The sequence below is a fragment of the Cricetulus griseus genome, chromosome 2, assembly GCF_003668045.3.
Source record: "Cricetulus griseus strain 17A/GY chromosome 2, alternate assembly CriGri-PICRH-1.0, whole genome shotgun sequence".
In the NCBI taxonomy this organism is placed as follows: Eukaryota; Metazoa; Chordata; class Mammalia; order Rodentia; family Cricetidae; genus Cricetulus; species Cricetulus griseus.
In genome coordinates, this window is record NC_048595.1 from 264,507,956 (window position 1) to 264,652,134 (window position 144,179).

Sequence of the window (144,179 nt, forward strand, 5' to 3'; positions counted from 1 at the left end):
CATGCTATACACTACAAGCAAAACAACTTAGAAGCAAAGGGTTTATTTGAGTTACACTTCCACATCATTGTTCATCATGAAGGAAGTCAGGGCAGGAACTCAAACAGGGCAGAACCTAGAGGGAGGAGCACCATGGAGGGGAGCTGCTTACCAGCTTGCTCCTCATGGCTTGCTCAGCCTGCCTTCTTATAAGACCCAGGCCCACCTGCTCAGGAGTGGCCCATCCACAATGGGCTGGGCCCTTCCCCATTGATCACTAATTAACAAAGCTTTCTACAGGCTTGCCTACAGCCTGGTCTTATGGAGGCTTTTCTCAACTGAGGCTTCTCCCGGGACTCTAACTAGTGTCAAGTTGACGTAAAACTAGTCCACACACTCAGGGTTGCACACAACATGGTTGTTGTGGCAGAACCAGGTTCAGAAATACATCATTTGATGTTCTTTTCCAGGACATTTCAGTCTCTTAGATCTTGACTGTGATTCGATGGTACACAACATGGAGGAAGCAGACTGTGAATATGCCTGTCACCAACACCCTGGAGCACATCAAAGAAAAGGAGAACGGAGAGATCTTAAATCTGGCCACCTCTCATTTTTCATTAGTATGTAATCAAATTATTCTAATGGGTGCATTAATGTTTGATTCATCTTGCTGTATGGTTTTGTTTATTTGGTTTTGGCTGGGTTTTTTGTTTTGTTTTGTTTTTGTTTTTGTTTTTGAGACAGGGTTTTTAATGTGTAGCCTTGGCTGATCTGGAACTCACTCTTTAGACCAGGCTGGCCTCGAACTCATAGAGATCTACCTCTCTCTGCCTTGTATGTTTTTTATATATATAGTAAAAATGATCAATCTTTCATGGAGGGTGGGTCTGCAGAAATGAGACCTGGACTAAGTGTTGACTCAGAACTTGCTTGGACACATCTGGGCACACTCATGCCATCTGCATGGCCCTGCAACCTTGCTTCTGTTTCACTAAGGACATTAGTCATCATTCTGCTAGAGTTTGGCTGGGCAAGGCGCAATTGGATAGGGTCCTATTTCAAGGCAAGTCTCTCTGCTTACCCTGGCTTTGCAGTCTACAGAGGTATATGTGGCTTATTCCTACCCCAGCTTCTTGTGGGGGTGTGTGAGAATTTCTCCTTTGGCTAGCAATGCCCTCCTCCTATAGGGAAGAGCAACCAGTGAGTGGCCGAGGGCTTCCAACCTTGGGAGTGCCTTGCAGAACCTGTGGAAATAGGGTTGCTCAGAGGCTGGCAGGCAGGGCCCCAGCAGCAGCAGCTCTCATGCACAGCAGAGAAATCTTCCCTCTGCTTGTGCAACCTCACTGTGGATAGGTCTGTGTGTGCGGTTTGGAGCCAAAGAGACCAGACTTGTTTCTTTTGGGGTGATAGCGTCCCTCTGGAATTCTGGGAGATGACTGAGCCCAGCTGGGAGGTTAGTCTACTGACCCTGAGACAATGCAGTCTAAGCTGTTGGCATGAGGGGAGGAGACTGTGGTCAGACTGGATGGACAGGTTGGCAGCTAGACTTCCTGGTGTGGCATGGAAATCCTCCGAGTGCTGGAGACAGCTTTCTTTCCCCTTCCTAGCAGTGTCAGGTGGCTCTGGAGCAGCCTGTGAGACCTCCACCCTTATCCTCACTTGTCCCTTGAGACTCATTTGACCCTTGCCTTGCCTTGCCTTAGGTATGGACTTAAAGAAGTTTCCAGTGGGGAGGGAAACACAATTTGCAACTGTATTTTTAAAATATTAAAATTATGAGTTGGTGAGAAAACAGATTCTCATTGTGTTGTGAACTGGTTGGTCCATTAGGGGATAATTAGGCAAACTTCTGTCAAAATTACTTATGCATATATCTATTGGCTCAGCAATTCCACATTTGGGCATTAGTCCTCCAAAATTTCTGGACATAACATATGTATACAAGTATTTGTTGCAATGTTGTGGAGAACAACAAATGGCTGGAGGCAATCCAGTGTCATGTCTATCAACAAGGGAGTCTGGGTTAAGTCACTTATGGTGCGTTTAGAAAGTGGAATTCTGGTCTACAAGAGATAGTTCCAGGAAAGCCTCCAAAGCCACAGAGAAACCCTGTCTCAAAAAAACAAAAGCTAAAAAAATAAAAGGGAATGGAATTCTGCCAGAGTAGCCAGGACATGAATTATTTCTATTTTTATATTTTACTTTGCATTATTTTTCCCCAGCCAGTTTTATATTAGTATAAACTACTTGAATTCTGCATTTTATTTTTCTTATATTAATATGTAAGGTTATAAAGATACATTTGTAAGCATATTTGATATGAACATTTTCTCTGTAGATGGATAGTTTTCATGATCATTGTTTTAATGGCTGTATAATATTCCTTTCTTCTGATCAGGCACTTCCTTATTGTAGTATCTAAGATGTAGGTAGGAAGAAGTTAAGGAAACCGGAGGCTGTGAGGACACAGAGTTCCAAGCGCACCAGTCATTTGGAAGTCACACAGCACTTAAACAGAGTAGTCATCAAGTCACCACCACTCTAGTTCCCATTACCCTGCTCGCATTGTAGTGTCTGCTCCAAGCTTAGGAGTCAAAGCCAGTCCACGTCCATGTTTTTGAAGTATCTTTATACAAGCTATCTTTTATGTTTTCTTTTTGTGTTTTTGAGACAGGGTTTCTCTATGTAACAGCTCTAGCTGTCCTGAAACTCGCTCTGTAGATCAGGGTGGCCTCAAACTCACAGAGATTTGCCTGCCTCTGCCTCCTGAATGCTGGAATTAAAGACGTGTGCCAACACCTGGTTTATACAGCTATCTTAATACACTCCTTATACTATACAATAGTATACCACATGCTACTGAAGACAAAACCCTCTTGCCCCCCTCCCCCAGCCTCAGCAGTTGCAATATGTCTACTAATTTCTCCATCACGGCTATTCAACTTGGCTAGAGACAGGGATGTGAGAGATGGATGGTGCAGCCATTTGAGCCCTGAGGCCACAGAAATAGGAGTCCTGTGGGTGCCATGTTGGAACAGTTCACTACTTACCATGGATTCTCTTTTCATCAATACCACCCACCCCCACCCCCACTCCCCGATTCTGCCAAAGCACACCCTGACCCTGCTTTTCTAAAGGCCACCTTTTTTCAGGTCACTGCCCTGCTGGTTCCTACTCTACTGAAGAGGCAGAGTTCCTCGGTCTGGAATTTCTGACAGCTTACTTTTCTTGCTGGAGTTCATGTTTCTTTGAGTACACAAAGTCCCAGGTATGCCCACTAGTCACTCTTTCCTGAGACAATCTTAACTTTTACGTGTCTCCTGAGTTCTGATGTCCTCTGCTGGTCCAGCTCTCAGTCCATTGTGTTCCACTCTTGTGTGTGTCGCTTGTGGAACTTATTCACTCAGGGAATGAGCCAGGGCTGGGCCTGAGCATCTATCTCAGTTTGGTCCTTTTAGCCTATCTTACTATGGAAAGCAGGACGCCTGCAGAATGAGCAACCACAGCACCTGTGCTAACCCAAGAAAGGCACTGAGATCTCTTCAGAAGCATGGAGGCACACTTGCTGCACAAAATCTTCAGAGAACCAGGTAAAAACAGCTGAGCCATTGTGCGCCAGACCCTAGGCAGAACCTCACATTCACACAACTGGTTCTCTAGGTTTTCGTGCTGATATCACTAAACTACATTCTTTTTAAAAACTGTTACTTTGTATATGGTACTTCCCCTGTATGCCCTTCAGGATGCTCTGACCATAGCCCAAGAGAGGGAATGACATCCAAACACCTGAAGCCCTAAGATACTGCCACCACCCCAAGTCCACTGGTGGAACAAGATGCCACTACAGAAGAGTAGCCATCTCTTCAGGCCTCAACTTCTATATTCTTGATTAGGAAAATGTAGAAATTGTTCCTCCAGCCCTGCAAGGGCACAGGCTTCCGGGCCAGGACCACTGCTCTCTTCAATGGAGCAGGTCCCCTGAGTGTTCCTCTTTACCCCATGCCTGCTCATTCCCACCACCCAGCTGACTTAACAGACACCCAGAGCACCATGGGCCGCTCCCCACCAGACAAGCTGCCTCCCTCCTTCCTACTTCCCCAAGCTTCCTAGGCGTGGCTGTGTGCTCTAGAGTTTGGTTAATGGCTAGGAATTCCACTTTGCTCTGCTATTGGCCGCTGAACTGCAGCTGTGGACTATGATCTGGATGGTATGTGTCCATAGAACCTTTGATGGCTTGAAAGCCTTGCCCAGACTACCTGAGTATGAATTAAAGATTCATACACTTTCCTTTTAAATCAGATGTGGAAGCAGGGCCAGTCACCCAGCCTGGGCTCTGATTTGGGGCATAGCAGGGACACATTACATCTAGTAGTGCATAGCACAGTCAAGACTGGGGCCAGGTGGTAGCTCACAAGATTTGGCTACTGCCATACAGACTTAGCGATCACCACAGGGATTCTAACTTACTGTTGGTGGTATTTTCACCTGGCTTTCAGAACTCAAGCAAATGGCATCAGAGGCCTCTTTCATCTTTTGGGAACATAATCCGGGTACAATGTCAGGTGAAAAAGATACCTCTCCCAGTTGGATGCCAGAAGAAGCTAAGGGCTTTCGCTTTATAATAGTTCACTAATGGGAGAGCAGACTGAAGGCAGGGCTTATCCTGCTTATAAGTCACAACTTACCCCAAGAGCCTGACTTGCAAATCTTCCACCTCCTTAAAATGAAATATGAACCAGCCTATGTCTTAGGGTCTTTACATAGACCTTGGGAGGTTTCTCTAAGTATAGTAATTTTTATAAAGTCTATTGAAGAAAGAAATGATTAAGACAACTTAGGATAGTTTTGCAATGTTCTGTTCCTCCCAATAACACTGACAAGGTCAGGAGTGAGCGTAGACACAGTTGGTGTTGGTTCTGTTGCCTCCACCAGTCTGGAGATTGTCTGGCTTTCAGTATACCAGGAGGGCCCTGATGATGGCCAGTGGTTACTCACTGGACTCATGGAAGGAGGACTTCTTTAGGACTGGTCAGTCCGTTAAGGCAGTCTGACTCCCGCCTTCACATTTAGGCGCTCCCCAGGGGCTCTATGAACCAGTGCACACCAAGCCCACCATCGGCCAGCATGAACAACTCCGAGAATGTGTTTTATTAAACTGCTTGTCTACGGAGGGCAAACGTGGGGTGGAGCAAGAGTTTACTGGGCTCATTTCATTTAGATGTAATAGCTTGGCAGGTCTCTGCCTCTCCCAGCTTGGGAAGTGATCCATCCCACAAGAAGACTATCACACAAACCCAAACATTTCACTTGTGGGGGAGCACAGGGCAGTGGTGATGACAGAGACTTCTGGGCATGGGGCAGAGTGTCATCAATGCTTTATTTACATGCGTCACCATCTCTTTTACAAACTAGATTATGGTTTTAAATGGAATACACAGGCATATCTACAGACACCCAGGGAAGTAAGCATCTCCATTTCACTGGAAAGGGGCAGATTCCCAAATCAAACTGGTTTTGATCCTTGAGAAGAAGGCGGTCAGGCTAATTCATGGCAATGTGTGGTTAGACGAGGTCCTCAGGACTAGAATGCAGCACAGTAGTGTTTGCTTCACACCGCACAACAGACTGCTTCTTACGTGTCTGAATATGGCCACGCACCATACTAAATTCTAGTTTGTGTGGGGCAGAAGCAAGAAATCAAAACAGATAAGCCATTTTTACAGAAACTGTATACAGAATTGGTTTTTCATTCATGCAACTTTTTTTTTTTCCCCTTAAAAAAAGTTAAACATGTGAAGCCCAAATGCACAAGACATTTTTCAATATTCACGAATTCTTCTGGTCTCTCTCACATCTGTTTACATTTCCCACGTACATAATGTGCTCGAACAAGGACATAAGACAAGGCTGATTGCCAGGCAATGAGATAATTCTAGAGAAATAAGTGACCAGACACACACACCTTTTTTTTTTTTTTTAAACCAGCTGCACTAGTATTTCTGGAGTGTGGCAGAGGCCTTGTAATTATTAACTCATGAAAGAAAAATACAAAACACATAAAACTCAACAAGTGAAAATGCTGCACTCATCTAATCTGTGTGTTTTACACTGAAGATTTAGTGCAAATACCGCACACTTCTGTCAGTGACCTGGGCAGCTGCTCTAAGGTCTTGTTTGACCTTAGTTCCCACAAGACATCTCTCCTACCTCATCCCCTGGTTCCCTGCTGTTCCAATCCCACAAATGGCTTCTTTGTACCTCAGTACCAGTGATTGCTTTTCTACATAAGGTCTGCTGTTAATTTTAAAAAGAACATTATTGTGCCTAATCATACGTTCCCCAGATCCACCGAGGAGGAGGATTCAAGTCTATACCGCCTTTCCTTTGTTTCTACAGAGAAAAGGAGTTGTTTGTGCCCCCTCAGGCCCAGGGACAGACTTGCTTTCTCTCTGCTTTACTCCTGAAGGTCTTTTCTGGAAGATTCCAACGCTGCCTGTTCGTTCAGGGGATGGCAAAGTTGTCTGTCCCTGTGACCTTGGACCTGTATATGGGTTTGGATGTTGGCTGAAGTCACACCTGAGACGGGGCCTCTCCTGGGGAGTGAGGCAAGATGTCCTCTCCTCTGGCTGGGAAAGCAACACACATGATGCTATTCATCACGCAGCGCCTGTGTGCATGTCCTCCGTCAGCAGGAGAGTCCTATGTGCTTCAGCAGTCATCACGTCCCCGAGGACAGACACCACCTCAGACGCAGTCACAGTTAACAAGTCCAGGGTGGGCAGGCTCGCCACGTGCTCTTCTCTAGCTTTGGTACAAGATGTCAGGCTCTGGAGCCTGAAGAGACCGCAGAGCCCAAGAGAGCTTCAGTCTTGAACAGTAGGCACTCTGTTTCCTGTATTGTCACAAGTGTGCTGGGCTCCCTAGGAAGGTTCACACAGGCGTTAGCAGGTTGTGAGGTCATCTGCTCCTTGGAGCATTTCACTGTTAGGGACTTAAGACATTGAGAATGCTACTGGGTGGACAATGATGAGCCTACCCTGAAAGCAGGGTTCCAACAGAAGGTACAGAGGGCCCAGGCGTCACCTCTGCCGAGTCTGACTGCCATAGACCTGGGCTTCTTAAGCCTGTCTGTGTAGGGACCCTGGAGTTGGGTGTGCATGGGTCCTGGGCCTGGCGGGCCTTAGCTCTCCACACATCCTATGTGTGGACGTTGTATTATTTTAAAAAGTAAAGTGTATCAAAGCATTCTGCCTCTGCTTTTCTGATCTACTGAGGCCACCCTGGCCTCACATGGTCCTTGCTTCAGCTTATAATCTGTTTCTAGGACATTCTGTGAAACTTGGTGCCTGAAATCCAACAAACTCTGGGCAAGAAAATAAATGAGAAGTTACGTGTCTAAAAGGAATTCAACGTTTTAAAACTAGGGGAATACACTGGAGGGTTGCCTTCCCACTCCCAGCGCCTGTAAACTGCACAGCCAAGTGGCTGTCTTGTGAATTAGTCTGCTCGTTTCTTTAAACTCAGGAGAGAATTCTCAGGGCCCTCCTGTTGGAAGCACTTGGGGTTCTCCCTTGTACCTGAGCTCTTTCCACTCCCTCAGCTGCCACCCCCATGCAGCCCACCAAGGAAGCAGCACTCTGGGAAGCCAGCCTACCAGCCCTCTGCCTGAAATGACCCAGTTTGTGTGGACAGCTGACTACTGAAGAATCAGGGAGTGGCTAGCATCACCACAAAAGAGTGAAGTAAGCAGGTATGGCTCACTGACAAGCAGACCACAGGAATACTATACATATTTTCAAAATTAGACTTTACAAATGGAGACTATAAACATGTAGCAGTTTGGAAAAGGCAATGTGCTATAGGCCTACTACAGCCACAACTGAGTGACAATGTACAGGTTCTGGAAAAGGCAGAGTGAAACTGACAGGGCCATTGCTCAGATACAGTAATCTAAGTGAGGCAAGAAAGAAGTGTGACAATACCAAATGGAACTCTCATTATGCTAGGAGTTGTGATTGCCACCAATATCATTCCTAGAGGAATCATAAAGCAAAGGTGCACAAGGGGGCCGGTGGTGGGTGCAGGGGACTGGGTGGCACGCCTGTGTTGGTGTCCACTGCCACAGTGCAAGCAAGAGCGAGAACTCAAGCAGGGAGACCGTGCTGGAATATCAGCCCACATTCCTAACGCCATGCATAAAGTTCCATTTTTGTACTGTACATGGTAAAATACATTTATACACTTATATGCCTAATGCTTTTTATGCAAAGAAGAGTCTTCGTATATCACCTTGGAGAAGTATGTATATGCTGTGCTAACCAGGGCATCATCACACCAGTTTCGTATGTACCAAAGGTGTTCCCAACTATGCTGCCTGTCAAAGGGCAATGAATACACTCACACTTTGCAGGTTAAACAGAAAGCACCTATACAGCACCATAACTTTTTGAAAACAAACAAACAAACAAAAAATGAGATTCATAGAAGCAGAGAAAGTTAAAAAAAAAAGTTTAGACTGCCTTATCTTGTATTTCCAAGTGTCACTTGTACAATTACACCTTAAGCTTATTTACATCACCTTGTATGCTATCGCCTGTCACTCATACACTTCTAGAAAGATCAGAGTATACACAGCAAGGCTGAAAATAATCAAAAGATGTGTATGTTTCAAAAACAGTGAAGTTGGACCTGCCTTAGTGCAGACTTGGTTTGCCCATTTCACACATTCCCCACTGCACTCTTTCTTAATGGCCCACCAGCAATCCCCTATCTTCTATGAAGCAAAACACCACATTTTTTTTTTTCTTCTTTTTTTTTTCTCCTTAAAACTAAACCCATTCATGGCATTTGGCAATGAGCAGTAGCTGTGCTTTCCTGAAGAGGTCCTAGTTCTAAGAGCAGACACTGTCTACTGCACTGGCTGAGGAGAATGGCGGGACCATAAGCCCTACTGACCAGGCAGCTGTAGGGTGGGCACTGGGTCCCCATCCACAGACCACCCCCAACTCAGAACTGGAAACTGCTGAGTCAGATGCCTGCCTCCATTTGCTTCGCCTACACGTAGTTTAGTCCTGGACGGGTATACAGGGCAAACAATTGTGCCATTGTTCAGTTTTTAGAAAAGAATACTTTTCTACCAAACAAAAGAAGAAAGAAAATCCCCCTTTAGTTTATGTAATGTGTTAAGTTTGTGGAGTTCCATGGGCTCCGAAGCTTGGGATGCTCAAAGCCAGACTGGGAACTGGTACAGCACTTTTCCTTCCGCTTATAAGTGTGCTAGGGGAAGGGCAGTTAACATTTTAACAGAAAAATACTGCAAGTTACTGTGTGAAAAAAAAAAAAAAAAACCCAGAGGGTCAAAGGGGAAACAAACACAAAACAACGCTTAACATATCCCATAAACCATGATAGTAAAGCACTACAGAATCGCTGATGGGGCTCCCGGTGTGCTCTGAAGGAGAGTGGTGGTGCTGAAGGGTGCTGTCCTTGCTGGCAGGTCACTCAGAGAGTTTGCATACATTACAGAGTTCTGTTCCACGGGTATGGGCTTCACCCAGGGCCAGGGCTGCTAACAGTCTCTGCTGGGTTAGGAAAATGGCGTGGGATTCACAAAGGTGTCAAGCTGTAAACGGTGTCACTGTCCACTTGCTAGGAGCAGATTTGGCAAAGGGTTTTCTGTGTAGGTCTTCTGTCAGTGTGAGGGTCTAAAAAAAGAAAAGAAACCCAGTTATTACGGGCATTCTTAAAGCCACAGGAATCAAGCTGGCTGCTCCATCAGCTCCCACCTGCTTGTCTGACCACAGAGCCCAGGATTTGTGCAGTGAAGCTAAACACCTCAAGTCTGAAACCGAAGGACAATGCAGACAAGTACTTATCGTAGTTCTTATTTGTTCCTATTGTAGCATCCTAAGGTTAAACAGCCCGAAGGGAATGGGATCGTGCTCCCTGGGATGATAGCGAACAAAGCACATGGGTGCTTTTGGTGGGCCATGTTAAGTTAGGGGTAACCGAGGTATGGCTCAGGGTCTGGTCTAGGTTTGGGAAAGTGGTACTTTCAAGGTTCTCTCCATCAGCCCAGGGACAAACTGATCTTACTTGGCAGCCAAGACTTAGTGAGATTCCATGGGAAATCTTGGCTTCTTTGCTGGTAGGAGGAGCAAGTCATCTCAAGTGAGCTATCTTAGGAATTAAGATACATTACATTTTTTTGAGAAACAACAGTAACAACATGTATAAAACCAGACAAGTTCCCAAGGAATATCATTTGTTCCCCTTGAGACAGGGTTTCTCTGTGTAGCCCTGGCTGTTCTATAACTTGCTTTTGTAAACCAGACTGGCCTCAAACACACAGAGATCCGCCTGCCTCTGCCTCCCGAGTGCCAGGATTTAAGGTTTGTGAGACACCATTGTCCGGCCTCCCACGGAACATCTTGCTAACTTATTATTATTATTATTATCATTATTCTGTGTTCACAGCCATAGTGAGGTCTTTCCAGAGCACCGGAGTCCAGGGAGCCCAATTAAGGGCACCGGGTGCTCTTCAGGAGGACTTGGGCTCATTTCTCAGTACCCCACATGGCAGCTGACAACTTGTCTGTAACTCATTTCAGGGGATCTGAGACCCTCTTCTAACCCCCACAGGTACCACACATTTGATGCACTTATATACATGTATGCCAACACTGCTAATGCAAAAAAAAAAAAAAAAAAAAACAATCTTTAAAAAAAGTATACTCAGAGCTGGGTGGTGGCACACGCCTTTAATCCCAGCACTTGGGAGGCAGAGGCAGGTGGGTCTCTGTGAGTTTGAGACCAGCCTGGTCTACAAGAGCTAGTTCCAGGACAACCTCCAAAGCCACAGAGAAACCCTGTCTTGAAAAGTCAAAAAAAAAAAAAAAAAAGTATACACAGAGATGAAGCTAAAGGAATCAACATGACAGACATAAGATCTGTCTGTGGAGACACTGCTGGATGTCCTGGTAAGTAGAGCAGGGCAAGGCACTAGAAGCTTGACACCACAGCTCCGTACCTCCATCTTCCCACCAGGCACATGGCTACCAGAATACAGTAAACTCCCACACAGTGCAGTACATCCACCCTTGTGAGACTACTCTAAGACTTCTCTAGCTTCAGACCATCAGTAGGGCAACCTTACTCTGTGGTACTCAGTACCCTGGCCACATTCTCCTTGGTGGCCACTCTAAAGAGCAGAAGGAAGCTTGTCTTTTTATTAGAGGCAAAGACAGTAAACTAGGAAAAGAAGGCCCCCTCTCTCTGTGCACCCCTGGTCTGGCTGAGGACTTTTCCTGGGAGATATTCTGTTTTGTAAAGCCACTAGACCATTTTATTTTGGCCTATGAAATAATGGCCTGTTAGTTCCAGAGGAAGAAAAGGCTAAAATAACCCCCAGACCCATTTATCTTCAAGGAACCTGGCCTGTAGACACTTTTCTGAGTCTTCTGCTTTGGTCCTGAAAGTGTGGTCTAACAGGAGCTCACAGACCAAGTCCTTTCAAAGGCCTAGGCGTTTCCCTTCACAGTGAGAGCTAAGAATCACAGCCTAACATCACTATGACACTAATCATCAGGAGACTAGGTTCCCCAAGTCCCAATTCTGACTTTCTGCAACTGCCTAGGGAGAAGTGGCAAGGTATTACCTAATTCAGACCCCTCCCTGGTCCCCTTTGGTGTTAATTATTCTGCCGTGAAATCTAGTGCATGATGGGAAGACGACACACTTCATCCCCCAAGAATAGAGGCTGAGTATGTGGCCTGCTTTGATGCTGGCTGGGGCTGGAACAACTTGGGAGAGATGCATCCAGAGTGCTCCTCGGCACCCAACATGTCATCATCTAGGTCAAGACTGGCCATGGGCCCTGAAACTAGGACACAAGCCTCACCATACTAGTCCAAAGCCACACCAGCAACAATGCACAGGCTGCCATGTCCCCAGTCACTCAGCAAAGGCCCAGCATCTTCTGGGAATGTCATCATTAAAAAGAAGCAGCAGCACTAATCACCTCTCCCCTTTCTGTAGAATGGCACGGGGCCTCTGTGACACTATGCACCAGAGTTCCCTCCAGGGTCTCAAGCAATGCCTCCAGGGGAGGCCTGTGCAGGAAGCTGCCTTGGTGTCTGTGGGCTTAGTCAACAGGGCCAGGGCCAGGGCCAGCACCGACACAGGGCACATTTCACAAAAACAAACAAACAAATAAATAAATTAAAAAAAACTCTCACTTCACTCCTCCTCTGGGAAGTCACCTCTTGCTTAGTTTTTTTTTTTTTTTTTTTTCTTTTCTGTGGTAGAAGGAACAGTGTAAAGGAACCAGACAAATACTGACGAGAAACACACTCATCCTAAAACGGAAGGCATTGAGGACTCAGGTGAACAAAGGCATCCTAAGGAGAACGGCCCTTTCACGCCGTAACAGCTTCTGCAGCTCACTGCTGGTACCTGTCCATCAAACAAGAACTGAAAAGGAAGGGGGCAAAGCAATAGGAGCAGCCACTAACTGGGGGTTCAATGATGCTTGCATTGGATTGGTGGGAGTTGGGTGGGTTTTACAGGAGCTCATGTTGATTTAGCTAGTTCTGAGGCTTGTGTATGTGTTGACGCCCCTGTAGCTTAAAAAAAGCCAGTCTTACTGGAAGCAGACAGCTGACAAACTTTACAGCCTTTACTCTGCAGTTACTAAGCAATATACCAATCAACAATATAAAAATGCTGCCCTGGTTTACCAGTAACTTGTATGGGGAGGAAGAAGAGGCCTCCTTTCTCCTCCCTAAGTTTGAAATCAGGCTGCTGAATCAAGGAAAATAAAGTGGTACATTCCAAAAATATCAGCTGAGAGGTAGTCCTTCTGTAATCCTGGCATCTATGGAGAAGACAGGGTTCTGCCTAATTATCGCCACCAAGCCACACCATGTTCTAAGAAAGGGAGATGCCTCCAAAATGACACCAACAGAACCACCCAATCAACTGGAATTTGTCATGGAGCATAAAGGTTCTGCTGCTGTCCTCCCACAGCTGACTCCACTGTGGAAAGCCTGCACCTGCCAGCAGTGTTTTTATCTTCTTGGCAGAGGAAAAAGGAGACCCCAGTAACTAAATACGATGTGGGATGAGGAGGAGAGTTGGATGAAACTCTCATGTCCACAAGTCCACGAAGGTTAGTTAGCGACTACTTCCTGGCTAGAAGTTTAACTGTCTGGAAGAAGTCTGCCAGGAAAGCAAAGTTAAAGTTTAGCACTACGACCTTCGTGCTTTGAAATACAGGAAACCTGCAACTCCAAGGTCAAGCTGGGGACCAAGTATGGAACACTCAGGACTAAGGAAGGGAACCTTTGGTTGACAGGCCTCTCATGGAGTTCAGAGAACAGCTGTGGGTTTCAGAGTTTCAATATGTTTGCTGGAGCACAAAGAAATGCCTGCCTGCACTACTCACCAGTGACCTGTCGCTCAACAAAGCCACCCTAGGCAAAACATTCTTGTGACTTTTAAAAAATGACTTGTTTTTATTTTATGTGCACTGGTGCTTTGCCTGCATGTGTGTCTGTTTGAGGGCACTGGAACTGGAGTTGTGGACAGTTTTGAGCTACTATGTGGGTACTGAGAATTGAACCTGGCTCTTAACCACTGAGGCATTTCTCCAGCCCATTTTTGTGAGTCTTAAGTGAGGCAGCCACATCTGATTTTTTTTTTTTTTTTGAGACAGGTTCTCATGTAGCCCAGGCTGGCCTTGGCCAGTCCAAATGCTACACCTTACTTTGAAACACCCCTGTGGAGTTCATCTCCAAAGGTAAACATTATTCTTCTTGCCCTCTAGGTTGGAAAAGGTGAGTGAGTCTAAAATTAGGTGGTGGTGTCAGTGTGCCTGTGCACACCCACAGCTGGGCCTATGGCTGGCTACAGTGGGACTGGGGAGGAGCCATCTGTATAAAAACCCATCTAGGCAAGTGCTGTCTAGGAGCCATGTTAGGCACGGGAGACTTCATGAGGAATAGGCAGGTAAGGAACTTCTAATCGTACTGGAAGGCAAGTTTCTATTTGGTGGCAAAGCCTCCCAGAAGGAAGCCTGGACCTTGTGTAACCAACCTGTCTGGAGGAATGAGATGTTCTAAAGAGAGGTTTGTGCTCTATGGAAAGAATGGACCCCAAGAAATTATGATCTCCCTGGAATCTCCGTAGAAGAGGAAATGGCTGAAGCCCTTGAGGTCCATCAAGAGAGGAGAAAATTTTACAACTAGCCAGACCTGGCAGGGGACACTTGGCAGTGGGCAGGAACCAGCAGAGCACCTCCAACTGTCTATTTGAACCCTACCACCACCGTCAGGATCCCTGAGGGCAACCCTGGGGAGTCTCCGGATCCTCTGTGCCTCTGCCCAATATGGCCACAGTGAATAAATCATCCCTTTCTGCCTTTTACTGCTGTCTCCTTTAGTTGGTTGTTGAGGTTGTGGCCCCTCCAGTCTGGTACCAAGAGCTCTTCCTACCAGGTGAGTAAACATGGAAGAGACAACACTGGGGGTAATGTGGAAAGGCACCAACCTACACACATTACTTAAAAACAAAAAGCTCAGCTTACAGAAAAACAGGTGAGACCTGTGCCATGCTGGGCTGGGCTGTGGTGTGCTCTGTCTCAGGAGCATGCTGTGGCTTTTCAGGTGTCAGGGAAAGCCTCCAAGGCCTGGCTGAGAAGGCTAGAGACAGCACCCTCAAGAGCCTGTTGCTTCCAGGACGAATTGTCGCCTAGATTTGTCTGTCTGCCCTCTCAGTCAGCCTTTGTGCTGTGCTGACAAAATGCAGGGAAACCAAGGGAAGGAACAATCTTCAACCTTCACAGCCGAGGACAAGAGTGGTGGCTGGATACAATCTGTCTCTGCCTTGAAGGCAGGGGACAAACCCCATGCAGCTTGCTCTCCTGTATATGCTCTTCAGTCTTAGATGCTTCTGACTCATAGAATATGCAAAGTTTGGGATTCTATTCTTTCAAAAAAGCCACCTTTGCCAAGTGTGGTGACCCATGCCTTTAACCCCAGTACTGGGGAGGCAGTGAAATGCATATCACGGTCAGTTCAAAGCCAGCCTGGTCTACATAGCAAGTTATAGGCCAGCCAGGGCTACATAGTGAGATACGGTCTCAAAAAACAAAACAAACAAACAAAACATATCAACCAACCAAAACCCCAAACCAAACCAACCAACCAAAAACGAACCACTTTTGTGGGGTGGGCGTGTGGGGTTTAAGATCCTCTTCTGATTGTGGTTAATTGTCCTCAACTATAACACCCAAAAGTTGAACTGGCAACGACCTGTGGGATAAAGTGCCACCATCTTCCACATACTGCACTAAAGTGTGCTGAGCATAAACCACACACTCACCTGCGAGTCACCTCAGGGACACTTTGCCCAGTCTGCTCTCCTCCTGCGCAGGTGAATCACCAGGCAGCCCTTCACTCCACCTTCCCCAGATGCTCCCTGTTTCACTGACGCACCTTGCATCTGGCACTCAAGCACTTAGTGTCCACACTCTGAGCTCCTGATACACTGAATTCCTTGAAAGCAGGACAGAGTCCTGATGATGATTCAAGCACCATGGATGGCCTGCTATTTTAAGAACAGCATCGTAAACACAGTATTTTGCCCTCAAGCAGCATAAACTCCTGTGAGTGAAATAAATTGTCCCGATGTCCCAAGTAGCTTGGAAAGCTTACAGGGAAAAAAAAAAAGTTCACAATAGACCTTAGCTGAGTATGTTGGAGTGGCCCTTACTTCCTGCCTATCCCAGCACCCAGTGTCCTGTGACTGCTGTTGCTTCGGGGACCTCTTCACATGCGCTAAGAGTGAAGCTCACTGGCATGCAGGCAGAACCTCCTGCTTGTGGAACAGAACCTAAGAACTGTAATGCTTCCTGGAGAGGAGGCTTTTCAAATAAGTTTCTAAAATTTCTGTTTCTTGTGAGATGAAATTGAATACAAGGCACATTTTAACATTCAATGGATTCACAAACTATGTAATAATTAGCCTTCCTTTGTGTCTGTACACCCCACCATATAAAGCCCTCAAATTCCAGTTCCAGGACTTCTGACAGGCTCACAGAGACATACATGCAGGCAAATACCAATGTACATAAAATAAAAATAATTACAAAAAGAGTCTTGCTATCCTGTCTCAAGCTGGTATCACAATGAAGTGATCCACCAGTTACAGAAGGGAACAGGAGCCTTGGAGAAATGCTTACAGACATAAGCCATGACCAAGTCCTGTTTACCTTCCCCAGGTGTGAGCCTGGGTGAGGAATTATGGCAGTATGCAGGCTGGGGATGTTTTAGATCTCCTGTGGGTGGGTAGAGTATAGACACCACCCACCTGAGGGTCCAGTCGCCAGGCATAGAAGACAGCATTCACCAAAGAACTTGAATTTTCCTATTTCAGACATAGGCAACAACACTAGCAACAACAACTAATCAGTTCTTCAGAATCCACAAAGAGTTCAAACTATACATCCACCTGTAAGGTCCAACCAGGATTTGCAGGAGACACAGATGGTAGCCAAGAACCAACAGAGGAAAAGAACCAAGAGGGAGCAAAAAGGAGGGAGGTGATGTCAAGTCTGAAGGAGATAAAGGGTCTCCTTACAGGTTGGTAGCCTTGTCAGATGTGCTGATTCCAGTAGAGACAAGTCTTGTGCTCATATGGGCCTCCTATCTCAGTGCAGCCATTGTCCACCTGCACCACACAGGGCAGCCTGAAGGGGACTCAGCTGCCTCTGGCAAGGTGTGTTTTGGCTGAGGCATTCAGTGGCAGCCAGCATTTTAGCTCCACCTTCTAATATTTTTTGGTTATTTATAACTTCGTCTGTATGGCTTTCTGATCATTTTCTGAATATACAAATGACCAACAGATGTTCCAGTGAGCCATTGGGCCATGTTTACAATTGGAGGACCAAGAGCAAGAGTTAAGATTTTGACTTTGAACCTGAGTCTAAGAATGCCTCTGGCCAGAGTCTCCGTGGCTATTAAGGATGCAATTCAGCCATTTCACAGGGATATAAATATTTAGGTGAAAAAAGAAAGAAAATGATGTATGGCCTGGACTGCTTTCATCAGAGAGGAAGAGGGTGAAAAACTAGCACAGAAGAAAAAGGGAGGAGAGAAAGAGAGGACACAGTGGCACACAAACCTTCAATTAAATCAAGACTGACAATTAGAGCCTGTCCTCTAGAAACACTAGAATTACCCTGAGACTTCTCATCTTTCAACAAATGAACATCATGGGCTTAAAGGTCACTAAACAAATAGAAAATCTAGCATTACAGACTAAGGTCCACATCTCTTGCTGGGGGAGAAGGAAACAAAAGCAGACCAGACAGATCCTTGCAGCCCAGATCCCTGAGTCCTGGAGCAGTGCTTCCAGTCTGGCCTGCTGTTCAGCACTAGGGCAGCCTAGGAGACAACCTTGCCTCTCAGATGGTCACCCAGCAAGACTTGCAGCTTACAGTCCAGGGATTGATTTTCTGACCTCCAAACTGTGCTGGGCCTAACTGGTAACCTCCAGCTTTTAGAAGCCAGACCACTGTGAGCCATCTGCCCATCTTCATTATTTCTTCATTTCCATTAAAGCAGCTGGAGGTACCTCTACATCTTTAAGTGGTCTGAGATGCCGGGCATCTCAGGGATGGTGAACATGGGAGATCCAGGTTCCTTACAAGCAATGGAATAGCTCAGATGGAGGCTCTGGCTTCTCAACAAAGGCAGGCAAGGCAGTAGCCTGGTTCTTGCTCCACTGCAGAGCAACAGAGGCCTCAGGAAAGGCAGGCCCCTTGGGTCCTCCTTTGGAGATGCTAATGGAACACTTTGGTAAGGCCTGGAACCTCTCCAGTCCATCTGTGGCACAAGTTCCCTTTGAAAGTGGAAAAATGGCAGCCTCTCTAATGCGTGTCACCAAAGTGACAAGCAGGCTTTGAAGGCATAGCTCCAGAAAGCAAAGGTTTTCAACAAACGGGCACAAAGAGAAACCTAAACTAGCATTAGTTGTCAAGGAAAGCAGCTGCGTTTGCCAACAGTGTAAGACTGACTCGGTTGCTTCCTATAGTCTATGTGAGAAATTACAGGATCATTTAAAATCACAATAAGCATCAAATAACTTCTTTAAAAAGTGACAAAACACTCACAGTATCCCACGTAATAGTTCTTATCAAAGCTAGCCCTGTACAGGAAGCATAAAAGTTTGCCCCACTGTCTAAGTAAGCCTGGCGAGACTGGGTGCCACATAGCCATGAAAACTTCAGGCCACCTGAGAGAGCTGCAGAGAGGTGTTTTAATTCACAGGTCCCCCTCAGAGCAGAGCCCAGGGGCAATGCGCTGAAGTAGGTGTTCATGTCCAAGCCGAGCAACTGGCCTGAGAAATCAAGTATGAAAAGAACAGTCCTGCGGGATTTCTAACAGAAGCCAGCACCTGGGCTTGGCCTGAACTTTGACCTATCAGCATGGAGCTGCTAGGGTAGTAGAGCCTTTATTTTTATGCCCACAGGAAGACTATGTGGAAAATATGTAACAATGGAATTGTCTGCAGGGTTGACCAAGAAATTCCAGCATGCTAAGGTAGTTATACCTCCTGGGTCTGTGGCTCAAATTCCCATGGAAGGCACTCTTACAACAGGATAAACGGTGGATACCACTGCAGTTAGGCTATGCACCCCTCCAGGAACAGACAGTTTGATTCACTTCTCTCTCCCAGGCCAGTAGGTACTCAGACAACTCCATTCAGTGAACTCTGGCTGTTCCTGAGCATTTCCTCCCACGGTATCAGCCACACTGCAGGGCTGGGATGCACTTGCTATGGGCCAAGGTATATGAAACACCCAGTAAGCCAGAGAGACCACAGGCCTCCAAGACGCTGCACAAAGACCCAGGCAGAACAGTTCTGGTGCTGTGGTTTCCTCAAGAAAAAAAGATTTGATTCAAGACATTGAAGAAACTTTGGAAACACTGAATAGTTACTAATTTTCTTTTACTGCCTGCCATCAACACTAAAAAAATCCAATCAGAGCTGGGTGGTGGTGGCGCTCACCTTTAATCCCAGCACTCTGAAGATAGGTGGTTCCTGAGTTCAAGGCCAGCCTGGTCTACAGAGAGAATTCCAGGACAGCAGGGCTACACAGAGAAACTCTGTCTCAAAAAACAAACAAAATAGAACTTGCCACTTCCAAAGATTCAGCAGTCTCACCATGGATGGCAGGCCAGCCTTTCAGAAGAGCAAGGGGCAGAACTCTTTGGGTAGGTGTACTGTAACCTGAGACAACAGGGTCAGTCTCTACACAGAACACTACAATCTATGTTTACTTTAACTTCCCTAAAATGAAGTGATTGTATCAAGAAAATGTAACATAGATAGCCAATATTACCTGCATTTTGTTAGAATTATCTCCTAATATAAAATTTAAAGACATGACAGAATCAGAATAATCAAACATAAGTCAAACTGGCATCATAGATTTGCCTCTTTGTGCAAGTAGGCTATGCATCAATCCTAAATTCCAACTCTACACATGTATACTGCCAATTCTTTCTAGTTCTACTCTCACTGTTCATCCCAGTAAGACCATTTACAGATTGGGTAGGGGTAGATTTTCAAGTTTAAATGGTGCATATTACACACACTGAAAAGGCTACAATTCTGCTTTCTGTTGACAGAAGCCCAATATTCTTAGAGATTTATCACTCACATAGCTAATGGCCAGAAAAGTGGGGAGAGCAATCCCTCCCATCTCCATCTAACTTCCCCTAGTGATTTTTTTCCAGTTTTTATCATAAAGTCGTTTAAATATAAAACTACATTTTTGAATTCTCCCCCGAAGGGTTTCCAAATACTAAAAGAGGGAGAACAGAGAAAGATCTTGTGAGTTTAGGAGTCAATATTAAAACAATGGTGAGAGTTAAATAGCTTTCCAGTGTGAGAGGATGCTTATCAAACTCGAGAGGGTTCACTGGACACTCAGATGACAGCCATCACACCGCCACCTCCACTCGTGTGCAGATGCCAAATCCACAAGCACCTTGGAAGACGGTGCCCTACCCACCCAGAGCTGGCACCCACAGAACATGCAGCTGCAGAAGGCTTTTCTCCAGGCCCTAAAATGAATGCTGCATGCATGCAGGACTCCCAGCTCTTCAGAGATGCCTCTGCCACAGAGGTCTCCAGTAAAATGTCACCTGGCCGGAGCTGCTCCATTAGCCACAGTGGGGTCATGTGACCTTGTGTTGGCACACTGCACACCAGTCTGGAGAAATAACCAAAGAGAGGCAAGCCAGGAAGAAGGGGCTCGGGGAGCTGGGTGACTAATCAGGGGGCATGAAGCTGAGAGCCTGCCTTTAGGCCTCTTTCCCAATTTTAAGAGAAACCTTTAATGAAGTGGAAACAAGTTAAGCTTAAAAGTTAAAACAAAGCAAAAACAACCCCAGGTACTTTCTGGGTCACACTGTGCTCCTGATGGTTGACATAGTTCTCTTAAAACAGGGTGGAAATTTCCCACCAGGAAAACAGACCTGCCTGTCACCCTCTCAGGGCTGTTTTCAGGAAAACTGAGTACATTTTTCTAAGGTCTGTTTTGTTCTGTTTTAGAAAGGGTCTCACTATGTATATCCCATGCTGACTTTAAACTCCCGATCTTCCTGCTTTAGCCTCTCAAAGAGTGCTGGGACTGCCAGTGTGCTGTGCCCCAATGTAACATGTCGTTTATTTTGTTACTGAGTGTATACTGTGTGCCGGTGTGGGCATGCACTCTAAGTGTGGATGTCAGAGGACAGCTTTCAGGGGTTGGTTCTTTCCCTTCTGTAGATACTGGGGCTCAGCTCCTGCCTTGTTGGGCAGACCCTTCTACCTGCTAAGCCATCTTGCCAGCCCTCACTTTATTTTAAACAGAAAAAAAAAAAAAAAAAAGACAAAAACAACATCAAATCCACCTCCCTTAAAATGTTCTAAAAAGCTACATAACAACCTGAAGTTTCATTGGTGTATAACAATGAAATGTACGGTCTCCCAAATAGAAATTTATCACTAATAAACTTAAAGTCCATCATATATTTAAATCTCCCTCAACAGATTTTTATACTTTTTTTTCTTTATAAACACACATGACATGCTATTCAACTAGAAGGGAAATCCACACTGGAAACAGACAAAAATTGACAGCACATTTTCTTATAATTCTTTCTAGTAAACTAGGAAGTAACTTCTAATGATGAGGAACAAATTAAACTTTCTTGTGTCTTCAGAAATCACATTCTTCTTCAAGGAAGACAAACCATTTATTCTTCCAAAACCTAAATATCTACATATCTAAAGTCATCGAGTCTCTGGCCCACGTTCAGGTCTGGTAGTAACTGGCTTGCAATGTCACTCCCTTAGCCTCTGTTACAGTCTCTTTACCAGCTCGAGGCTATTAAATGATGATAGCAGGCAGATGTCTGGGTTTCCATCAGGAGTCTGCTTTTGCCTAGGAAAACTGAGATGCTTTAGACTCAGAATGCTCTGACATTCCCCTTGACAGCTACCCAGAGAGGGCTTCAGTGAGCTCACCACAGGAGACCCTTGTAATTCCAACCCCAGGGAGGAGGGCTAACAAGACTGGGGTTAGGGCTTTGAGTTCCCGGTTTCTTTTGTAGCATTTGAAGGTCGTGATAAGTAGCTTACTGAGACTGAAATTAGAAAAAAGAAGAAACAGGGAGTTGAGGGTACAGAGCCCTTAACATTGGGTGTCTGGGGCCCACTCTGAAACAACAAACCAGTCAGGAGAAATAGCCAGATGCCCCTCTCTAATACAGAAAAAGAGTCCCAGGGAGTTTTTTTTTTTTTTTTTTTTAAACCATTTACAACAACAAAAGAACTGTCATGGATCTACTGACTATGGACTAACTATATGACCTGGGCAAAGTAATTAACCCCTGTGGTGCCCTGCTTGTTCATTTGTCAGTCAGTATGCTCACCAACTGCACTTAGTACATTCCAACCTGATGTAGTTTTACAAAACCCTTCACACTCTTTTGTGCTTTCGATTCTGGCAGTAGCCCTATGGAATAGCAGGACCATATCTTCCTTATATGAACTTGGAGAGAGAGTGACACTCAGGAGCTAAGTGACAAGCCCATCACTGCAGCTGACATGGCAAAGGTGGGACTGGACCCTTGGTGCCTCATTGAGCAGTCTAGGCTAGCTTCAAATGCATGTCTATCTTCTCCACCTCCCAAGTGCTGGGATTACAGGTGTGTCCAGCCTGTCCTAGCCCATTGCTTTTCTCACAATGTCACAGCACCTGCTGGTTCTATTACAACAGCATTAAACCACTGCAATTTAAGAAAAGCTGACATGATCCTCCCACTGTTTTTCTTCCCAACCTGGGCCTAGCAGAATGGCTCCCCCAAAGAGTGGCAAGAAGGACCTCTGATGTCAGTGACGTGGTGACCTGAGAACATGCCATTAACACTCCTGGGCACATCCATGCCAGAGTGGGCTGTGTGAAGAATGACCCTTGGGCAGTAAAAGACAGACAGAAATGTGCCATGAAGGAGACGGGACTCCAGATGTGAGCACTGACACCAGCTCAACAAAGCCGTTTGGGCCACAGGAATGGAGAATGCGCCATATCTTATCTGTGTACGCTGTGGCACCTACTTTGTGGTAACCTATATCTCTGATAACAACCTTAAAAATGTTTAGACAGTCAATGCTGATGAGAACTAACTGCTGAGTGTCAAATACAGTTAAAAAATGAAATAAAATTTTAAAAAGCTGTCACCATCCATAACTATGTCACCCTGTACCTGATATCATTTATAGGTTGAGAAACAGATGCACAAAAAAAAAAACACTCCTAAAAATAAAAACAAAACCATGTATTTTTTCAACCTAATTTGTTTTTTTAAATGATTTAACTCTGGCGCCAACCATGTTGTCTTACACTGTGAAGAATAATCTAACAGATCCGGCATCACACATTGCCGGGTCCACAAATACACCTACAGTTAATCAGAAGTCATGTAAAATATTACTTTTCTAGGGGGTAAAGAGCCATCACACAGAAGGCAAAGCCAGAGCAGGACGTGAGTTCTTCTCCTTGACCTGTGACCTTAGCACCTCCCTTCCACACCTTTGATCCATCCACCCACAGAGAAAGAGAACCTGGGTCTTAGCTCTGTGAGGACAGAGGGTATAAAGATATACACACACGTGTTCTTTTTACTACTGACAACAGTTTTCAGTTAAAACTGGTGAACCCTCTGAGAGTCACACCTGCCTCACGGTGACAGTCATCCTTACCACCCCCACCTGTTTGATGTTCTTATGTACGGTTACTGACCTGCTTTGTCCCCTTCCCCTTTCCTCAGTGGTCCTTCAGCCTGGCACCCAGCTCTGAGATGAGGCCTGCTTAGCACCAGTGAAGTTCCCCACGTTCAAACCAACCACGTTCTGTGTGGAGATGAGGGAATCAAAGTTAAAATCCAACCCATCGGCATCCATGAGTTCACTACGGATAATGGACTCCATGTCACATTCCAAGCTCCCATTGAACATGTCCAGGTCCAAGTCACTGGGGAACTTATCATGGCCCATGACGGGAAGGTTTGCATTAGCTGAGTACAGTGAGGAGCCTGAGAGAGAGTCCGAGAGGGTTTGCATAGACTGGCTGACATGAGACGGCTGCTGGTGTTTGGCTGACCCAAGGCTGCTGGAGTCACTCAAGCCCATGTTGCTGACAGAATTTGACAAGGCACGACTGCCACCAAGAGCGCCCTGGGTTTGGTGCTGGTGGTGGAGCAAGTTCTGATTGACCAACCCCCCCTGGGTAGGCTGGGCAGCAAAGGACATCATCGGGTCATTTCGAAGCATCACATTTCGGCGGGCATTCTGGGCAGACACAGCAGTGCTAGCCTGAGACATCAAAGGGTCTGACTGGGTCATCATGACATCGCTGTGGCTGAGAGAGTCCGAAGTGAGCAAGTCTTGGAGTGTCTGGTTACCATAGTGTGACATGGAAGAAAAGGTGGCTGGCTTGTTCTCTTGGATGGTCTGCATGGGTGACTGGCGCAAGGAGTTCAGAGACGAGGGTCCAAACACGGTACTGTTGAAGGAGCTGGTTGGGGAGCCCAGGCCAGAGCTCTTGGAGGTGTATGGGAAGCTGGAGCTCCGCTGCATAAGGCCCCCAGGAGGCGACGGCTGGGAGGGGGGGAGCGTGATGTTATCTAGCAGGTCATCCATGAGGTTGTCAGTCAACCCATCATTCAGATTCATGGTACCTGCCATGTCAGTCAGCCGTGGGAGCTCCACAGTACACGGCTTGCTTACAGAGGGCGACAGGCTGGTAGAGCTGCTATACAGCATGGGGGAGAGTGGCGCATCGTCGTCCTGGACGTCATCCAACTCTGTGCTTGCCAGGATGGGTGACAGGCGGCCACTAACTGTGCTGGCGTTGGAATTGGTGCGTGAGCGGAAGTCTGTCCATGCGTCCAGCTCATCACTGCTGCGGGATGTGGGGCTGCCAGGCCACTTGGAGAGCTGGGAAGGACTGTCGTCTGCCGACTCTGGGGCAGCCTGCAGGGCTGCCTTCTTCTTGGCAGCTCGGCCCCTGCTCTTGGTGTACTTGTTGCTGTTGTCCATTGAGACAGCCCGTCGCCGGGGGGCCTTCCCACTCTTTCCCCCATCAGGGTTGATGATCCACCAGGAGCTCTTGCCAGTCCCTTCATTCTGAACCCGCATGAATCGGCTGTGCAGTGACAGGTTGTGCCGGATAGAGTTCTGTAGAGAAAGAAGGGAAAATGGACAATGTGAGCCAGCACGGTCCAGTCCCAAACAGACAGTCATAAAGACCTCTCAATTTGTTTCAAAAAAAACAAGAATCATTTTTTGAGGAAATGGGAAGGTACCATATATGCACATAGACATCAGAGGGCAATTTGTAGGACAGGTTCTTTCCTTCCACCATGTGGGTACCGGGAACTGAGCTCAGGTCATCAGGTTTAGCAGCAAAGGCTTTACCCACTGAGCCACCTTGCCAGGTTAGCTTCAATTTTATAGGCTAGCATTTTTATTTTCTTTTTAAATAATAAGCATCTCTGTGATTTGGAACAAAGCCGGAGTTCAATGGGAAGCTTTGTGTGTGTGTGTGTGTGTGTGTGTGTGTGTGTGTGTGTGTGTGTGTGTGTGTGTGGTGGGGGAGAAACACTGCAAACAGGAGCTCACTGACACTGCTTTTCCAAAGTCCCAAGTTTTGTTGCACTTTCTGTGATTACATTTTTTTTTTCTTTAGTTTCTTGAGACAGGCTATTTCTCTGTGTAGTCCTGACTGTCCTAGAAATAGCTCTGTAGACCAGGCTAGCCTCAAACTCAGAGGTCCACCTGCCTCTGCCTCTGCTAGGATTAAAGGTGTGAGCCAACACACTCAGTCTGTAATTATATTTACTATATACTACAGTTCACACTGATAAATTAATTTCTATACCACTCCCTCTCCATACTTTGCAATAAACCTCTAGGCTCTCTGAGAAACTAGTCACCTGATGGCTATTTTGTTCTCTTATAGTCCTTGACTCCACATGTACAAGGCCAGCAGTTACTTTTTAAACACTTCTATCAGAGGGTGTGAAATTTTACTTGTCCCCTCTAGGGTCCATACCGCTACAGTTTCACAACTCACCTGCAGCTATGGGAAGGGCAGGGCAGGGTTTCAGGGACAGTGAGGGAGTAAGTCTCACTTAGAAGAACCTGCATCATTTATACATTCCGCACCCAGGACGTGTGGCTGAGTAACTTCCTTCCCAAGAACACAGTATGAAAGGGGTACAAGAGTAATCTGTAGTGGAGAAATCTGACAGACCCTGTATCAGCTGGGTGGCCAAGGCCTATATTAACAGGGACCAGCACACTCCTACTGTGCATCCCAGATGAAACTCGACGAAAATGGCAGATTTTCCAAAACCTAAACCTAAAACCAATCATAAGAAAAACATGAATCCCACTTAAAGGACAGGTACAAAGCCTGTTTAGTACTCCCAGAATCATCACAGTCAAGGGAGATGAAGGGAACACAGCAAGCAGAGCTAACACACCCTGCATGGGATCCCATTGCAAAAAAAAAAAAAAGGGGGGGGGGACTGATTAGCATGTACAAACTTCAGTTTATAATATGATAAATATTGGCTTATGCACTGTGACACTTGTACCAGGATTGTAGAGTGTTAAGAAGGGACACTTGATGGTGGATACATGTGGATTCTGCCACTTTCACAAGTTTCCTATGTATCTAAAACAAAATACCTCCCCCCCCCCCACTTAAAGTAGGGAGAACCCCCTGAAAGTCTTAATGAACTCCCGGCTTAGTGGATACAGCCAGTTGTCAAGGATAACCAGGCCCGGCCCTATCTCTGCCACTGGCCAACCACGTGACCCCAAACAAATCATTTCATCTGTCTGCAGTAACAGCAGGTTCCCATCTTCATCATGGCCATGATAACATCCAACCGCCCCTCCCTGTCAGGGATGACATAACAATGATAGATGATAATGCACTTCAGACGCCAGCCTCACTATGCATTCAGGTTTTGTTCTCCTCTTAGGAAGGACAGGTCCATAGTGAAGAGAGCACAGAGCTTGGGGAAAGCTCATCCTAACCTGTAAAACGCCTATGTGGTGCATCAGGAAAAGGACTGATGGTGTTCCCCACATCTGGAATAGCACCTGCAGGCCAGATGAGTTTTTATTGGCCAATTAAAGACAAAAGACGTTGCCTAATACTGCATATTAAACACGAACAATTCTGAAAGTCACATTTTAAAAGAATTGGCAACCATCAACTGTATTTATGTAGAAGATACAAATACATGTGTTCTACCAGATTGTTTTTAAAACACAGAAAGTAAACAGGATTTTGTTATAAGTAAATAACTCAAAATACACAGTATTTCTAATGTACATTCCTATCCAAGAAGGGACTGCAGTTCAGGCTGGGCAAACAGCACCAGCAATTATGGTCATGGCTGCCATTTCCACTGCTGCCATTAAGATGGGTAAGATATAAGCAGCACCCTGAGGACCCAATGAGGCACTGCCCTGCTCTCTTTTCACATTTTTTAAAAATAACAATAATGGCAAGTGTACTAACGGTTCAGAAGTTTTATTTCTTTGAAACAGGAAACATTTTCTATGAAGTGGCTAACATTCCTGAGATGCACTTGCAGAGAAGAGCATGCCAGGTCCTCTTTGAGTGCATGGGTAATTCAACACATCCAGTAAAAAAGTAAACACAAACTTCAGGTGCAAAGTAAGCTGGTCCTGAAACTTAGGGGTGCAATGCAGACATCTCCCTCATTATTCCTACCTATCAGTCTCTTTTGCTGTAAATTCTGAGAATACCAAACATTTATGAAAATGAGCAATCTTATTCAGAATAATAGGGAATAGAGGACAGCACTTCTTAAATCTATCTTACTGTTACCAATTCCAAAACCTACCCAAAGACCAAAAGAACATTATATGGATTTTTCTGATAGCCATCTATGACTCTAATCCCCAATGATGTATATGTATAATTTTCTGCAATTACAAGTGGCTAAAATTAGAGATGTCAAGCTTCTGTAAGGGCCTGGACGCCTGGCACGGAAGGCCAGCAGCACATGAAGCAGTGCAGGGACAGGTCATGAAGACTGGCCTCCTGCCCTGGTCCCCAATTACAAAGTGAGGATCTGAAGGCCTGCCAGCTCACAGCACCGCTTGAGGTCTTACAGTCGCTGCCTCCATCCTCACCATATGGCTGAGGCAGTATGTCAGTGCCCCGATTTTGCACTTGAAGGCTCAGGCTCAGAGGTATGAAATGATACAGCCCAGCAGCCAATGCATAGAAACCAAACAAAACTGGGAGCAGGCTTGCCAACTCCCGTGCAATTCTTCTTCTGTGGCCCTTCACGGGCCTACCAGCAGGTTAACAAGAAGTCATCATTTAATGTGCTTGTGCCAACAATTCAAGAAAAGCACCCAAACAACTCTGCTTCAAGAAAAGAGAAACACACAAAAAAATAAAATCCTATTGTGATTTTATTTATGATATACTTTGAAATTTAGAGGCCTTTCCCTAATCTTTGTAAAAAGGCATTTTGTTCTTGTGGCGTTCCCTTTCTGAGGAGAGGCAGTATGACCACACTAACAAATGGGATCACCCGGGGTTCCAACACAAAGCCCACCTATAGAAAAGAGAGAATGGCTTTAGTGGCCAGTCTTTGCTGAACTCTCATTTTAGAGGTTCACTAATGGCAGAATACATTCCCTGAGGCTCATTATCTACAGTGCTCAGACAGGTTTTTCCAGTTACTTTATTACTAAAACAACACAAACAAAAACTGGGCCACACCGCCCTGACAGACCAATCCCAGCAGCCTCTCTCCATGCTGTCTGGCCACCTTCCATTTGTAAAGTCCATCATCTGAAGGAGGGACACTGACAAAAGCCAACAAACACAGCTCACCTGTCCATTACTGCTCAAATGCCTTTGCCCTGCCAAGGCTGGATGCCACAAATGTATTTATCTCAGAGTTCACAAGTGTAATAGCTTCCTACCTAGCTTTATCAAAACAAGAGAGATGAAGAGAAGTAAGGCTGTGCAAAGCATCAGTACTGACATAGTCTGCTGTACACCTTTCCTGGTAACAAAGATGAAAAATGAGGTTCTGTAAGATTCCCCTTCTCACTTTAACCTCAAGAAAACTACCATTAAAAATGTCCCATTGTGCTGGGTGGTAGTGACGACACGCCTTTAATCCCAGTACTCAGGAGGCAGAGGCAGGCAAATCTCAAAAATTCAAAGCCAGCCTGGTCTAAGGAGCCTTACAGGATAGCCAGGGCTACACAGAAAAACCCTGTCTTGAAAAAAAACAAAACAAATAAACCCCCAAACATCCCAAACCAAAAATACACCACCATCAAACTATGGGTTTCCATTAATTTATATGTCATCATAAGAAATAATATAAATTTCTAAGGTTTTACTTTAGTGTGGAGAATGGTAACAGAAGGTAACAAAGAAAAAAACCTCTAGTTCTATCAAGTATGATTTCTCTAATCCTACTTACATATACAATTTGAAGTACACTCTGAAGTACACTTACTTGGCTAGAAAACTAGGGATATGTTTTCTTGGCCATTTTATCACATTTACTAAAGTTGCCCAGAAACCATCCCACATAAGACCTTGTGAGCAGCTCCAAGGCTCTGATGAGTTAGAAGAGAGAGTATCTCTAGGAAGAACGGCTGTTTCATGGGCAAACCTGCTAGCTTCCCCTCAGTTTGAACACCAAGATTCATAAAAAAACAAAACAAAACAAAACAAAAAAACCGTAAGAGATGTCTACAGTTTGGGAGCAAAGCTAAGAATAATGCACATCTCATTTTGTGTCAACCTTCACTTCTATGAAATACGCCAAGCCCCCTCTAGATGTGGTTAACTAGTCATCGAGCTGGCAAACCTGGTCCCTTGATTGTAGCTGCAACCAGTGGCATACTGTTTCAATAGACATGTGCAATAGGTGTGTGGAGGAGGCAACCTGTTGGGATTGGCATTTCACAGTCATGCTGACTGTACTATGTGGGCCACTGCCTAAAGATCCCTTTGTCCCTCCCACCTAAAAGACATTAGCTCAAAGATGACTGCACAGATTAGAATCTGATCATTATTCTCTTGATGTAATGAACAGTTTTCTGTTGCAAAATACGTTCCTTGCTGATGTTAAGGTGCCCATGAGCGGGTGTGGGTGTGTGTGATACATATATATATCACATATATAATCTTTGTGAAGACAGGTGGACTCAAAACAGAATGGGAGTAGGAAAGGAGCTGCCTAGAGTTGCAGAGAATCTACCACTCACAGCATGGGTGGGTAATACAGCAAGCAAGGGAAGGCAGTCACAGAGGAAGACAGCGCTGCTGAGACAGACCCAGAGCTCTGAGCTCAGCCTGTCTTATGAGGTAATGACACTTGCTTGTGATCTGAACTTCAGTTGTCCCAGTGAGAAAAGCCAGCATCAGATGCCCTCTTTCTACCTCTGGGATCCTTGTGAGGATTATGTGAAGGTCGGCATGTACCACTACTCAGCTGAGTGACAAGCACAGCTCTCAACAGCTGTCAGACACCCACCCCCCCCAACACACACACATAGAAGCAGTGACATAACAAACCTTAGTTCACTGTTTACATGTGCCCTAAGTCAAAAGGTGAGAGGATGGTGCCCTCCAAGAAAGGGTTACAAACTTTTAAGTTTTTAAGGTACTGTGCCAGTGACTGGACATTTCTTAAGTGCTGCTACCCTGCATCTGCTTCAGCTCCTCCCACACTGTGTTTACCTTGTGGAGACTACTAACCCAGACACCAGCTGCATGTGCTTTCCCTGGAACATAGAGAAGGCTTGTCTGGAAGCAACATGTGGTATCAATTTATCTTTCTCAGCAACAGCAAAGGGAAATCTACTCGCTTTAAAAATAAAAACGTTGTGCAATTTAACTCTTAAAAGCCCCACTTTTTTGCAAAGAAGACAGTCCTTCCTCCTCCCTCTCTCCTTTTTCTAGGCTGCCTACAGAGAAACAGAATGTGTTACAGTGGGTTATCAACTTAGAAGCCCACCAGTCTTTCGAAGGGACTCCGGAGACACCACAAATGGCTGATTTCCAAAACTGCTCATCTGCCTCTTTGCAGAACCTGTGTTTTAAGTTTGTCTCAGCCAGGGCTTGTCTTTTGGGCACTGATGATTTAGAACAAAGTTGTTCAATGCCTGGATTCCACAGGCGAACCAAAGGTGGCTAAGGTTGCAAAGGCAGTTCAATGTATACAGTGACTCACGGAGACCCACAGAGGTTGGTGAGCCACAGCAGAGCACGCAGAGCTCTGACAGCCTCTCAAAGGCAGTTTCAGATAAGACTCTTGGTTTCACCCAGTAGAAATTCTCCATTTTGGCTACCTATTTGAATCTCCTAGGGAAACTTTCCTAACCCATGTCCCATCCTCAGAGCTCTGATTCAGTAACCTGTAGTGAGGCCTGGCAATTTTAACCCCCAGGTATCCTAAATTTTAATCAGGAACAAGAATCACCAAAAGTCCTCTTTCTATCACGTCGCTGACTGCCTTAGTGATTTGGCTTACTGACTCCCAGTGCCCCAGATTTGGTAACAGTGCAGCGATAGAAGTTACAGGCAAGAACTGGGGTCAAAGAACCCCCTCCCCCCCGCAGGAGGGGTCTTCAGAGAGTAAAGCAGGCAGGGGGTTAAAGTAATTATTTGAAACCAAGACCGGATCAGCTCTTTGTTAAAAAAGGCATGGTATGGGGAAGGATCCTTGACCTCATTCTGTGTGGACAGCTTCCCTTCTGCCCGATACCTGCCAGGAAGGAACCCACCCCTCACTGTTGCAGGCACTGCTGGGGACCAGTCATCAGCTGTCTGCTCTCCAGAGTCTATCTCCTAGGGACTAACTAACAAAGCCAAGTATCAGGGCATAAACCTCTAGTGTGGGAACAGAAAAAAGAAAAACATTATTTCATACATAGTATCTATAGTGGCCAAAAATGAAAATAAATAAAAAATAAAAAGCCTTTCAGCTTGATAAAAATGTAACAAACCTTCATTAAGAGGGCTGCACAATCAACTCTGGTGTGTAAGACAAATTCGTCTGTTTCTACCCCTGCTCTTGCCTAAAGTCTTAAAAGTTTAAACCATTAAAGGACCTTAAAAAACAACGATGTTCTAAAATAAATACTGTTGGGAACTTGGCCGAAGGATTGTATTTCCAGCTAGAAATAAGATTTCCCGTTAAATTTGCTGACAGTAATTCTCTGCCCACAGATGGCCTCTGGAAACATTTTTTAAAGTTTTCATGCAGACAGCCATCCAATGAGCAGAGCAACAGTCCATTTTCACTCTAGACACCCCTCTGCTTCCTTAGGCGAAGGGCTGGAGAAGAGACTGGAGAGAAAATCCTAGCTGGGAAGTGAGCTCTCCTTAACCTTGTAGAGAGCCAATACACTACCACACAGTGTTGGTGGGTTTTTGAGTGTGAACTTTATTCTAATATCATAATAATATATATTAGTTTTTCAGTGAGCAATTGTCTTTTCAAGCTATTCCACAGCTGTTTCTGCTCTTGGAGGGCAAGAGGGAACATTCCATTCCTCCCAGCCAATCTTGCACTTCCGGCACACACAGAACCCTGGCAGCCTTGCAACCGCTGCCCACACCCACTCCTTGCAGTACCCTCCCTCCCCCCAAAGCCTCCTGCTTCCCACTCCACAGTCCAGGTCCCAGACATAGGAGCAGTCTCGGGTACACCGTCCACATCTCCACAGAAGCAAATTCAGATCTCCTGGCCTTGAAGCATAAAAGTAATGTCACCCAGAAACACAATATCAAGTCTGTGGTGTAGGTATCCACACCAGCTGAAGGAATAAAGCATAGGGTGCAGGAAACAGATAAAGCCACACACACACACACACACACACACACACACACACACACACACACACACGGTACGGGCCCCCGGTTTATAGTGAGTACCCAAAACACTCTGGTTTAATTCTGAATTAGCGGGGAAGGGCTGGAGCCACAAAACAGATCTGAATTGCATTTTTAGATGAGATGTGACGATGTGACAAGGTCAGAGCCTCCAGGTGCTGTAAGCTCCCAGTAAAGTCTGAAGCAGCAGTTTTCTATCTGGGATAACACCTGTCTCTTAGTCCATCTTGGGAGGTTATGGGGCCTTCATTACTCAGAGGCACTCACTCAAAATCACAAATAACAAGCCATGGCTCCAAGACTACTCCAAGTGCCAGGTGGTAGTGGCTCATGCCTTAATCCCAGCACTCGGGAGGCAGAGGCAGAGGCAGAGGCAGGCAAATTTCTGTGAGCTCAAGAGACCAGCTTGGTCTATAGAGCTAGTTCCAAGACAACCTCCAAAGCCACAGAGAAACCCTGTCTTGAAACACTCCCCCTCCCCCCGCCGACGGGGGGGGGCGGGGGGGGGACTACTCCAAGCAAGCACACAGAAGGGAACAGATATATATATATATATATATATATATATATATATATATATATATATATATAATTTCACTGCAATCTGAAGGAAATGAAGGTGTTTGCTGACTACCAGGGCTGCTGCACTGTGCCTAGCCAGTCTCATCTCATTTTCTCTTCCCCACACACAGAAAGCTGAGCGGCAGAGAAGTTAGGAACCTGTCCAGTAAGGTTGGGGCTGCAAATTCAACCTGTTGGCTAACTCCAAAGCTCTTCTACCATGGGTTTTCTCAATGAAGTCCCTGAATGGCTAAGGAGCAAGGCTGCATTAGCACAGACCAAGGAACTTGAAGTACAAACACATCTCTGGTTTGGTGGCTTCCATGCTGAGGGAAAACTAGCCCCCAACTGAGTCAAGGCAGTATTACCTGGCTGTCCTTGAGAGGCCTTAAGTCAAGTCCTCAAAGAGCTGGCACTGTGCCACAGATCCTCAAGCCAGACACATCAGGCAAATGTGTGCTAGTACCCTGGACTGCTAGGATGAGGCTTAATCTGAAACAGGGACTCACTTTATACTATTTAAAACATGCAATTAGCCTATTATTAAGCCAGAAAAAGATTAGCCTGCTTTAAAATTACGTGAATCTTAAAATATGATGTCCTTTGCCTGCCAAGTGACAACAGTCAGGATGCTTCTGCTTAACCTCAATCAAAAACTCTGCAGAAGACTACATTAGTGTTGCAAATGTAACTACTCCTCTTTTGGCATCAAAACTGGCAGCAACAGAAAGCACTGATAGGGCAAGCACAGCAAAAGGATGGCTGTGGAGGTGTTAGGGGGTGGGTCCAACCTGACAGACAGGTAGCTGAAATCCAAGTTCACAATCACTCCCTTCCCATAAAATGTACTGGTTTTAGCACCACACAAATACAACTATTTCCAGCTCTTTGGATGTTACAACTCAGAAAACCTGTTCTGTTGTCTTGTTTCTTCAGAAGTAACATATGCTTTTTTTGTAGCTCTGAAATATATGCCAGTTTGCAGGTACCATCAAGTGGTGACACACACTGGAAGACTGGGAAGGGAGAAGACTTTTCTGAACTAGAGGAAAAAGTTTGGGCAGGTACTCGCACATCAGACAAATGTGTACATCTGGAAATGGACAATCCTTCAAGGGTCTGTGTCAGTTATTCTAACACCATGAGTCAAGCTGAAAGAAGCCATGAAAGGAAACCAACACCACATACCAAAACATCTAATGTTGGAACTACAAACAAAATAACTGCTGAATTTTTCTTCGTAGGAATGAGAGTGCAGCAATGCCAGTTCTGCGGAGATTCAGTCCAACAGTAGCCCAGTTCCTCTCCATACCCCACTGAAGTCCAGGGCATATGAGACCTCTGGGAAGCTGCCTCCAGTACTGTGTCTCTCAAAAACGCCTTCCACACAATAACCTTACCTGTGTGTGCAGCCACCCTCCACACTGTAGGTGCAATGAATGCTTCACTATACTGGTTTTACAGAATCTTTCTTGTTCAAAACCACAGGATGCAAGAGCGGCTGATGACCAACATAACAACATCGCTAAACATTGAAATGAAGCAACCAATGATTCCAGGACACTGGCTGGGTACCAATTACCCTACCAGATGAGCACCAGACAGAGCCAAAATCCACAAAAATGATCCAATGAGAAAAGGGTACTTCCACAGACTAAACAACTGCACAGCAACACTTCATTTTCTGGAAAAGCTTCTACTAGGCTGCTCATTTCACCTTAAAATCTAGAATGTATACTATCAGACTGCTCCCTGAACTATGATGAGTTAAGGAGGTGAATATACATGGGATAAATCAGCTTTTCTGAAGACTACATACAACAGGAGTGTGTTGTTTTAGTAGTAATATATAATAGGTTCCAATCCACTTCACATACTGCATGGAAAACTTGAAGCTCCTAAAACAAGAGCATCAGTAGTAGTGCAATACCTACTGCCCAAAGGGAGCCCAAAGGGAACCCAGGACAGTCATAATCGAATCTAGAAGAGCTAAACATGATCCTGTATACCCTTCTCTAGGATCTACCTGGACAAGTCTAGTTCTCACCACTCACCAAGGAAATGTCTCTTTGGGACAAATGAAGTCCTTTACAGAAAATCACAACCAATCAAAATGCAGAGTTGTAAAGCCCAGGCCCAGATGAAACATCTACAACACAACTCCTGCACTCAGGGCTCAGGGATCACTACAGAAGAGGGGGCAGAGAAAGTATAAGAGCCAGAAGAACTGGGAGTTTGCTGGGATAGTGTCTATACCCATTTAGTCTCACCAAGACAGCTGCCTAGACACTAGTCAGACACGCTAATGAGGAAGGGGGAAAACCTCCACCAGAGACAAAGAGCTACAGGCAGCTAAGGAATACTGAGAGCAGAAATAGTCTTCACCAGGGAAGGGCAGACCAATTGGTTATCTAGTATCAAATGGTCAGCCCTGAAAACATATATAAAGTAACATTATACAGACTGACTAGGTTGTATTTATGTATTTAGGAATTTAGTACTCCTCCACATGCACGAGCATGCACACATGTAATAACAATGAAAGAAAAAGACATTATGAATGGGGGGCATGGGAGGGTATGGAGGGAGGAGGAATGATGCGATTATAATCTCAAAAAATTTCTAAAAAGAAAGATAAACACATAGTGGGAAAATTCCTGTAACTGGGTACTTGACAGAGTAAAGGGATTTAAGAAACTTTTCTGGACCCTGCTTGTCACTGCAGGTGACGGCTCAGTGAGCAGGCCTTACTCACTGGTCCCACACATGGGCTGACACAGGAGACCCTTCTCTTCCCCTGCCATACAACAACTGTTGTGGTAGAATCTGACTTGGCAGAGTTAGTGGGAAGAGTCTTTTCTTCAGCTTCCTTAAAGTCAGTCCATCATGTGGGTCACCTGATGCTCCAGATCCTTCTGATTAGGTTGTTCACTGGCTAGTGGGAACTCAGAACAACCAATACTGGGTCTTTAACTAAGATTTAACAAATTACTCCATGTATGGAAAGGTAAGGTTAATCCCTTTACATCAAAACACAGGAAGAAAAATATACAGGAATAGATACTGCCAAGGCATTTTTCAGGTTCAATGGTATCTTCTATAAGCAATGCACTTTCAAATCTCCGAGGCATAATGTGAAACAGCATTACCCCATATTATTAGCTATTCCTGCAGAAACAAGTCCATGGGGTTCTCTGTAGCAGCCGTGACCTCGGACTACACATACATCTTCTCAAGTAAGAAAGATGGCCAAGGTGCAAGGGTAACAGCTTCTTAAAAATGTAAAAATTTAGTATAGAAGATCCCGTCCCCCACCCTCCACCCCCAGCTGTCTTATCTCTAGTGACTCTGTTCCAGACCTTCATTCAAGAAAAAATGTATCTATCTGTGTGGTAAACAGCTTGAAAGGTGACTGCCCGTGCCTCCTTCAATATTAGGGAGATGTGCTTGTTACCTATTACAAAAGCCTTAGGAGCCCTAACTCAAGGGTTTTGGACAGCCTACCAAATGTGTGGTCATTAACTTGAGCCTATTGGTTTTAGCAGCACCCTCTACTCCTCCCTGCAGCACTAGAGGAACAAGGGACAAAGAGGGAACTCATGCAAAATACACTGTTGCCAGGCTGTAATCACAGCACTTGGGGAGCTGAGGCAGAAGAACCAGGAGTTCATGGCCAGGCTGGGTTGTGTAATGAATTTCAGAGCAGCCACAGCTATAAGCAACATCCCATCTGGGAGGGCAGGCAAAGAGGGAGCTGCTGCTGCTGCTGCTGCTGCGGGAATAGCAAGTTCCTACGCTTCTGACCCCAGAGCCTATGGACAAGAAAGCCCCATGTGAGGTCCCTGCAGTTCTCAACAGCCCACTGTTTCAACTAATAGACCATTCACAAGTCCTTAACTGAAAGAGATGGCACTGGACAGAACTTTTCCAGCCAGCTTTCTTCTCCATCTTTTCACAAGACAAAAATCCCAATAATCAGATGCAGAAGGATATAAACACGGCTCGAGCACTTTGTGCTGCTCTAGCCTGGCTCTCCTGAGGATACTTCAGGCTCTGTGACAATAAACTATGGATAAGGGCAGGAGAAAGAGAAGGATCCTCACATACCACCCCGTTGCTGCAGTTAATCCACTCACCATCTCAGTCAGCTGCTGCTCAATGTTTTAATCCTCTTGTACAGACACATCAGCAGAGTTCATTGCTCACCTACAGGATATGAGAGCAGTCCCCAACACTCATGTCCTGACCACTGCACACTCCATCTCAGGGCAAATCTCACTTGCCTTAGTCACTGTTTTATTGCTGTGAAGAGACACCATGACCAAGGCAACTCTTATAAAGGAAAGAATTTAGCCACCGGAACACATCACATTTCTATAGGGTCCAGATGTTCATCCTGGGGTACTGGGCCATCTGAAGGGAATCTCTTTTGCTCTTGATTTATCCATGGGCTGCTCTCTACTTAACATCCATCTTTCCCCCAGGCTCAGTGACTATGTCCCTAAGACATGTCATGAATGTGGAAAAGTAGGATCCCCCCCCCCTTTTCCACATAATTAGGCTTCCCATAGATTCCATTCTTCTGATAGAATTTAGCAGTTTGGGATCTAAAGAAAAATGCAGGAGGAAGTTTCTACGAACCAATAACAAATACATGTAATATACATTATATACTCACTGTAAGTTTCTAAAAGATTAATTTTTTAGCACAGTAACTATAAACCAGGAACCTTTGTTACAAAAGAGAAAAACCTCATGATTTTATGCACCACAGTTTTAAACTACTGACGAGCCAGACGTGTTCTGGTTCAGAAAAAAAAAAAAAATAGTATTTTTCTATTCCCTTCCCTTTCCTCTTGAATAGCCTACTTCCACTTGGCAAAAGGAAGAGTACATTTACTATAGTGATTGTTTGCATCTGCTTGTCCAATGCCTCTGGAATGACACTGGACTGCTGCCATATAGTCAAATAATGTGTTCTTGGAGAAATAATTATCAACTAAAATGCCATAAAATGGGCCAGTACTTGCACTCTGCTTGTACTGTGAGATATTTTGGCACCAAATACAAGCTTTCTTTGGTTACTTCTTACATCAATCAGAAAATTACTTTAATTTGCTGTGATGCTATTTGTGGACATGCATGGAAAGGAAAGCAGGCATCTAGGAGAAACCAGGGTTGGCCCACTGGACTTCAGCAGCAGGTCAGAGCAAAGCATTCCAGACACAACAGCATCCAGAGTGCCAGCCTATGCTGCAGAGAGAAAAGAACCAGCAACCATGTGTAAGTTGTCAATCTTTAGTGTTTCCAGCCTAGGTTAACTGCCAAAAGAATTTGACAACGGCATGGACTTAAAACCACAGTGGGGTAAAGAGCTTTTGGGTTATTACTAGGTATATATGAGGTCTAAAAAATGGGAGGGTGGTGGGGGTGGGGTGGGGTGGGTGTTGTTAAGATTTAGATATCATTTGGACTTTACAGAATCCTGTGGCTTTTCTATATCTCACTTGCCACCTCTATTTCTTTTACATGGTACTATGATGGTTATTAAAATGTTTCTGGAAGTGCCCATTGCCCAACCAAGAATGAAGACCTCAGTTTGATCCCCAGAACCCATGTGAAGACTGGGTACTACAGTGCAAGGAGAGATGGAGACAGAAATCCCTGGAGCTCACTGGCAAGCTCCACGTCCAATGAGAGACCCTATCTCAAAAATTAGGTAGAGAACAAAGAAAGAAAACACCTGATATAGACCTTTGGCCTCCAAACCCTTGCATGCGTGCACAGCCCTATGCCCTTCCATTTGTGAGGAATGAATGAAATATGGATAAGCCACATGAGAACGTATAACAAGGGAAGAACTGAATAAGAACAACCATAACTACCTTCTTTCAGCATCAATGAACTCCTCCTTCCCCTCTGGACTCAAATGTGCCAGTGAATGACACACAGAAAAGCTGTCATCTGTCAAGAGAGCACCTGTCCCGGATGCTCCACTGTCAATGAAACCTACTGTTTGCAATGGAGTCAGTAAGAAACAGTCAGATAGTTTATCTTACACTTCAGAAGCACTTACACATTCAAGTCAGACAGAGTTCTCTTACAAGTCATTTTCAAGCTTCAAGTCAACCACACAATCTAAATACAGTAGAAAAAAAGTGTTTTAAATTAAGATTGGGAATTTTCCCATAGCTAATAAAGAGAGCACTGGATTTGATGATGAGAGAGTTAAGTGGATGCAAATCCTTGGGGGACCATTCTATCACTAATATTGAAAAAAATAATCACTTGTGGTAGAACAGACCACTCCGCTCTCCTTTTCTAGCACAATCGGATCATAAGCTGGGCCCAGAAGGCTGTCCCCCTTTCCTTGAGTGAGATGCAACCATCTCCTTGAGTTCCAGATATAGAAGAGTTTGTGGAACTTGTCCAGAAGAGAGTGTAAGGGAGCCAAACTGTTCAAGAGCAGTGTCCCTTTTGACCTGCCTTTCTTCCTCTGTTTGACCTGTGTCTGGATGGCCATAAGGAGGAAGCCACTCGCTGAGACGGAAGGATGCTACATAAAGAGTTACCATCACTTCCTACTTTTTCAGATGGATTTGTTGTGTTGCCCAGGCAGGGTTTGAACTCAAGTGAGCCTCTCTCTGCCTTAGCCTCCTGAGTACCTGGGACTTAAGCTATGTTTTACCACACCCAATCTATGCCAACTCTTTATATGAAAGGAATTTACTACTCATGGGGTAGCCTGAGGCAGAGGAAAGCTCAGTGATGCATGCTTATTGTGTTAGCATCGGGTCTTGAATTTGATCCCCAGCACTATGTAAGAAGACAGGTTTTGGCAACACTCACCTATAATCCCAGTGCTGGGACTGCTAAGGCTCATTGGCCAACCTGTCTAACCTAATTGGTGAACCCCAGCTCTCAGATAAGACTGTGTCTCAAAAACAAAATGGACAATTCCTCAAGAATGACATCTAAGGTTGACCTCTGGACTCCACAAGCACTAACATATATAAAATAAAATGAAAAAAACAAAGGTGCATGCCCAAACCTAATCCTGACTGACAGGTCTAGCAACTACACTCTTAGGAGTTAACTATTCTACTGACACACTTCTGCATGTAACATGCATGCATATAATTCCTCTGTGCATATTCTCTTGCAAATACATTTATAACAAGACAGCAAATTAGAAAAGTCTAAGTGTTTAACAGTGATTGGAGGTTAGTGTTCACATTAAAATAACACAATAGAAACACCAAGCAAAAAAAGCCTTTCGGCGCCAAACTCTCTCCCACCTACATATCAGGCACATTCACGACTCGTGTGATGGCTCAGTGGTGAAGAGCACTTGCCACTCTTGCAGAAGGCCCAGGTTTGTTTCCTAGCCACCCCCCCCTCCCCTGTAAACTGCAGTTCCAGGAGATGCAGTGCCCTCCAAAGCTGTACATATACATGCACAGGCAAAACACACACATAAAATTTAAAAACTTTTACATTTTAAAAACAAATTTCTTTTTCCTTTCTTTCTTTCAAGACAGGGTTTTTCTGTGGCTTTGGAGGCTGTCCTGAACTAGCTCTTGTAGCCCAGGCTGGTCTCGAATTCACAGAGATCCACCTGCCTCTGTCTTCCAAGTGCTGGGATTAAAGGCATGCGCCACCACCGTCTGGCTTGAACAAATTTTAAACTAAACAAAAAGTGGCCTTTAGGGAATAATTATGTAAGTGCTGAGCACTGTCGTCTTCTAATGGCACCAGAAGCAGGATATGCTGTAATCCTAGAGTTGGCCCAAAAGCTTCACAAGTTCTGATGGGGAAGTCACTAAAGACAGACTCAGCATATTTGGAAGTCACAGGCAGGGATACAAACGAAAGGCAATCAGGAACAAAACAACGGCAACTAGTTTCTTATGTGTTCTGCTAATCCGGCAATCTCTCTGGCTTCATGCCAACCTTACAACAGTAGTTAGGCATGCTGAAGAGTGGGCACTGGTTCTGAAGGCCTCTCAAAACTCCCAAACAAGTGACATCAGTAAACTACGAGTCTGATCCAGTGCACTCTGCCTCTGGCCAGCTGGATTTACATTAAATCTGTAAAGGCCAACATGGCCATGGATGAAGAACTTATTGTTTATGCAATAACACGGCAAGAATGAGCTCAAACTGAAGTCATGCTCTATGGAATAACACTATAAAAACCTGGGGTGTAGCAGAATTCCTAGGGTAAGGTTTCCATTAACAGACTCAGACTGAAAAATTTGGGGGGAAATATGAATCTGTTATGTTTTAAGACTGGGTCTCACTGTGTAGCCTTGGAAACCAATATGTTTGACCAGGCTGGTCTTGAACTCCTACAGATTAAAGGCATACACCACCATGCTGAGGATGGAAAGAGAATCTTTAAAAATCTGTTGACATCATCATGACTTGGATCCAGAAGGAAAAGGACACACAGTTCTTTTTAAAAGATTTTCATTATTAATGTATTTATTTTCTCTGTGTGGGTGTTTTTCTCACATTACATCTGTGCACTGCTTGCACACGCCTGATGCCTGTAGAGGCCAGAAGAGGCTGTCAGAACTGGAGTTGCAGACAGTTGTGAGCCAGCATGTAAGAGCTAGGAATTGAACCCAGGTCCCCTTAACAACTGACCTATCTCTTCAGTCCTCACAAAGCTAGAAAACAGGTGTACTTGTTAGACACTGTAAAACTCACATTCTGTTGTGTGAATTCACATTCACACTGTGTGCAGACACCAAAACCAACAAGCTGAGCCATTAACGGTGACTGATGCATCAATGCACTTCACAGGATCACAACCGGACTCAGCTGGACAGGGTTGGAGACACTCCCACCCACGGCTTGTCCCATCACCATCCAAAGTTAGATTTATTGTTTTATCTATTGCCACGCACAAACATTTCTCAGTTTTCAAGACTGTCATTTGTAAGCTTTGCCCTGAGGAGAGAAGCTGAAGGTCTGTCTTCATCATAAGAAACAGAACAAATACTGTATCATTCACCCTCTGGGTACACTGGGTTTTGCTACTGATTTTCTGTAATTCTCATTTATTGAATCAACTAGTGCTGACCTGAACCACTGCCCCTCAAATTAATGTGATATTATAAGCAGTTCTACCATCTTATTTCTAAAAAGCCAAGAACTGTGTTACTGTTTGACTGGACAACACTCCTAAGCCCTAAGACTCCAAGTGCCACGTGTTCTTGCATCCGTTTTCCTGTGCTCTTTTCAGAATGGTCTCCCTCTCAGCCCACCTGTCTGCATCTTGGGTCCTTCTTTTGTTTTGATTGGTACAGAGGACTGAACCTAGGGCTAAATGAGCATCTGTCCTCTGTTAACTTTTTAGACAAGATCTCATTAAGTTGTCCAGGCTGCCCTTGAACTTGTGATGTTTCTGCTTCTGCCTCTGGAGTGGCCGAAGATTACATACAGGCTTGTGACATGATGCCTGGCTTGGCAGGTCTTAACATGATGAATAACATATGATTCTGTGGTACAAATACTTTTTTCTTAAAGCACAAAAGCACACCTTTTTTTTTTTTAACAAGAAACGTAAGAGATTTTGATTGCTGAATGTTCCTTATTCTGTTTGTTGTTGTGTGATGCCAAATACAGCCCTAGTACATACATCATATATACCCCATGTTATATTTATCAGTCAAATTTCATATATACCAATGTATATGAAATTGTAAATGCCCTACATATGCTCCCTAATGGATAATGAAAAAGGCTTATATAACTGAAAATGATACATATTTTTCTACTAGCTGAATAAATGGAAAATACATTTATATGAAAAGCTGCTATTTGTTACTAGTGAAGTATTTATTTTGTATGTACTTAGTCATCATAGAAACATATGGCTCAGCATGTGTGACCCAAATTGAACATTGCTGCTACAGCACTCCACACCCTAACACAGGTGCCTACATGAGGAAGCACATGGCTAACCAGGGTAGGGACTCTTTTTTTTTTTTTTTTTTTTTTGGTTTTTTGAGACAGGGTTTCTCTGTCTAGCTTTGGAGCCTATCCTGGCACTCGCTCTGGAGACCAGGCTGGCCTTGAACTCACAGAGATCCGCCTGTCTCTGCCTCTGGGATTAAAGGCGTGTGCCACCAACGCCCGTCCAGGGTAGGGACTCTTATTTCAATTCAGTCCTAATATGCTTCCATACTAAATATGAACCTGAAAACTTCTCTGCTTGCCTGTCTGTCTCAAGGCTGGCGGTGCTGCAGTCCTCTTGTTCCCTCACAGTTTAATCACCACCTTTCTTCTCCAGTGAGTGGTTCCTCTGAGCAGAGCCTACACTAACACCTATCCAGTCATTCTAATCCCCCCTGGAAGCCCACCCTACAGCAAGGCTGGCTCTATGCTGTTCAGATCCCTGCTGTGCCATAGCCTGGAAGCAGTGGCCATGCTAGAGACTTCTGAAACAGTCCCTAGGTCACAGGTGCACATGGGCTTCCTTTTGATGCAGCTCTCCAGGTAACCTGTACACTCCGATACATTCTGAGACCATGGAGTAAGTTTCTACTCTCTCTCTACTTCAGAATGACTGACAGAGTTTGATGTCTACATCCTAACATAAAATTTAGAGAAAGTAAAATACATGGCTTTATGCTATAGAAGAAGCTAAGACCACAATGGATTAATCATTCAAAATCTGTCCCCTTAAAACCAATACATTTCTGAGAGAGTTATTGCACTTCAGCATTCAAATAATTATAGAAGGGAAGTATCTGAACCACTGTGGTAGCTGGATGGGTTTAGGGAATAGAGTGGACAGTGGAAGGGGCTGTTCAGATTAACCAGGGAATAAATCCACATAGGTCCAAAGCAGAGTCCAGCTGCACTGCTCCTTTCAGCTGGTCTCCCAGCGCACCCACCCTAGGCTAAGTAACTCACTGAGAGGAGTGCTTTGGGATTAGAGTACAATAAGAAAGCATCTCGGCTTCCCTTATATTACCATGGAGGTATTTATACATCTAGAGCTAATGCCACATGGCAGCCAACGGGTGCTCTTAGATGATCCTTCCACAGAGTGGGTTTGAGGAAAGAATGCTTTGTGTGTGAAAGGAACAGAATTTGGACTTCACCTACCCACAGAAGCTTTGGGGAGCAGTATGATCCCCAGCCATCCTGTGTAGATTACATTCCAATGTAAGCTTAACCTTCAGCTGAGGCCACCAGACAGCACTGGCTCCAGACGGCCTATGGATGTGAACACACCAATGCCACTGACCCAAGCTATGATGCATTCTCTGCTGTCTTCCCTGTGTTGGTTTGATTAGCAGAAATTCAAGTTAACTATAGGACGAGTGGCTTGCATCTATTCCCTAACCTAAAAACAATAAATCATTCTTTAAAAAGTCAAAAACTCTGTGTTGGATCCTCTTGTTTCTTGTCTGGACAACATGCAATTAATAGAAAACAAGCTGCAAGTTAAAGAGACAACCACTCCAGCCTGATGCTTACTTAGGCCTCTGTTATCCTCCAGAGGAGTGCTGGAGCAGAGGGGAGACTGGGGGCCACAGCTCTCTTTTTATGTAGTTGCTTATTTCTGACACAACCAGAAATAGGATTTTATTCTGAATAAAATCCTAAGACAAAAGAGCCTTAAGAATCTTCTGTCTCCTAGCTCAAACCTGTCATTTCAGATGGAGACACTAGGTATTCTGAACACCAAAGTGACTTCAAAAGCCAGCTACACACTGGATCCATGGTTCCTACCTGTGCTCAAGGCATATTATTTTCTCTATACCACTAATTTTCTAACTTTATATTCAGCACCAAAATCTTTTTCTCAATCTTTTTTTCCAGACAGGGTTTCTCTGTAGCTTTGGAGCCTATCCTGGAACTCACTCTGTAGACCAGGCTGGCCTCGAACTACAGAGATCCGTCCCTGCCTTCCAAGTGCTACAATTAAAAAGGCTTGCATCACCACTGCCCGGCCCTTTTCTCAATCTTGCATAAGTCTTAAGACACCCAGCAAAAGCAAGTGGAAATGCTGTGGCTCAATCAAGTAGGGACAGAAGGTCCAGGGTGCCTTAAATCCCATTCTTCTTCATGAGGGCCTGAGTGGTTTCTCAGCAGGACTGCACGGGGATTTCCAGTCCATCCCCCCACTCCTCTATACTGCCTTCCTACACATCTACGGATGCTGCGTGGTTGTGTGCAGAGCATGTGTAGAATGACATTACTCAATTCCATTTTTATGACATTTGTACATGTGGATGGTATGTGCATGTATGTGTGCTGTGCACATGGAGGCCAGAGGATATCACCTGCAGGTATGCATTCTATTTCTTTTTGAGACAGTTTATTGTTGGCCTCAAGTGCACCGATCAGGCTAGACTGGCTGGCCAGAGAGCCCCAGGGATCTGCCTGTGTCCCCTCCCCAACATTGGGATTACAACTGTACATCATCACACCCGGCCGGCGTTTATGGGCACTGAAGACTAGACTCAGGTCATCATACTTGGAAGAGCTACCTCCCCAGCTCCCTAATTTAATCATTTTGCCACTTCTGTCTCTTCAGTATATTAACTTCATATGCTTAAAACATAATATCCTGTTTCACTGATTTTACATTAGACATGTATTTACTTAGCAAATAACATCTTATACTCATGAAGACGTCAGAATAGTCTTTTGATAACTTCTGAAATACACAACAAAATTTTATCAATCATTCAACTGAATCAAGAAAAAATTAATGAAGACAACATTAAGTCTAGGAAAAGATGAAAGAGTTGGTGGCGGAGATGGGGGAAGCAGCAAGACAACAGGAACATGCTGTCAGGCAGGAGGCAAAAGCCTCACCTCTATACATTACACCAGGAGTGTTGATAGGTATAATAACCTATACAGGCTTTCCTTTGAGCATTGCTTATGTGTACATGCATGTAATGTTCAGAGGCCAGCACAACTGTCTGGTTATTAGCCAGCTTTGCTCACCTCCTATTCCGAGGAAGAGAATCAGAACTAGGTTTAATTTGTTTGCTTTTTGTGGGTTTTTTGTTTGTTTGTTTTGTTTGAATCTCATGATATAGTTCTAGGCAGGCCTAGAACTCATTATTTTGCTACCCAGGTTGGCCTTGGATTCATTTGTAGGCTCAAGCCTCTGCCTCCTCAATGCTGAAATCACAGGCACACACCATCAGCCAACCCTGACTCTAGATTTAGAGATTTTAAGTCCACAATGAGGTATCAGGGATTAGGGATTCAGGACCAGCCCTGTGCTCATCCTAGACTTGTGGTTCTCTTACTTGTGCCCTACACCATTTGCCTTGTGGAACCTCAAGGAACTATGCTGCATATGGTCCAGGGACTACATCAAACTTAAATGTAAAATTCAACAATAAACAGCCATAAAAATGGGTAACAGAGGGGCTGGAGAGATGGCTCAGTGGTTAAAAGCACTGGCTTCTCTAACAGAGGACCTAGCTTTGGTTCCCAGCACCCACAAGGTGGTTCACAACTATCTGTAATTCCAGTTCCTGGGGGATCGAATGCTACTTTTGACCTCTGGTGGATGGGCACATGTGTGGAATACAGACATACCACGTAGACCAACACCTATACACATTAAGTAAATTAAAAATCAGGTTAACAGAACCGTAAGCTCAGTGATGTGGATGATATGGTCCTATACTCCTGCATACCACCTTATTAAGGGAAGGCATAAAACTATAAACTAAAACACAGAACAAAAGCATGCTGCAGAGCCCTACTCAACACCCAGACTCCACCCTTCTATGGTCATTCTGAACATGGGATCCATACCCAGGTGGTTCACCCACCAGGACACTGCAGAGCTAATTGTCAGGCTGAGGCTGCCTAGGCCCAGTACATTCTCAAATTCTTCTAGGACATACAAGGCTGGGAGAATACAGTCTGAAGTGTGGGGAAGGGAGAGGGAGGACACAGCTGCTGGTCTGAACAGATTCTGCTTTCTGGGGTTTCATCAGTGGGGGGTATCATTGTGCCTCCCTCTAATCTTCATACTCATACACTCCAGAGTTGTTCATACATACTTAACCAAGATCAGTGAATCCAAGGTATCAAAAACACAAGGCTGGATTGGAGAGCTGGTTAACCTTGAAGCACCGATGCTGAGCAGCTCGCAATTGCCTGTAACTCTAGCTCCAAGAGGATGAGTGGCCTCTGGCTCCCACAGGCACCTGCATTCATGTGCACATACCCACATGTAGATACACACACACACACAAAAGTTGAATGAACTCTTTCTAACAAGGTAAAATAAAGGCACAGGGTCTTAGGCGGTTTAGTGTACGCTCCATTCCCTGGCCCTAGACAGGCTTAACATGGGGAGGGGCTCTGACCAGAGCAAAGTAATGTTGAGACTATGGGGCAAGCATGCTGTTTCCCCCAACTCCTCCTCTGTAAAGCTTCTTCAGACACTGAGCCTGACTTTTGGTCTGTACTCCCCATGTGACAGGATGACAATTTAGATGTGTGCTGGTACTTGCACCCCTAAGTGCATTAAGTCACACACAGAATGGGGCCTGGGCAGAAGGGACACTTTAATCTCTGGGTATTCCTCCTCAGAAACAGGGAGAGGAAACTAAGTGCCAGTCACATTTTAGAGGCAACCCATGAACCCAGGATCAGATCAATCTCTTTGAGTGCTGAGCTGAGGGGCTGCCCCTGTTGAATAAACTTAGGGCCCTGCAGGAAAGGTAACACAGTTAGCACACAACACAGACAGCCACGCAAGAGTGGAGAAATAGCTTTCTTCTTCTGGGGAGGTCTCATCATGGAATACACAGAAGCTCTGCTTAAAAAAAAATAATCTCCTCTTTCCTTGTCTGGAAGGACTGAGTTATTATAACTAACTCACCCCATGAGCTTCTAGAAAAAAAAAAATTCTGCTGTACCTAATCTTTAATTCTGCCTGCTTTCCTCTCCTGACCCACAAGGCCTGCATGAGTGGCTGGGCATTTCTATGCCCAGTTGCAGGGCAAAGAGAGAAAGGAAAACCACCCTCAGTACCTCCCACAGTTCAGCTCCTGACCTGCCTAAAAACACTTCTTAAAGGGCCACAGCAGTCTATGACTTCTTGTGATACATTTTAAACAGACAAAATAATTACATGGAATACATATCCAAGTACCCACTCCTCAACTTTAGCAAGTCACAATAATTCCACACATTTGCTTCAAATATTTGAAGAAACAAAATAGTAGATTCAGGTGAAAACACATAATTTAGTCTCTGTTCACTGAACCTTTAACTGCCTTACAGTTGGTTACCACACTCAAGTGTTAAATGTCTACTGAGTATATACTTGTGTATTTTAACCCTTTGTAGAAACATACCATACTGTCTGTATTCTTTCAATTTACACATTTATTCAATCAAAAAAATTATGGAAAGCTGCCAACAATGGCAAAATACAAAGAACAGCAGAATAAACTCACATGCTTATCACCTAGACTCCCATCCAGTTGTGTAACTTACACTCAGATTCCTATTCCATTCCAGACCCCCTCACCAGCTTCCCCAGACAGAGAACTTTCAAAGTCTACTGGAGCTGGCTGCTTCCCTAAAGCCAAAGCAGAAAGGGGGAAAAGCCTGTGCATAACCACAACCATCCTGAGACAGCTCAGGAAATTAGCACGTAGATGCAGCAAGACAAAAGGGAATGTGGCATGGTCAGGTCTGTGGTCCCAGGCACAGCTCTTCCCTTCTGGCGGGGGGTGGCTGCTATGAGGTTACCACTTCCTTTACCTTCTGCTCAGTAGATCAGTAGAATCTCTAGAATCTTGAGTCCTGGGGGCAACATCTTGTTACCAAGAAAGAACTGTCTTCCCCTCTCCCATCCTCAATACCCAAACTGTGTTTCTAAATGAACTTACATTAAAAGTTGCTAGTATTTAGTTTTCATCCATGTCTTATTACTGCACTATTAACTAATTTTATTGAGGAAGAAACTGTGCCACACAGGAGTTAACATTATTCTCCAAGGTCAAATGGCTAATGTATAGAGCAATATATTGAGCCTGGGTGAATCTGCTCCAGGGCCCACACAGCAACTTAGCAGCAGGACCCACTCCAGTGCTATATAAAAAAAGTCACAGGCTTCCTGGTAGTTAAATTCCCTTATGTGATAAGAATCCTAGTGACCTACTCAGATGGAGGGCTGTCTGCAGTCTGCTCTGGCAGCTGCTTCTCAGATCTATGACATTCAGTTTTTCCTCTTAAGAGGCTGGGACCAAATTGACTCCCTGTAAGAAAAGCAAAAAACAACACAAAGGTATAGACAAAAGCCATTCATTAGCCTAATCTCTCTCCTCAACAGCCATTTAAAACTGGAAACAGAGAAAGGATCATGTTCTTAATGTCTGAAAAAGAGAAAGCAGCACGTGACTGTCCTCTACATGAGTGTGGTGCCCTGTATCAAAGAGTGCATTGTACTGAATGCACAAAAGGGGCAGGGCTATAATGATGGACGACTGTGACCTGCAGGCAGCAAATACATTATTTGTTGCCCTAGTAATTTTTATTACTTATAGTAGAAATGTTTTTTATAGAAAAATGGAATGCTTTTCCTTTTAAACAAAATCTAGTTTGCTCAGCATCTCCTAGGCGCTACATATCTTAAGTACTATCTCTTTTACAGTAAACATACAATCTCTTTAAGAAATCAGCTAATAAGACAAATTCCTCTCCTCTCTCCCCATCTCTTGTACTTGAGTCAGTTTCTTGCAAAGTCGGGCTCAGGATTATTCACTGTGATTATTTTGCTTTACTTCTATCTTCTCAACAATAATAAACAGCATTGCAACTACTCACTCTGTTCCTTCAGTCAGTGTCTGTGCGCACAAAGCCCACAGTAAATACCATGGTAACCCTGAACTGTAGCAGTGAACACCGTGCTCAGTGGATACTGTACCCACCACACACTGAAGAAATTCCCCATGTTTAAATTCTCAGCTTGTTACTCTGAGAGACATTCTCCAGCTGAGATTTTACCTTCTTATGGGAAAAGTCGATTCCCAGGAGATGCTAACTGGGTGAGGAAGAGACACAAGGAAAAAGTTCTAACAATCCTTTCCAAAGGTGTTTCAAGCTACTTTAATAAAGCACCCACAGCCATTTTAAAGTCCCAGCTTCATTCCTGGTAAGATGTGGGATCCTTCTCCAGATCATCACTTCAAATGAAAAACCATGAGGTGTCCTGTCCCTCAGGAAGCTCAAGTTCCCTGTCTGCCTACAGCTATCAGGAAGTCAGGGCTGGTGGGCCTGAATGGGTCACTAGTCCAGGAGGGTTCGAGATGCCTCTTCTGCCACCAGCCTCCCTCAGGAGATGTGGAAGGCCACAGAGCTCTTTGCAGGCCCATCCTGATCTAAGAGCCCACACAGGCACCAAGTTAGAAGACACCAGTGGGTAAAGAGAGAAGGATGCATGTGATGAAACCTGATGCAGAAAAGCAGCAGCATGCACACTTCTACATCAACTGTTTCAGCCTGCTAACTTCCCACGTCTTTCCAGGTAACCATTCTTAATACCAAGGTCCCCTTTCCCCTGGTTAAGCCCTGAGCCACTGCCCCACTCTATCTCATGGTCCCTCTGACAGGCTGCCCACCAATTTCTTTGTAGTCCCGAGTGCTCAGCTCAGCTCAGTGTCCCGGAATATCTGTTACTTTTATTAAGTAAACCAAGGAGGGGACACAATGGGGGACACACAGCACTTAAAAAGGCTGAACTTGAATGCAACCGGGCTTCCAGAGTTCATTTCCAGGTTCAGGAAATTCAGGTGAGAGAGGAACATGATCACCACAGGAAAACGATACAACCAGAATGTGGGGCACTCTGCAGGACAGCTCACCTGTTTCTGAGACTCATCAATGGCATGGCAAAGGAGAGGTGTGTGTGGCTGGGGACTGTTCTCGATTAGAAGAGGCACAGTATCCCACACCAAAAGTGGCCTTTGATTAATCACTTTTCTTCAAATGGCTATGATTTTTAAATTTTTATAGTACTTCTTGGCCAGATGTAGTGGCACAGGCCTTTAATCCTAGCATTTGGGAGGCAGAGGGGGTGAAGAGAGGTGGAGGGAGGTCGATCTCTGAGTTTGAGGCCAGCCTGGTCTAGTGACTTTCAGGACAGCCAGAATTACATAGTAGTGAGACTGTCTCAAAAAACACAAAACAACAAAAGTCGACATTTCTTGAGACAGGGTTTCTCACTATCTAGTTCTGGCTGTCCTGGAACTCACTATGAAGACCACAGACCATGCTAGCCTTGAACTCAAAGATCCACTTGCTTCTGTCTCCTGTGTGTTAGATTATCCCTAGCCCAAATTTGACCTTTAAAAAATTATACATTAAGTATTAGATTATACCAATAAAAATAACTATGGTTAGTTGCACAATGACAGCGTGGCCACTGAAAAATGTAGCCATGTTTTTCATGGTGTACATATAGAAGGTTAAGTAACTCAGGACAATGTTCACTTTAAAATCCTCAATACAGGTAAAACAACAAGAGGTATGAGGATTTAAGCACAGGGGGCAAAATCTAGACAGCTGTTTGTTTTTGTATTATGTTTGAGTGTTTCAAGGAAGCTCAAAATACTTACGTACAAAGTAAGTGCAAAGTGCACACACTCATAGTTATCAATGGGGTGGATTAAGATTGGCAAAGAGTTCATACTGTAGCACCTTGCTTTTGAGAACTGGGGTGGGGGAGAAGGGTACTCGGGCAAACCACAGAGCCTGCCTGTCAGGCTGAGTCAGCGTTGGGAGAGGGGTACACTGCTATAAAAAAAAAAAAAAAAAAGTCATTATAAAATGACACAACATTTGCTTCAGAGCCAGCTCACTAGACAAATGATAAAAATCAAACTTTCTCTTCTGTCTGTATTTTTCACAAGGACAAGCCATTTTATGTAATGTCCAGGTGGTAGTAAACAGTGACTCCATTCTTGAAGAGCCCTGTGCTGTTTCTTCTGCAGCAGTCTGGTGGCCCTTCCCTTCAGGCAAGCCTGAAAGAGAACTACTGTAAGGAGGGCGAAGGAGGAACTGCAGGACAAGAGGGTCTGGAGGCTCTTTAGGCAGATGACCGAACTTCACAGATGACTGAGTTCCCCTTTAAAGTCAAGTGCTACTTAATTGTTTTAAAGCCTGGAGAAACCACATAAAAGAGTGTGTGTGTGTATGTGTGAGAGAGAGAGGGGGGGGTGGGAGGGAGGGAGGGAGAACATGCACAATAATCTTGGTGGCAAGGAGAGAGGAAAGGAAGCAGGAGTTTTTAGGATAATATATGTAAAACAACTGATCATGTTTGTAAAATTTAAGATCTTCAAAGGACTATGGAACCCCCTAGAAATCTCAGAGGGGCCTTTGACACATCAACACACTGGAGAAGAGGAATGTATATAGCCAAACAAATATATCTGAATCCAAATTCCCACAGAAATTTATGTATGAGAAAGTCTTTCCACTAGTTTATTAACTAAATACTTACAAAAAAAAAAAAAAAAGGCGAGCAAACCACACTAAGTGGATACTGCGCTTATTTAATGCCGCCTGCAAAAAGAAGGGGCGTTTAAAGATTATGAAACAATAATCCTAAAAGAGAAGTTCCGCTCTGAAAAAGTATTACCTAACCTAAAGCTTCTGCTTCCTCCTCAGCCTTCCGAAAATTGAGTATTTGCTTCTCATTATCTCTGACTTATGAATCCAACAAAGACAGTAATAATTACAAAAGAAACAACAGACCAAGAAATCTCCCCCAAAACAACACCCAACTAACTACCAAACTTCTCCCTGTGGCTTGTCTTAGATGTTGGGAATCTCCACTCAAGGCCTCACTCCCCCATTTCAAACCCCACCCAGATGCCCAGCTGGGAACCCGGCCCTCCAGAGGCCTGCCAAGGGTCAGCTCCTCCCCGGAGCTGATCAAGACCACGCCCACAGGGTATTTAAGACCTGGTCACCAGACCTTCCATGTGATCTCTCTCCTGCCTTCCCGAGAGTCACCAAGTTGTTTCAATCTGCTTTGCTCTGTTTATTAAATATGGTCTTATTAATTCGGTTTGATCTGGCTTGCTGCATATACGGACAAACCCCCAAACTGGGGATTTTCAAAATATTTATCATTAGACCCACAGGAAAAAGGTACCAGAAAATTATACAGCCCTTTTTCTTAACTGCACACGACCTCCACTCAATCCTAATTCAGCCGTTACCAGTGAGAAATGAAGGCAAGCAATAGAACATGTTCAAGGTCCTCCTGAAGGTACCAAGTTTACACTGCAGTCTAGGCCAAAGCCCAAAGCCCAAACTCTTCTCCACTACCTGACCTCAAGCAAAAGGACCTCCCCAGTGCTAAGATCACCAGAAGCCAGAGGAGCACCAGACAAGGCTTGTCCCACTTCTTGTCTTTCACTGTCAGTGCCAAGAGAGGGGAGAAAGAGGTGTCCCTTTCCACCTACCCTGCCTGGGCAGGGGGCTATTCCTCCCTCCCTGGCTGCAGTGTGGGTTTAAGCTCACTCAACTTCACTGGTCTGCTTAGCATGGTGATGCAGACTCCTCCTTCCTGTCTCGAATGCAGTAAAGGGACTTGAAGGAGGTGTGGTGACCAAACAAAGAAACTCAATAGTAAGACATCATCTATTTGTTCCTGGTTCCTTCCCCAAACCTCTAGTGACCTGACTCCCATGATCTATCCAAGCCACCAGCCTATACCACAGCAGAGCCACAAGAGAGCCCTGACCAGTGTGGGCATGCCTGTGCCAGAGCATTGGAGGACAGGCTGTTAGATCGAAAACTGTCTACCAGGAAGTGCAGATTCTTTTGCTCTTCATTTTCAAAGCAACTAGACTACAACCTTGCTCCATCCCCTACCCAGTGTCTACAGGCTAGCAGGCCTCCCTGGTCTTGGCTCAGGAAACAACTGAGACTCCCTTGTCAGTCCACACCAGAAAGACTGACCATCAGCAACCACCCCTGCTCTGCAAAATAACCAACAAGCTCTAGGTAACCTCTCCTGGCCCCATCTACCCTCTCAGAGACGGGCTCTTCTGCCTCCATTGTTCATGCTCACCTGTGGCCTCTCCTGCCACTTATTTGACAAATATCTGAATACTCTCCAAAGTCCAGGTTCTTTGTTAGGTACTGGAAATACAGGGCAATATAAAGACATAACCCTGACCCCATGAAGCTCAATCACCTTCTTCACGTAAAGTTCCTATAGTGAGGGCTTCTACTGCTGCAGTGAAATATCATGACCAAAAGCAACTTGGGGAAGAAAGGATTTATTTGGCTCACACCTCCACATCACTGTTCATCACAGAAGGAAGTCAGGGCAGGAACTCAAACAGGGTAGGAACCTGGAAGCAGGAGCTGATGCAGAGGCTATGGAGAAATGCTGTTTCCTGGCTTGGCTCCTCATGGCTTGGGTATATAAACTTGGACTTTGCTCACCAAGTCAGTGAAAGAATTTCTATCCAAGAGCATTCTTAAAACATCAGCTGGGTTCTTGGAGAACGTGGGTCTCCATCACTGGGTTCATGGAGAACGTGGGTCTCCATCACTGGGTTCATGGAGAACGTGGGTCTCCATCACTGGGTTCATGGAGAACGTGGGTCTCCATCACTGGGTTCATGGAGAACGTGGGTCTCCATCACTGGGTTCATGGAGAACGTGGGTCTCCATCACTGGGTTCATGGAGAACGTGGGTCTCCATCACTGGGTTCATGGAGAACGTGGATCTCCACTGTTCAGACTATTTTATGACATTCTCATCAGTCTGTATACAATTCAGATGCCAGAATCTTGGTACCAGCAATTACTGCAACCTATTCAACAACTTTAGCTATTTTTACCCAGGGATATTATGCCTTTCCTCCTGCTCCATTCTAATAGTCGAGATGATTTACTCCTTAGGGAAACAGACATATAAATGGCATTTACTTTGATACAACTTTATATTTTTCACAAAGATCACAGACCATATATTTTTTTGTCTTCCTGAAAAAAAGAGTGTGGTTTCAGACCAGTAGGAGACCCACAAGCAAAAGCCCAAGGACAGCAAATGTGACAGAACTTGCACTGTAGGGGAAGGGCAAGCCTTTCCAAAGCTCAAGGAGCCAAGTCTGTGGGACAGTGTGGAGGGACAGATGGAGAAGGTCAGAAACCAAGAAGGGGGGCTTCCTCATGCAGATGGGCTCCCACAAAATCAACCTGCCCAAGTATTTTCTTCTTACAATAACACCCTGTAACTCCAACCCAGTCGCCAACAACCCAGAAATCAAGAAAGGAGGCCAGCTCACGAGTTCACCAGAGAAGACTCCAAAGACATACAGGGCTCTTCCATGTCTGCCCTGCCACTTCCCACGAGCTAGCCCTGGAATACCATCAGAGCCTTCCCAACCTTGGATGCTAAAAAGCGATTCTGGTGCTAGCAAGATGGCTCAATGGGTAAAGGCACTGACTGCCAAGCCTGACAGACACAGACCTGTGGGACCCATGGGGGAGGAAAGAAACAGCTGCCCAATCATCTCCTGACTTCTGTTAGCATGCACACGTTTGTACATACACACACAAACACAAAACAGTGAAACACATCCTGGTAGGCTTCTAAGCATGCTCCAGCCCTCTGGGAGAGTCAAGACAGCCACGGAACCCACCCTAACTTAGACTGCCTCCTGCCTCCTGTCTCCTGCTGATTCCACTGCCACTCAAGGAGGGGAAACACTTCCAATCTTTTAGAGGGATCTTATGTTCAAGCTTCTAAAGAATGCCCAAATGAGAGCGACAGCTCACAGGTGTCCCTGCTCTCACAGACATCAGGCAACGTGAGTCATTTAATCTGTGCCTGCTGCTGTTGCTACTGTCACTCTTGCTCAGAGAAAGCAAGACACAAGGATCCGCATGAGATCTGAGGTAACTGGGTGTATAAGATTCTTGCTCCCCCTTAGTGTGTGGGAGCAAGTAAGGAGTGAGAGAGGCAAGGGGAACAATGGAATAGTATAAAATTGAAAGCAGCAGAGATGCTAAATGAAAGAAACATGGTGGGGTTAAAGGTCAGCTCAACAAACCCACATAATCCTTCTCGGGGGACAGGCTCTGTCCTCCGATGTGATCCCAGGGAGACCACTATGGAGGAGTAGCTTCATCTCCCTTCCCCAGCCAACTCAGGCACAAAGTAGCCACTCACAGGACAGACAGCTTCCTCCCCAATAGAAGACAAAAAGACAATGGGGAACCTGCAGATGGCCACTGAAGGGCCTGTCAGGAGTCACAAACCTCCACTTTCCCTCCCACCCCCCACCCCTATCTGTGAAACTGGCCATGAGGTTGCCTGCCAGCATTGTTTATTTTTGAGACAGAGTCTCACTATGTAGCTTTGGCTAGTCTGGAACCTGATGTGCAAACTACTAAGTCGGGTGGTAATTCTGCTATTGAACTATCCTGTGATTAGCAGAACCCCAGGCTCTCCACACTGTACTTTAGTGACATCACCTCTTCTCATTTGTTAGTGTGGACCACAGTGTCCAATGCCCCTGGGGCAAAGCTGCAGCCACTGAGAGTCACTGACTTAGGACTCCCGAGTAGCCTCTCTGACAGGAGGAAGGAAGACCTGTACTTCTAATTAGTAAGTCTTCGGTGTGATTTCATCTACACTCTGAAAAAGAACAGTCTTCAAGAGCATGAGTAAGCAAGCTGAGGTTGCTGTTGGGGCAGGATTGTGGTGGGAGAGGAGATGGAGACCCGGGACAGGAGAAACTCAGCAGATCCATTCAGATTTAATGCTGCCTCTGCCCCTAGTTATGGGGAAGGAGAATGGAATCCAAAGCTGTCTAGATACCTGACACTCATAGCTACCAGAACCTCCAAATGCCATGCCCACCAAACACCTGAAGCCAGAGTGTCAAACTGCACCTCAGAAATGAGGTGACACTGTGAGCCCCAGCACTTCTGCGGAGGAAGGTCCTTAGGGCACCCATACAGAAAGACCAGAGTGGCTACCAAGTCTGCAGTGCCTCCTGAGGTCAATAGACTCAGCTGGCAGCCTGGTAAGGACGGCGTCATATCTACAAAGCACCTGTCAATTATTCAAGATCTGACTGATACACCAAGAGTTAAGACATTCCTGCCCTCAGCTGTGGACCAACAAGCTGGGAGAGAAAAGGTTAATGACACACTCCTCACCTAATAGTAGCAGCTGAAGTTTATGGGAAGGTTATAATTTGACAGGCTTTATGCCACGCACTTCATAACCATGATCTTTTAATCCTCCCATCAACCTTCTAATATAGGGAGTCAGCTCTATCCCCTGTGCTATTTAAAGGGGAACAGGGTGCCAAAGAGGCTGACTTGTCCAAGGTCACACAGCTGATAAGTGACACTTTAATTCCACGCCAATAACCACTGAGCATTACATAAGAGACATCAAAGCTGACACAGTGCAGATGACTGAGGGCCAAGGCTGGACCTCAAAGCAAAACTAAAGATTGGGACTGGCAGAGAGAAGCAAACGTGGCTCACACCTCTAATCCCAGCACCTAAGAGGCAGAGGCAGGTGGATCTCTGTGAGTATGAGGCCAATCTGGTCTACACAGTCTACATAGAGAGTTCTAAGACAGCCTGAGCTACATAGTAAGACCCTGTCTCAAAAACAAAACAAAACCTAGAAATCAAACCAAACCAAACAAAAATGTTTCCATGTTATGGCCAAAAGGTGTTCAGAAATTAGTCCATTGTCTCGGAGCCACTTACCCAGCTACTATAAATGTTAACTGTCAACAAGGGAAATCAAGTCCTTTGCAGGACTTGGGTTGGAACACTCAGGGATGCTGCAGGCAGGGCAGAGCTTCCTTCTCACAGAAGCCTGTCTCTCCTGTCAGCTGGTTTGCATCTCCAGGAGTCCTGGACTTTGCTTAGAGGGCAGAGGATGCTACAGATACAACCCAAAAAACTGCCCACCCTTCCTCGGGACACTTAAAAGACTGATCATTTTATGAGGTTGGGCCCACATGAACCCTGGCTTTGGCCCTAGGTTTGGGTTTTACTTTTCCTAGCATTTTTATTCTACCATTTACTTTTAAGAGGTCTGTACTGGGTTGAAGAAAACTCATCACAATGGGATCAAAGATTCATCCCAAGAGTTTTTTCACTGCAGGAGTTCATGTGAAGCCTGTACTGTATGCATAACAAAACAATTCTGGATGCTGCCTTGTGATTTATATTTTCAACTGTGCCTTCTGTCAAGACCTTAAGAATGACCAAAGAAAAAAAGAAAAAAAAAAAAAGAGGGGGGGGAATACTGGGAATCTGGAGTTTAACTCGTTGTAAGGGAAAACTGTATCTACCATATGGTCTGGGTTAACATATGTATTGAGTTACAAGAATTTAATTAAATATCAAATTTGTGGATTTCAGTCATTAAAAAAAAAAGAAAAGAATGACCAAAGAAGTCCTTGGTTTGACCTGATGACATCTGATGCCCCTGTGACACAAAGAGCATGCAGCCAGCAAGGCAACTCATGAGCAAGGAGCTCCCAGAGTCAACCAGCATCCAGATGAACTGCTGCTCCTCACAGGCAACTCCTAGTTTTTCAGGAAGAGCAAGGGCACACAAGCCTGGTTTCCAAAGTGCTAATGGCCATTACACCAGCTCAGTGATTCATTAAAGCAGTACAGGATGTGCCCAATTATATACTCTATTTTTTTCCAATCCAATTTCATAAACCCAGTTTCACAAGAACATAGACTCTCTATCCAAACAAAATAATCCAACTTTAACAATTAAAATACTGGTTACCCTCAAAATTCCTTTTGGAAGTGAAAACATGAATAAAACACTTTAATAGGCAATTTAATCTTTTTGGTTATCATCCATTTGAACATCCAAGAAGTTCATACATTTTAGATACTGTGGAAGGCTGTAGGCACCGAGTACGGAGGGTCAGAAGGAATAAGCACAACATATTAAAGATAGCCAAGCAGGCCTCAATCAAAACAACTACAACGCAAGTGAAAACATTTTCAACATTGACTTGGTTCTCTTTTACTCCCACCACATATTAAAAACTACAACTTGAAGTCTTAGCAATAAGCTGCCTGTAGCAGCTGCTACTAAGAAAAAGAAAATTATTGTTATTATAAACAAATTATTACTTTTTTCCACAATAAATAATGCCTTGATGTTCTCATCCTCAGACTTGGAAAGCGTGGCTTCCTACCATAAATGACCCCGGCTTCACCAGAAACCACCATACCTCCACGTGACTCTTTGTGCCCAGGCCCTATCATGGCAAGCGAGAGAGACAGGGGAGAGAGAGGGGCACATGTCTGGCACAAAGCAGGTAAACTTCAGTGTTTAGGGAAAATCTCTGTATCCTACACAGAATAAGACGATGCCATCAGCAACACATTTTCCTTCTGAAGAAATTCTCCTTTTTAGGAGGAAGCATAAAACAACAACTACATTTACTATATACTATCAAAATGTTAAGGACAAATATGCCACATGTAAAAATAAATCAAAAGGCACTGTGATACTCAGACCTTTAAGGCAGTCAATGACTAGCAGCATATTTCCAAGTTTCTGAATTCAAAAAATGGCTTGTTTTTCTGACCCCAAATTATAATCAAAGGCTTTATTGACTAAAAGGTCTAACAGAGGTCCTTGTTAAAAATGGTTTGGAATGAAACACATTTCCAGCCAACATGTGTGATTTAACTAGACACTAAGAAAGACCCATGGAGACTCCCCTTGACTCAAGGCAAACTAGCTCTACCCTGTGAATCTGGTCTGTAAGATCCCAGACAAGTTTAGAAAATGAAGCCTGGAGAAGGCAGTGCCAATGTCTGGGCTTGATGTACAGAGACTTTGAAACTGAGCTTAGGGGAAATCTAAGAATAAGACACAAAATCCAAACTCTTACGGACTATTAATCACACCCTCATGACTTCAGACACAGAAACACAGCATATGCGTATGTAGGTCTAGCTCCTTACTCTTAATCAGGGGTATTAGCTTCCTACTGCAGCAGACTACAGAAGATCTGTCTCAAAAGTGGGGCAAGTATGTTTCTGCCCATTAATTATTTTTAGTAATTTAAAACAACAACAACAACAACAACAACTGGACTGGCAAGATGGCTGGGCAGGTCCAGGCGCTTGTCACAAGTGCTGACCTGAGCTCACTCTCCAGGACTCCATGTGATAAGAGAACCGACTCCTGCCAGCCATCCTGATGTGAACATGCACACCACAGCATGCGCACCCCCCCACACACAAGCATTAATCTTAAATTTCAACTTTTTAAAACGCTTTTAAATACAAATGCGTAGAAGTTTTGTTATTCTTGAATGCAAATAAACAGATGGCCAGTGATGGGAATGAGATCAACTTACTCTGTCCTCTGCTTTCCGTTTCTGAACATCGGAGCTGGAGCGAAGAATCTAAGAATCCAACCTTGTAACCAGAAAAGCAAAACTATTTTTATTGTATTTGCTTAGCATATTCCAACTGCTAAAAAGTAGTAATAAAGAGAAGTGCTGTCTGCCCAGACATGAAGCACTCAAGGGTATTTAATAAACATTTCTTGCCTGGCATTGGTGGCACACACCTTTGTTTTTGTTTTTGTTTTTTGTTTTTTTTTTGTTTTTGTTTTGTTTTTGGGTTTTGGTTTTGGTTTTGGTTTTTCGAGACAGGGTTTCTCTGTGTAGCTTTGGAGCCTATCCTGGCACTCGCTCTGTACACCAGGCTGGCCTCGAACTCATAGAGATCCACCTGCCTCTGACTCTTGGATGATCAAACAAATGGGCTGGAGCAATTAATCAATACTGAAAACTCAGGTGTTGCTTTTTCAAATCACAAACAGCCTCAGTCAGAAAGTAAACCAACTGTGATGCTATGCAAACAGAACCTGATCTCCTTTTCCCACCATGAAGAATTAGTATAGTCAAAGAATTAATACTGGCCTCACACTTAGGATGAGTTCTAATCAAGGACTAAGGATGGAAACCGAGACAAAAATACATTCAACAACGATTTCTACATTGCACATCAGGCAGTGCAGAACCTGATTCCTAGAAGACATGTAACAGAGGAAGCAAGTCCCCTGTTGGCTAGAATTTACTGCCCAGCAGCAAGAGGGACTCAAGAGAATGGTCCTTATCATCAAACCACTTACAGTTGCACACCCCAACTATGTACATACATTGTAGCAAATGTTCATAACAATAGTAGTAGTGTTCATAATAATATTCATTAACAGCCAAAGCATAGAAACAATGCAAATGTCCACCAACTGACAAAACGGATTTTTAAGAAAATTTTTAAAAATTAATTTTATGTGTGTGAGTATCTTGCCTGTATGTATGCCTGTGTACTCACTAAGTGCAAGCCTGGTACTTGAGGAGGTCAGATCTCCCTGGAACTGGAGTTATGGGCAGCTGTGAGCTATCATGAGGATGCTGGGAACTGGACCCAGGTCTCTGTAAGAGCAACATATACTCTTAACTGCTGAGCCAACGCTCCAGTCCCAAAGATGGATTTTAAAATATGACTAACCTTTTAAAATTTTCTGCTAAAACTATACATGCTCAGATCCAGGAAAAGTCAGTAGCTCCCAGATAAAACAAATAAGGAAAACCAGAAACCTATCACAGAAGAGAAAACCAACAAACTAGCAGAGTGTAAGCTTAAAAGAACAGAAGCACATCCCTAAAGCTATGAGATTAGACATCTGTTTGAAGCGGAAATGAAGATAACTGCACATGCGATCCCCATGCTCAGGGGGCACAGGGAGTAGGACCATGGTGGGCCTGGGCCAGCCTGATGTAAAGCAAAGACCCTGTCACAACAAAGGACGCCTTTCAGACAAATGAAACTGAGAATTCCGCACCAGGGTGGTAGTCCATTGTTATAATCCTAACACTCTGTAGGTAAAGGCAGAAGGATCAGGAGGATGAATGCCAGAGTTGGCCACGTTTAAGGCCAGCATGGGTTATAGGAGACCCTGGTTTATACAAGAAACCAAAAGAAAAAAATGCTTATCAAATAGACGGAAAACAATATGAGATGAAATTTATAAAGGAATGAAGAACTAGAAACATTCAATCCATGGGTAGTGAAATTTTTCCTCATTTTTAATCTTTGGAAGATATGATGACTATTTAAAACAAAACTAATACAGTGACATAGGTTATAAACCCATAGTAAGAAAAAAAGGGGAGAAAGCCATATATGTAGTCTCAAGGATCTCATACTCTATTGTCTGAAGACTGACTAGAATCAGCCAAAGACATGTAAATCTTGGAAAAACCATTTAAAAAATTAACAGAAATGTATCAAATGCTGGGGTTCGGGGTAGATAGCATGGATTCACTAAAACAAAATAAAAACAATTCAAAAGGAAGCAGGAAAAGGGGGGTAGGAAGAATACAAGGAATAGACAGGAAGAGTAGCACACTGCTATGGAGATGAAGAAGGGGCCCAGACATACTCCAATTACAGTGTATAACGTTATATTTGAAAATGCAGCTCCTCCAAAGAAGGAAGAGATTGTCAACTGGATGAATGCAACAATAAAAACAAGTAGACATCACCCACTTTGAACACAGAGACACAAACAGATGAAGTCTAAGAGGTAAAATAGCAGCATCTGTACTCAGAAATGAACCAGGACAACCCAACACCCAAACATTCAACACAACAGACCACATCATAATCCACAAAACAAGTCTCCATAAATTTAAAAATACTGAAATGGCACACAAATAGTTCTTTAACAACAGAAGAATTAAGCTAAAAGACATAAACAAAAGGAATTTGAAAAATCCTCCAAATAGAAATTAAATAATCCACTTCTGAGACAAATTAATGGATTAAAGAAGAAATCACAGTAAGTCAGAAATCATTTTGAATTAAATGTCAAAAAAACAAAAAACAAAACCAAACAAACAAAAACCCAAACTTGCTGAGGTTGTGGCTCAGTGACAAAGAGTCTGTCCAGCACTTACAAGGACTGAGTTGAATCCTCCTGCATTTCAGACTTGTAGCAAAGAGCAGGTGTGCTGCAGACCTGTAATAATACTATCACAGGGAGACTGAGGCAGGACTAGTGTTAGCCTGAGGCTAGGGTGGGCTGCAAAAAAAGTTCCAGTCTGATAACAGGTCTATTAGTGATGACGACTATGGTGTTTTAAATAAGAACTGTCCCCACAGGCTCATATATCTGAATGCTTAGGCGGTATGGCCCTGTTGAAGGAAGTATGTTACTAACGGTGGACTTTGGGGTTCCAAATGCTCATGCCAGGCCCAGCGTCTGTCTCTTCCTGCTGCCTGTGAATCCGGATACAGAACTCTCAAGCTACCTCTTCAGCACTGTTATCTGCCTGCATGCCATAATGGTTTCCGGTACGATGACAACAGACTAAACCTCTGAACTGTAGGCAAGCCCTCAATTAAATGTTTTCCTTTATAAGAGTTGCTGTGGTCATGGTGACTCTTCACAAGACAATGATGCACAAAAATCATGGAACAAGAAACACAAAAGCAACAAAGGAAAATAATCAGTGAAAACCAAGTGTTTAGTCTTTAGGAAGATATGTAAAATTGTAAGGCACTAACCAGATTAAAGGGGTGGGAGGAGGGGAGGGAGAGGGAACTGGGACTGACATGTAAAACAAGCTTGTTTCTAATTCAAATAAAAAAATGGAGAAAAATGGGGGTGGAAGTAAAAGAGTTAAATCAAATTATCAACAAATGAAAGTAAAATCACTACAGATGAGGGGGAAAAAAGGATAATTCGGGGACTACTCAAAATAACTGGGTTTTTGTTTTTGTTTTTCTTTTCTTTTCTTTTCTTTTTTTTTTTTTTGTTTTTTGATTTTTGTTTTTTGAGTCAGGGTCTCTACAGCACTGGATGTCCTGAAATTTACTCTGTAGATCAGGCTGGCCTTGAACTCACAGAGATCCACCTGCCTCTGCTTCTCAGGTCTGCCTCTACCTCCCTAGTGCTGGAAATAAAGACACCACCATGCCAGGCTCTCTATGTCTATAAATTTAGTAACAGATAATATGGAATAATCCCTTTAAAATGAGAAATATCAAAGTTCACTACAAAAGAAACTAAGAAAACAGTACTCCTATAGCTATTAAATACATTGCATGAGCAGTTAAATGATTGGAAGCAATTTTCAAGTAATATGTACAACAGCCTGAAAATGTAAATGAAGTTCTGGGCCAGTGAGATGGCTCAGTGGGCAAAGGTGCCTGCTACCAAGCCTGAGTTCTACTCCCAGACCTACATGGTGGGAAGAGAGAACGAACTCCCAAAAGTTACTCTCTGAGCTTCACACATGTGCTGTAGAGCACAGCATCCACATCTAGACCTACACACAAACAAGCAATACAATCATAACAGTCTTTGGATACATCTTAGAAAACCATGTAAGAGCTATACTCTACATAAAAACAAAGCTCACTTCATAAGTGAATCTGTACTCGAATTTAAATATGAAAATTAGCTCCAAATGGAACAGAGACTTACATTTAAGAGTTGAAAGTAGAAAAAAGGAAAATTGTGATCAAAGATTAGTCAAAGATATCTGAAACAAAACAACAAAGCACAAACTAGACTAACGTGAAATTTGTTCTCTAAAAAAAGAAAGTCCTTTTTAAAATGAACAAGCAAGGCAGGTGTGCCTGTTCAAGCCTGTAATCCCAGTCTGGGGGCACACAGTGAGATCCTTCCTCATAAAAATAACAAGAGGGTCTGGGGAGATGGCTCAGGGTTAAGAGTACTAGTTACTCTTCCAGAGGATCTGGGTTCAGTTCCCAGCACCCACATGGCAGCTCACAACTACCTGTCCCAATTCCAAGTGATTTAACATACTCATGCAGACAGACAAGCAGACAAAACCACCAATGCACATAAAACAAAACAAAACAAAACAAAAGCTTCAACAGGCTCTTCATTGTAAGGGAGATACCTAAATTACAAATAAGGATATAAAAAGTGGGGCCAGTGAGATGCCTCAATGGATAAAGGTGCTTGCTGCCAAAGCTGATGACCTGAATTTGACCTCTAGAATCCACAGAGGAACCAATTCCCACAAATTGTCCTCAGACTTCCACACATGTACACAAAATAAACAACAACAAAAACTAAATTTAAAAGCTATTTAACTTCAATAGACATTAAGCAAATGTAGACTAAAACTACAACAAGGTACTTGTTGGAACACCACATTCCACAAAGGACTGCATTGGGGATGGTAAATACAGACCGACTGAAGGGAAAACAGAACTCTGCATTGCCAGTGGAAGTGTGAGACAGTAAGTACGTCTACTCTGGAAGAGTCTGGTGGTAACTTAAGAACACAGCCTGTACCTATGGCTCAGCAGTCTTACATTAGTCTTATCCCCCAAAATGAATAATTATCTGTAAGTATTCATGGCAACTTACTCATAACAATGAAAAGCTAGGAACTAGTCCAGTGTCCATCTACTGATGAACAGTCACAATGTTGTGGTGAAACACTGTGGTGAGTTATATAATGGAATAGCCATAAGATGGCATACTCCTTGGTCATTAAGAAGAAATGATCTACTGATAAAAGGCGTGGGAGAATCTCAAAAGCTCTAAGCTAAGTGAAAGCTGTTACCACAAACAGCTACACAGAGTATGACTCCATTTGTGTGAAATTCTAGAAAGTATCAGAGCAGCTCGGCAGTTGCCAGCGTCAGGGAGCAGCAGGAGGGGACTGACAGCAGATAGCCAGGCAGAAATGTGTGAGATCTTCATAACATTAACTGCAACCTTACTATACCACTGTGTACTTTTAAAAACTCAAATTGTGGCTGGGAATGGTGATGGCAGGCCTTTAATCCCAGCACTTGGGAGGCAGACACAGGCAGATCTCTGTGAGTTACAGGCCAGCCCGGTCTACAGACTTATAGGACAGCCAGAGCTAAAGAGGGAAACTTTGTCTCATAAAACAAGCAAAAAAATAAAATTGTATCCTTGAATTGGTTGCTTTTAAATTATAACTTAATAAATCTGATTAAAATTTTTGCCACAGGTGGACTCCCAAACAGACCACTATCTTTAAAAATGAAAGGCAATTTTATTTCACTCTAACATTATCCAAATGCCACAGAAACAACAGGACTGTTGAGGAAAAGTCTTAACTTTCCATGTGATGGGTGAGGGGGATGCAATGGCACGTACAAGCACTAGACACATGTTGGGATTGCTCTCCAAGCTTTTAAAGGTCACTTCCAGGCTTCAGAAGTCTCTCAACTGACGCCTACTTGCAAAGACAGAGAATATATCCTTTCAAAACAAACCACCGCAGACAGACCCCATTCTTTCCCCTTAACTTGGAGCACAAAGGTGAGCAGGCTCGGCCCATTAAGCACAGAGGACTAGTCTCATGACTCTCCTTTGTACTCAAGAACACTTCTGATTCCAATGAGCCTCTTGTGTGGTAGGTTTACTGTAAGTTACTCACTGGGAATTCCTGGACTAGTTAGAATGAAAGCCACTTAACAGGTCTCTTAGCTTCACCCCTTTTACTGTAAAATTGTGTGTGTGTGTGTGTGTGTGTGTGTGTGTGTGTGTGTGTGTGTGTGTTATAAACTATGATAGTAAAGATTATTAAATGATAAAGAGTTCTCCAATAGAATAACCAATAAATCACAATCCACCTAATCCTTGCCCTATTAAAGCAATTCATTTAAAATACCCTGTATTGTCTTTATAAGGGAGGGTCAGACGGCAAAGAACAGAGACTCTCACTCTAACTAAGTCAATATGTACAGACAAATAAGCCTTCAACAAATTCATACATCAAGAAGTTAGGAAGTTTCTCAGCTTCCTTTGGGAGGGAGAGAGAGAGATTTCAATTGCCTAAGTCTAATGAAAGGACTCTGACCTAGCCAAGAAGTCCCGAGTTAACACTAAAGTCCCCGAGGGTCGTCATGTTAGGAGCATCTCCATGTGTGTCGTTAAGCACAAAGTTACAGCTGAAGGACCAGAAATGACATGCCCATTAGACAAGTGTGATTTGAAGAATCGAGCAAGTGAAAAGACCAAATTGCATCGCAGGTTGAGAGGGCTCACTGCTGGCCATGTAGCTGACCCAGAAACGCCAGCGCCTTTGTGAGGCTGATCCACAGCATTACGGTCATGTGGAAAGATACAAACTCACTTGCCCATCTGGGACCAGCCTGCCACCTCCCTTCTGACCGCTGCCTGCAATCTCTCTGTTTCTTCACCCATACCTTAGAAGCAACAGCTAAGGCAATTAGTACTTTGGAACTTGGCCAAAGGACAATCAGCTACAAAACAGCTAAAACTGGACTAGAACCCATAAGTTTCTTGGTGCCTCTCCATCCATGTGGCACCAAACCCATCTCTACCCTCTGCCGTCTCCTAAGAGCAACCCCTGAGAACTTGATAGTCTCCAAATTGGAGGGGAAGAAAACAAAGCCTTTTAGAAGTGTTTTGAGGATTCATCATTCATTTTGGGAGGAGTAAGGCTAAAAACGGCAAGGCTTAGAGATAATCCATTTACTCAGCTTACCAGTTATCAAGCATAGTTCTATAGAATGGGGATGATAATGAGCTGACCTTAAAGACATTTAAGAACTAATCTCCATGAACCTCTTCTGCATCACGTAGCTGTCCACTTGGATTAAGGTGAGACCAACCAAAGAGATTCTCGATAGCCCGAGTCTAGCTAACAAATCTTGGAAGCTCGCTGCAGCACACTACCTATACCTCAGTCTTCTGCTGTTGTTTTAGGTTTTGCTTTATGTGTATGAGTGTTTTGTCTGTATGTATGTCTGTGCACCAGGCACGTCCCTAGTGCCCACAAAGGTCAGAAGGAGGCACTGGATTACGGCTGGTTGTGGGTGACCATGTGGGTGGGTCCTTAGCAAGAACAAGCATTCTCAACTGCTGGGCCATCTCTCCAACCCCTGCTCAATACTGTTATTCATAAACTACTCCAGCAACTAATAATAGGAGAGGGACTGATTCTATTTCTCTTCAAAAAGAGTTTACTACTAGAAATGCTAAACCTATCAAAGCACTGAAACCCAAAAAGAGGATGTAAATTCTTTTCCACTTACAAACACAATATGTTGTAGTAGCTTATAGGATATTTACTGTCCTCTTTCTGTGTTGTTTGTTTCTCTGTATGGCCCTGGCTGTCCTGGAACTCACTTTGTAGACCAGGATGGCCTCAAACTCAAGAGATCTGCCTGCCTCTGTCTCTGGAGTGCTGGGATTAAAGGCATGCACTGTCCAGCCTAACAGTAGATAGTATGTAAATACAATTTCTAATTAGCTACTAAGGAGAAGTACTGTATATTTAATCCATGGGTCCCTAAAGGGGACTTATAAACCACTATTGTCAGATAATAGAGATCACACCCCTGTACTTTACAAACTGAGTAGAGTTTACCCACTGCCATCTAAGCATCTAAATAGAGACATACTAAGCAAGATTTTAAGATGTGTAGCCTTTCCATAGTCAGAAAACACAGTGCCAGAAAGGGAAGCTTCTCAAGAAGGGAAGGCAGACAACAGCCTGTAGGAACTCAATAAAAACAGACATTCCTTCATTCCTTAGGTACAAAGACAAAACATACAAGTTAATAGTTTAAAAGTCCATGAATTCTGAGTTCTGTGACTCCAAGAACCAATGACAACACCCCCTGGCTTCTGAAAACTCTAATAGTCCCCAGATTCAACTGCTGTGGTTTTTTGTGTTTGTTTTTTAAGCAGAACAAAACGAATTTTAAAAACCAACACAGACACCTGCTGGTTAGACCAGCAGTGTCTTCGACAAGGACTTCAACTTCTTTTTAACTCCAGCAGGCCTCTGGGTCCCCAAAGTCCCAGACTAGCATCTATGTAGCCAAGGATGACCTTGAATTTCTAGTCCTTCTGCCTCTTCCTCCCTAGTGTGAGTCACCACGCCCAAATTAATGTGATGCTGTGCTCAAACCCAGGGCTTAATGCATGTTGCCAAGCCTCTACAGACTGAACAATATCCTCAGTCCATAACTACGCAACCCCAACATAAATGAAAACTGCATGCAACAAATCAAATAGCCAGTGTGGATGATGCTTTTGAACTGTCATGTGCTGAAAGTAGTTAAAATACACTTTTCCATAATTTTCAATTTGCAACTAGTCACTAAGCCTTAAAGTAGGACAGGCTAGTGAAATTCTAGATGGCTTTCCTATTCTGAATGCTGCTCTACCAGTGCCAACACCACAGTGTGTCAAGAATCCAGAGGGTAAGAGGCAGGAATATCACAAATGCAGGGGTCTGATTACTATTCGAAGAATACTACCCTCTCAGACAGCCTTGCCAGTGAACTGCCCTTGCGAAGAGGAACCAGGGCAGTGTGCAGTAATGAACACAGAGGTGAGGGTGGTGTGGAAAGAGCTTCAGAGGAAATTCCTCAACTCCAGTTTCTGGATTTTCGGCAAACGCAGCAACTGGTCATCACCAAGAACACTACTGACAACTGAGAACGGAGCTGTGAGGAGCTTTAGCACACAACTCTGGTCTTCAAATGCAGTAACAAATTGGTTCTTTACTCACTCTGCTCCACCACTTTAGATTTGTAACTCTTGTGTTTCACAAGAATTTCTCTGTTGCACTATCTTAATTCTCTTTCATTTCTTCATAAGCTCCTCCCCGACACACAAAGCTTTCACTAATAACAACTTGCAATGCAGTAAATTACCAAGCATCACACATTCATAGCCGTGAACATTTTGTGGTCTTTGAAGTGATTTGAAGGCCTCTCCTTTTACAGTGTCATTGATCTCGTGACTTCTTCATTTAGTCTTCTCTAGTTACCCCAACATCTTCTGCACTAAAACAAAACCCCAAACTATCTCTGAACCATGTATGAATGAACAAAAACCTGACCTGTGATTCAACGCTTATTTAACCAAAACCTCACCTTAGGCAAAAATGTACTCGTTCAAAGCCTGCCTCTTCCTCTGAGAAATATGCAGCTCTCACAGCAAATGCAAACAACACAATATTATAAATGAAAGGCTCCTGTGATGAACCATATAACCATAAACTTCATTGGCTTCAACTAAAAAGTTTATTTTGGCCAAAAACAAGTCAAAAATTGAATAATTAGAAAAGCCAGAGGCCACATCTAATGGTAGTGAAACAGGATAAGAAAATCAAACAAAAACAGGAACGTCTGACTGGAATGTGTTTTGCTCTCTTCCACTGTGCCATCATATTCACAGGTAAGCCATATATATATATACAACATGGGAAAGGGCTTAAAAACACCACCCACACATGGCATTAAGACCTGACAAATAAGGCCATCTCCATAGGGATGAACCAGAACTAAATCCGGCTCAGATCAAACCAGCAGAAACAACAGCAACAAAACCAACCTTCAAAACCTGGAGGGCCTAAGGCAGCTGGAGTAGCTGTTTCTTTGGCTACATGTACAAAGCTGTTATCCAGCTTTGGTTCTAGTACAGACTCTAAAGCTGTAACATTTATTTGTTGTTCAAGCACAATAATGAAAAATGCACCTGAACTGATTATTCCTTGCTCACAAATAAGTCACTGTCAAAATCAATACAGTCTTCTACTCCCTGCAGATAAAACTACAGACGCTCAAGCCTCTTACATAAAATAACATACTAGTTACATGTGATCTTGCATATAGCCTCTTGTCCATGCTAATCACCTCTAGGTTACTTATTATGTCTAATATGCTATGCTGGCCTGCTTAGGAAATGACAACAAGAAAAAGAAAAGTCTATACATGTTTAGTGTTTGGGGGTGCATAGTTGATCACATACTAAGTCATAGAAAGTTTCTTCACTTTAATACACTCACTCTCTTCAGCAATAGTGTACCCGTTATGTCATCCGAGTGCAAAAAGAACACAAAGGTATGGTAATCCATAGATGCTTCATTTACCACCACATACAGGACAAAGCAATCCTAGGTTGTTCATCAAGGAACAGACTTTGATACCACCATCACATTCAGTTTCTCTCTTAAGGTGGTAACCTTAATATCCATCATGACTTTCTATTCTATGGGCAAATCTTTCCTAAAACATGGAATAAATCTTACCTAAGGAAAAAGTACTTTTCTAGCTTTCCTCCTTGCCTCAATAAAATAATTCTGCAAGATGCTGACCTGACCCCTAGTCATCACTTGGAAGCAGGTATCATCCACAGAGCCAGGTTCTAATGCTGCTGTCACTTGCATTTGACCATTGTCCTAATTAGGGTTTCTATTGCTGTAATGAAACACCAGGACCAACAGCAACTTGGGGAGAAAAATTTTGTTTTGCTTACACTTTCACATTACAGTTCATCTTAGAAGGAAGTTGGGGCAGGAACTCAAACAGGGCAGGAACCTGGAGGCAGGAGCTGATGCAGAGGCCATGGAGGAGTGCTGCTTACTGGCTTGCTCTTCATGGCTTGCTTAGCACCTGTTTTCTTATATAACCTAGGGCTACCCACCCTGGGATGAACCCACACACAACAAGGATAAGCTGTCCCACATCAATCACTAAATAAGAAAATGTCCCACAGGCCAATCTGACAGAGGCGTTTTCTCAATTGTGGTTCCCTCTTTTCAGATATGTCTAGATTTGTGTCAAGTTGACAAAACCCAGCCCTCATAGCCATCCTCCACTACATTGTTTCATAGTAGCTTAAGAACCTACCCCTCAAATTCTTGGTCAACTAGTTCTAGGATCATTGCAAAAATATTTCTTTCTAAATACATTTAGAAAACTATAATGTATAATGCAGATAAATTTTTATTTCAAAATCAAGACTAAACACGAACCTCAAAGGTAAACATTCAAAGCTCATCTATTGCCCTGAAGGAAATGACTCTCTAGTTGGTCTGAGAAAGACAATGAAGGCCAGGCTTACTGAAAATGCACTATCTGAAACTACTAAAATGGCTATTCCTCTCCCTACTGTTTCTTCTCTGCGTCCTCTTTATATCAAGTTATGTTTTGGAAATAGGACTCAAGAATGACCATCTTGATATGTAATACATACTTTCTTTTCTAGGCCAAAACTGTGAGAGAATGTTCTAGATATTAGAAATGTTCACATCAACCAGTGCTGCTAAGAGAGTCAGGTGAGAGTGAAAAAGATGTCCCTGAGCAAGTGAGCAGTGTTTTTGGATGATATTTACTTCATCAGTCTACTTCACTGCTACCATAAATGGAGTTTTAACCATACAGGAGGTACTCAAGTGGCTGGGTGAACGAAGAGCTCCTGATAAACTTTCCAAGAAAAGCTGGGAGTGTAGCTGAGTTGGTCACATGTGTGCTTGGTATGCATGAAGGTGTGGGTTTGATTCCCTGGCTCTACATAAACTGGGTGTGCTGCTGCACACCTGTAATCCTTCCACTTGGTAGGTGGAGGCAGGAGGATTAAGGTAATTTTTTTGGCTACGTAGGGAGACCGAGGCCAGACTGGGCTGTAAGATCCTGTCTCCAAAACAAACTTGAAATGGGAAATGCCAGGTTCTGCCAGTCACTTTATTTGGAAGAATGGCCTTCTCTGTTACAGAATAGAATGGGTTTAGCACACTTTCCCCTGAAGTCTTCCACCTCCTGTTAGAGCAATAACCATTCCCCAAAGTCAGCCTGATTCCTCTTAATATGGTACCATAAGCAGGGAAGAAAAACAGAAAGAGGAGCATACAGGGATGGGTATGAGTTCTCTCTTGCTGGCCACCATAACAAGCTGAGTACATAGCCATCAGGCAAGGTAGGAGGGAGGGTGCTTGCCATAGGCTATGTCATCAACCACTACCCAGACTGCAATATCAGGATGAGACAGTCAACCAGCCACATTTAGCTGGGCACTCCTGGAAGCCATGTGCCCACTGAACCAATTCCATAAACGGGAGCTTTCCCAGAACACATTTAAAGTCCTTTCCCTAAATCTATTTCCATAGTAAATTTCCAGTAAGTCAATCACTGCAGACTATGTAATGTGTACCCACCCCCACAATCTATACGGCCCCAAACCTTCTGGAATTATACTTCTAATTCATGCTGTATTAAACTTTGTTTGGGAGAAAACTCTTGTTTGTTTTTATCCCTACTTCCCAGCAATCCTCAGCACAGAGAGCTGGTGCCGAGTAATGGGTCAGTGTGTCCCAGTCATTCTTTTTTGGGGGGCCTCGGTTGAGTTTATCACTTAGCAACTGCTTGGTAATCCCCTGTCATCCCCATGCTGCAAATGTCCTATCAGCAGAACTGGGTAGTAATGAGTCAGCAGAATCTGGCCAATCCAGACCTGTGCTGGGTGACTCAGGGACAGGAAGACAGAGGTTTCCCACCCCATGCTAGGGGGAAGACTCCAGAGGGAGTAAGGTGGGGAAAAGCAGGAACCACAGAAAGAACTGAACCCTGCAAGAGGAGCACTGCCCCAAACCAAACAGCAGGGGTTTTATTTTCTAAGTAAATTTGTCTTCCTTGTTTTAGGTTAAATACTCATAAATTTGCTTTAGTGATGACAAGTTTAGGAGAGATTATTTAATAAATAACCTCTCAGTGTCAGCAAAGGAGAAATAACTATTTAAAAAACCTAAAGTATGAATTCTAATTTTGGTCGCTCTTTGGTGCTCTAGTAGATGGCATGGGATGGAGCCCGCTATATCTCAAGAGTCAGGCAGTTCTAAGAGCTTATTAAAAATTAGAGAAACATGAGGTTTATCCTGAAATAGCTCACTGGCTACATCGCATTGCTGCAGCTGGACCTGGCTATACACAGGTCCTATAGTGTCAGTCACAAAAGCCTGCAGGATAGATGCATTAAAAAAAAAATCTTCAAATATATGAAAAAGTGGGTACCTAATCAAAACACTGTCGGAGATCTGGAGCCTAGTGACACAAGATATGATGGAATCCCAGCATCCCTTCTCTTCGACTTGTCCTGCTATCTTAAGTAGCCTGGGAACTCCACAATGCCACACAGCCATTGTTCCAGAAGGGTTAGGAGTCCAATAAGCAGCCCCTGGAAACTCACTACAATTAACAGCAGCACAGCATTTCGTTTAAGGCGGCAACTTCTCTGAAGTGAGCATCCTTGCAGTTGAAGAGTGCTTTCTAAGCTCAGTCACTGACAGCAGCTTTGAGCCTACACCTCTGGATTTAAGGGGGAGAAATTGACAAGGCTTCTACCTGCTCAACTGAACGCACTAAGGTCTGGTTTTCTCTTTCACCTCTGTGCACAGAAAGAAGTCACACCACCCAAATCTGATGTGTCACTTACATACCCAGTGGCACCCCTACAGCCCAGCAGCTCCCCTCTGGGGCCAGGAGACCCACCTGTGGGGCTACAGTGTCCTCACTTTCCGGTCCTGGGCTTTTCTCTTGTGGTGCCAGGACATCACCCACACTTTAGGAAGGCTCTTCCAGTTGGAAAGGACTCTAGGGTATCTAGCCTAGCATTTCATTTCCCAAAGTGTGTTCTGCTACCTTTCTGCCCTGCCCCACCCTCAAATTACCTAAAGCTGTTCGGAATATGCTACATTAAATTTTGCAAAAGCAGATTTCTTTGCTGAAAGGACTTGTCCTGGCTTCAGTGTGCTGTCACAATCTCAAAACTCCTATGGCATGATTTGGTATTATTTTCCAATCCAAACTCATTCAAACACAGACCACTTTTTAAAATAAAATATGCAATTGGGTTAGTCTTCCTAGAGATTCCCCCAAACCCCATTACTGTACCTACAGAAAGAAGCACATTTATCTTCCTCTTTCCGCTGAATGTCCTTCTTTGAACTTGTCTCTAATTTCCACTCCTTACTCAAACTCTCCAATCCTCTTTGCAAATGCATTTTCCTTCTCTGCTAACAAAACACACCTGATGGGCTGCTCATCTGTCAACTCCTAACTTTTCAAGTAATCTGGTCATTTTCTATTATAGTTCAGGAGTCCACATTCCTGCTTTTGCTTTGAACATTCTTTTAAATTTCATATACTCATCAAGAGTCCCTGGAATCGTAGGCAAATTATATACAAAATGTGCTTGTGGTCACACTGTTTTTAAAAACTGTTTTAAGGCATAGCCAACACAACTTTCTTAAATGGTCCATTATTCTTTAATATCATTGGCAAATAGTAGCAAAAATGGTATTATAAAATACTCTCATGCTAGGCCTCGGGAATAGGACAAAGAGGAGAAATGCAGAGAATAAAGCACTGGCCTTTAGAGCTAAAATAATACGCACTCAGATTGTAAACTTGGAAGACATTCTTCAAAGTATAAAGGACCATCTTAGGAAAGAAAAATGAGAGTGTAAGCTTACACAAAAAGGAGGGAAGCAGCCTGATACATGAAAGGAACCCAAAATGCCACCACAAAAATACTTATCTTACATGAATCTTCAAGTACTTGCCCTATTAATACAAAACCAATTTCTAGCAAAATTATGATGCTCGTTACTAAACAATCTAAAACAGCAGGAGTCAGACATCATGTCCCATCCCTAGCACAGTCAACAAAAGCCAAGCACAGGAGAGTATGGCTATAATCCTGGCACTCTGGAGGCTGAGGCAGGAGTTCAAGAGTTTGAGGTGACCTGGCCACACAGAAAGCTCCAGTCTGCAAAGGGTTGAGGGTGGGTGGGGACCGGGTGGAGGGGAGGGTAAGGAGGGTAAAGTCAGTAGGTAGCAACTAGAAGGCCACTCACACCCATGTGCAAACAGGGGCCACTGTGGTGCTGGGATGGGGCTCAGACAGAAGAACAAGCTTTGTTGTGGACTTAACAGAAGACAGGAAGGCACAGGCTGCACAGTTACTGCTTCTTGCCCAGGGCAAGGTCTCCATCATTAGGATTTGCTAATAAACTGACTTTCTTCTAGGAAAACAGCTTCTATGAGAAAGGGAGGATAGCAGTAGGTAAAAATCAGAGGAACTACAAAAAGTCATCTTTAAACAGCTTCCATGAAAGGATAAGAATGTCTCTGGCACCTACTGGTTTTCATAGGGTTCTCAGAAAACAAAACCTTAGGTTGTATTTCATCAGAAACAATGGTTGTGCTTACAAAAATCAATGTAATATGATAAGCACCAACTTTTTAAATATGATCATTTAAATTTAGCTCAAGTTCAAGATTAGAGAGGTGACTGTTAAAATGAAAAGTATTTTTTCACTCTCCCTCCTTTAGAAACACTTCCAATATTCCTGAAAATCAATTTGCATTTCACAACTCTACCTAAACACTAGTGTGTTCATACTTCTCAACGAATTCAGCAGAAATGGACCAACAGTTTTGGACTCGTCAACTTGCGGCTTGACAAGGGTTTGCCAACCCCAGCTGCTTGGGGGAGATAGGGAAAAGATGGGCAGAGGTGTGGCCCAGGAAAAAGATGTCTGCCCTTGAGAACAGACAGCACTCACTGCTCCTGCTAGTGCTACCTGGAGGATCACCATGAAAATACCGTCGATTACAAGCACACATTCCCAACACAGAGTCCAATGCATAGGCTCTGAAGGTCTCATAAGGACATAAAGACATGAAGAGCACCGGCCCTACAAAACTTGGCTTGGGTATAGCCAATCCTTATCATACAGCATAGGGCTGGCAGCAATCATGTTTGGAAAGAGCTAGAACCCTGCCAGATTCAACAAAGCTGACGTGGGGACAAACAGGCATGCTAGTGCCTGGCTGTCCTGCCCTAGGCCTTCCCCAATTTAGTCAACTGAGACACTCCAGGCCCACAGATTCATGAGACTCAAGGCCATTGAAGACCAAGGCCACCACTGCTACACAGAGTAAGAGACCTCCATCTATAGGTTTCCAGTTCAGAAAGCAGTAAGACAGAAATGATATAGACTAAACACAAAGGATTAAAATCAGGGAAAGGTCAAGGGAAGTCAGGAGGGCTGCCTGGGGCTGGAGGGTTAGCCTTGAGACCCTCCCCTATTGTGATTGGCAGGAAGGATACCTAGCCACTTGACAGCTTGTTTTCCATAGTTGGCGTCTAAACTTTGGGAACACAGGAGGTTTTGTACATTCCACAGCTCTCCTGAGGCAGAGATGGAGATATCTCTCTCTCTCTCCCTTTCCTCTCTCTGAAGTCTTTTAAACTGCACCTGTTTTCATCTTTTTGTAAACAAATACCTCTATTTAAAATGGAAACCACAAGCTGCCTTTGATCCCCCTTAAAATTACCTTTTCAACAACTTTAGGGAAGGAAGAAACAAGAAAGAAGAGGGCTGTCAGCTCTCCTCAGAGCTCTAACAGCATGAAGAAAAGTCAAAGGACGGCCAAAGAAATGAGACAGCAAGGGAAAACTGTTTACTTTTACATCTCGTGCCAATATTTAACTTTCCTTAAGGCCAGTTAGCCTTCTAACAAGCTCCTCTCACTCGCCTCTATTTAAAACCAGTGAGATCTAAATTATCCACACACCCAATTTCACAATCAACATCTTTTGATAAACTAGGGAATAAAAGAACATCTTGTGACTGTAACGTATAATCCTCTCTTCTGAGGAAAAAACCCTGCTCTGAATCCAGCTAGCACGCTCCACTAAGTGCAGGCTAGTTCTTCAGAGGCCGAAACTGACTGGACACAGCGGAGCCGAACTTTAAAATGAACACTCAATGGTAATATTCCCAATACCTAGATGTTCCAATTGGCCGCTAAATTATACATTCCTAAGCACACATCCATTTCTCTGCGGACACAGTGGGGAAACACTCTGAATCCTAATGGTATGAAGACGGAGACTGAACAGTAGCGGGCCTCGCACAGCATCCCTCCCCTCCTGTTCTCTCAGTTACTGCCGTGCCAGATATACTCAATGCCTCTCAACAAATGGGTTTTCAAAGAAAGACTGGGAGCACACAGCCATGTGCAACTGTGGCCCCAGCTTCGGCACGCAGGTGCCAGCAGCTAAACTCCTGACATTTTCTTTCAATATGTACAGTTGCTTAGACAGGTGTGAGACCACAGCACAGCCATCTGAAGAACACACACAGTCTTTCCACTAACTGTCCTCTCCAGAAAATCCCCAACACTATCAAAACCCCATCCTTAAGGGGGGATGGGCAATTTGCGATAAGCTATATTCTTGCTTATTACTGAGGACTGTAGATGGAAGAAGCAAAAAGCTTCTATTATCTAAATCATGGGATGAAGATGAAGGGAACAGATGGAAAGAGTGTCTCAGGATGACAAATAAAAAAAGAACTTGGGGCACAAGCGAGCTGACCCTGCAGGAAAGTGTTGAGTATCTTGCTGTTAAAAACAGTTCTAAAATGTACAACACTTCTTAAGTTACACAAATCTTTTTTCATTCTAAATCTCTTTATCAGGTATAACTCACACAAAAAGAAAGTAAATGCACTGCAGACCTGTAGTTAGACGATGGCAGCAAGTGTACACGCATCCGTGCAGCTACCACTCCCACACACCAGATTTCCACTTCTCCCTACAAATGCCCTTTTTGCAAGCAGCCCTCTCCCACACTGACCCCTAGGGTGACATAGCGAGCTCCACTGTGCTGTATCGGGCATTTCTCTCAGCACGGTGCTGAGCTCTGCCCGTGCTCTGCGTCAGTTCCTTTATAACGCCCGAGAACTGTTCTTTTTATATTAACATTCCATAACTCCCCCCAATTTTTTTTAAATAAAAGAGAAGACAGTGCTTTAGAAGGTGTACATACAAGTTTGTCAGGCTACCATTATGTTTTTCTTTCAAGGCAACTGAAGCCCAAAGTAACCCTGCAAAACCACAGATCCAAACCTGGGCTTGGGGAACAGAGCTTGATTCTGCCTTGCCTCCCTAAAGAATAATCTGCTCAATCATGGGAAAACCTCGATAACCTGAACGTTTAGTTTACTGCCAACTCAAGACGCTATTTCAAGCTGCCCAAGAACTATGAGGAAACTGTAGCCAAGTAATTTTCATGTGCTGCTCCCTGAATGCCTGACCGAAAAGTGAACTTGGGGATTTCAGTTTAATGTGGGTTTTGGTCCTCCCACTCTTCCTGGCTCCTCAGGATTTTGGATTTCACTGACTCCTGTGTTACCAACAGAAGGATGTGATGGAATTGCTTTTGAGTTAGGACTACCCAGAGAAGTCTTGTTTAGTAAAGAAAATAAACATGTAAAGTTTGTTTAATCTAACTTCCATATTATGCAGAACCTCTAAGATTTCCCAAGGAACAAGGTACTCCATATGCCTTACAATACACTTAGTTTTAGGATGGCTGCCTGTATACTTCAAGGGTGGCACCTTTAGGTGCCACTAACCTCAAGGGAAACGGACTGCCTTTAGCTTAATGTATCTCTTCCTTTTTCTCCTCTAAACATTTTTATGATAGTTTCTATTTTATTAATTATTACAACATTAATAAGATAATAAATTTTATTTGAAAGAGCCCTAATGACTCTAAACATGAGTCCTAATTACACTAAGGTTTTAAAATAGGACCATCTAATACTCCTGAGCTCCAAAGAAAGTCCTCACCCCACAATGCCCACCTTCCTAACCTTACCCAAGTAGGCCTTCCTTTCTAACAGTTATGCAGGGTGCTGTAATGCCTTCTGCCTCACAAACCAGCCTACCATTCTGGGCCCAAGCAGCTTCTGTCAGTAATGGCTGAGTTAGAATGAGTTCCAAGGTTCTCAGCAGACTAACCACTGTAACATGATATTCATAAATAAGCCACAGTTCCAATACCAAACTGAGAAAAGCTGTAGGGTTTTTAAATCTTATTTGAATCTGTGAGAAACACACCTAAAATTCTGACAAAATATGCCTTGATTCTTCACTCATAACTCTTGGTTGTTGCATTCTCTAAATAAATTTACTCCTTTCTTTTCTTCCAAATATAGGTATTACTCCTCAAAAAAGAATTTAAATTAAATTCTGATGAGTCCCAGCCTTCATAGTAACATCATGCACCTATGTACCCATTCTGTATGAACACTAACATTTAAAGCTTATGATACTGTATACAACATGATAGCCTTTAATTAAGAATAAAATTCAAAATACCAATAATACAATAGAGAAAGCTTCAAAAACAAACCAAACAAACAAACAAACAAAAAACCTGCTTGTTTTTACAGTAGCATCCTGGCAGCAGCCAATGCTTTTGTTTTAACCATGAAATTGAAATTCTAGCAGCACCAGCCATTGGGAGAGACTATGGAGAAGGCAGCACCATACAATCCTTTAAATTTCTCACCAACTTATGAGGAAAGCCCTGCTTTCCAAGGGTTAGTCCCAGAAGCCCACACTGAGGAGCAGCAACCCATGCCTGATCCTCTCCAGCTCTTGGAGGTTCCAGGCTGGACTGGAGGGAGGGAGATGCTTGCAAGCCTGCGCTGGAATCCTGGAACAGAGTGCACCGTAGGGGAACAAGGCATGCACTCTAAGAGCAAAGGCCTGCCTAAGGGATATGGCACTTTCCAAGACAGGCAGGAACTAAGGCCTAAGAGGCGCTGGCAGGAGTGTTTGTGCAAGCACATGGTCCTTCTTAGGACTGAATGTCCCCAGCTCTTGGAGAGGAAGTAAACAAAGATCCAGGTCATGCCTGTGTCTATGTAGCCCAGGGCAGCCAAGGCCTGGCCTGGACAAGACTTCCAGCACCCGGGCCAGAAGTGCTTGCTTACATCACCAAGCTCTCAACTGTGGGCTGCCTGTGACCAAGAAAAATTACAGAAAGTACAGCCTATATTCCTCTCTGTCATTTAGTTGGCTTTAAAAAAAAAAAAATTAAATCAACCATTTTCTGAAGTAAAGTTGGATCAGAGGAAAGAGCTACTTGTGGAATGGGCCACAGTGGACTCATGAAGCCATCCACTTCTCCTCAGATCTGTGGTGAACCCCTCCAGTCATCCCAAACTCAAAGCAGTCCAGAGGAAAGGTCCCAGAATGCTCACTGGGGAGTACCGTAAAGCCTGCAGGGGACCTGTTTACCTAATAAACTCACTGGGACACCTTCATCACAGCCACCAAAACTTCAAGTATCCTTTATCCTTTCCCACATCACACCAGAACAAACTGGAGTGAGCAGTGGAGTGGCTGGTCAGATCTGTTTACCTCCCTCCTCCTGGCCCTGCCCTTCAGAAAATAATCCCAGAATAGCAGTAGGCCTTGCTAAAGCCCTGCCACCCTGCTGAGGCTTTGGTGTGAGGGCAAGGTCCAGCCAAGCTGCACTGTCTCTCTACCCTAGGGCCTACAGTTTCCCAGCCAGCAAGGTGCTATAGCTAAGGCAACAGAGGCAGTTTGTCTGATATTCAAAGCTTCATCTTAGCCCCTGCTTTTTTTTTTTTTTGGGGGGGGGAATGTAAAATAGAAGCAAAACTGACCAGACAGGGGAAAGGAGAAGGCATGGTCTGTGTCTAGGCACACACTTCATTTTTTTGTGCAAACTCATGCTTGTAAAGTTATCTATAATTGAATTTCTGAAATATTATAACCCATTCATTAAAAATTATAAAATGTAACAGTTCATTAAAGACAGCTAATTGTTCAACAACCTCAATTTATCATTTTGTATATCTTAATTTTTCATACACTTTAATGAGGAAAAAAAACTCACCTACGTCCAGTCAATGCAAATGAATAAACAAACTAGCAAAAGGAACAAGCCAGGTGCTGAGAAATTTACAAAATGATTTTTTTTTTTTTTTTTTTTTTTTGCTTTGAGACAAAGTCTCACACTGCAGCCCAAACTGACTGGAAATTGGACTTACATAGCCTAGGCTGGTCTTGAACTCACAAACCTTCTGCCTCAGCTTCCTGAGTGCTGGGTTAGAAATATTGCCCACCAGAGAGACTATACAATGAATATGAACAGTTTAAAATAATTTGCTTTAAAAGACATTATCCTTGCCTTTATTGAATTTATCAGTTTAAAAACAACACAACACATTCTTGGGGGTTGCAGCAATGCAACGGGTGAGCAGACTGTGGTAGAATTTAGAGCTTTTCTCTATTAAAATAGCTTAAAAATCTTAAATTATGAAACATATCCTTTGCTCCACCTTAAACAGTAGCCTTAGAAAGTACAGCTATACTGAGAAAAGCAGGAGGGGGGAAGGGAGAGTGGGAGTCTTCTGTGCATCAGGAGTCTGAAAACACTGGTTGGAGCCAGTGTGAGTGCAGGAATCCTTAGGTTTTCCACCAATATCATGTGGTGTGAGTGCCCCACAGACAATACAACACAGGTGGGCAAAAGGAAAGTTCCAGGTTCCAGAACCAAATGTACTATCAGCAAGTCAACCAAGTAGAGATAACCTCAGAGAAATGAACATTTCACCAAGGATTTCTGATGACAATACCAAAGCTGGCAAGCACGCTTCTTTAAACAATGCCTTGTCTGTCTGCAGAAACACATTCTGGTCTAAAACAGAGAGGAGAAAAACCATGGCTCATGCCAAGCATAGCCTTCACTTTAAGAGCAAATGTACAACTCTCTCTCCCCTCTCTCTCTCCCTCTGCGTGTGTGTGTGTGTGTGTGTGTGTGTGTGTGTGTGTGTGTGTGTGTGTGTGTGTGTGTGTTCTCCCAAACTCTTCTAGCTCCACAGTTTGCCCACCTGTTAGCGGTTTCCTCCCTGATCCATACATGATGCTTCATTTGTTAAGACCCATACACACCCAATCAAATTCCTGGGATGCCAGAAAAGGAATTACAAGAAAAATATGTAAACCACAAAGGAATGAATGCTTAAGTGAACTGGATGAGACTTGCATCTGTTACATCAATGTTCTCTTCATGATGTCTTAGAGGAAAATCTCTGCAAGAGAAGGCCACGCTACCACTGGAAAACTAGTCACTCAAAGCAGATCCTGCTTTGATACCGACAGGCAAACCTGTTAACCTAATTAAAGACTGCATAGTCCTTGATTATTCGGCTTTGTCACTTAGCAGCAAGTATTTTCCCAAGCTGCCAGTGTGGCACAAGAAGGAGCATCAGCAAATTAAGTTGGAAATCAACACAACGTTGGAAAAGTGTCTTTGCTTTTCATGGGTCAAGGCCACCCTGGAATGGCAGAACTCTGTCCTGGAATGGCAGAACTCTGTTGGTATTTGAGGCAAGCTGCTAATAGAAAGGGAATGGGATGAAAGCCGGACATCTGCCCCTCATCTTTCTACCACACACCCCAGAAGGATGCCTGAGGGCAGTAGCCATACAAAGGGCAATGAAGCCTGGGCTAACACACCCTTGGCTCTACAGCAGCCTCTGGAGTTTGAATGAGACTGGGCCCAATGTGTACTTAAAGTGGTTTGGATTTTCATCTGCCTAAAACCAGAGAGGCTACAGGCTAACAGAATAACAATGATAGCTTTTCTTAATGTGGCCTGAATAGCCACTAAGCACTCTAATAGAAGGTGAAAGACATCTTTGGATGGAGAAATGCATGGGACACACCTTGAGAGGCTCCCAGCTGTCTCGTGAAAAGAAGCCAGCCTCATTCTGTTGAAGTGCTAAGGAGGGGCCACACAGTCTCTTGCAGAGTGAAGGGGCCATGATCCCACTGCCACCTGGTTCTACACAGCACTGTGTGTACATCGCACAGGTCTAGTGGCCTGAAAACCTTGTGCAGGGTTATTTTGAGATCTTTGAGGCTTCGGTTGTAGGGGTTTCCAGCAGAAGGTAAACCCCAAGAAGGAAACCTCTGTTCTCCAAAAGCTGGGACAGTAAGCTAGCCAAAATTCTTCAGGGTTTGAGCACTCTGGCAAACACAACTGCCAAACAAGAACCACAACACAGATCAGGGACCCAACTTCTCATTTCAAAAGGGCCTGGCTTAGGGACTCGGTATGGGGAATATGCTTCAGCTTCATCTGTACCAACCAGAGCAAGACTCGCGCCTTCTGCCTCCCATTAGAGGGCTTCAGCAGTGGTTCAGGGTTCCTTAGAAAGGTTATCATTATTCTTCTACTAGTCTACAATCTCTTGGGTTTTAGCAGATGAAAATCTAAACCATTCTACACATACACTGGACTTGGGATCATCCAAAATTGGCTCTGTATCCTAATAAATGCAGACTAGAAGCAAAATTCCCCAAGTACTACAAATGTCTGGGGTTGTGATATGCCTTCCACTCCTTGATTCAGCTAATAAACTATCTGTTAGGGATGAGCTGGGTTACCTGTTTAAGAAAGCAGACTCGGTATTCTTTCACGGTTACACAAACTAATGGCAGGGACAAAGGGAAGGCAACACCCAGCTCCCAGTATCATGGTTACCAAACAGGTCTGTGCTCTATTGCCATTTCTTTGGAGCTGGGATGGTTCTGTGGGAATTTCTTGTTACTGTAATGCTTTCATCAACAAAAGAAAAACACTACACTGTGTTGTCAGGAATTTTACTATCAAAGATAAAAAATAATGAATGAAGGCAATGGGAGATGGAGACAAGTCACAACGTATAACTCAACATGACTGCCCTTCTTTCTAGTCAAGGTGAGAGCAGGTTCCCAAGAAACACGGCTGACACTGCAGAGACCTGCCTTCCATAAGACTGCACACCAGTCAGAACGCAAAGCAGGCTGGGTACACACCTTTAATTCTAGTATTCACAAAGTGGAGGCAGACAGAAGATCTCTGTGAGGCTAGCCTGGTCTACATATGGTGAGTTCCAAGCCAGCCAGGGTTACATAGTGAGAGTCTAAATTAAAAAAAAAAAAAAAAAAAAAAAAAAAAAAGGCAAAGTTGAACAAAGTGGCTCCAGCTACTCAGGAGGCTGAGATAGCAGCATCACTTGAATGCCTGGACAGCAAAGTGAGGCCCCATCTATAGAAGGGAAAACAAGCAATGCCTATTTCTGAGTCTGTAACCATCCCATATTGTACTGCATGTTAGGTGAATGAAGTGGATAGGTGAATGATCATAGCTGTGGCCTAGGCACCAAATCCTCACATCCTGTCCCCAGTGACCAACTCACGAGAACCCTGGACATGGATGCATACTTTCCTTTGGCCTTGACCTGAGTCAGGCTACAGAAATCAATACCAATGTCACCAGCTACTACTGAGGGACTAGAACATTCAGCCATCTGTGGAACTAACAAAACTACTCACAGGAGTTAAGTACAGATAATCTGATACACTGTCATTGTATCTTCAAAGCATACATAGATTAATTCACCACAGCATTAGATATCTTGTTTGCCACAAGCCTCTTAATAATCAGTGTTAAGACTGAAATCCTCAGCTGGGCTTTGGTGGCGCACACCTTTAATCCCAGCACTCGGGAGGCAGAGGCAGGTGGATCTCCGTGAGTTCAAGGCCAGCCTGGTATACAGAGCAAGTTCCAGGACAGTCTCCAAACCTACAGATAAACCTTGTCTCAACCCCCCACCATAAGGACTGAAATCCCTCCTAACATGAATTGACTAAACGTGGCAATGTTGTGCTCAGGCAAAAAGCAAAAGCAAAAGAAATCCCTCAGTTCAGAAAATGACAAACTTCTCCAGTGTCTAAGAAAAGCTCAGCATTAGCAATCAGACTTAGGAGTTACAGAAAGTTGTTTCTGGAGGTCAAGTTCTCAGATACCCAAGTCTCACCCAAATATTACTATACAGGCTACCCAGGACCAAGACCTGAGGAACTGTAAATTTCCTTTGTGGTAAAGTGCTACCAAGTAAAGCTATTAATCCAAGTCATTGTGCCCACACCTCAGGTACAGATACACTCAGCAGGTATAGATACATCCTGAAGAATCAGCCGCTTAGAAATTCAGGCCCATCATCCCGGAATAGAGTTGATACCAGGCAAGAATTCCTCAGGGTCTCACAGGTCTAAAGCTAGCACTTGGGCCCCCAGGTCAAAACCTCCCTCAGGTACATTTTATGCAATGCCTCCACACTGGGCACAGTAAAATAAGAGTCTTGTTCTTCCCTAGGGAACAGGGTGGTGATGTCTGTAATGAGAACGGTGCCCTGACAGGTACAGTCATGCTACACATCTTGATGAGACAGGCGGGCTACCTCAAGACCATGGGGTGCACAGTGAGGCACTGTCTCAAATAAGTAAAAACACTGGTTGATGCCACCTAATCAATGAATAGTTAAGAGCAGCCTTGATGTGTGGTTTCAAATAAGGGCTTCACATCTGAGTTTCAATTTCCTAGTGGGGATTGGAGAGGGGGCAAGTTGATGGCACTGATACCATAGCTCAGGGTTTCACCATTAATTTAACATAATTTGCTTCTCAGATCAGTTCTCCCAGAAACCTCAGGACAGGGCCAAGTGAGATGAGTAGGATGTCAGAACACAAGGTTCGAAGAAGCTTGTGCCCTGAGAGTCAGGACAACGGTCCTGGCCTCACATCTAACCTGGACCTGTGTGTGACTCTTTCTTAGTCAGGTTGGGCTACTTGGATATAAGGCATTAGAAGAAAGCAAAACAACAAGGTTGCCCTGAAAAACTAAAGAACTCACTGCTAGCACTCTACAGGGGCACTCACCTCTGCAACAGACACCAAGGGATGAGGCTAGGCAGGACCCAGGCATTATTTAACAAATGGCTGTTTGTTTTCTCTTAGATCTTTAGGGCATTTCTGTTTTACTTACAAAGTAGTAATATCATTTTTTATTTTAAAAAGTTCAACCACTTCTGTGACTGAGCAAAAGAGATTTCTGAATTTTGTAACTAGATACAAAGGTCTGTGGGTGGTCCCTCATATAAGGCCCTGTCAGTTCCTTGATGCAGACCTCACCTTTGCCTGCACTCCTACACTCAAGCTCGTGGGCCTGCTTCCATCAGAAAAGCAAGATGCCAGGACCCCAACATTCCAGTTACAAGTGGCTAACAAGCACTTGCTTCCCTTCCCTACTCACCCAAGAGGGAAAGAGGTTACTTCTCTTTTTTCCTGAGAGTTAGGAATGCTGCAAAACTTACTTGCCCCCATATAATTGTTGATACTCTTATTTATGTAACATTCCAAAAATAGCTTGTACTGTTTTAGGGCTTTTCTTTGCAACTATATATTATATTGAGAAAGATTTCTCTCTCAATCTCAGACAAAAAGAGATTGTATTTTTTTTCATGCAGATGAGAAATAGCAGACAACCATGTTCTTTTAACAAAGTGTTAGCAGTAAGCTGTAGATCATTTTTCACAGGAGGAATGATAATAGGGGAAAGATGGCACAAACAATTTCCCATTTCCTTTCTTTCATCCTGTCATCTACCCAGTCCTGGGTAGGCTTAGATTGTAGAAAGAATGCTTTTCCCATCTTGACTCCTAACTCTAAACTCCTTGAAAGGTAATCTCTGAAAACAGACCTTACTATTACTATGTATTCCCAAAACCACAAAATAATTCAGTTTCCTCTTCTTTCCAGCATGGGGGAAGCACAATGGTTCACCACCACCCCCACCACCCCCACCACCCCCACCCGGCTCAATGATTCACAACAGAGGCTGAAGTTCTACTTGCACTTTAATTACAAAGTGGGGTCATTAATGGCAGCACCTAACTCTGAGAACACACGCATCATCTGACAATGTTCTTTGAAGAATACGTAATAGTTTAACTTTCCTAAACCCAGATGTTACCCCTAATAATTTGTTAAAGCTACACAGCTATAATCCTTCAGCCTCTACCAAAGAATTTACACCGTACCATCTGCCATGCTCCTGGACTTCTGTCCAGTCCCTGTGGCCTCCCTCCATTACCAGGGTTCACTGCAGTCACCTTCATAAGCCGCCACCACCACACACAATGTCCTGACCTGCAATGTGAAGGAGAGCCAAAAGGAAAGAACAAGAGCTAGACCTGATGGCTCTAAACATCCCATCCCCTTTTGTGCAAAGTGTCCAGTCACCACATGATGACACACAGGCCTCTGCAGGGGAAGAGAGAGCAGGGGAAGGAGGAGGCAGGTGGAGAATGGGGGAAATGAAGGGAGAGAGAAATGAGAAAGTCACCAAAAGCAAGTTTTGATGCCATCTGGAGTGAAAGTATCTCTCTGTCTCATTTCTGAACCTGCAAAGATGATCAGGCCACTCTTCTTCCGTCATTTACATTTGCACTAAAGTCTCCAGGAAAATGATCATGTAGGAGAGTACCAGGCCTAACAATAACCAGCCACACATTGCCAGATGACACACCTCAAAGCCTTTTGTGTTCCATGTGGACACTTGTCTACAACCTAACACCCAAGACTCTTCTTCTGATTGGTTCTGAAAGTAACAGACCCTGCAGACTCCCTCCTTTCTCTTCTTGTAAACCAGAAGAATTATGATAGAAAAGATGACCCACTGAGGTCTCAGGCAGTTATCGTAAGATCAATATTTAAGAAATCAAAATCTTTGAAGCTTGGATAAATTACTGACTTTGGAGTTTTGTCAACACCCTACTTCCAATGTCTCCCGGCTTGTTTCCCTATTCTTTCTCAGTCTGTATCTGGAAGAACGATTAAGCTCTTAACACTGGCACACTGTGAGGTGTTGGATAACAGGTCCTTTGAGTTACAGTCATGGAGATGACAGATAAACCAAAAGGCTGTGACTGCACTTCACACCCACTCACACCAACTCAGATTGAAGGTTATGATGGTGTTGCTCCCTTTTTAGGGGGACAGATGAAAGCTTTCCCCTTCGACTCTACAACTTCAAAGCATGTATAAGTAGGGATTCTGGGACCTTCCTAAAACCAAGGGATTCCTCGGAGGCCTCAGTGTGAGCAGATCATTTCCCTCACTGCCATCTTCAGACAGGTCCATAGGAACCAAGGACTCAGGGTCCCACGGATGGGGCCAACCTTCTACACTACTGCCAAGCAGGAGTTCTCTTATGAGCCTGGTGTTTCTGAAGGAACCTAATTTCTCAGTAAATGAATCCTTGGTGCCAGAACCTTGCAAAACACATTGATTTTTCTTGTTCTCAAAACATGCCAACAGAAGTCTGTGTTTTGGAAACCAGATGGAAGCCATGTTTACACATTTCTTCTATAAGCATCGGTAGCTTTGGAAGGAAAGCACCATTGTTCCAAGCACTTCAGGTTCCCACCAGCTAATGACTTCTGATCTTCAGATGCCCGTGGACTCTCCTGGAGTCAGGTGCAAATGCTACCAACAGTATTCATAACATACTACTGAAGATTCCTCAAACTAGCCCAGATAAAAGCCTCTCCCATGCCTGTCCCTCCTAATGGTGTTCCAACACCAAACACCATCTTCTTGACCTTCTGGAGAACCCTGAGGAATCAGGAGAATGGTCTGCCAGCCCTCCCCACTCCCTCAGGAAGCCCAGAGCACTGCCATCTGGAGGGTCAGCGCTCAAGGTCAGTATCCCAGGGCTAAGTCCTGTGTGCATGCTAAGAACATAGAGGGATTTATAATCCAAGCTAGTATGGACAGTTACCCTCATGATGTTTCAAATTAAGTGTTTATGAGTGCCACACAGCATTCTGAAGCAGCTGCTAAGAAAGATCCCGAAATGAACTTCTAGTCCTGCCTACCCCACTGTTCTCTCACTGTTTTATACCCATACAGCCATCAGCTATGTCTGATATGGCTGGCCAACAAGGAGGCCCTGCTTAATGGACTGCAAATTCAATGATACTGAAAGGCTGCAATAATTCCATCTACCCCGGCTTCACCTTGTGAAGTAGACCAGGCACCATTTAGGATCCTGAGCCAAGACAGATGTCACCTGCTCATTCCTGACTTCATCAACAGAGCTGTCTCTCTCCCCTTCTCTCCCCGATTACACCCAGCACATTTTAATCTTATCATTCTCCCACACATCTCTTGGCTGTCTGGGGATGAGTCAGAGGCCACTCCCTGGCCTCATGCTGGTCTTCAAACTGGGGACATTCCCCCAAGGTCAAGAAAACAAACAAATAAACAGGGAAGACCATTAAACAACCAGAATCCAATCTAAAACAAGCCCTTTGAACACATAATACATCTCAGGATGAACACTGGTTTTCTTTATACACCCTAGTAGTTTCCTGCGTTCTGTAACTGTCATCCTGGAAGGAGACTGATTCCCTGCCTTTGTAGAAAGAGACAAGGAAAGATTGTTCTACAACACTCAAGGCTACTGGACTTTGCTGCAATCCACAGACTCCATCACACGATATCTGTTCATTTTTCCCTATGCCAGGATTCATAAACTAAAGTGGCATGAGAATTACGATTCTGACTTCTTAGTCATCACAAACATTTTATGCATTTAGCAAATGACTTTAGAAGACTGTTTCTGGGACTGGAGAAATGGTTCAGCAGTTAATAGAGTTGGCTGCTCCTCCAGAGGACCTAGGTTCAATTCCCAGAACCCACCTGGCATCTCACAACCATCTATAGCTCCAGTTCCAGGGCACCTGACAACCGCCTCTGACCTCTGTCAGGGATGCATGTGGTGCCTATACATACACACAAGCAAAACTCACAAAAAAAAATCTTAATTTTTTTAAAGTCTAGTTCTGAAACCTCGGCTTGCAGCAGAACCACCAGAGGCTTGTTAAAACACAGACTGCTGTCCAGAATTTCTGATTTAGTGTGTCTGGCGTGGGCCTGAGGATCTGCATTCCCAACATGTACCCATGTGATGTCAGCACTGTTGGTCTGAGAACCACACTGTGATGGCCAACAGCTCAGTGACAGCATGGTGGAGACCAATGCTAGGTACCACAGTAGGCTTCTCAAAAGAAACAAGTTAACGCTTCTCGATTTTCAAGTCTTATACAATGTTTCCAAACAGTACAATCTCTCCTTACAAGTTCCTGCCTGCTTCAAAGTAAGGGTACAATAGAGCTTAGGAAAAGCAGGAGGTGGGAACTTTAGACAAGCCACTTACAATTATATGAAAGAAAGAAGAAGAGATTGGAGCTAAACACAACTTGTTAAGGGATGATGCCTTGTCTCAAGAGCTTTAGATCAGCTCTTCACATCTCTCTCCACCCAGGGGGCAAACTCTACCTTGTAATCTTCCCACAGAGAAAGGACAGTAAAGTGGTCCAAAGCATCATTACTGAACTAGCCAATGACTTCCAGACAATGTCTCTCTCATTTCTCTAAGACCATGGTTCTCAACGCTGGTTATACATTATAGCCACTAGGGAAGCTTAAAAAATACAGACACTGAGGCTCCACAGCTGGAGGTTCTGACATTCCTGTCCTAAATGGGACCTGAGCATTGTTGTTCCTAAGGCTCTCCAGCTGATTCTAAAACACAGCTAGAGTCTGCCCTCATTTGCCAAAGACTTGGTAACTGTCCAAGAGCCTATCAGGAAACCCTTCCATAACAAGGTGTACTCTCCCCAGAAGAGCTAACAGTCACAAACTGGAGGCGAAGAAAGGAACTTGAACTTTTTGCAAATTATCTAAAGGTTCAAACTTGGAACCATGTGCCAGAACAATAATTTTTTTCCCTCAGCAAAATAGTTTTGTTTTCTTTTTTAAGGAGTGGGGAGATAGATTTAAAAACTTTGCAAGCAGTGGGTCACCCAGCAATGCTCTGACAAACAGGTTTCCTAAATTGTAAAATGATGTGATGTAAACAATAAAATCAATGTATTTTATTCTCGAGCAATAAAAATGCACAAGATAACAAGCAGGAGATGTCTTTTGTCAGCTTTATGATCCTGCTTGGGACAGGATGATGAGCCTAAAATAACATTCCAGGAACAAGACTTCAGGTCAACTGAAAAAAAAAAAAAAACAAGGACTTTTGGGGCAAGTCACATCTATAGGCCAAATCCTCAAAGCCCAGAGAAAACCCCAGGTGTAGTCACACTGGTAACCTAATACACTTGAAAAGCTGAAGTAGGAGGACCACCAGCAAGTTCAAGGCCAGCCCAACAAAGTTAGATCCTGTCTCCAAAAATCAAGACCAAGAATGAACAAAATTCTAGGCATATTTTTATTTCATGAAAATCTAAAACAGGTTGATCAGTTAAATTTTGGTTATAGCATACAGGCAGCTTTAAATCTTCAAATGAGAATTGCAATTTTTTATCTGTGGTAGTGTACGCCTTTAATCCCAGCACTTGGGAGCCAGAGGCAGGTGGATCTCTGTGAGTTTGAGACCTGCCTGGTCTACAGAGAGAGTTCCAAGTTCTAAAGCCACAGAGAAACCCTATCTCCAAAAACTAAAAACCAAACCAAAACAAAACAAAAAACCTTGGTTGCTTTTTCCCAAAAATATCTAGATAAATTCTTGAACTCATAACTTCCATAACTGGAAGCAGTCTCTGATTTTATGAGGTTATTAGAATAAATCTCTTCCCACCTGTCAAATAACACCTACTAACCCTTGCCCAAGTTGAGGGCCAAACATTACCTTAGCAACTGGGTGTGATAAAGCTAAAATAAGGCCAAAAATCAGAGCCTTTCCATCTAAAATAAGGATCGTTCTTGGAAAGGAAGAGACTAACTAGGACTGATTGAGTTCAGTTCAGCAGAGGACATGCACCCATTCAAACAGGAGGCTGTAAACTTATCTTTACTGGATGGGGTTGGAGATAGAAGGCCTGATCTAGGACACTAATTTCAAGAAACAGTATACCAGCTCATCCAGGAAGTTAGCTCCTTGAGCTAAGAGCCCCAGTATGCTTAACCAGTGCACTAAAAACATCAGGACCAGGGTGTTGTCAGTTCCAGGCCTGCTTCATGGGTTACATAAATGGTGCAGCTGATCTTCTTGTTTTTCCTCAAGAAATTCAAATGAATGCTTGAACTCATAGCTTCAATTTTACTCAGCAATGACTTGCTTCAAACTGTGTTAGCCTGTGGGCTATTTTTTTTACTTGTACAATATGCATACTAATATATAGCAAACTAATGCTGTTGATGCAGCTATACAGAAAAAGAACCAGTAAAGAGAGATGGCCCTTTTCAACTGACCAAAGGAAAATGAGAAAACAAAAAATAGAACCCAATGAAAAAGTATGAAAAGTGAGAGAGATTATGCAAGTTCTTAACTTGGAAATGACCATTGGCTTGGAGGCCCAGAACAACTAGCTAAAGCTACAAGAATTATGGCAACACTAACCTTTTTAACTGGGGAATTTTTACAGTGTGAATACATTATGATAAGTTCAAACAGAAGTTGGGAGTGGTGGTACAGGCCTATAATCTCAGCACTCAGGAGGCTGAGGGAGCAGGATCTCAACTCAAAGCCAGGTTGAACTACATAGTAAGACCCTGTCACACATACACACACTCCAAAAGTTCAAATGGAGACATCTCGGACAAAGTGTTTTACTTTGGAAAACTATTATAAAAAGGAAGAAAATTACCATAACTTCATACTAAATAAACTTAATGAATATTAAGTAATATTAAGACTAAAATGAAAAATCAAGAGGAAAATGAAAGAATACCAATTTATATTTAATAAAAATACTTAGGAAAAAAGGCGGTTCTGAGATTTGAGTGACCTGAACGAATACTTTTACTATGCACTTTTTTGGTTTTTGTCTACTAGGAGAGTGCTCTAGCACTGACAGACCCCAGCCCTCCATTTGTTCACAATACCAGTTTCCAAGGAGACACTCAACAAGCTCAAGTGAATGCAATTTTATGTCCCCTTTATACCCAGAGTTGTACCCTCTTTTCAAGGGCTAGCATGGACACCGCCACCTGCCATCTCGGATGCCCTCCCCTCCACCACACCCTGTCTGCATGTCGGTTGCTCAAGTTATCAGGCAGAACCAACCCGCACATTCACACTTATCAAAGGGGCTCAGTCTATCATCTGGAAATGCTGAAAGCCACAGCCTAAGTTTCCTCCAACATATCCAGAATGGCATGTGATACTCAGCATTCTGCTTGCCATTCTAGTCTATTAGCACATGGCCAACACATTTCTGCGGCCAACTGAAACTAGCTCTTTGGGACCTGCTCAGCCATAGTACCTTGAAGACAAAAGCAGCCGACTCTTCAGTAGAGATAAACCTAACCTGGCTGGCAGCGTGTATTATGCAACAGCTCTGTCTCTCCCTTGGCAGCCTGCCTCTAAACCCACTAATAACTGCACTGCAAAGAGTCAACCACCTCAGAAAAATATTTTTAATACCTTTAATTATGAAATCTGATTCTGAAGCCAAACTTCTGCCAGGAACTTGTAAACTTTTTTTTTTCTCCTTAAAACCTGTTTTTTCTTAGGACTGTGCCATCACCTGTCCACCTGCTCCAAAAGCACAGCTGTCCTGTTATCTGGAAGCAGAGGTCCCTCAAGGTAAAGGCAGTCCTACACATTATGCATGGCTCCATCATCTCTAAACAGTGCACTCTGTATGTGATCTACAGTTAACCTTAAGGCAGAATCACCAAATCTACAGATTAAAAGTACAGGTCTCAAGTTTCCTTGCTCTCACACTGAAGGCTCAGGCATGTACAGATTCTTGAGTTTTTCAGTCCAATAAAATATCCAGGAAAAGTGGCTAAATCATGGCCCATCTTCATTCCTCACCAGCGGTGCTGGTTTGAATGAGAATAGCCCCATAGGCGCATATATGTGTGTATATATGAATTTGAATGCTTGGTTCCCAATTGTCGGAACTGTTTGGGAAGGATTAGGAGGTGTGGTCTTGCTAAAGGTACATCACTGAGGTGGGCTTTGAGGCTTCCAAAACCCATGCCATTTCCAGTTAGCTCTCTCTTTGTCTTGTAACTATGTCTCAAGATGCAAGCTCTCTAGCGCCATTTCTGCCTGTCTGCTGCCATGCTCCCTGTCATGTTGGTTATGGATGACTCTCTGAAACTGTAAGTCATTAAAGGCTTTATTCTATAGGTTAAATTGGTCATGGTCTCCTGACAGCAATGGAGAAATCACTAAGACAGCAGCTCAGAGAGACATTAGCTGCTATCAGCCACAACTCCAAAGATCTGTGGTCAAGAGCACCCTGCAGGATTAATAAGATTACCACTGGTGATCTATGTAAAGAACATCACAAACAGCATACAAATACTTCCTAAGTGGTTGCTGTTTAACTTTTAAATTACTGCATCCCAGGCAGACTCCAGGAGGCAGAAGAGCAAAAAAGAAAGGCCAAGAGCTCCAATGTTGGGCTAGGTTTTAACCGCAAGTAAATTACTTTCAGTGATCTTAAACTATTTCCTTCTCCTGGGGTTTACTTGGCTTGAAGGATCAATGATAAACATAAATAAACCGGAAACCAAAATCACATAGTTAAGCAGTTGGCACACAGTAAGTGCTCAGCAAGTCACAATTACCTTGTTTCTAACAAGGTCACACTCTGAGATTCCAGGTAGACATGAATCGTGGAAATGCATGACTCAAGTCACTACAATCACCAAATCTAAATAAAACTATCATGGGGGGGGGTGCCCCACAAAGAGGGATGACCATTTACAGTACTGTAGAGTTATTATGAGGTTCTCCCCAGATCTATAACTAACAAAACTTAACTAAAAATAATGTTCAGGCTCACAGGACTCTGGGAAAGCTTGGACAATATCAAAGTACCACAATCCAAACAGTACTAAAACAGAATATTCTATGCGTTTTAATATGATCTATAAAGGATTCATATTAGGCATATATCTTCAACGTCTATGTACATGCATGTGGTGGCCAGGGTCAACCTAGTTTGTCACTTTTCAGAAGCACTCTACCTGCTTCTTCATATCTGGTTTGTTGACACATGACCCCTCTGGGGCCTACCCATTAGGGCTAGGCTGCCTAGCCAGAGGTCCCTAGATCTGCCTGTCTCTACCTCCCAGTGCAGGGATTGCAAGTGCTCACCACACACAGTGGGCAGGCATGTGTGCTCATGAAAACACATCAAAGGCTGGTGGGATGTGGCAGCTATCTTCTTCTGCAGCTCTTACTGCCTCAAGATAGAGTCCGTCACTGAACCAGACACTTGCCATTGGGGGCTAAGCTGGCCAGGGAGCTCTTGGATTAGGGGCGCAGGCAGCCATGTCCTGGCCTTTTGCTGGGATTTGAACTCAGATCCTCGTGCTAGAGAGCAGGTGCTCTCACCAATGCCATCTTCCCCGACTACCATGCTAGCTTTATGTGGACTCTGGGGATCAAACTGAGTCTTCACACTTGCATGGTAAGCATTTGCCAATTAAGTCATCTCCCCAGCCCCTTGGTATTAGGGTATTAGGTATAAATAATTATTCCTATAAATAAATATCAGGACCAGATATGCTAAAGAACGAAAGGCAATGAGAGCAACTGTAGTTAAAAGCATACTCATGGAGAGTAGCAGACAGGCATGTGACCCCAGCCTTCAGTACCTGAGTTAGGAAGACTCCAAGTTCAAGGACAGCCTAGGATACAAAGCAAGACTCTTGGAAAATTAAATAAAAATTCTCATTGAACTATTTTAGACAGAATTAATCATGGGTCTTAGGAAACTAAGGTTTTCTTTTAGAAAGTGACTTTTAGGTCTTTAATCTCTAGCTCAAATTACCCTTTTCAAATGATAACATTTAGCTATGGAGCTCTATATAGTATTCTTTAAATCAAGACATCTTAACTTTACGGAGAAAGACTTACTCAGGATCAGCTGAAGGACGTGGGCACTCCCTCTGCTGGTTCTCAATTTAGATTCTCAATGGCTTCAGGAACTAAATTACCATTTTAAGAGCTATATAGACTGTAAGGAGAAATACAATATGGATTCTCCCTACACACACACATACATACAGGCCTTCAAAGAATTGACCAATAAACTTCTAAACAAACACTAGAAACCGCCAAACACTTCCCCATGGATCCTGTCATCAGCTCCTTCCAGAGGAAACAAACGTCTGTGCTGTTTGTCTGGGAGCAGAATTCCTGCCTGGTCCTGTTGTCCCCATACCTCCCTCCCCTTCCCCTGCCCCGCCCAACTGTGCCATGTGCCTTCCTTGCCTGTGATCTCTTCCTCACTACCAGAACAGGGTACATCTGACAACTCAAGTATGAGGAGCCCCAAGATAACCTGGCTTCTCCACCATGGGCCAAGCATAGCACAGCTGCTACAAGAACCATGGCCAACCAGAGAACTTAGTCTGTTTCATTCTACAATGTTATCCCATAATAATCACTGGGCACTGAGGAGGAAAAAAGAAAAACGATCTCAAAATTAGAAGCCCAAACCACCCTTGAGAAGTAGGACACTTAAAAACCAGCCTAGCCTGCAATATCCTCCAGTCACATACCTGCACCCCACCAGGCCAGATCCAGCACAGCCCTCCACAGGGGCTAACTGTTCTTTTGCTTTCCCTAAGCGGGAAGGGGATGAAAGTAGTCGGGGCCATGAATACAACGACTAAAGTTACTGAAACTTTCTGGCAGTGATGTAATCAGAATCTGGGTCTTCTATCTAAGTCACTTGCCTAACCACCTATTCAGAAAATCCCTAACTCAGAAAAGCTGCAGGCTGGCCCTCAAGTAGCTGGCCATGTGGACTGACTGAGAGCTCCTCTTCCTTCACAGGTGACTTATTTCCCAGCAGAGGGATATAAAGCTTTAAGTGAATCTCAGGCTTATGTCCCAAAATACAGAAGATTACAAACAACTTCAATTCACTGACCAGCCTTGCTTCTATGAGAGGGTAGAAACTTTCCGCTTAAGAACTGTTCAGTGACTCTCCAGACAGTGCGTTCTGATGCTTAAGACAGTACACTACACAGACTGGCAAGCCTACTTCATCACTTCCTCCCATTTCTGGTGTGAATTGTAGTTTTCAGGGACTTGAAGAGCAGGAAACAAACACTACCAGAAACTCCACCTTCACACCATATCATGTCAACATCAAAGCCAGGAGGACTAAGGCTGCTGACACCTTCACACCTGCAAGTATCCAGGTCACCTCACCAGCTCAGTCCTGAGTCACAGTTTCAACTTTCAGCAACAAGAGTCTCAGAAGAAGGCCACACTCATGGGCTGAGGACACAAGGAACCAAAAACCACCTCCTAGTGTCAGAGCCCATCCTTGCCTGTCTCTAACCCTGAATACACGAGAGTCAAAGGCAGATATGAAGAACCAGGCAGGAGTCATGGTGTGAGCTGGGCAAGAAAGTCTGAGAGGACTTCAGCAAGGCAAACTAAGAGTGCTGGTGGAGGGTGGAAAAAAAAAGAAACAGCCACTCCTGTGAGAGTCAGCCTAGAGGAGGGAGGAGGAGCCAGAGAGAGCAAATGAAGTAGGAGCTTGCAGAACTGGAAGCAAACTGCACCGACAGGAGCAGCTGTGAAACCACAATGGCTAGCAGCAGACAGCAGTGGTGCCCTAAACCCAGTGAACACACTTTAACCACACTAACTCTAAGCCAGCCTCATCACGCATGTACTCCTGGCCCAGTACTTCCCAGAAGAATGAAGTGGAGTTTTTAAGACCCCTTAGTTATGAACCTAAGTGAAAAGCAGTGCAGATGAGTCAGCTCTCTGAGGTTCCACACCCCTCAGAGGACTGGCCTCCCCGCACCAATCTCAACAGAACTTTAGACCTCATGCCTGTGCAGGGCTGCAGGTGGCTCCAATTCAGGTGGACTTTAGGAAACTCAGGTTTCTCTCAAACAGGCTCAAACTTGAGGTCTCATGCTACAGAGTCCTTGCTTCTATACAGCAAGCTCAAAATGGTCTGCTGAGAGCAAAGGGCTTTGCAACGTGCCACAACCTCTCAGCAGGGGTGAGGCACAGAGAAAAGTAGAAATACAGAGTGCAACATGCCAAGAGTGAGCAGTGCAAACAGGCTCACAAAGCACAGCCTTCATGTTAGCAGCCTGTCTCTGCCCTCTAGAACACAAACTCCAGTGAACTGGAATTTTATCTGCAGTATACCACCACTGTATCCCTGGGGCTGGGTGGTATGCCCTGTGTACAGTATGCTTTTAATAAACACATGCTGGATGAGTGAAATGGGAATTGATGAAGTGGGGACAAAGTGTTTTCATTCTGTCACCTTCAATTCGCTTACTACCAGTATCAATGGATATTAACACACTTTTGTACATCTGTTCCCCAGCTCTTCCTATAGCAGACATAAGGCAGTCTGGTTCCTAGACTCCTCCTATGTGACACATAAAAAGGAAATAAATAAGTCAGGAAAAGGATCAAGTTTGTCTCCCAAAGGAAAGATGTTAGAACAAAGTAAATGCCATTTTCTATCCAGCCCTAGAAATCTGGCTTCTGGGGTGCCAGCAATGAATAAGTGGGGAACTCACAAAAATGCACTGGCCTACCAGGCTTATCTCTACATTGCCATCAAGGGGTTTGGGAGGATGATGTCTGCTAAGTCATTTTGTTTTCCAATTCAAGTAAATGATTTTTTTTTTTTTTAAGTAGACAAGGCCTTTTCATTATCTTCCAGATAAAACTATCTGGTATGTTTAATATAAATCAGAAGCAGAGCCCTAAAAAGTTTACTTTCAACATGTTTTATAGTATCATTTCCCTAAAATAGAACACTCCTAAAGTCTCCTAAAAATAAGCCAGCTATAGTTTCATTTTCTGAGGAGATAAACACATGAAAACACACACTTAGCTTCTTTCTGAAGTCTTTCTGTTACATGAGGTCAAAGATCAAAGTCTAAAAGATACAATTTCTTCACTCATAGGTCAATGACACAGCTTTGTAAAAGAGGAAAACAGTCCCTGTGCAGGGCTGCTGCAGAAAAGAGGAAGTATGTTATTGAGAATCACTGACCAAGAGCACCGCCAGAGGAAATTACAAAACAACCAAGGCCACGCAGAAGACAGATTCTTCACACACTGTTTCACTGGCCCTTTGGTATCCGAAAGGGACCCAGATCAAAATTATAAACCAACATGGAATTACAGCTATGTCATTTCGAAATTAAACTAAATTTTAAAACAAGTTGCAATTAAAATAACATTTTCTCAGTAAAGAATGTTGAAGTCTCCCCAGGTCTGGGGCTCCTCTCTGGAGGCCTTATGGGCAAGGCAGGTCAGCCCTCATCTTTTTCTTTTTTAAAGCTTGGCAATACTTTCCCATGAAAGGCTCAGACTTGGAAGGCTTGCCCTCTGAACTAAAGCAGAAGTCTTCACAATGTAGGCACCCCCACAGAAACCTGGGGCTGTTACGTATGACCCTGTCCTAACTCATGAGAAATGAGTGCATATGGGGATCTGGATAAAGGAGTAAATAAACAGGGGTCCCTAGTAAACCCTAGAGTCACTGGGGTCTCCCAATACAAGAGGACCTGAGCAGACCCACTACTGTGCCCTTCAAGGTCTGAATAAAGGAACAGTAACCTTTTCCGGTACACCACATCTGGTTGTTCACTCGACTGTAACGGCTGAGGCAAGGGAGCCTGGGAGATAGCCACCATCCTCCCAGGCACAGTACTCATTGGGCAAGGGCTTCCTCTTTTGTTAAAATGCTATCTTTGTTGCCATTTGCGCTACTTCAGTCTTCCTAAGCAACCACACCGACAGATGACATATCATATGCAGCTACCCAAATATGACACCTTTGCTAGCCCCGCTCCTGATGCTGAAATAAAAGCAGTATCTGAGGGGAGCCTGGCAGGGGGAGGGGAACAACTGTGCTTGTCAGAAAAGCAAAATGTTAAAACATCAATTTAAAGAAAATAGTGTGTGATAAAGGCCAGAGACCAAGACCTCTAGATCTGTAGCTACTAACTAGTCTTGTACTCCTTGTGACTTGAGAGTAGTTTTCAATCTCTTGAAAGACCAAGTTCTTCTCCAATGAAACGATCTAACAACATCAGCAAACTTCATCCTGGCTACACATTAGAATCACCTGAGGAACCAATGCCAGAAAGTGATGACACTGTCACACATGAGCCAAATGACAGCTAGTATTTTTCAACTGCTCCCAGGTGATTCTAAAAAGTCAGCCAGTGCTGGAAATGACTAGACTAAATTCCACCTTTCAAGGCCTCTTTTTTAATTCTTTAATTTTTTTCTTTTTTTTTGAGACAGTCTTTCTACTAAGTAGTCCTGGAACTTACCATGTAGACCAAGCTGGCCTCAAACTCAGAGACTGCCAGCTTCCCGAGTGCTGTGATTAAAGGCATACACTATTACTCCCCAGCTTCATTCTGTAATCTTAAAGTGACAATTCTGATTGTAGAATCACATGATGTTCTGGCCCCAAAGGCCACAAGAGAAGTAAGTTTGAGACCCTGCATACCTGCCCTGTATGCAAATATCCACAAGTTAACCTGAATTCTAGACATTTTTTATGCTAAACATTCTAAAGAGTAACTCACAATGAAAGTAGTGTGGTTAAAGTGCAGGTTTCCAAAATGACTATTCATTACAGGAGTCAGTTCCTAAAGTCAGATGCATGGAAGTGGGTCACAGTTAGCTCCTGACCTCTCCCCTTGACCTTTTCTTCCAGCCCCACTAAACCAGCAAACAAAAAAAAGGCTGGCTATTAGTCATGGGTAAAACCAGCTCTTGTTCCAAGGGCCTTCTGTCTCCATCATTAAAGATACGGACATCCCTGCATGGCTGTTTCTTTTGATGAAAGTCAACTTACAAAAACTTCAACTAAATCATACTCCTTTAAGTCTTCAAGGGTTACTTGACACATATACTTAGAATTAAAAAAATAATTATAAAGCATATACCCTGAAACACATAATAAGCCTTGAAACATCCTATTTATAGTATTTTATATGGCTTTAGTCAAAGATAGCAGTGGGGGAAAAAAAGACTTTGAGACAAATAAAAGTTATAAAACCTGCATATGACTATGTCCCCTTGGCTCTACTGAAATCCTGAAATCTTTATGAAAACTCAATTTGTGGTTACTTTCGGTAACCACTTTCTGAAGTAAATCTAAAAAAAAGTAACAATTCAAACACACAAAACTGGTATTATTTTTATAAACACAATAGCAAGAAACACTCCTTACTGAACTAAATTGCATTTGTAATCCTAAAAATCAGAGGAAAGGGGCCAGTGAGATGGCTCAGTGGGTGAAGGCACTTGCTACCAAGCCTAATGATCTGAGTCCAATTAAAGGAGAGAAGCACTCACACACACACATAAACACACATACACACTCTCATCCACTCACTCTCACAGTCACACACACACACACACACACACACACACACACACACACACACACACACACACAGACACTCATCAGGAAAAGTTAAAACCCCTTTCCTATGTTAGCTTTTTACAGTTAAGTAACCTTTAACTAATAGATTATAGCTAATTCGAATATGTAGGATTTAATTTCAAGTATGCAATTTTTGAGACGTATTCCAAATTCCCAAATGCACTTTGCCCAGTTCTACACACACCTTCCAGATAATGTCCACGGGAGTAAACCCTTGCCATCCACTTCAAAGCAGTGTTCAAGGCTACCACATCAGCAAAGCTTTCAAACAGAAGCCCCATCCCTTCCGCAAACAACCCTCACCTCACACTTTCGTCACTCCTTTGGAAATCAATAAAATCAGATCAAATATAAGACTTGTAACATCAGCATTTGAGTCATCTGAAATGAGACAGGTTTGTGGAGTGGTATCAAAGCACACATTTTGCTTTTAAACCATCTAAGCAAGCTTCTTTGGGACAAGACACTTCTCAGAAGACACTTCATCTGCAAGCTTTTCCATAAGCTTTGTTTCAGCTCTCCACAAAATGAACTGTTCTCACTTTATGCACCTAAAAAAACCTAGAACCCAGAAGTCACCAAGCTCCACACTGGCAGTGATGTTAGGAAGAGGAAAACTGCCAGCAAAAGCAAGTGGTAAGTGACAACTCCAGTGATGTGGGACCCTCTGCTGCTACCTTCATGTGAATGGGCCTGGAGGTGCTCAGAAGAGCATTGCAGTCCAGCAGGGGAACAGAAGTCATTACATCACAGCCTTTCCTCACCTCTCTCCCAACCACGTGTCCCGGTGCCCCAAGAGGTTGAAAAGGAACAGAAGTCTCTCTCCAGCTCATTTATAGGTAGAAGCCATTATTGCCCAACCCTGCCCTCCCTCCCACATGGGTAAAGCTCAGACCCGAGTCGCCAACACATGACATGGGCCTCAAACACTGCCTGCACCAGCATCGGCCTCCACAGGAGCAGCGGGTGTAGCCAGTACACTTTTGGATGACAAACCTAGCCTGTTCCAAACCCCAGAGCTTTTCTGAGGCTACCTGCTGGCAGGCTTGCTGGAGTGACATCTCTAAAGAATAAAGGTGTGTAAGCAGGTAAGGCATGAGAGCCGGCCAGGAAAGTCTGCAACCATTGCTTTTTCTAATGGGATCTATTTGCCTGTTGTTGGTGTCGACACCCACAGGCACAAGTTGAACCCAAGGATCCACATTCAGTTTGCTAGTATCATGCTCCTGCCACTGACTTGAATGCAGTCCCAAACACTTCCCACACACACACCCTTCCCTCCACCCACACTGTCCTCGCTGCATCCCACTTCCACTCCCTCTATTTCAAAGTTAGCCGAGAACCTACCTCGCCACCACAGGTGGGGTAATCCAGCAAATACAAATGTCCCCATTCTTACCTCGTTAGTGTCCCTTGCTTACAGCCTCCTCACTTAGGCATGCCCAAGGCATGCTAGGGATCCTCCTTTTCCCACTCTGAGGACAATCCCAGGCTTTCCTCCACCAGGGGTGAAAAGAACCACCCTTCACCCCCAAGCCTCACAACAGAGGTTCTAACCCTTCTCGGGGCGGGCAAGAACTCGCTTGAATACGTGCCTGGCAGGTCCAGCCACCAGCCCCTGGTAGGTACCCACCTTCCAGCCTGCAGAACTGTTGCTGTCGCCCTTATCCTTGAAGTAGGGCACACAGCGCACCATCCACTCGTAGATCTGGGACAAAGTGAGCCGTTTGTCCGGGGAGCTCTCGATGGCACGGGTGATCAGGTCGGCGTAGGACAGGTTCCCCCAGGCATTCCGCCGCGAGGAGCATTTCCTCGGCTGCCCAGAGCCCCCAGCCGCCCCCGGCTGCTGCGGCGCCAGTGGCTGCTGAGGCTGCAGCGGCGTTTGCGGGCCCCCGCTCAGGGCGCCTGTGGCGGACGCTGGCCCGGAACCGAGGTCTTGCCCTCCGGGAGCCAGCAGCCTGGCCGAGTCCTCGAGGAGTAACCCAGAGCCCAGCGTGCTGCTCAAGCCGCCACCGATCACCATGGCCGAGCTGGCTCGGCCGCCACCGTCCTCGTCGTCTTCATCGTCGTCCTCCTCGGGGATCATGGAGTCCGCGGCCGTCTCCCCCGAGGGCTTGGCCGGGCTCGCCTGCAGCTCCGGCCTCTGCAGGGGCCACGTACAGGAGCGCGGCCGACTCTGGGGCTCAAACTCTGGGTCCAGCTCCACTTCCAACGGAGAGAGCGGGACGGGGGAGGCCGGTGCCTCTGCCATCTTCACCGCCTGCCCGCCGCCCGCGGCTCGGGCCCTCTTGCTCTCCTCTCGTGCCCAGGCTGGGTGCGGCGGGAGAAGACCGGGACGCCGCGGAGGCTCGGGCTGCCTAGGGAAGCGCCAAGAGAGAGTTGGTTATCCCGTGCGTGCGGGAGCCCAGTCCTCCGAGATTCCTCGCCCGCCGCCGCCGCCGCCTCCTCCTGGAACGGGCGGACCTGGGGACGTGCGTCCCGCGAACCTGGCGCAGCAGACGCCGCCCCCTGGCCGGGCCGCCGGGGAGACGAGAGCGAATCGACGGCCGCGCGCGGGCAGCCCCCTCCCCCGCTGCCGTCGCCAGATCCGCAGGTCTCTCCCGGGCTAGGTGGCGGGGCGGAGGAAGGGGGCGGGGGGAGGGAGGGAGGGAGGGAGGGAGGGAGGGAGGGGCGGGGAGGGGCGCCCGGCCTGTAAGTGGGCAGCCGCCAGACCCCAGCAGCACAGCCGCGGTCAGAGGGAGGGCGTGCGTGCGTTTGTTTATGTTTCGCTCCGGCCCGCTCCAGTGCCTCCCGCCGAAGCGCAGCCCAAGTCAGTGGAGTCCTGGGCTCTTCTCCCTTCCAGGGCCCTGCGACTCCCCCCGCCCCCCACTTCCCAGCACACCCCTCCCAGACGGGTGGCCCGAGCCTAGGGCTGGCGCAGGCAGGCAACTCCCGTCTCTTCCTCTCCCCCCGAGGACCAACCGGGCGAGCGTGGGGGGTCTGGGCACAGACTGGCCAGGGTCACTTCCAACAAGGGAGAGCGGGCCGACCCCGCAGGAGCGGCCACCAAGAGGATCCGAGGTGTATTTTCTTAGGGACGTGGGGCCCTCCGCCCCCTTCCCGGCCAGAAACGAGAGGGAGGAAGCAAGTGGGAACATAAATCTTCCAACAGGTCGGGAAGCGCCAAATCTCTCGGGCTGCCAGAAAACCCGGACCAGCACGTTCACCACCTCCTTGCTCCCGCTGCTGCCATCTTGACAGTTCCCCCTTCCCTCAAGTCCTTTAAAGACCCGAGCGGGAGAGAAGGGGGGGAGTACACCGAGTCACGGGGAGGGAAAGGGAAGCGCCTGGCCCAGCTCGGAAACAGATCCGGAGTCACTGGAAGGCAGGCGGCCGCCCTACTGCACAGCTCCGGCGCCTACCTCGGCTCCTTCCCTCCCTTCAGGGACGAGGCGGGAGGACGCACGATTCCGTGAGAGCCCTGGGCACCGCGACGGGGGGACGCTCGGGCCGCCGCCGCAGCCCGCCCGAGGAACCTCCTGTCAGCCTGCGCGCCGCCGCCTTCCACATTCCTCCTCCTCCCTTCCACGAGCAGGGCGGCCGCGGCAGCAGCACAAAGTTATAGACACACGCAGGGAGCCTCAACCTAAGCTGACGGCGGGGCGGGTCCCCGCCCAGGGGGAGGGCTGGGCGGCGGGTGGGGCCGGGAGTGCTGCCGTGCGTGCGTGTGGGAGTGCGCGCGTGTGCTCGGTCGCGCCTGCGCGGGGCTGCGGGCGTGGGGGACGGGCGGGCGGACGGGCGCGCGCCGCGGGACGGGACTCGGCCGGCTCCGGCAGCCTGCCGTCCTTGGCTCTTTCTCGCTCCCAGAACTTCAGCGGCCACACAGCCCCGCGCTGGCCCGGGACGCGGGAGGAGCGCCCCGCGGTGCGCAGTCGCGTGCCCTCTCCGCTCCAGGGCCAGCATTTGGCTCGCGGGTCTCTGGCCTGCGCGCCGTAGCGCCGGGTTCGGAGCCCGCCCTAGTATCTGGTTCCTCGTTAGAACCTGACACCCGCTAGCAGAGATAGACTCTAAGCGCTCGTGGAAACACCGCCAGCGGAGATCGCGGCGCCTGGCGACGGGCACCGGGAGGTGTGAACTGACTCTCACCTGAGACGCCCAACCACCGCCCTGCTTCGCTTTTCACGGATTTCAAAGCAAACCGGGAAAAGTGTGACTCGGGAAGAAAAGTGACTTGCGCCCCCGGTCCAAAAGGCAGGAGCGGATACCGAGCTGGAAGCGGGCAACAGTTTTACTACGGTAAAGCAGCTGACTAGGTGCCTGATTTTTTTTTTTTTAAGTCTTTAGGCTTCAACTAGCACCTTCACAAGCCCTTATCCTAGTGTGTGCTAACCCTAGACCCGTGCGTGTGTGCTTTCCTGCCCCACATGCGACATGCATACCAAAAGTCTGCCCATTCTGATTCATGTGTGTCTTGTCAAAACAAAATCCTCCCAGGCGCTGCAGATAAAAGGGCTCCACAATAACCAAGTACACAAAAACGAGCAGCTGAGAAGCGCCGGCAAAGGCCGCCTACCCTGGAACTCCGGCCTCCGGGCTTTGCGCGCCGCCTGTCACTCAAGTGACGTGCGGGCCCGCCCCTGCACCAAGCTAGTTCGACGCGTACAAACAGATGATGTCATTGTCTCTACACGCGCGTGACCCCGGAGCCCTGCGCCGCGTCGCCATTCGCTGCGCCGCTTCCTCGTCAAGCCAAGCCGCGCGCTGACTGGCCGCCGCCGCAAGTCTCTAGGCCCCGGACGCCCCTCTCTACCCCTCGCCCCCGCCCCCAGCAAATAATAAACAATCGAGTAAAATTGGAAGGACAGAGGGGCGGGAGGAGTCGGGGAGCGAAGGCGCTCCGGGAGCCAGCCTTCGGCGCGCGCAGACGGCGGGAGGACTAGAGGGGGGAATCGTGCCGGGAGGAGGGTGTGGAGGAGGAGGAGCGGACCTGGGCCGCACGCTCCGGCAGGACAAGAAACTTGCAGAACCTCGGCGAGCAGAGCCTGCCGGTACGGCGGGCGCTAGGGCCTCAGGTCCCCGGGAGGGGCGGGGTCTGGGGGTGGGCGGGGCCTAGCTGCGCAGAAGCCCGCAGGCGGAGCCGAGTGACACGTGCGGGAGGAGGGGGCGCGCTGCTGGGGCTCGCCCGGGACGCGCGGCCCCGGCGGCTCGCGCGCTTGTTTACCAGCACACGTGCGTGTTATTTTTGAAATGGAATGTGGGACTGGCGGCGCGGCTGGCGCGTGGGGCCGCCCGCGTCGGCGGAGGGACGCGGTGAGCTGAGGCCCGCGCGCTGCGGCCTCCGCGAGTGCAGCTTAGCCAGGCAGCCCGCTGGCCGGCCGGCGTGCTCTTCCCGCATAGCCAGAGGCTCGGGCTGGCGAGGTTCGCGCGCTACCCCGGCCGCTGCGGAGACGGCAGGCGCCAGCCGAGAAACGCTGCCGCCCTAGCGTGCAGTTCCGGCTCCTGCCTTCACGAGAACAAAGCCGCAGTCTTAGGAACACACTGGTGCACACACCTGGACCACGAGGTGAACTCAACACCCTGCGTGGTCTGTGCCCTTGCTCCAAGGAACCCGTCTTTAAGTGCGGATTTTCGGCAGTGCGTGGCTCGGCTCACGTACAAATAAATGCATTTCCGTCACCTCGGCTTGACTTTGGAAAGGGAAGCTGAAAAGGGAAATTCTGCCTTCTAGGTTTGCTAGCCACCTTAGGATCCGCCCCTGTCTGCTCCACTAAGAAACCCCGAACTTGATTTTAATTTACAGCCTGGCATTGTAGATAAGAATGTGGAATCTCAAATTCAGCTTCTAGTGCCGGTGCTCCAAATGGGGGTGGGAGTTTGTGGAGAGGTTAAGGTTTATTACCCAGAGCCTGGGTTTGTTCCCAGGTCCAGAACAGCTTTGTAGTGTGCAACGCAAACTCCAAAGAGTTCACTTACTGTTTTAAAAAAAAAAATCCTATGAAAGAAATCGATGCTTCTGTAAATCTAAGCAGTCGGTCCCATTAGAGTGCAGACCTGCAAAAGTAAAAAGAATGTGTTAACAGTGGCTGGGCTCTGAGCCATTAGATTTCCTCTATAAACATGTTGAGTGTTCATATAGAGTGCATATCCTAAGGGCATCCAAAAATCGGGGACATTATATAAGATGGATTCATTGAGAGCATTCTAACCGGGAGAGTAGGGAATGGGGGCCAGGCACACGATGCCATTTGTCTCAAAGAGTTAGAGTCTTAATTGGTGCCATAAGAGATGTTTAAAAATTAAATTCAAGAGTTTGAAATCAGCACAAGGCAAATCAAGGACATGCATGTAGTGTTGGGTGTCAGATGTGCCGTGGTTCAGCCAGAGAAGTTTATCCCTATCGCTGTGGGAAAAACTTTGACAACACATCGAACCTCAGACTGTTCCCTTGCCTTGCCTTTTATAGTTGGAATTTTCTTTGGGCCTTCAGCTAGCTCCCAATTAAAGACACAGAGACTTCCTATCCATTATAAATGCTCAGCCTTAGTTTAGGCTTGTTCCCCTAGCTCTTTTAATCTTAATTTAACGTTTTGCCTTGAGGCTTTTGACCTTTCTTTCATTCTGTGTCCCACTTTCCTGCTTCCCCAGTGGCTGGCCGGCCCCTGGTGTCTCTTTTTCTCTCTTCAAGCCTAAATTCTTCTTCTTACTCTCCCTGCTCAGAAGTTCTGCCTGTACCCCCTCCGACACTAATGGCTGTTCAGCTTTTTATTAGACCAATCAGGTGCATTAGGCAGGCAAGGTAAAACAGTAACATGTTTACATAATTAAACAAATGCATCTTTGCATAGTTGAATATTCCACAACAGCTTTCCCTTCATCTGCCCTTTGCAGACCTCCTGTCTATCTTCATTTCCTCCCATGGCCTTGGTTTCTGTCTAAACCTTATTATTTTAGGAAGCTGAGGAGGCATGGTGAGTGTTGAGAGCAGTTGAATGTCTGGGTTATCTTTAAGTTAGACACCATCTGTTTTTACTTTTAAAACAGGGTCTCTTGTAGTCCAGGCTGGCCTTGAACACACTGTGTAGCTAAGATTGGCCTTGAACGTCTGATCTTTGTAACTCCTGAGTAGTGATTACAGATATGTGCTGACATACCCACCTCTTATTTATTTCTGTGAATAACTTAAGGTGGCAATTATCCGCTCTCCTGTAACTTCAGCTACTAGAAGAACATTTTAAACTTAACCCAAGAAAGGTGAATAAAAGCATTTGAACACCTAGCTATTAGGGGGCTGGGAATAGGTGCAGGCTCAGCTTCCTCGGGGATCACTGTTGTACACCTAGCAGAGTCCTCCCCATAGGCAGGCCATGGTGCTCCTCTAACCCCCGAGCCCAGATCCCTGGTGCTAAGCACAATGCACACAAGAAAGAGCTTACTTTTGTTCTGTGTTGGCTTCTATGTTATCTTAACAAATATGTGACCCAACTAAAAAGGAGAGAGTCCCCAACATTTGGATGTGTGACTGCTCCCCAGCCCTGTCCCTTCCTCTGTTTTCTGAGCAAACCTGTCATAGTGAAATATCTTTGTTGAACATCATGGACCAAAGCACATAGTGGTTGTCCTGTGGGTGTCATTCCAGGCAGTCTTTGCCATCACTTGCTCTCTGAGAGAACCTACACTTCCTACCCTCTTGCTTCCCATTTGCTGCCACAGGCATGACTTGATGGCAGGCCTGGAAAGTCTTCCCAGCTTGTAACAGTGACTGCCTGTAGTTCATCTGGAGGGCAAATATGCATAGAAGAGGGTCAGAGAGCCAGGACACCAACAGTGAATGATTCCCTCGGATAAAATTGGGAGGATGAGAGTGACAATATGAGCAAAGAGGCGAATGCCTTAATGGGAAAACCCACAGAAACAACTGACCCGAGGTAATGAGAGCTCACCAACTATGGACTGACTGCATAGGACCAAACTAGACCCCCTGAATGCGGGTGACAGTGGGTGGACTGGGCAGTTTATGAGACCACTGGCACTGGGCCCAGGATCTATCCCTAATGTATGAACTGACATTTTGGAGCCCATTTTCTATGGAGGGATACCTTACTCAGCCTAGACACAGGGACAAGGACTTTGGTCAGGCCTCATGGTGGTGATGGGACAGATTTCTTTGACTCACCATGGGAGGCCATACCCTATCTGAGGAGCAGATGGGGCATGGGGGGAGGGGAAGGTGTGGGAAGTGGGATGAGGGGAAGGAGAACTGGGATTGATATGTAAAATAAATAAATGCATTATTCAAAAAAAACCGGGAGGATGCTAAACTGAGCTTTGTTCAGCTTTGGTATTAGGAGGTAACAGCAGCTACCCCTTATTTGTCACTTAATGTGCCCTGGCCCCTGACCTGAGCACTTCATTTGCAGGTTAAGCCTCTCAGAGTCCATAGCACTGAATGATTGAGAGTCCTTTATTTTCCGGCTCTTGACTTTGAGGATTTTTTCATCCCTAGAGTCCTGGTTGCAGTTTGGGCTAAGTGACTATATGGACTGGAAAGCATTTGGGTTCCATTGGTACTATACTGAGGGGCATTTTAACATCTGGGTCCATTGGTACTGTACCGAGGGGTGCTTTAACATCTGGGTCCATTGGTACTGTACTGAGGGGTGCTTTAACATCTGGATTCCATTGGTAGTGTATTGAGGGGTGCTTTAACATCTGGGTCCGTTGGTACTGTATTGAGGGGTGCCTTAACATGAAGATGGGGCAGTGAGATGGCTCAGTCTAGAGATGTGCTTTCTGCCAAGTCTTGGGGCCTTTGGCCCTTACACCTATGAGATGAAAGGAGAAAACTGACTTCTGCACATTGTGTGACCTCTGACCTCCACATGCCCACTGTGAAAGGCTTGTCCTCCATATAGATGTATACACACACACTAAATAAATAAATGATAAAAAGTTATTTTTAAAGCTGGGCAGTGGTGGCACACAACTTTAATCCCAACACTCGGGAGGCAGAGGCAGGTGGATCTATGTGAGTTCGAGACCAGCCTGGTCTACAAGAGCTAGTTCCGGGACAGCCTCCAAAGCCACAGAGAAACCCTGTCTCGAAAAACAAAACAACAACAACAACAACAAGTTATTTTTAAAACATAGAAGATAGACAGGCCCCAGTTTTGAACCAACTACATTTACATTCTGAGGGCAGAGTCTGACTTTGAAGATTTTTTTCAACATTTGACAGGCAAATCAAAGGCAGGGATGTTGGAGACCCCTGACCCAGGAACCACTCCCTCTGCCTCATGTTCCTGTGTCACTCAAAGTAGAGACTAGCTCCTACCAAGCATGAGAAGAGGGCTATTACCTGATTCCTCTCAAAGAGGCAGCTCCATGCATACATCACTTCAGTTTGTCCCCAGAACAACCTGCCAGGACAAAGATGTCCCTCTCATTTTATAGGAATTTGCCTCAGGTCACACATTGAGGGGCTCCCTCAGAATCTGGTTCAATGTCTATCTGAACCCATGGCAGGTCTGTCTCTCAGCCTTGCTTTGCTTCCCCAGTTACAGACCCAGAGAAAAGGAGCTGCACCCCAGCCACTTGGCCTTGACCAAAGGAGCTGGAGCCCAAGAAACCACAAGACATCCCACCCCCAAAACCAGCACTTCCAGAGCTGTGGGTTGTCTGGCCAAATCTGCCCCCGTGTGGCTGTTTGGTGCCCTCTCAGGTGTTTTCTGGTGTTGCTGCCAATATTTTAAAGAAAAGAGGTTTTATCTGAAAGACAGATCTACAACTCTTGAATTATTAGAAAATCTAGCAGCAGCAGCACCCTACACTCTCCCATGGCCACAGCCATCTGGCCTCTGCTTCCAAGCTCACGCTGTTAGACACTTTCCCCGCATTTGTGCATCCTCCCTGGTCTCTGAGCATTAACTTAACCACCACCCCCACCCCAACTTGTACCTGACATTCTCTGTGGGTGGACTTGGTACATGGCAGTTCTCGAATGCAGTTGTGTTGTAGTTTGAAATGGACACTGTGGGCTGTCTACATCCCAAAATGGAGCAAATCAAGCCTGCCTGACTTCTTCCCTTCCTCCTTCCTTCCTTTTCTTTCTGTTAGCTCCTTAGCCAACACATTGTCTCCCCTGCCCTCTTTGGCCAGTGTCTCACATCTGAACTGGATGTTTGTTTCAATAGAAAGTAAGGGATAAGAGCTTGCTGTAATCCCAGGACTCTGGGTGCTGGGCCAGAAGTATCAATACTTGGAGGCCAGCCTGGTGCCTGGGTGTGTGTATGTGCAGCAAAACTGAAGGACACAAGCACACTTTTGGGGGGGAGTGTTTCGAGACAGGGTTTTTCTGTATTGCTTTGGAGGCTGCCCTGGAACTCGCTCTGTAGACCAGGCTGATCTTGAACTCACAGAGATCCGCCTGCCTCTGCCTCCCGAGTGCTGGGATTAAAGGTGTGTACCACCAACACCCCGCACAAGCACATTTTTAAAACCATACCTAGGCTGGGGATGGTTCAGCAGTTAAGAGCTCTTGCTGCTCTTGCAGAGGACTGGAGTTCAATTCCCAGCACCAACATCAGGCCACTTATAACATCAACCCAGCTCCAGGAGATCTGAAACCCTTGGCATCTGAAGGCACCTGCAGTCATATGCACATACCCACCTGCAAACTCACGTACATACACATAATCTTAAAAATGATAATTCTTTTAATCTTAAAAAAAAAACCCAAACCTCTGCTTAGCAACTGCCTGCATTATCTAGCCTTGTGTTTAAAGTACTTCAGTTCAATATGGTAGAGTAAATAAATATTTTTTTTAATTTTAACGATGAATCATTGGGCTGACAAGAAAGCAAGAAAATCAGAAACAAAGAAGGAAGGAAGAAAGGAAGAAAGTCCCCGGGCCTGCCTGAAATAGAGAGAATGGTACACACTTTGCCCATAAAGCTGGCTCTCAAGGAGCCATAGTAAAGATGCGTATGAAATTGATCTGCTTTGCAGAAGACTGAGAAAAACCGAGCCTGTGCTGATGTCAGTGCAGAAAAACGCCCTTCCCTGAGAAGTCACACCTGTGGTGTGCTGGCAAGAGGATGAGGCAAGACCATGAGGGTATGGAATTATCAAGCAACATCAGTCCCTGTGTGCCATACTCTAAGCAGCTATCAGAATAAGCACAGTCCCTCAAAAAAACAACAAAGAAGGAATCTAAGCTGTGCATCAGAGCTGACAGAAACAAAAGCAATGTCAACAAGAAAACTGGGTATGGGAATGAAGACACAGAAAGCCAATGTGCTTATCTATTTAAAAAGGATAGGGGGAAGCCTGGCCTTTAAAAGAAGGTGCTTGCCTTTAATCCCAGCATTTGGGAGGCAGAGGCAGGTGGATCTCCAAGCCTGGTCAACAGAGCAAGTTCCAGGACAACCAGGGTCACACAGTAAAGCCCTGTTTCAAAAAACCAAAAACTAAAATAAAAGAGAAGTTTGAAAGTCTAAGAAATGAACCAGTGTCTTTTTAAAAACTGGATTGTTTTGTTTTGAGACGGATCTAGCTAGCTGTGTACCCTGGCTGGCCTCAGATTTGCCATTTACCCTGAGTGCTGGAATCACAGGCGTGGGCCACTCCACCGGGCTCTAGCTTTCCCTTCTTACTCCCCAGCTGGATTTTAGATCCTTGAAGACATGATTGACACATTTTGTTACTATTTGACCACTAAAGGAAAGAAACAAAGTGTTCAAGTTTTCTTTTGAAATCCAGAGTCTGTAAGAACATCTTGGAAGCGTAACTGTCAAAACCCTTGTGGACGTATCCATTGCTCTTCACGGTAAAGTTGTGCCTCTTTGGTGCAATTTGGTGTGTGCACTAATACCAAGTTTCTGGAATTGTCTGATACTAAAGCCCTCACAGGGTGTGATTTGGGGCTCAAAGGACATTAAATCTGATTGTTCCTCCTGTAACCACACCTTGAGATGGAGTGATCCTGTAAACGGGAAGGTGATGGAGGAAAAATGAAGTTTGGCCAAATCTGTATGTCTGATGAGGATGTGGGTTTAAAGTTGTTAGGCTCCCCAGGTAAACACCAGGCTTATGTAATAGTAAACCCTGGCCAGGAGTGTGAAATGGATGACAGAGTCACCAAGGAAGACATAAATGAGGAGGAAGTGTCAAGTCCCCCAAACTGGAGATCATTTCTGAAAGTCCAGTTTCCCATTCACCCATACTCACGCGGCACTTGGAGCCATTGTAGACTCTCACTCCTCTACTGTATCATCGGAAGGCTTAGTTTTCTATGTAAGATGCCTTTTAAATTCTATATTTGAAACAGACAATGAAGCCGAGTGAATAGCTCTGTAAATGGGTGAACTCTCAAGGCCCCCGAATGTCTAGGGACTGGCCATCTGTATGGAGTCACTCAGAATCAGGTTTTGCTGTCCTCTCGAGGGCAGAAAGCCCCTGGAACATAGGGATTTTGACAACCCATAGAAAGATGAGTGGGCCTTTTATTTTCTTCCCTTGTTGGTCACAAAAATACATTACTGAAGAGGGAGTGGGTTGTCATGACAACTCAGATCAGAAGGTTTCACATGATATACATGGGTTTTGAATCCCCACAAGCTGACCTTTCTCAGTGGACAGCAGCAGGAAAAAAAAAAAAGCCAATGTGACAAGTTGATGACCTTGGAAACCAATGTGACATCCTACATCTGAAAACTCTCTGGATTAACTGACAACATCCAGTTCCTTTAACTACTATATTCAGACTGAATTTGGAAGAAACCAGAGGTCCCTTCTAAAGGAGATCACATGGCCACTGTGCCCCAACCCCACATCCAATAAATTTGATAGTATTGATATTGTTCTTCTAAACTGACTACTCCCCAAATGAACAATTAGAACAATACTTCTTTCTCAAAAGAACAAAAACTAGTCTACAGATGTGTTTAAGTTGGGCCCTTCATCCATGTCATAACTGCACATTTAAATTAAATTAAAGAAGTCAAGCCAAAGTTTATATCAATGTTTTTTAACTTCTGCATTCAACACAGACTCGGTAGATGGCAATGTGAGGCAGCTTGGAAACTTCCTCATGAATCCATAGTGTCATTTTTCCTGAGGAGATTTCTTTCTCTCATATATATAAAACAATTGGCCTTAAATTACAGCTTACCCAACATAAAACAAAGATATCAAGCTGTTTTTTTTTGTTTAGTTTTTGTTTTATCGAGCTGTTTTTTAAGGCATGCATTTTTTACTTGTTTTTACATTTGAGGAAGGTCCTCTTGTCTTCATCAACAAATACTCCCCCCTACTTTTTATCAAGAAATATAGCATACATATAGAAAATTGCAAAACAGTTTTCAGCTTATGCTGCTGGTTCAGCGTAATAAATAATTACAAAGAATTAATTACAGGTGAGCAGGGCTGTGAGAGCACTTGGCATGTAAAGGTTCTTGCTGCAAAGCTGGTTGACTTGATTGTGATCCTTGGGACTCAGGAGAAAGTGAAAGGAGAGAACCATCTCCACCAAGTTGTCTGATCCACACACATCACACACACACACACACACACACACACACACACACACACTCACACACACACACACTCACACACACATCACACACTCACACACTCACACACACTCACACACTCACACACACACACACACACACACGTGCCACATGCACGCCACAAACTCATACACATCACAAACACACACCGCACATACACAAGCATACCACACACATATCACAAGCACACGCACACACACACACATATATATAATATATATATACATATATATATATATACACACCACACATCACAAACACATATACATATGCTCCGCATATCACATACACATGTACACTTGCACTCACACATGCACACACACACACAACACACACACACCACAAACACACAGACATACCACACATACACATCACAAACATATATACACACATCACACACACAAACATACCACACACACATGTGCACATGCGCACACACATGAACACATACACATGCACACACACACACACACCGTGAACACATAAACATGCACAAACTCACGCACATGCACATATACATCACACACAGGCACACACATTTTTAAGAACTTTAAGGTTAATTACCACCCGAGCCCAGAGAGAACATCATCGCTAGCAGCTGAGGTGAGCATCCCCGAAACCTTCCTTTCTCTCCTAGCTTTTCGGTTAGCCTTTGCTTTGCTTTCTTTATAGCTTTCTGATTTTGATTTTCCTATGAATGGAATCAAACTATACCTGTTCCTTTGAGCCTTGTTTCTTTCTCTTAAGCAGTGCATTAATTTCCATTGTCTGATAGTACTCCATTGTATGAATAACTGTCTGCTAATAATCTATACATAGTGACTTTATTTTAACGTTCATGGATAATTGGGTTGTTATGGCAACTGTAAACAACATTGACCTCAGTTTTCCATGGCATGTGTGCCTGAGCTTATGTATTTAATTGTAGCCATGTGTATTTCCCACTTCTCTTGAAGCCAAATTGTTCTTCACGGTCACATTTACACACACAATCACAGTCACATTACACACACATTGACACACACCACAGTCACATTTACACACACATTACACACACCACAGTCACATTCACACAAACATTACACACACCACGGTCACATTTACACAAACATTACACACACCACTGTCACATTTACACAAACATTACACACACCACTGTCACATTTACATACACACCACAATCACAATAACACATACACACTCACCACAGTCACATTTACACACACATAGACACACACCACAGTCACATTTGCACACACACACCACTGCCACATTTACACACACACACCACCGTCACATTTACACAAAAATTACACACAGTCACATTTAAACACACACCACAGTCACGTTTACACAACATTACACACACACCAATCACATTTACACACACATACACACACCACAGTTACAAATACAAACAGCACAAAATTGGGCTGTTTCATGGCTGTATTGTCTTCTTTTAGTAGCAATGATTTGAAACAATCACATTTAACTATTATGTATTCAGTACCTGCACAGAAACAGAACAAGTAGAAGTGTCTGTATGTCTTCAATCTTGGTGAAATCCAATATCACTGTAAAGGAGATAAGGTTCTCCTCATTTAGGAAACTGAAAGCCTGGCCAGCTATATGGACCACATTCTCCTCACATCACTTCAAAGCTACATCCTGCCTTCTGCTGCCTTCATCATCCTCTGACCAGGTTGAAACATGTTGCATGTAGTCCAGTGTGCCCCTTCCTGGGGACTGGGCCTGGCTGTGGCCTCAACTGTCCTCTGCTCCCCTTAGGTCACTGATGGGGCAAGTGCTCTGTGTATGTGCTTGTCTTACTGGATGATAAATAAAGTACTGTTTGGCCAATGAGGCAGCAAGTTAGGCAGGACTAGGAGTTGAGGAGGATTCTGGGAAATGTGTAAGAAGTGGTGATCCAGGCAGGAAGTGACATAGCAGGGAGACTCATATTTAAGGAAGGACAACCAGGAAGTGCCCCCTTTTCCCCTCTGCTCTTCCTCCAGTGGCGCAATATGATCCACCAGCAAAGGGGGGAATGTCAATGGAAGGCGTCCGATAAGATAAGTCTTATAAAATATATAGATTTATGTATGTTCATTTTACTGATTATTGAATAAAGTACTTGTTTGGCCAATGAGACAGAAAGTTAGACTGGATTAGGAGTCAAAGAGGATTCTGGGAAATGTAGTAGAGAAGTGGTGGTTCAGACAGGAAGTGACATAGCAAGGAGACTCATATTTAAACAAGGAGAAACAGGAAGTGTCCCCTTTCCCCTTTTCCTCCTCCAGCGGCGCAATAAGAGCCACCAGCAAGACAGGGCACCAGCGAAAGACATCCTCTATAAGATAAGTCTTATAAAATATATAGATTTATGATAATTAAGACTGAGCTAACAGATGAGGAATCCTAGTCATTGGCCAAGCAGCTTTGTACCTAATATGTCTCTGTATTATTTTGTCCATCCACATGGTGGGCAGAACTCGGGCAGCTGGCGGAGACTGCCCACGTGGTGGTAGGGCTCGGGTAGCTTTGGCAGAAAGATTTATTGTAACAGATTTATGATAATTAAGACTGAGCTAGCAGATGAGAATCCTAGTCATTGGCCAAGCAGCATTTGTACCTAATATAAGTCTGTGTATTAGTTTGTCAATCCACGCAGCAGGCAGAACTCAGGCAGCTGGTGGAGACCACCACGTGGTGGTAGGACTCGGGTGGCTTTGGCAGAAAGATTTATCCATAACTGGTCACTGCACTTCTCCAGTCATAAAGGGTTCCTCCCAAAGGCTTCCTCTTGTTTAAACCAGTTGGCTCTGTTTGGTTCCATTCTCAGAACCCCTCCCCCTTCAGCTTTCTCTCTCTCTCACTAAGGCTTACTTGAAACCAATGGCTATCTCGGTCTCTTTTTAAAAAGCATCTGTTGGAGGGAGAAGGGAACTGGGATTGTCGTGTAATTCAATCTTGTTTGTAATTCAAATATATAAAAAATAAACAACTAAAAAAAAAAGTATCTGTTGAGGCCAGGCAAGGCCTCACTGTGGAGAGAACTCTGGACCAGACAGAGCACTTGCTGGGGCACTCTGCTTCACCCTCAGCTCACCTTCCTTCCCAAGTCTCACTTCCATCCTCTTCAAAAGCATCAGAAGATGGGGAGAATCTCCCTTGCTCATGGATCGGTAAGATTAGCAGTCAAAATGGCCATCTTGCCAAAAGCAAAATACAGATTCAAAGCAATCCCCCCCAAATCTCATCACAATTCTTTACTCACCTTGAAAGGACAGTACTCAATTTCATATGGAGAAACAGAAGCCCAGGATAGCTAAAACAATCCTCTACAATAAAAGAATTTCTGGAGGTATCACCACTGTTATTCTTTTGTTTAAGCTGCAGCTGCTAATATAGAAAGGAACAACGGATAAGCAATCCACGTGGAGTTTATTTATCAGAGAGGGGGGAAAGGGGGGATGGGCAGTCAGGGGAGCCGAGAGAAAGAGAGAGCGAGGGGTGTGGGGCAGGACCTTTTAAAGGGAAGGTTGCATATGCGCAGTAGGGCAAAGGTCGAAAGGCATGGCGGGTGAGTGAGTACCCGCTTGTTAGGGGGCGGGGTTAGGGTCATCCAGGTGTTTTGTTCTTACAATCCCGGCTGTTGTTTATTATAAAAGTTAGAGAATTGGGCGTGGCAGGTTAGGGAAGTAGGGGCGAAGATGTCTTAAGGCTGCTTCCTGCTGGCCTGGGGCGTTGATCGTCTTTGGGAGGTTGGGGGTGCTGCCACGTCCTGGAGTTGATTGTTGTTTCATTGTAGTCCGGGCCACTCTGGTGCCTTTTAGTCCTGGCAAGATGTTTGTTGAATAGAGGACAAGGTTAAGTTTAGGAAAAAAATTTGGCGCCCTGGACGTGGGAAGGCTCTGCCCTTGGTACCCCCTCCACATCCCGCTGGCGGGTACGTGTTGGGTCAAGGGCATCCTTATCACGAGGATAAACAATCCACATTCCAGATCACCGGTTTGCTGGATTCTACATACAACACCGGACCCAATTCGCTTGTTAGGGGGCGGGGTTAGGGTCATCCAGGTGTTTTGTTCTTACAACCACCCCTGATTTCAAGCTCTACTACAGAGCTATAGTAATAAATACCACATGGTATTCCTATAAAAACACACAGGTGGATCAATGGAATTGAATCGAAGACCCAGAAGTAAGTCCAAACATATATGGATACCTGATTTTCAATAAAGAAGCCAAAATTATACAATGAAAAAAAAAAAAAGAAAAAAGAAAGCACCTTCAACAAATGGTGCTGGCAAAACTGAATGGCACCATGTAGAAGAATCCAAATAGATCCATATCTATCACCATGCACAAAACTTAAGTCTAGGTGAATCAAAGATTTCAATATAAATCCAGATATACTGAGCCTGATAGAAGAGAAAGTGGGGAATAGCCTTGAACATGTTGACACAGAAGACAACATCCTGACTATAAATAACACCAGTAGCACAGACACTGAGATCTACAAATAATAAATGGGACCTCCTGAAACTGAAAAACTTCTGTAAAGCAAAGGACACTGTCAAAGACAAAATGACAGCCTACAGAATGGGAAGATCTCCACCAACCCCACATTTCACAGAGGGCTGATCTCCAAAATATATAAAGAATTCAAGAAACTAGACATCAAAATACCAAATAATACAATTAAAAAGGGGTACAGATCTAAACAGAGAATTCTCAATAGAAAAATCTGAAATGGCTGATATACACCGAAAGAAATGTTTAACATCCTTAGATATCAGGGAAATACAATCAAAACAGCTCTGGAATTCCATCTTACAGCTGTCAGAATAACTAAGATCAAAACCACAAATGGTGGCTCGTGCTGGTGAAAATTGGATCAAGGGGGAACACTCCTCCATTGCTAGTGGGAGTGCAAACTTGTACAGCCACTTTGGGAATCAATATGGCAGATTCTCAGAAAATTGGGACTCAACCTATCTTAAGACTCAGTTATACCCCTCCTGAGCATATACCCAAAGAAAGCTCCACCATACCACAAGGACACTTATTCAACTATGTTATGTTCAAAGCAACTGAAAACAACCTAGATGTCCCTCAACAGAAGAATGGATAAAGAAAATGTGGTACATTTGCACAATGGAGTATTACTCAGTGTTAAAAACAATGACATCATGAAATTTGAAGGCAAATTGATGGAATTAGAAAAAAATCATCCTGAGTGAGGTAACACAGACCCAGAAAGACAAACATGGTATGTATTCACTCATAAATGGATATTAGCTGTAAAGAATAACCATGTTACAATCCACAGACCCAGAGAAGCTAGGTAACTAGGAGGGCTCAAGAGGTGGGGGGGGGGGCTTGGATCTCCCTGGGAAGGAGAAATAGAAGAAATTTTGTGGGTGGACTGAGGATAGGAGGGGAAGGGAACATGAGGTATCAGGTGGGGGGGTACTGAAAGAGAGGACTGGAAAGGTGGGAGGCATTTTGGGGTCAGGTGGAAACCTGGTGCAAGGAAAACTCCCAGGAATCTACAAGGTTGACCCCAGCTAAGACTCCTAGCAATGGTGGATGCATAGCCTGAACTAGCCCTCTCCTGCAATCAGATAAGACTTCCGGTAAAGGGATTGATTGGATCACCAACCCAATCACACAACCTTTGACCTACAGTCTGTTGCACCTGTGGGGTATGCTGGGTAAGGGTGGTGCAGAGATTGTGGGAGTGGCTGTCCAGTGACTGGTCAAGCCTGAGACCCATGCCAGAGAGTGAGCTTACTCCTGACACAGAGGGCCAGGAAGCAGAAGCTGGATGGCCCAGAGACCTAAGCTAGAACCGACACTACTCAAGAAAAATGCCAAGATAATGATGCCTAATGATAGTCTGCTATACTCGTAGATTGGTACCCCAGTTGTCATCAGAGGGCCTTCATCTAGTAATGGATGGAAACAGATGCAGAGACCCATGGTCAAATAGGCTGAGCTCAAAGAATCTTGCTGAAGAGAGGGAGCCAGAGGGGTTAAGGACACCACAAGGAAACCCACAGAACCAACTAACCTGGGCTCAGGGGCTCACAGAGTGTGAACCAATAACCAGTGAGCCTGCATGGAACTGACCTTGGCCCTCTACATATGTGACAATTGTGTAGATTGGTCTTCTTGCAGGATTCTTAACAGTGAGAGCAGGGGCTGTCTCTAACTCTTTGGCTGGCTTTTGGGAACCTAGTCCGCATACTGGGTCTCCTTACCCTCACTTAATATAAGGTGAGATGCTTAGTCTTATCACAGCTTGATATGCTATGTTTTGTTGATATCCATGGGAGACCTGCCCTTTCTGAACAGAAACCGAGGAAGAGTGAATGGGGTTGGGGGTGGGCATGTGCAGAGGGAAGGTTGGGGAAGGGAAGGGAGGAAGAGGAAGCTGTGGTTAGGATGTAAAATAAATACATTTAATGAAAAGAAGGAGAAATTGAGGGTGGATATGGTCATATTTCATTATATACATGTGTGAAATTCTCAAAAATAAAGATTTTTTTTTAATGAAGGGGCTGGACTAGAGGATCCCAGCCCTGGTGAATTGGGACTGTGTAATCCCAGGTAATCAGTTTCAAGCTCCTAGGTCCTCACCAGCTCTTCATGTTTGGCTATTTCTAATCAGTACCCTGAGGTCTCCTTGGTAAGAGCCATCTTGCTGTTGCCCTGTGGACTGGTAGCTCTGCAGTCAGAGACAGTGAGTGTGTAGAGAGCAAGTGTGAGAGAAGAAAGGGGGGAAAGAGAGGGAGGGCTGATCCCTGGACTCTCCCCATACCTGTGATGTCACTAGAAGCACAGACTCTCCATTGCTAAGCCACAGGCCCTGTCCACAGAGATACCACGAAAAGCAACCTATGGCCTTTTGTCAGATTAGTGCATCATGGGAGCTATAGAAAGTTGCACTACTTGTATGAAGCCCTTTGCAGGTACCTAAGACAATTGTGGCTGTGATAAAATATACCAACATGCCTCTGTGCAAAGAGGGAAGAAAATGTTATAGTTCAGTTCCTGGAATCCAGTGTGACTTGGCTACAGGACAGTCCGGCTTGTTTCCCTCTCTCAACGGACAGGAAGTAGAACCACATTGTTGTGAGACTACTGGGGACCTTTAACACCAAAAGGGGTTCTTATATGTAAAAAGACTTGGGAAAAATCCCAAAGGACATTTTCTACATGACAACCAAGTCTGTTTCTACATCCTTATTTCCTTTCATTAGAAACAAAGCTAAGGGGGCTAGAGAGATGGCTCAGCAGTTAAGAGCACTGACTGCTCTTCCAGAAGACCCGAGTTCAATTCCCAGCACCCACATGGCAGCTCATAACTGTCTGCAACTTACAGTTCCAAGGGATCCAACACCTTTACACAGACATGAATGCAGACAAAACACCAATGCACATAAAATAAAATTAAATAAGATCTTAAGCAAAGCTAAGGAAAAAATGCCAGCACCTCGTCACTAGCAAGGAATTCTGCTTAGTGAACACCTGCCTTTGTGAGTCTTTCTTAGTGGACACTAACCTCTGTGGGTCTGTCTTAATGGTCGCTAGCCTCTGTGAGTCTGTCTTAGTGGACACCTGCCTCTGTGAGCCTGTCTTAGTGGACACTAACCTCTGTGAGCCTGTCTTAGTGGACACTAGCCTCCATGCATCTGTCTTGGCTGAACTGTACCCATTGTCACCAAAAAGAATAAGCTAGAAAAGATAGGTCCCTATCTATTATTTATTTTTATTTTTGGAGTCAGGGTCTCACTATATAGCCCAGGCTGACTTCAAACTGCCATGTCCTACTTCAGTACATCCGCAAGCTCTAAGCTCAGAGACATGTACCACCGCACCTGGCAGGATGCCTCTCTTGAAACAGAGATGAACTTTATGAACTCATGTACTCTGGGTTTTACCACCAGTTCCACCTACCCATTCCAATCTTGCATAACTTTGAGAAACTGAATAGTTACTGAACAGTGACTCACCCCAGGGATGAATGAGCCCCATAACCAGGATCTTCTTCTCATGAAAGCATAAAACTTCAAAACCATCTTGGGAGGTGACATAGAACCTGCCCATGGAGACCCCAGCAAGCATTTGCCCTGCTGTTTTGCCTGTGTGAACCCTGAAATTAACCAGGGTGGGTTGGTCTGCTTTGCAACTACATCTAATGCTATCCTCAAACTTCCGGTGCCACTGGACCCTGCCATCCTTGCTGGGAGCATCCAAAGAGTTGCTTGACGTCCACCTCTTTGTGGGTGTGGATCGTCATTAACCCCTTAGCTATAGGCTCTCCACTCTCACTGCTGACAAGTGCCAGTGCCCTCTGGATCTTTGTACAATGGACAGCATTGAGTCTATCTCTGTGTGCATTTGGCTGCATGCCAGGGGTCACCAGTCATGTGCTGCAGTCAGCAGCTGGTCTGTGCATTTGATGGCAGCTTTCCAAGGCACTGTACCAGTGGCATGCCTTCTTTCATTCTCAAGTCCTTTTCTTGCAAAGCATCAGGCTTGCCCAAGATGCCCATTCCAGAAACTGCTCCCACTGACATAGCCCAGATTGCTATCCAGGGTTTTTTGTACATTGTCCTAGAGCCATCTAAGACTGCACCACAGGTATCCCTGGAGTACTGGATCCCCCAGGCCAACTCTGAGCACTCTCCCTTCTCTCTCTAGTGTCCATCCTGGTAAACAGTGGCTCCTACGGTTTTCTACCTCCTGACCACCATAAAGCACTGGGAGGGGCCAGGTGGGAACTTAAAGACCTTTGGGGAAGTCTCAGGAGCTACCTGATTGAAAGGCAAACATGGAGTTACACTGCATAGCTCAAGAAACCACAATACCTGTTATGGAGGTCAGAGCCCCCCAGCTAGGTGGCCAGAGGCCACACCTCTCAGCAACTGCTAGTGCAATGAGTCACCTCTACGACGGGACCCCTAACTTGCCTGATGGGGACACTCAGACATACTAAAATCATCCCAATGGACCAGGGTATAGGGGCCCATTATTTCCACTTAATGATGGGAAAGTCCCTCTGGTGAATGGTTGCTTCTCCCTCCACCCTCAGCCTGTGTGCCCTCCAGGTCAAGGTTGCCTTGTTTCCGGCTGAAGTGGAGAGGTCCAGACAGCCAGGCTCAGGAAACTACTCGGAAATCTCAGCCACATCTCTGGGCTCTCAATGTCTCTTCCTGGAAAAAAAAAAATGTTGTTTTTTTTTTTTTTAATTGACTGGCACTTGCCAAGGGTTGGCTTTGTCTGAGTGTTGACACTGGGTTACCATACTAGGGATGACACTGGGATTCCAAGTACGCTTGGCACTCCCCCAAAGAGTGCATTGCTGCTGAGATACCAGGACACCTGCATCTGTGGTAAAGGGTGGAGACAGGCAGCATGGCACATGACATCCTATTTCTAGACACACATAGCCGCTGCCAGGCTCATCTCACTTTATCACAGTGCCCATTTCCTGTTGACAACTTTCATGATCAAATGCCCAAATGCCCAAGTGTCCACTTGTTTCACCCTGCACCTCAGATGATGGCTTTTACCAAGAAAGATAGAAATAGAAGGGAAAGGATCTTCCTACATGGTAACCTGCCCTGAAGAGCGAGCATGCCATGTGTCACGAGCGGAGACAGCTTTCCTCAGGGACAGAGTCTGTGCCTGGGTTTCTGATCTTCTTCTGCCATCTTGTGGCGGGGAGCCGAGCAGTCACGCAAAGTTCTGCTTTCAGCTGCCTGCCACACTGGGATTTGCAAGGCCTGATGGGAAAGGGGGAAAGAGGAAGGAGCAAGGGAGAGAAAACCGCTGCTCCTGTGGGAGTCCTGTGGCTCTCCTGCCCATCATTCTAGAGAAATATATCAATATTAGTATGTATGTGTGTATGTGTGTATGTGTGTATGTGTGTATGTGTATGTATGTACAGGGTTTTCTCATGTAGTCCAAGCTGGCCTTAAATTCACAACAGTCCTCCTGACTCATCCAGGGTTACAGGTGTAAGTAATCTGGAATGTCATTGTTTGTCAGCATCATCAGTCATTATATTATGATTACAGGCAGCATTGTGTCCCACAGGTGGGCTGAACGAGCTATGCAGTGGGAGGATAACCTTGAACTTGCTATCCTTCTGCATCCACCTCGAGTGCTCAGTTCTCTGGTCCTGGGGATTGAACCCAGGGCTTGAGGCTAAGCAAGCCCTCTACTGATTATGATAATTTCCCAGCACTATTATCCCCAAACCCCAAGGAACCTGGCAGGCATAGTACCAAACACCATAATCCCCATCACTGGGGATGCCAAGACCAGAGAAAGAATTGGTCTAGCCTGGCTGTCTGCTATGAGATCTTGTTTCAAAACAATGAGAGCAACTTAGCATTTCCACATTCACTCTCCCCCTTTCTGTCTGTAGCAGGACCCAAAATTCATTCGCCTATACTGACACCCACACAAACCTATAATACTGGTTCTCTTCCCCCGCCCCAACACTTTGAGTCAGGGTCTCACTATGTAGCTCTGTTTGGCCTGGAACTCACTACATAAACCAAGCTGGTCTTGAACTCACAGAGACCCTCCTGCCTTTGCCTCACTATAAATGTGAGCGTTTACCTGGCCAAAAGCCTTCATGAACCAAACATTTCTGTTTCAAATATAACTTTGAGAAAACATTTGTGTTAAATATAATTTTAAAAAGTAAACTTTTGAGGTAATTTTAAAAATTAAACCTTTGAGGTGTGGTTGTTAGCATACATTAGTAAGAATAATACTGATAGAGGTGTTCTGAGCTTATCCTGTTTCCCCTAGTGCTGGCATCTTGTGAAACATAGCACATTAGCATGCGGACATTGACACTGGCTCAACCATCACATTGAACAGTTGTGTCTTAGTTACTTGTCTGTTGCTGTAATGAAACGCTGTGACCAACTCAACTTGCAGAAGGACAGAAATGTTTGGGCTTACTGTTGCAGACGGATCAGGGTCCATCACCACCATGGCAGGAAAATGCGCAGCACCAAGCATGGTGACTTCAGAGGCAAACTGAGATCTCATACCTTAAGCTGAGAGTGAGAACTAAGAATGACACAAATCTGTTTTGATTAGCTAATTAATTAATTTTTCCCAGCCTGATCACATTTTCCCCTCCGTCCCTTCAAACCTGCCCCCAACCATTTCTTTCTCTTCAGAAAAGGGCTGGGCCTCCCATGTATATCGGCCAACCATGGCAGGCATCTCACAGTGAGACCAGGCACCTCCTCTCCTCTTGAGGCTGGATGAGGCAACCCAGTAGGAGGGAAGGGTCCCAAATGCAGGTAACATAGTCAGAAACAGCCCCTACTCCCTCTGTTAGGAGTCTCACAAGAAGACCAAGCTACACAACTATAACATATATGCAGAGGGCCTAGGTCAGTCCCATTCAGGCTCTCTTGTTGGATCAGTCTCTGTGAGCCCCTATAAGCTCAGGTTAGTTGATTCTGTGGGCTGGCTTTCTTTCTTCCTTCCTTCCTTCCTTCCTTCCTTCCTTCCTTTCTTTCTTTCTTTCTTTCTTTCTTTCCTTCCTTCCTTCTTTCTTCCCTCCCTCCCTCCCTCCCTTCTTTCTTTCTTTCTTTCTTTCTTTCTTTCTTTCTTTCTTTCTTTCTTTCTTTTCTTTTTTAGATTATTATGTGTAGAGCATTCTGCCTGCATGTATCCCTGCAGGCCAGATGAGGGCACCAAGTCTCATTACAGATGGTTGTGAGCCACCATGTGGTTGCTGCAAATTGAACTCAGGACCTCTGGAAGAGCAGCAGCCAGTGCTCCTAACTGCTGAGCCATCTCTCCAGCCCTCTGTGGGCTTTCTTGTAGTGTCCTTGGCCCCTCTGACTGCCACAATCCTTCCTCCCCTTCTTACATAGGATTCCCAGAGCTCAGCCTAATGTTTGACTGTGGGCCTTACATCTGTTCCCATCAGTTGCTGGGTGAAGCCTCTCTGATGACAATTGGGCTAGGCACCAATCTATGAGTATAGCAGAATATCATTAGGAACCATTTCATTGACTTTTTGCCACTCATATTGGTTCTATCCTAGGTCTCTGGGCTGTCCAGCCTCCGGGTCCTGGCCCTCTCTTTCATGGTATGGGTCTCAAGCTGGACCACTCACTCATTTATTGGTCGTCTGCCTGCATAATTTCTGTGCTGTCTTTACCCCAGCACATCTTGAAGGCAGGGAAAATTGTGGGCCAAAGGCTATGTGGCTGGGTTGGGGCCCCAGTCCCTCCACTGGAAGTCTTGTCTGATTACAGGAAATGGCAGATTCGGGTTGCATATCTACCATTGCCAAGGATCTTAGCTAGGGGTCACCCTCACAGATTTCTGGGAGTTTCCATTGCACTATGTTTCTAGGTCATCCCAGATGCCCCTGATTCTAGCTGTCTCTCCCCGTACCCTCTCCCTTCATTCCCCACCTGATCTCTCCTGGTTTTCATGTCCACCTCCCCATCCAGACCCCTTCCTTCATCCACCTGTGATGTCCATTCAGTTCCCCCTTCACACTGACATTCATGTGTCCCCCTTGAGTCGTCCCTGTTACTTAGCTTCTCTAGGTCTGTGAACTGTAACAGGGTTCTCTTTTACATCTAATATCCACTTATAATCAAGTACATACCATGTTTGATTCTTCCGGGTCTGTGCTACCTCACTCGGGATGATTTTTTTCTAGTTCCATCAATTTGCCTTCAAATTTCATGGTGTCATTGTTTTTAGCAGCTGAGTAATATTCCATTGTGCAAATATATCATGTTTTCTTTATCCATTTTTCTGTTGAGGGACATGTAGTTTGTTTCCAGTTTCTGGCTATTATGAATAAAGCTGCTGTGAACATAGTTGAGCGAGTGTCCCTATGGTAGGATGGAGCATCCTTTGGGTATATCACTGGGTCTTGAAGTAGGTCAATTCCCAATTTTCTGAGATACTGCCATATTGATTTCCAAAGTGGATTACAGGTTTACACTCCCACTAGCAATGGAGGAGTGTTCCTCTTACTCCACATCCTCACCAGCATGAGATGTCACTTGTGATTTTGATTTTAGCCATTCTGAGAGGTGTAAAATGGAATCTCACAGTCATTTCAATTTTCATTTCCCAGATGCCTAAGAATGTTGAATGGTTCTCTAAGTATATCTCAGTCATTTGAGATTCTTCTATTGAGAATTTTGTTTAGATTAGTACCACATTTTTAATTGGATTATTTGGGTTTTTGATATATAGTTTCTAGAATATATATACATATGAAATCAGCCCTCAGATGTGGGGTTGGTGAAGATCTCTTTCCATTCTGTAGGCTGCTGTTTTGTTTTATTGATGGTGTCCTTTGCCTTACAGAAGCTTTTCAGTTTTATGAGGTCCATTTATTAATTGTTGATTTTAGTGCCTGTGCAATTGGTGTTCTGTTCAGGAAGTTATCTCCTGTACTAATGTGTTCATGTTATATTGAGGTTTTGTGCAGGATGATAGGTTTAGATCTATCTGCATTCTTTTACATTCCAACATCCAGTTAGGCCAGCACCGTTTGTTGAAGATGCTTTGTTTTTTCCATTGTATAATTTTGGCTTCTTTGTCAAAAATCAGGTGTCCATAGCTGTGTGAGTTTACGTCTGAGTCTTCAATTCAATTCTATTGATGCCAATACCATTGGATTTTTATTACTATAGCTCTATAGTAGAGCATGAAATCAGGGATGGTGATACCTCCAGAAGTTCTTTTATTGTACAGGAATTTTTTTAGCTATCATGGGCTGTTTTTTCCCTATGAAACTGAGTATTGTCCTTTCAAGGTGTGTAAAGAATTGTGTTGGGATTTTAATGGGAACTGCATTGAATCTGTAGATTGCTGTTGGCAAGATAGCCATTTTTATTATGTTGATCCTACTGAGCCATGAGCATGGGAGATTTTTCCATCTTCTACTATCTTCTCCAGTTTCTTTCTTCAAAGACTGAAGTTCTTTTCATACAGGTCTTTCTCTTGCTTGGTTAGAGGTACCCCAAGATATCTTATGTTATTTGAGGCTATTGTGAAAGTTGTTGTTTCTCCAATTTCTTTCTCAGCCCATTTATCTTTTGTATATAGGAGGTCCACTGATTTTTTTTTTAGTTAATCTTTATCTAGCCACTTCACTTAAAGTGTTCATCGGCTGTAGGATTTCCCTGGTAGAATTTTGGGGTTAATTATGTATATTATCTTATCATCTGCAAATAACGATACTTTTACTTTTTCCTTTCCAATTTGTATCCCCTTAATCTCCTTTAGTTGCTTTGCTGATCTAGCTAAAAGTTCATGTGCTATATTGAATAGATACAGAGAGAGTGGACAGCCTTGTCTCATCCTTGATTTTAGAGAAATTGCTTTAAGTTTCTCTCCATGTAATTTGATGTTGGCTAATGGCTTGTTGTCTAATGCCTTTATTATGTTTAGGTATGTTCCTTGTGTTCCTGATCTCTCCAAAAGTTTTATCATGAAGGGGTGTTGGATTTTTGTCAATTACTTTTTTGCATCTAATGAGATGATTATATGTTTTTTTTTTCAATTTTTTTATTTGGTGGATTACATTGACAGATTTTTGTATGTTGAACCATCCCTGCATCTCTAGGATGAAGCCTACTTAATCATGGTGGATGATCTTTTTTATGTGTTATTGGATTCAGTCTGTCACCGTTTTATTAAGCATTTTTGCATTAATGTTCATGATGGAAATTGGTCTTTAATTATTTTTCTTTGTTGAGTCTTTGTGTAGTTTGGGTATCAGGGTAATTTTAGGCTCAAAAAATGAATTTGGCAATGTTACTTCTGTTTCAATTTTGTGGAATAATTTGAGGAGTATAGGTGTTAGCTCCTCTTGCCCTGGTTTTCTTTGATTGGGAGATTTTTAGTGACTGCTTCTTTTTCCTTAAGAGTTATAAGTCTATTTAAATTGTTTATCTGATCTTTATTTAACCTTGGTAAGTGGAATCTATTGAAAAAATTGTCCATCTCTTTTAGATTTTTTCTTTCTTTCTTTCTTTCTTTCTTTCTTTCTTTCTTTCTTTTTTTTTGGAGTACAGGTTTTTGAGGTATGACCTAATAATTCTTTGGATTTCTGTTGTTCCATCCCCCTTTTTGCTTCTGATTTTGTTAACTTGGATATTCTCTCTCTGACTTTTAGTTACTTTGGATAAGTGTGTCTATCTTACTGATTTTCTCAAAGAACCAACTTTTTGTTTCACTGATTCTTTGTATTGTTTTCTTTGTTTTTTATTGATTTCAGGCCTCAGTTTGATTATTTCCTGCCATTGAAAGACCCCTGCCCCTTAGCTCTTAAGTTTGCCTCCTCCTCCGGTCGGCAGCTGATGGGGCGCGCAGCGGATGCCTCGCTCCTGCGCCTCCCAATCCCCACCCCCGCCGGCCCCCACTTCCCCCGCTGCCGCCGGCCGCTGGTTCCCTCCAAAGCTGGTCCACCCCGTCCGCCTGGCCACCACGCCCCGGAGCTGGGGCCGAGCAAGGAGCCCGCGAGGCGGCCCGAGGGCAAGCACCAAGTGAGCCGGCCTGGGGCCCTGCCCCCTCGCCCCCGCCCGATGGGGAACACTCCGTCCCAAGGTCTCCGCCCCCAAGGTTAGCCATCTGGACGCGGAGGGGGGAATTGAGTCTGTTGTACCAGACACCAGACCTTGAGAATATGCTGGTCTGGAATGGCTCTGTGCCTCATTTGAACCATCCAATAGAAATGACTCTATACTTCGCCTCATTTGAATAACCCTGAGTAGCGCCTCATTTACATTGACCAATGGGAATAGCTCTGTACTGCGCCTCATTTGAATTATCCAATAGAATCCCTGCTTCTCGCTTGCGCTTTTTGCTATATAAGGACCCCTCTCCCTTGGCTCGGCACACTTGGCCTCACAGAAGCTAAGTCGCCCCGGGTACCCGTGTCTCCAATAAAGCCTCTTGCAGTTTGCATTCAAGTTCGTGGTCTCGCTGATTCCTGGGTATGGGTCTCCTTCTACGAAAGTACCTCTTCGGGGGTCTTTCACCATCTACTTCTCTTTTGTATGTTTGCTTCTTTTTTTCTTTAGAGCTTTCAGGTGTGCTATTAGGTCACTAGTATGAGATCTCTCCAAATTCTTCATGAAGGCACTAGTGCTATGAACTTTCCTCTTAACACTGCTTTAATTGTGTCCAATAAATTTGGGTATGTTGCACATTCATTTTTTATTTAATTCTAGGAAGTCTTTAATTTTTTTTTATTTCTTCCTTGACCAGTGGTAACTCAGTAGAGAGTTGTTCAGTTTCCAGGAGTTTGTAGGCTTTTTGCTGTTTTGTTGTTATTGAAATCCAGCTTTAGTCCATGGTGGTCTTATTAGGTACAGGGAGTTATTTCAATTTTCTTGTATCTGTTGAGACTTGCTTTGTGCCTGAGTATGTGGTAAATTTTGGAAAATGTGTCATGAGGTGCTGAGAAGAAGGTATGTTCTTTTCTGTTTGGGTGAAATGTTCTGTAAGATATCTGTTAGGTCCATTTGATTTATAGTGTCTGTTAGCTCTGGCATTTCTCTTTTTAGTTTTTGTTTAGATGACCTGTCCATTGGTGAGAGAGGGGTATTGAAGTCTCCCACAATTAATGTGTGAAGTTTGATGTGATTTGAGTTTTAGTAATGTTTCTTTCACAAATCTGGATGCCCTTGCATTGGGGGCATAGATGTTAAGAATTGCAATGTTCTCTTGATAGGTTTTTCATTCGAAGGTATGAAATGTCCTTCTCCACCTCTTTTTATTAATTTTAATTTGAAGTCTGTTTTGTTAGTAAGGATAGCTACACCATCTTGCTTCTTAGGTACATTTGTTTGGAAGATATTTTTCCAACACTTTCCTCTGAGGTAATGTCTGTCTTTGTTGTTGAGGTGTGTTTCTTTTATGCAGCAGAAGGATGGATACTGTTTTCATATCCATTCTGTTAATCAGTGTCTTTTTATTGTGAAATTGAGCCCATTGATGTTGAGGAATATTAATGACCAATGATTGTTAATTCTGTTATTTTGTTGTTGTTGTTGTTGTTGTTGGTGGTGGTGGTGGTGGTGGTGTGTGTGTGTGTGTGTCCATTTTGAGGGTTTTGCTGGTGTGAGATTATTTATTGCCTGTGGGGTTTTTTGTGGGTGTTAGCCTCCTTGTGTTGGAGTTTTCCTTCTAGTACCTTCTGTAGGACTGAATTTGTAGATAGATGTTATTTAAATTTGACTTTGTCATGAAATATTTTGTTTTCTTCATCTATGGTGATTGAAAGTTTTGCTGGATATAGTAGTCTGGACTGGCATCTGTGGTCTCTTCAAGTCTGTGGCACATCTGTCCAGGCCCTTCTGGCTTTTAGAGTCTCTGTTGAGAAGTCAGGTATTACTTTTATAGGTCTGCCTTTATATGTTACTTGGTGTTTTTCCTTTGCAGCTTTTAATATTCTTTCTTTGATCTGTATATTTAGTGTTTTGATTATTATATGGCACAGGGACCTTTTTTTTGGTCCAATCTATTAGGTGTTCTGTAAGCTTCTTGCACCTTTATAGGCATATCCTTCTTTAGGTTAGGAAAAATTTTCTTTTATGATTTTGTTGGATTTATTTTCTGGAACTTTGAGCGGGGATTCTTCTCCTTTTTCTATTCCTATTATTCTCGGTTTGATCTTTTCATGGTGCCCCAGATTTAATGGATGGTTTGTGTAAGGATTTTTAGATTTAGCATTTTCTTTGAATGATGAATCTTTTTCTTTTATCAAATCTTCAATACCTGAGATTCTCTCTTCCATCTCTTGTATTCTGTTGTTTATGCTTGCATTTGTGGTTTTTGTTGGCTTACTCTGATTTTCCACTTCCATAATTCCCTCTGTTTATATTTTCTTTATTGCCTCTATTTCTATTTTCAGGTCTTGAACAGTTTCCTTCACCTGTTTATTTTTCCTTGGCTTTCTTTAAGGGATATATTGATTTCCTCAAATTTTTTGTTTGCTTTTTTCTCAGTTTCTTTAAGGGATTTTTTTTCATTTCCTCTTTAAGGACCTCTATCATCTTCATAAAGTCATTTTAAGGTTGTTTTCTTATGCTTCAAGTGTGTTGGGTTGTTCAGGTCTTGCTGTTGTAGGATACCTGGGCCTCGGTGATACTCTTTCTGTTGTTGACTGCGTTGTTACACTAGTATGTGGGCATCTGGATAAGTCGAGGGGTTGATTCTTGAGTTTGTCTTTGTTGGATGGGTGTTTTGTTCCTTGGTTTCTGTTTCCTCTCTGGTCTTCTGTCCTAAGTGGCCAAGGGTTCTGGTGACTAGTGAGTCTTCAGTCTGGTAGGGTGTCTCCACTGGGGTTTCTGCACCTTCAAGACCTTTGGGTGTTTTGAGTGCTAAGGTTGCCTCTGGAGTTCTGGGTACCTGCTTGGTCTCTGGGATTCCTAGTACAGCATGGCCTTCAGTACAGCAGAAGTTTTCATCTGAGGTTGTGGGCTGGTAAGGGTGCAGTTGGAGGCTATTGGGCTAGCTTTAGGGAGTGTTAGCTGGCTATGGGCAGTGTCTTACCTTGGGTCCCTAGAATCGACTGGCCTCAGGTAAAGCAGAAGTCTTCTGCTGACATTGTAGGCCAAAATATGGAGCCCAGGGGAGGGGGTGAAGTCTGGGGCTGTTGGGCAGGCTTTAGGGAGTATTAGTGGGTGGTAGGTGAGATCTTAACTGGGGTCCCTAGGACCAGCCTGGCCCTTAGGTAAGGCAGCTGTAGTTATGGCAGCACAAATCTTTTAAGCACTCCAAGCCCACCCCCAGTGGTATACTTTTTCCCAGCAAGGTCACACCTCCAAAGACTCCCTAAACAGTGCCATCAACTGGGGACCAAATATTCAAACATCTGAGCCTGAGGGGGCATCTTATTCAAATCACCACATTTTATGCCCACAGGATCTCACCCCTCCTGTTTCTTTGTACCCACACTTCCCTTATTCCATACCCATCTTGCCCCAGCAACTAGAAACTTAACTCTAGTTCAAGAATGTCACACATGTAAAATCTCATAGGGTATATAATGGGGTGGTGCTGTTTCCATTAATTCTGTTTCTCTCAGATCACTGGGTAGACTCCACAGCATGGATGTACTGTGGTTGGCTTAACAGTTCCCTCTTTGAAAAACACTTTGGCTGTTTGAGGTTGGGGTTGTCACATAAAAAATGTTCTATGAAGGTTTTTATGTGAAAATATGACATTTTTTATTAATTGAGCAGGAGGAGATTGCTGGGTGGGTTATAGTTTTTACTATTGTTGGCTTCCCCCTAATCTGTTAGGTGTTAAGTGATGCTTCCTGTTGGTTTCAGTCTGCATTTCTCTACTGACTCATGATGCAGAACATCTTTTCTTGTATTTGTTATGAATCTCCCCAAATCTGCAAAACCCACTCATCTTTCCCCTGTTCTCTAGATTTGGGTTTTGTTGTTGTTTTATGTGTGTGGATGTTTTGCCTGCATTTGTCTGTTGACTTTGAAACACTCACTTGCTCCAGGGCCACCAGTAAAACCCCTTCACATTGCCATTACCCTTTTCTCAAAAACTATTCGGGCATGTTTATACGGTTCTCTTTCTCAGTTCTTTATTCTTCATAAGCCTCTGACCCACTTTTCAGCAGAAAGTGTATCACTGTGGGGGTGGGCTTTGAGGTCTCATATGCTCAAGCTATACCCACTGTGGTAGTCAGTTCACTTTCTGTTGCCTGTGGACCAAGATGTAAAACTCTCAGATCCTTCTCCAGCACCATGTCTGCCTGCATGCCACCTGCCAATGATGAACCTTTGAACTGTAAGATAGCCCCAATTAAATGTTTTCCTTTATAAAAGTTTCCATGGTCATGGTCTATCTTTACAGAAATAGAAACCCTAACTAAGACAAAAGTTGGTACCAGGGACTGGGGTATTGCTGTAATAGGCCTGGCCATTCTTTTGTTTGCAGGAATATGGACTTTGGGTCTATGGATTAGAAAAGCAGTTTAACATTTTAAGTGAGGCTTAATTGGCCATACTAATAGGAGCATGGAAAACAGTGGTGCTGAGGTGATTTGAACTGTGGAGGCCTGACTCAAAAAATTTCAGAGGAGAAGAATGTTAGTATGTGGTCTAGAGACCGGTCTTGTGATATTTTGGTGAAGAATGTGGCTGCTTTTTGTCCTTGTCTGAAGGTTGTAGCACAATTAATAAAACCCCAGAGAGAGATATTGGGATTAAAACTGAAGATCAGATAAGCAAAGCGGCCAGCCCCTAGAGAGTTCACTTATACCAATGCTCAGACACAAGGGGTGATCCACAGAACCTCATACTGCTCCCAACTGCATTGCTCCTCAAATTGCAATCAGCTCCTGTCTCCTTCTGCCTTGTGTTTCTTTCCAGTGCTGGGATTAAAGGCATGTCATCCCAAATGCTGAGCTCACCTTTGTGTGAGCTCTGTTTCTCTTTTAGACATATTCACTCTTGTGTAGCCTAGGGTGGCCTTGAATTCACAGAAATCCATGTGCCTCTTGTCTCCCAAGGGCTGAGATTAAAGGTTTGTGCCACCACTGCCTGACCTCTATGACTAGCTAGTGTGGCTAGCTTTGCACTCTGATCTTCAGGCAAGCTTTTTTGTTGTTGTTAAATCATAAAATATCACTACAGAAGAGTCTGCCTGAGGCTAAAGTGAATAGATTTGGATTAATTCTGTTGATTGAGGAAATCTCAAAGCAGCCTAATATAGACTCTGTTGTGTGATTACTAGTGTTAACTCGATGAAGATGTATAATGAAAAGGAGCAAGCAGAGAAAGGAAAAATATACAATGTACAATTTGAGGAGAAGGAGAACCAGGCAGTGGACTGGAGCTAAGTCCTGTGTTCAAGAAGATAAACAGATGAAGAAATGGAATAAAGAGAGTGGTGATCCCATGAAGCTAAGTTTCCAACTAAAGGAATTAAAGACAAGCTTAGAACTAGGTGTGGTGGTGTATGTCTGAAGAGACCAGCTTCCCTTTTGGCAGCCATAACAGCTGAACACGTGCTTGCTATAACCTTGTCTTGGTCACTTAGAGGTCAGATGCCTGCCTCGTGGCAAGGAAGCAATCAGAAGTTAGCTGGTGGTGCTATGCTTTATGGCTCTGGGTGTGCTTTATGGACAAGCGCACAGCAATGGCGCACAGAGCATAGTAACCACCCTGGGAGGGCCTATGGGCCATAACCAGTTGACCAATCAATACAAGGCAAACCCTCCAAGCCTGGAGGCACACCAATCCTGAACCTGTGTGTACCCCTACACACTCCCCTTACGCTGCCCTATAAAGATCTGTATGCAGTGGCTTCGAACTGTCTTTGTTAGCCATCCGACATGGCAGGTGGATCAAAGACCCGAGCTAACATGGGGTTAGCTCGTTAAACTACAATAAAGCCTCATGCAATTTGCATCAAGCTTTCGCCTCCATTCTATGATGGGGTGGCCGTGGTCCTGGGCTAAGATCCTGGAAGCCTGAGCTTTTCGAGGGTTTTACATGTCTTTAATACCAGCCCTTTAGAGGAAGAAGCTGCTGGATGTCTGAGTTTGAGGCCAGCCTTATCTACAGAGTGAGCTCCAAGATAGCCAAACTTAGGTGGAGAAGGTTACCAGAAATGCTCAAGCTATGCCCAGTGTGGTAGACAGTTCACTTCCTGCTGCCTTTGAATCAAAATGTAAAACTCTCAGCTCCTTCTCCAGCACCATGTCTGCCTGCATGCCACCTACCATGATGATGATGGACTAAACCTCTGAACTGTAAGATAGCCAATTAAATGTTTTCTTTTATAAAAAACTGCTATAGTCAATAGTAACTTCACAATTATAGAAACCCTAACTAAGACACAGGTGAATGGATACAACAGAGCCACTAGATGTTCCACCCCGGCCCACCCATCAAAACAGGAAACAAGAACATTTTCTGAAGGGCTTTAAGCAACAGGAGACAAGAGGCCATTGTGAGGTGACTATAAAGGGCAGAGGAGCCCTCAGGCTACAGTGGATCCTTCAGAGGGCTACAGGTAGGAACTATGGATGTCAACTGGAATAGATTCCAGATGCAGAACTGGACTCGCTGCACTGCTGGGTGGGAACTGGGGTAATGCAGAGGTGGGAACAGGGGTAATGCAGAGGTGGGAACAGGATACTGCGGGGGTTGGGGTGGAAGCACACCAGCAACAGTCTGGAGAATACATCATATCTCTTGTCTCTATTGTATAGTCTTTTTTTTTTCAGTTGAATAACTTTATTAAGTGGTACATTGTATTTTGATAAGGGCATATTAAAAGTTAATGACTCAGAAGTTTTCATGACATTGTCAGGTTTTTAAAACTAGACTACAAAGCCACAATTACTGTTTATAGTTATATAACAATTTTTGGCTACTAAACATTCATATTCAAATTGTAATTTTTGAAAACTTAATCATGTATTATCAAAATAGGCCACTTCCAAAGACAGAACACCAATAAACCCAGGATCTACTGAAATGGAAGCAGAGTACTTTGCAGTAAAGTAATGAAATAAGACTTCTTATACAAAGTAATTTGTACATAAGTAATTTGAATCCGGTTTACTTTTACCCACCATCCTGGCTTTGGACATTGTGTACAATAGGCATGGGGAGCAGGCACATTCTTACTAGGATCTGTGGCTAACCACTGTATTCTGATTGGCTTTCACAGTAAGGACTGAGCGTGCAGAGAACTTTTTACATTGCTGAGGAAAACCAAATAAATTAATGATGAGTGCTAAGAATATTCTACATGAAAATATGGAATATTTCATTTAATTGGACTGAATATATTCCATGAATAATTTGATATGGTGTTAAATCCCCAAATGTGTGAAAAAAATATGTACCCCTTGAGCTGTTCTTGTTTACTTTAAAATGGAATAGTTTGGCACTAAATGAAATAAATAAAGACAAGCAAAATACGTAATACTAGATACAGACCATTGGCCTCCACCATCCCATGGCTGCAGCATTGAGTCAGCATGCTGGGCTTCGTGTGCCAACTTTCAGTTCTTGTATCATAGCACTCAAATCAGACTTTGCCATCTTGAAATATAATCCATACTACTACTTAGTCTTGACCAAACAGAAACAAACAGACTAACTACACAGCACTTATACAATATGAAAATAGAATCTAAAGCTAAGCTGGGCTACTTCTCTGATGAGCATGCCCCACTCTGTCAGAATCAGTTATACATTTGAAATCTTTTTTTTTCTTTTTTTTCTTTTTTTTTTTGGTTTTTCGAGACAGGGTTTCTCTGTATTGTTTTGGAGCCTGTCCTGGAACTCGCTCTGTAGACCAGGCTGGCCTGGAACTCACAGAGATCCATCTGCCTCTGCCTCCCAAGTGCTGGGATTAAAGGCGTGCACCACCAACGTCCGGCTACATTTGAAAATCTTATTTTCAAGAAATGCTTATAACTTTCAAGTTTTCTGGCTGATAGCTTCTTGATTATATGGCCAGCTAAAATATGGTCTTTGAATTAAATAATCAAATCCAGATGAAATAAACTTGTATTTTATTGGAATCTTACTTATCAAAATACCAGACCAGAACTTCACAACCAAACTAATGGAACAAACCACTGGTGGCCAGATTTTTGAGTCTCAGATGAGTCAGGTCCACTCACTCATGTTTTAAGGGTCTCTTCATTTGCTCCACAAGTATCAACAACACAAATTAGACAACTTGTGATGGGGAAAGCACGGACTTTGGAGTTGGCAATCCATTTGTCTGTTTCTGTGTTATATTCAAGGATGTGCCCTAATCTACCTACACCTTGAAAAGCTGCCATCACATAGATGATAGAGCCAACTGCTGCACACTTCACCGTTACACCCTTCCATGGCATTGGGGACACCATCTTCCACTCATTTAATTTAATGTCGTAATATTCCACATTGTCCAGACCACCTAAACCATTGCTGCCCACAGCAAACATCTTGTCCTTTACAAACACCAGTCCATGATTCTTCCTGGGCTCAATCATTGGACACAGCTCAGTCCATGTCTCAGTGGCAGGATCATAGACTTCACAGGAACTAAGCACTCTCCCAGAAACATTGTTGCCTAAGCTTCCACCACAAACATAGATGAGACCATTGGCCTCCACCATCCCATGGCTGCAGCATTGAGTCAGCATGCTGGGCTTCGTGTGCCAACTTTCAGTTCTTGTATCATAGCACTCAAATAAGCATAGAGCTGAGTTTCCTACTTCTGAACCTCCAGATGAATAAATCTTGCCTTCTGCAGCACAGGCAGCAAGGCTGTCTCGAGGTTTTGGAGGGCCCAGTTTGGAATACCAGCAATCCTTCACAACATTGTAGCAATCCATTTGCTTTATGGGGAAAAGCTGAGAACCACCCAAAATGTATACTGCATTGTCCCGAAACACACATGCCGCATCTCTCTGTTTCTCAAAGGGGCATCTGATGTCTGTCTAGCTGTAATCCTTTGGGTTAAAATATCTACAGGACTGTGTTTCTTTCTTCTAGGTCATGTGCCACCTGCAAGTTCTTCTCGATTGTCTTGAATAAGTGGTTCAGCTTGTACTGTTTTACTTAGGAAATTCTTCGATATAAGAGGAAATCTGACTTTAGCAAGGATATCAACCATAAATGGCTGGTAATTAGGCTCATCGTATTTTAACCACCTCACTGCAGCGTCATAAACCTGGTCCTCTGCTCTCACAGTCAGAGTGTCCTGGCTAAGAAGCTGGGTTACTTGTTTGACATCAAGTTGTAGAAATTCATCAGTTTTGTAAACTTTGGTAAAATGCTGGTGAATAAAGTCATCTGCTGTTGCTTTCAGTTCAGGACAGTCCAGACACTCTGCAAGCACACTTATACCAAGACAATTTGATGCGTCCACCTGTTCCTTCAAAAAATCAACACACATTTTCTTCACAGGTTCAATCTGGTACTGATTGGCTGCATCTAACAATGACTGGACGTTGTTGCTATTCACAGAAATTCTAGCAGTATAAGCAAATTCCACCAGCTGTTCAATAATACCAGGTTCAGCATCTTTGAGTTCTACTTCAAAGGACTTAGATTCAAGCATGTTGGTTGTGAACATTAAGTTAAAAAAAAGTGACTGGCTGCAGCAAGGACAACACGGTGAGCAGGAATCTTTCTTCCCTGGACCATGAGGATCACATCACACAATGTTCTTTGCTTCCTCATGGTGTTCATGACGCCCATGAAGCCCACGAGCAGCTTGGCCTCCTCGCGAGCGGCGAGTTTCTTCTCTGTCTTCTTCTTGCTGCTCTTCTCCACGCCCGAGGTGGCCATCCGGGTTTGCCCACCACGCGCGCGGCGAGGGCTGCAGAGCACGGGGGGGGGGCTGGAGGGGGGCCGCCGAGGGAGGATGAGGACGATGTGGAGGAGGGGGATGCGGATCCTCAGATAACCGCAGACCAGGTGAAGACGACTGAGCCACGGTTGCGAGCAAAGCGAGCCGCAGGCATGCGCCTATTGTATAGTCTTTTAACTTTAGTGTCTATGTATTCATTACTAATATAAGGAGACTAATTGGTTTTAATGTTTATTTTGTATGCTTTGACTTTGTTTATCCACTTTGCAAACTTTTTGTTTGTAGATACTCTGGAATTTTATCCTTAGGTAATCACACTATTTGAGAATTGTTCTTAAGTTTTTCCTTTCTGGTCTATTTCCCTCTATTTCCTTTGGTTGCTCACTCTATCTGCAGAACTTCGATAACTGTGTTAAAGAAGAGTCTGGAGATTGCATGTCCTTTACCTTTATGATCTGAGAGTAACAGCATCAACTATGCCCCCCACACACACACCACTGACACTACCCACTCCTCTACCCACCCTTACCTACCTCCCCACACCTCACTGAACTACCCATTCTCAACTACCCCCCTCTCCTCCCCTGACCCCCCCAAACCTACCCCTGTGAGGAGGACAGCTATAGGTTTGCTTCCTTCTTTCAATTGTTTTCTTAAGATTCTTTTAAGTCTCCGATCTTTTTCATTTGTGGGTGTGTTATATGTATGTTATATGCTCTTTAGCACTGAGATACACTCCTAACCACACAGAATATTCTTATCATGAATTCACATTGAATCTTATCAAATACATGTTATGCATACATTGATTGGATTACCCAAAAGTTCTTTAACCTTAATTCTGTGGATTACACTAATTGTTTTTCAAATACTGAATTCTCTTTGTACCCTGACAATATTTTCTTGGTTATGATATATAACTTTTCTTTTTTTTGAAACAAAGTCTACATGGCCCAGACTAACTTCCAACTTGTGATCCTCCTGCCTCAGCCTCCTGAGTGCTAGAATTAATAAGAATGTGTCACCAGTCATGATTTATAACTCTCTTTATGTTATAGGTTATATTTGCTAATATTTTTATAGTTTTGTGTTTAGATTCATGAGGGACATTAAGCTTTACTTTTATTTGTTGTTGTTGTTGTTGGTGGTGGTGGTGGTGGTGGTCTTTTATTGCTGCTGGCTTTAATGTCAAGACCTCCAGCTTCCTGAGACTAGGGAAGTGTCCCTCCACTGGCAGACTTCTCCAGGGCAGTCACCTGAGCCTGGAGACTTCTTTTCCAGAAACTTTTAAGTTACTGGTTCTGATCCATTCATAGTTCTAGGGCTTTCCTGATCATCTGTGTCATACTATGTGAGTCCCAAGTTTGTGTTTTCCAAGGTCCACTTCATTGAGGTCATCAAATGCATTTGTGGAAAACTCTCTGGTCTTCCTTTTGTCATAGGTGTGGGATTCTTGCCAATGCTGCTTGACATCATTTTTGGCTACAGATCACATCTCATGGCAATATTTTCAAGCCTGCACAGAATGCCCTCTGTGGTGATGTACTGTTTATAATTTATTAAAGCCACTGGATATCAAAATAGCAAAGCAGCCACACTAGTTAGCCAAAGAAGCCAAGTGGTGGTGGCCCACATCTTTAATCCCAGGACTCAGGAGACAAAGGCAGACAGATGTCTTTAAGTTCAAGATACCCAGGTCTACACGAGATTGAATCAGTCCAAAAGAGAAACAGAGTTTTCGTCTTTAATCCCAGGGCTCATGAGAGATATTTAAGATAGGAATAGGGTCTCAGAGCTGGCATTCATTCTTCAGCCACATTGAGGATAGGAAGGCATTGATTCTCCAGCCATGCTAAGGAGAGGCAGCAGTCTGAGGCTTGGTGAGAGCTCCTGGAGACAGGATCGACTCTTCTAACCTGAGGTGGAGGTAAGATCTAGTGGCTTGGCTGCTTTGCTTTTCTGATCTTCAGCTTGAAGCTTGAATTCCAATATCTGTCTCTGGGTCTTTTATTTATCGTGTTATAGCTCGCCTTGTAGTAGGGGTCAGCACAGCTGTGAGCATTCCTCTTAGGTTTAAAATCTATCACTCCCTCAGAAGTCTGATTTCAGGATGTGCTGTTAGCAGCATGGGAGTGAGCTACTTGTGCAGGATAGCCAGCAAGTCAGAGCAACTAAGTTTTCTTTGTACTGTCCTCTGAGGAAAAGTACCAAGTTCTTTAAGTTCAGACCTTCTTCAGAACCTCTTGCTGTGAGCAATTGAAAACGTCTCGTGTGGTACAAGAGTGTAACACTATCAGCTGTAGCTCACCTCTCACTTGCAAAAGCTTCAGCAGACTCTGTGATTTAACACTCTTGCCTTTAATAACCACACTGGTGACATCCAGTGACACATAGTATAGTGTGAGGTGATCCCTTGCCAGGTATGGGGACAAACAAAGGTGCCATTGTCAGGCCTCAGCATGGTGGAGCCACTCTTCCCTGAGGATGAAGGTGGTCAGAGCATGCTGTGTGACCATGGACTGAGAGTGCCGTGTGTTTGGAAATAAACAATGTGCAGAACAGTCTTCATTTCTAACTTAGAAATATGTCATGATGTTAAATAGCATCTCGTGTGCTTTCTTCTCACAAACCAGGACCGCCCAGAACCCTGTAGTATGCCCCAGCTCTGCTGGCAGCCACTGCCTAGGCTGGCACATTCAGTGTGGCAGTTTTCTCCCCTACACTCCTCTTAAGCATCTTGATTCCTGAAGACACAGGGTTCCAAGCTATCCACTGCTGACGTGCTTGAGTTTGGCACATAGATAGTCTATATTCTCATCCCAGATGTTCCTGGTCAATCACTAGGTTGGAAGGCAAGAAATTAAATAATAAACTATCCTTAATTAATCATCCAGCAAAAGGTGCCCATGGCTAACACTACTGTTTGATATGCAGTCACTAGAAGGAAAACTGTGTAAAGAAGCCTTGCCGCCCCCCAGCTGTCAATGTGAGGAGTGCATGTAACCAGGTTTGTCTGGATCCAAAGAGCAAACAAGATCTCACTGCAAAACTGAGGAAACCAAGTCACC

At 44.5% G+C, this 144,179-nt stretch overlaps 1 protein-coding gene, 1 long non-coding RNA gene and 1 pseudogene across 2 annotated transcripts; 1 reads left to right on the top strand and 2 right to left on the bottom strand.

Annotated features, from left to right (window-relative positions):
- Nucleotides 1-5,340: 5,340 nt before the first annotated feature.
- On the bottom strand, nucleotides 5,341-104,479 carry Foxo3 (forkhead box O3). Its single transcript, XM_035440366.1, has 3 exons — nucleotides 103,802-104,479; nucleotides 23,339-24,774; nucleotides 5,341-9,686 (listed from the first exon to the last, which is right to left on the bottom strand). Exons 1-2 carry the CDS (start codon nucleotides 104,417-104,419, stop codon nucleotides 23,374-23,376), a joined length of 2,019 nt encoding a protein of 672 aa, XP_035296257.1. The 5' UTR covers nucleotides 104,420-104,479; the 3' UTR covers nucleotides 5,341-9,686; nucleotides 23,339-23,373.
- A 1,454-nt stretch (nucleotides 104,480-105,933) lies between these two features.
- On the top strand, nucleotides 105,934-108,229 carry LOC118238359. The gene is made up of 2 exons (XR_004768456.1): nucleotides 105,934-106,443; nucleotides 106,642-108,229. It is a non-coding gene; the product is annotated as an uncharacterized LOC118238359 (long non-coding RNA).
- Nucleotides 108,230-139,426: 31,197 nt separating this feature from the next.
- On the bottom strand, nucleotides 139,427-141,089 carry LOC100751125 (annotated as a pseudogene).
- Nucleotides 141,090-144,179: the final 3,090 nt, after the last annotated feature.

Coding starts and splice junctions, on each gene's coding strand:
- Foxo3 (XM_035440366.1), bottom strand. CDS start 104,419: ATGGCAGAGGCACCGGCCTCCCCCGTCCCGCTCTCTCCGTTGGAAGTG. Junction 24,775..103,801: donor ACAGTTCTGCAGGCTGGAAG/GTGGGTACCTAC, acceptor CTTTCTCTACAG/AACTCTATCCGGCACAACCT.